This window comes from Coregonus clupeaformis, chromosome 37 (genome assembly GCF_020615455.1).
Source record: "Coregonus clupeaformis isolate EN_2021a chromosome 37, ASM2061545v1, whole genome shotgun sequence".
NCBI lineage: Eukaryota > Metazoa > Chordata > Actinopteri > Salmoniformes > Salmonidae > Coregonus > Coregonus clupeaformis.
The window spans coordinates 23,454,812-23,598,990 of NC_059228.1; the positions used below are offsets into that span (position 1 = coordinate 23,454,812).

A 144,179-nucleotide genomic window follows, 5' to 3' on the forward strand; every position below is an offset into this window, starting at 1 on the left:
CCCCAGTGCGTGACCTGTTGTCCCCTCTCCCAGGAGACCCTCCCCAGCACCTAGGCCGCGGTGTGTCCTCCACGGCCACAGTTGGTGCAGGGATGGCCCCCTCGGGTTCTCTCTCCTCCTCTCTCTAGGCACCCCGAGCTCCATGGGAATCGGCTCGGAGGTGCTGGAGGGTGGAATGGACGACCCCCACTCGGGACGTCCCGCGGGTAGCCAGCAGGGTGTCGAGACGGATGGAGATGTCCACCAACTGGTCGAAGGATAGGTTGGTGTCCCTGCAGGCCAGCTCACGACGAACGTCCTCTCGTAGGCTACACCGGTAATGGTCGATGAGGGCCCTCTAATTCCACCCCGTATCCGCCGCTAGAGTCCGGAACTCCAGGGCGAACTCCTGTGCGCTCCTCTTCCCCTGTCGGAGGTGGAACAGACGCTCCCCCACCGCCTTCCCCTCAGGTGGGTGATCGAAGACAGCCCTGAAGCGGCGGGAGAACTCCGCGTAGGTGATGGTAGCGGCGTCTATTCCCCTCCATTCGGCGTTGGCCCACTCCAACGCCTTGCCGGATAGACAGGAGATGAGGGCGGAGACGCTCTCGTATCCCGAGGGCGCTGGGTGTATGGTAGCCAGGTAGAGTTCCACCTGCAGGAGGAACCCCTGACACCCGGCTGCAGAACCGTCATATGCCCTCGGGAGCGAGAGCCGTATGCCACTGGGTTCCGGTATGAGAGAGGAGGACTGGCCGTTGGTGATGGGATGGTGTGAGAAGGCGTGGGCACCTCTCCAGTAACCAACCGGCGCAGAGTGTTGGACACCTCGTTCATGGCGGCCCCAAGTTGCCGGATCATGGTGTCTTGGTCGCTGATCCGATCCTCCAGCGACTTGGGTGCCGCCACTGCTCCTGCTGACTCCATAGTGGTGTGTTTTTCTGTCAGGGCTGAGGTGTATGATGTGTGGAAGTCAGGCGCAGGACACCGAAGCTTAGTCCAACAAAGTTTACTGTGAAAAACCACCAGGAAAGGATACAGTAAACGGCCTCAACAAAACAGAGGCGAGCAATACGCAAACTATGCGTATAACAAAATAAACAAATAAACAGATACAAAAACACGCAGCACTACGGACAGGCGAAAAACAACACACAATCTAACCAATGCAAAACAGGGAACTTATAGGACACGTAATCAGACACAAACGGACACAGGTGTAAAAGACAGACCAAAGCAATCACACCAAGAAACATTCAACGGTGGCAGCTAGTACTCCGGGGACGGCGAACGCCGAAGCCTGCCCGAACTAGGAGGAGGAGCAGTCTCGGCAGAATCCGTGACAGTTATGTTAAGCTGATAACGGTTTTCTTTCTCTTTCTGTCTTCTGGTGGTCAAAACCGTCTGTCTCTCCCTCTCTCTCTTCTCATTCTCTCCAGTTAATGTCACCTCTCCCAGCTCTTACTGACACCCACCCATGAGCCCCCTCTCTTTCCATCTACTTTAAACAGCATCCTCACCCACTAAGCACCAACCGACACCAGCCGCCCATGGATGTTGAAAAGTAGTTGAAATTTGGTCAGTCCACACTGGCCTTGATATTAATGTCCACATACGGACCAGACTGGACCAAATCTGAACCTATCATAGACGAATGTTTCACATGTTTGGATAGTTCAGTGAGTAGAGGACATTACAATAAAGTAAAAAAAAATTAAGTATAGTACAGTAGAGTACAGTATATTGTACTGTACTGAACTCTACTTTACTTTACTGTTCTGAACTCTTCTGTACTCTACTCAACCCTACTCGGCTGTGCTGTATTGTCCTGCACTGTACTCTACTGTGCTCTGCTATGCTGCGCTGTGATGTCCAAACTTGTGAATGACATTCATATCCAGAATTATGCATTTCTGTGTAGTACAGATCAGGGACCTATGATGTAATTCCTACTGGCACAGGAGAGATCACATTTGTAAAGCGATACATTGTTGCACAGGTCGTAGAGGCAGACAGGTAATTGTTGCAAACCAAATAGTAGCATGGAAAAAGAATGTGTAAACGCTTTTGTCCCGAGTGAGATTGTTTATTTTATTTCCTCCCTGGGCTGTGGGGCTATCGCGTTGGGCCAAACAATACCATTTACCTGTGACTCTATTCATGATACAGCACTGCCTCTTGTGCCTTATTGCTTAAATGTGTGCTTCCATACCATTATGTACTATTATGTGTGTTTTTCCGCGTTATTTGTAATTTATTTTGTACATAATGTTTCTGCCATCGTCTCTTATAACCAAAGAGAGCTTCTGGATATCAGGACAGCGATTACTCACCTCGGATTGGACTAAGATTTTTTCTTCAACGAGGCGGTCGCGAAGGATATCCTACAGACACCAGACAAGGCCCAGATCCCCGTCATTCGCGTGAGGAAGAGACGGAGATATCGCGGACGCAGATCCGGGTGCCTTGTAAGGATCCGACGGCGAGCGAGTAAACTGCCTCTCCCATCAATCCTATTAGCCAACGTTCAATCTTTTGAGAATAAAATTGACGATTTAAGATTACGGTTATCCTACCAACGGGACATTAAAAACTGTAATATCTTATGTTTCACGGAGTCGTGGCTGAACGACAACAATGATAACATTCAGCTAGCAGGCTATACGCTACATCGGCAGGATAGAACGTCTGACTCTGGTAAGACAAGGGGTGGCGGTCTCTGTATATTTGTAAACAACAGCTGGTGCACAAAATCAAATACTAAGGAAGTCTCGAGGTTTTGCTCGCCTGAGGTAGAGTATCTTATGATAAGCTGTAGACCACACTATTTACCAAGAGAGTTTTCATCTATATTTTTCATAGCTGTCTATTTACCACCACAAACCAATGCTGGCATTAAGATTGCACTGAATGAGTTGTACAAGGCCATTAATCAACAGGAAAACGCTCATCCAGATGCAGCGCTCCTAGTAGCCGGGGACTTTAATGCAGGGAAACTTAAATCCGTTCTACCTAATTTCTACCAGCATGTTAAATGTGCAACCAGAGGGAAAAAAACTCTAGACCACCTTTACTCCACGCATACAAAGCTCTCTCTCGCCCTCCACTTGGCAAATCTGACCATAACTCTATCCTCCTGATTCCTGCTTATAAGCAAAAACTGAAGCAGGAAGCACCAGTGATTCGGTTAATAAAAAGTGGTCAGATGACGCAGATGCTAAGCTACAGGACTGTTTTGCTAGCACAGACTGGAACATGTTCCGGGATTCTTCAGACAGCATTGAGAGTACACCACATCAGTCACTGGCTTCATCAATAAGTGCATCGATGATGTCGTCCCCACAGTGACTGTACGTACATACCCCAACCAGAAGCCATGGATTACAGGAAACATCCGCACTGAGCTAAAGGGTAGAGCTGCCGCTTTCAAGGAACGGGACTCTAACCCGGACGCTTATAAAAATCCCGCTATGACCTCCGACGAACCATCAAACAGGCAAAGAGTCAATACAGGTCTAAGATTGAATCATACTACACTGGCTCTGACGCTCGTCGGATGTGGCAGGGCTTGAAAACTATTACAGACTACAAAGGGAAGCACAGCCGGGAGCTGCCCAGTGACACAAGCCTACCAGACGAGCTAAACCACTTCTATGCTCGCTTCGAGGCAAGCAACACTGAAGCATGCATGAGAGCACCAGCTGTTCCGGACGACTATGTGATCACGCTCTCCGTAGCCGATGTGAGTAAGACTTTTAAGCAGGTCAACATTCACAAGGCCGCAGGGCCAGACGGATTACCAGGACGTGTACTCCGAGCATGTGCTGACCAACTGGCAAGTGTCTTCACTGACATTTTCAACATGTTCCTGACTGAGTCTGTAATACCAACATGTTTCAAGCAGACCACCATAGTCCCCGTGCCCAAGAACTCTAAGATAACCTGCCTAAATGACTACCGACCCGTAGCACTGACGTCTGTAGCCATGAAGTGCTTTGAAAGACTGGTCATGGCTCACATCAACAGCATAATCCCAGAAACCCTAGACCCACTCCAATTTGCATACCGCCCCAACAGATCCACAGATGATGCAATCTCTATCGCACTCCACACTGCCCTTTCCCACCTGGACAAGAGGAACACCTACGTGAGAATGCTATTCATTGACTACAGCTCAGCATTCAACACCATAGTGCCCTCTAAGCTCATCACTAAGCTAAGGATCCTGGGGACTAAACACCTCCCTCTGCAACTGGATCCTGGACTTCCTGACGGGCCGCCCCCAGGTGGTAAGGGTAGGTAACAACACATCTGCCACACTGATCCTCAACACGGGGGGCCCCTCAGGGTGCGTGCTCAGTCCCCCTCCTGTACTCTCTGTTCACCCATGACTGCATGGCCAGGCACGACTCCAACACCATCATTAAGTTTGCCGACGACACAACAGTGGTAGGCCTGATCACCGACAACGATGAGACAGCCTATAGGGGAGGAGGTCAGAGATCTGGCCGTGTGGTGCCAGGACAACAACCTCTCCCTCAACGTGACCAAGACAAAGGAGATGATTGTGGACTACAGGAAAAAAAAGAGGACTGAGCACGCCCCCATTCTCATCGACGGGGCTGTAGTGGAACAGGTTGAGAGCTTCAAGTTCCTTGGTGTCCACATCACCAACGAACTATCATGGTCCAAACACACCAAGACAGTCGTGAAGAGGGCACGACAAAGCCTATTCCCCCTCAGGAGACTAAAAAGATTTGGCATGGGTCCTCAGATCCTCAAAAAATTCTACAGCTGCACCATCGAGAGCATCCTGACTGGTTGCATCACCGCCTGGTATGGCAACTGCTTGGCCTCTGACCGCAAGGCACTACAGAGGGTAGTGCGTACGGCCCAGTACATCACTGGGGCCAAGCTTCCTGCCATCCAGGACCTCTATACCAGGCGGTGTCAGAGGAAGGCCCTCAAAATTGTCAAAGACTCCAGCCACCCTAGTCATAGACTGTTCTCTCTGCTACCGCATGGCAAGCGGTACCGGAGTGCCAAGTCTAGGTCCAAAAGACTTCTCAACAGCTTCTACCCCCAAGCCATAAGACTCCTGAACAGCTAATCATGGCTACCCTGACTATTTGCACTGCCCCCCCACCCCATCCTTTTACGCTGCTGCTACTCTGTTAAGTATTTATGCATAGTCACTTTAACTCTACCCACATGTACATATTACCTCAACTACCTCAACTAGCCGGTGCCCCCGCACATTGACTCTGCAACGGTACCCCCCTGTATATATAGCCTCCCTACTGTCACTTTATTTTATTGTATATATAGCCTCCCTACTGTCACTTTATTTTACTTCTGCTCTTTTTTTCCTCAACACTTTTTTTGTTGTTGTTTTATTCTTACTTTTTTTGTTTAAAATAAATGCACTGTTGGTTAAGGGCTGTAAGTAAGCATTTCACTGTAATGTCTGCACCTGTTGTATTCGGCGCATGTGACCAATAAAATTTGATTTGATTTGATTTGATTTAATGTAATGTAAATGCATCATAATGGGTGCATCATAATGCTTTTGGTTTTTTGCAATTACTACTACATGTCATAGAAAGCCTAAATGGCTTTGTAGTGGCTGTTTATATCCGAAACAGACACGACAAACGTTTGCAGGACACGACTAACACAAAGCAAATGTTACAGCATATGTTAGCTAACGTTCACAAACTATTTCCCTTGTTGAACGCACCTGAAATGTGGGATATAAAAGGTGTCCACTCCCATATCAACAACTGCATACATTGCTTTCAGAAAGTATTCACACCCCTTGACCTTTTCCACATTGTGTTATGTTACAGCCTGAAGTTAAAATTGATTAAATTGAGATTTTGTGTCACTGGCCTACACACAATACCCCATAATGTCAAAGTGGAATTATGTTTTTACCCATTTTTACAATTCAATAAATATTCAACCCCTTTGTTATGGCCAGCCTAAATAAGTTCAGGAGTAAAAATGTGCTTAACAAGTCTGTGGGCAAAAATAGTGTTTAACATGATTTTTGAATGACTACCTCATCTCTGTACCCCATACATACAATTATCTGTAAGGTCCCTCAGTCGAGCAGCAGATTTCAAACATAGATTCAACCGCAAAGACCAGGGAGAATTTCCAATGCCTCGCAAAGAAGGGCACCTATTGGTAGATGGGTAAAACAAAACAAAAAGTATACATTGAATATCCCTTTGAGCATGGTGAAGTTATTAATTACACTTTGGATGGTGTATAAATACACCTAGTCACTACAAAGATACAAGCGTCCTTCCTAACTCAGTTGCCGGAGAGGAAGAAAACCCGCTCAGGGATCTCACCATGAGGCCAATGGTGACTTTAAAACAGTTACAGAGTTTAATGGCTGTGATAGGAGAAAACTGAGGATGGATCAACGACATTGTAGTTACTCCACAATACTAACCTAAATGACCAAGTGAAAAGAAGGAAGCCTGTATAGAATAACAAATATTCCAAAACATGCATCCTGTTTACAATAAGGCACTAAAGTCAAACTGCAAAAAATGTGGCAAAGAAATGAACTTTATATCCTGAATACAAAGCATTATGTTTGGGACAAATCCACCACAAGACATCACTGAGTACCACTCTTCATATTTTCAGGCATGGTGGTTGCTGCATCATGTTATGGGTATGCTTGTCATCGGCAAGGGAGGTTTTGTTTTAGGATAAAAAGAAACGTAATAGAGCTAAACACAGGCAAAATCCTAGAGGGCAACCTGGTTCAGTCTGCTTTCCAACAGACTCTGAGAGACAAATTCAGCTTTCAGCAGGACAATAACCTAAAACACAAGGCCAAATATACGCTGGAGGTGCTTACAAAGACGACATTGAATGTTCCTGAGTGGCCTAGTTAGAGTTTTGACGTAATCGGCTTGAAAAATCTATGGCGACTTGAAAATGGCTGTCAAGCAATGATCAATAACCAACATGTGTAAATATTATACAGTCCAGGTGTGCAAAGCTCTTAAGAGATTTACCCAGAAAGACTCACAGCTGTAATGGCTGCCAAAGGTGATTCTAACATGTATTAACTCAGGGGTGTGAATCAGGGGTGTGAATATTTATGTAAATGAGATATGCATTTCATTTTCAATAAATTTGCTAAAATATAGTGAAATAAGCAGTAGACTTAAAATATAGGCAACAAACATGAGCTGGTAGATTTGCATATTTTACTTTTATGTCCTGATTGATGATGATAGTGGAGAAACAATGATTATGTGAATCCATGGTTGTAATGTTGTATGGTTTTGGAGTCACAAACTGTGCTTCTAATGCTATGTATGAATACCCTCTTTTATTTAACTGTGCTTTTAAAAATGTAAAAATGAACTGGCCTAATATACCTTATCTTTGTGCCTAATTTACCTTAACTTTATATTGATGAAGACAGATACTAAAAGCTGTGTTTTCCCCTTAGCGTTGGTGATTCATGATTGATTATGATGCCATAGCCTCATCACCTTTTGCAGCCTACATGAATAGTTAAGTATACGCATAACAAAAGGGCGAAGCAGTTGCCAGAGTCTGACATAACAACATGAAGAGAGACATCAAGGGACGGTTCCAATAGAATCGCCTGAGTACACAATCTAGCTACATAGAATCAACCACGTGATCGCTGTCACGCCCTGGCTCTGGGGACGCTTGTATGTTGAGCCAGGGTGTGAGGGTTCTTTGTGTTGTTCTAGTTTTGTGTTTCTAGGGTGTTCTAGTTATTGTGTTTCTATGTTGGCCAGAGTGGTTCTCAATCAGAGGCAACGAGTGTCAGCTGTTGCTGGTTGTCTCTGATTGGGAACCATATTTAAACAGTCTGTTTTTCCACAGTATTTGTGGGATCTTGTTCCTGTGTAGGTTTGTGTTTTTCACCCTTGGACTTCACATATCGATTTTGTTATTTTGTTAGTGTAATCATAAATAAAAGCATGTTCGCAAATAACGCTGCGCATTGGTCCTCTGTTCCCGACGATCGTGACAGAAGATCCCACCAAAACTGGACCAAGCAGTGTGTCCAGGAGCCATCGCCAGGGGAATCTCTAGCGGATCTCCGTTACAACCTCGATTGGGTCAAGCCAAGTGAAGAGCAGAGAGGTTGGACTTGGGAGCAGTGGAGGAAGAGTCTCGACTGGGCCAAGCCAAGTGAAGAGCAGAGAGGGTGGACTTGGGAGTAGTGGAGGAAGAGTCTCGACCGGGTCAAGCCAAGTGAAGAGCAGAGAGGTTGGACTTTGGAGCAGTGGAGGAAGAGTCTGGCGAGAGATATGGAGGCCTGGTCCACGGGGAGGAGAGACACCCAGAACATTTTTAGGGGGGCTCACGCTGTGGACGACGGGGCAGCAGGAGGCCACGATAGAGCGGTCCAGCGGGTTGGCAGAGGAGGCCGCCAGGTTACGGGGGCCACTGGTATTAAAGGGGAAGGAAAGTGTAGAGGCACGGCGAGAGGTACTGGGGTGTGTTACCGGTCCGTTCCTGATCCCCGCGTAGGGCCAGTGGTGTGTGTCCCCAGTAAGGTCCGGTCTGTTCCTGTCCCTTGCACCGAGCCTGTGGTGCGCGTCGCCAAACCAGTCCGGTCCATTCCTGCTCTCCGCACCAAGCCTATGGTGCGCGTCGCCAGCCCGGTCCGGCCCGCTCCTGCTCCCCGCACCAAGCCAATGGTGCGCGTCGCCAGCCCGGGCCCGGCCTGTTTCTGCTCCCCGCACCAAGCCTATGGTGCGCGTCGCCAGCCCGGCCCGGCCTGTTCCTGCTCCCCGCACCAGGCCAATGGTGCGCGTTGCCAGCCCGGTCCGGCCCGCTCCTGCTCCCCGCACCAAGCCAATGGTGCGCGTCGCCAGCCCAGTCCGGCCTGTTCCTGCTCCCCACACCAAGCCTATGGTGCGCGTCGCCAGCCCGGGCCCGGCCTGTTTCTGCTCCCCGCACCAAGCCTATGGTGCGCGTCGCAGGCCCGGCCCGGCCTGTTCCTGCTCCCCGCACCAGGCCAATGGTGCGCGTTGCCAGCCCGGTCCGGCCGCTCCTGCTCCCGCACCAAGCCAATGGTGCGCGTCGCCAGCCCGGTCCGGCCTGTTCCTGCTCCCCACACCAAGCCTATGGTGCACGTCGCCGGCCCGGCCCGGCCTGTTCCTGCTCCCCGCGCCAAGCCAATGGTGCGCGTCGCCAGCCCGGCCTGTTCCTGCTCCCCGCACCAAGCTTATGGTGCGCGTCGCCAGCCCGGTCCGGCCCGTTCCTGCTCCCCACACCAAGCCAGTGGTGTGCGTCGTCAGTCCGGCATGGCCCGTGCCTATTCCACCGGTGCCTGGTCCGGCACCGGTCAGCTGCTTCACGCCGGAGCTGGAGCAATCCGCTCCACCAGTGTGCAGTCAAACTCCGGTCAGCGGGGCCAGACCGGACCAGGGGTACTTTGGGGGGTTGGAGAGGGAGTGGGGATCAGGTCCGGAGCCGGATCCGCCGCCAAGGCAGAGTGCCCACCCGGTCCATCCCCTGTGGTGTTTGGTTGGCGCGGCCGGAGTCCGCGCCTTTGGGGGGGGGGGTACTGTCACGCCCTGGCTCAGGGGACTCTAGTATGTTGAGCCAGGGTGTGAGTTTTCATTTGTGTTCATTCTAGTATTGTGTTTCTATGTTGGCCAGTGTGGTTCTCAATCAGAGGCAACGCGTATCAGCTGTTGCTTGTTGTCTCTGATTGGGGACCATACTTAAGCAGCCAGTTTTCCCACAGTGTTTGTGGGATCTTGTTCCTGTATAGGTTTGTGTTTTGCACCTTTGGACGTCACGTATCGTTTGTTGTTTTTGTTCGTGTTATCATTCAAATTAATAAATATGTTCACCTTCCACGCTGCGCCTTGGTCCTCTGTACCCGACGATCGTGACAATCGCATTCAGTGCAGAGAGTCCAGTACAGCAGTCCTTTGAAATTAAGTCATTTTAAGACAAACATGGAAATGTGTCACTTTCGCGGTTATGTAGTGAAGACATTCAGCTACTGAATAAACTAAATTATGTTGAAGCTAGCTAATGTATTTAGGTTCCGAGAAAACCTACCAACAAGGGACGAATTTGTCACTTTTCTCATGACAACAAAATCCTGCCTTGGTCTGCTTAATCTTCTTAACATCATGTTAATGACCATCACAGAGAACACTCTTGTTTTTCCATCCTGTCTGCAATTAATGTCCAGTGAAATATATTTTCCAAAAACAAAAATAAAGTATTTTCAGCCATTTTTACTGGTAAAAAGTTACAAAGACATAAAATATTCACTTAGGTCAGGAGGCGTAGAAATGGTGCACATAGAACGGATCTACCGCTTCTCAGACTCACTTTCAATGACTGACAGATCTATAACTGTCACGAACGTTGAGAGACGGGTCGGACCAAGGTGCAGCGTGAAAAGCGTACATGTTTATTACCTCAATAAACATACAACAAAACAAGAAACAACGTAACGTGAAGTTCAAAGGGCTATACACATACAAGCCTAACAGGAACAAGATCCCACAATACACAGTAGGCAATGGGCTACCTAAGTATGATCCCCAATCAGAGACAATGACCGACAGCTGCCTCTGATTTGGAATCATACCCGGCCAGACATAGAAATAGAATAACTAGAACCTAAACATAGAATATATAACATAGATTTCCACACCCTGACTCAACAAACATGAGTTATATAGGTCAGGGCGTGACAGTACACCAAAGGTGCGGACTCCGGCCGCACAAACCTGACATGACAGGGGAGGGTCCGGGTGGGCTTCCCACTTCGGTGGCGGCTCCGGCTCCGGGCGTGACGTCTTCTCCCTTGCTGCCTCCGCGTTGTACCCCTGGACCGGTCTGGACCTCAACGCGGAGATTCCCCTCTCAGTCCTCCCACGATGCACCGATCCCTGTCTGGGAGACCCCGAACTTGGAGAGGGGCTGACGTCTGGACCCGGAGTAGAGCCGCTGAACTAGATCCCGGTGGAGCGGACTGCTCTGGCTCCGCAATGGAGCCGCTGACCAGAGCTGGACTGGGCACCGGTGGAGCGGACTGTTCTGACTCTGGAGTGGAGCAGCTGACCGGTGCTGGACTGGGCACCGGTGGAGTGGACTGTTCTGACTCCAGAGTGGAGCAGCTGACCGGTGCTGGACAAGGCACCGGTGGAACGGGCCGGGCCAGACTGGGGACACGCACCACTGGTCTGGTGCGAGGAGCAGGAACGGGCCGGGCCGGACTGGAGACACGCACCACAGGTCTGGTGCGAGGAGCAGGAATGGGCCGGGCCGGACTGGGAACACGCACCACTGGCCTGGTGCGGGGAGCAGGTACGGGGCGTACCGGGCTGGCGACACGCGCCACTGGTTTGGTGCGAGGAGCAGGTACGGGCCGTACCGGACTGGATGCACGCACCACTGGTTTGGTGCGAGGAGCAGGCACGGGCCGTGCCGGACTGGAGAAATGCACCACTGGTTTGGTGCGGGGAGCAGGCACGGGCCGTACCGGACTGGGAACACGCACCACTGGCTTGGTGCAAGGATCAGGCACGGACCTTACCGGACTGGGAGCACGCACCACTGGCTTGGTGCGAGAAGCAGGCATGAGGCATACCGGACTGGGAACCGGCGCTGGAGGTCTACGACTGTACCAGTCCTTTACTCTCCGCGCCCAATCCTCCTCCAGTGAGGACTCCTCCGGGAGCTTCCACGAGTTAGGGAACAGAAACTCATCGTCGTCGTCATCCTCCGACTCCTCAGTGTAAACTGTTCCCATTCCTGTTCCCATGGTCGTAGGGACTCCAACTGGAACCCCACCGGGGCTCTTCTCTCTCGATCCCCGACCACCCCTTTAGCCCCCCCACATTTTTTTATTGGGGCTGCCTCTCTGGCTTCCTCCTCAGCCGGCGCCGTCGGTGTCGCCGTTGCTCCTCTCCTACCCGGGCTTCCTCTGTCCGTTCCCAAGGACGGCGATCCATTCCAGCCTGGATCTCCTCCCATGTCCAAGATCCCTTACCATCCAGGATCTCCTCCCATGTCCAGGATGTCTTCTCCTGGGCACGCTGCTTGGTCCTCGTTTGATGGGATCTTCTGTCACGAACGTTGAGAGACGGGTCGGACCAAGGTGCAGCGTGAAAAGCGTACATGTTTATTACCTCAATAAACATACAACAAAACAAGAAACAACGTAACGTGAAGTCCAAAGGGCTATACACATACCAGCTTAACAGGAACAAGATCCCACAATACACAGTAGGCAATGGGCTACCTAAGTATGATCCCCAATCAGAGACAATGAGCGACAGCTGCCTCTGATTGGGAATCATACCCGGCCAGACATAGAAATAGAATAACTAGAACCTAAACATAGAATATATAACATAGATTTCCACACCCTGACTCAACAAACAAGAGTTCTATAGGTCAGGGCATGACAATAACTCACATTCTATGTGAATTTGGTTGGGTCGCCCAAAAAGCTACATACTGCGCCGGAGGAGATGGCTGCCGTTTTACGGGCTCCTAACCAATTGTGCTATTGTGTGTGTTTTCTCGCGTTACTTGTAAATTATTTTGTACATAATGTTTCTGCACACCGAAAAGAGCTTCTGGATATCAGTACAGCGATTACTCACCTCGGGGACGTAGGTCGGGGTGCCTTGTAAGGATCCGACAGCCAGTGGGTAATCTTCCACTAATCTTCAATCCTATTAGCCAACATACAATCGTTGGATAACAAAATAGACGAACTAGTATCACCGATATCCTAACAACGGGACAATAAAAATATATTGTTTCACCGAGTCGTGGCTGATCGACAACATGGATAACATACAGCTGGCAAAATATATACTGTGCATCAGCAAGATAGAACAGATGCCTCCGGTAAGACAAGGGGTGGAGGTCTGTGTATATTTCTAAACAACAGCTGGTGCACAAAATCTAATATTAAGGAAGTCTCAATGTTTTGCTCGCCTGAGGTAGAGTATCTCATGATAAGCTGTAGACCACACTATTTACCAAGCAAGTTTTCATCTACATTTTCCGTAGCTGTCTATTTACCACTACAAACTGATGCTGGCACTAAGACCGCACTCAATGAGCTGTATAAGGCCATAAGCAAACAGGAAAACGCTCATCCAGAGGCGGCGCTCCTAGTGGCCGGGGACTTTAATGCATGGAAACTTACATCCGATTTACATAATTTCTACCAGCATGTTAAATGTGCAACCAGAGACTCGTACAAAGCTCTCCCTCGCCCTCCATTTGGCAAATCTGACCATAACTCTATCCTCCTGATTCCTGCTTACAAGCAAAAACTAAAGCAGGAAGCCCCAGTGACTCGGTCAATGAAGAAGTGGTCAGATGACGCAGATGCTAAGCTACAGTACTGTTTGCTAGCACAGACTGGAATATGTTCCGGGATTCTTCCGATGGCATTGAGGAGTACACCACATCAGTCACTGGCTTCATCAATAAGTGCATCGATGACGTCGTCTCCACAGTGACCATGCGTACATACCCCAACCAGAAGCCATGGATTACAGGCAACATCCGCACTGCGCTAAAGGGTAGAGCTGCCACTTTCAAGGAGCGGGACTCTAACCCGGACGCTTATAAGAAATCCTGCTATGCCGGCCGACAAACCATCAAACAGACAAAGCTTCAATACAGGACTAAGATTGAATCGTACTACACCGGCTCTGACGCTCGTCAGATATGGCAGGGCTTGCAAACTATTACAGAATACAAAAGGAAGCACAGCCGCGAGCTGCCCAGTGACACGAGCCTACCAGACGAGCTAAATTACTTCTATGCTCACTTCGAGGCAAGCAAAACTGAAGCATGCATGAGAGCATCAGCTGTTAGGGACGACTGTGTGATCACGCTCTCCGTAGCCGATGTGAGTAAGACCTTTAAACAGGTCAACATTCACAAGGCCGCGGGGCGAGACAGATTACCAGGACATGTACTCCGAGCATGCGCTGACCAACTGGCAAGTGTCTTCACTGACATTTTCAACCTGTCCCTGACTGAGTCTGTAATACCAACATGTTTCAAGCAGACCACCATAGTCCCTGTTTCCAAGAACACTAAGGTAACCTGCCTAAATGACTATCGACCCGTAGCACTCACATATGTAGCCTTGAAAGGCTGGTCATGGCTCACATCAACACCATTATCCCAGAACCCCTAGACCCACTCCAATTTGCATACCGCCCCAACAGATCAACAGATGATGCAAACTCTATTGCACTCCACACTGCCCTTTCCCATCTGGACAAAAGGAACACCTAAGTGAGAATGCTATTCATTGACTACAGCTCAGCGTTCAACACCATAGTGCCCTCAAAGCTCATCACTAAGCTAAGGATCCTGAGACTAAACACCTCCCTTTGTAACTGGATCCTGGACTTCCTGACGGGCCACCCCCAGGTGGTAAGGGTAGGTAACAACACATCCGCCACGCTGATCCTCAACACGGGGGCCCCTCAGGGGTGCGTGCTCAGACCCCTCCTGTACTCCCTGTTCACCCATGACTGCATGGCCAGGCACGACTCCAACACCATCATTAAGTTTGCCGACGACACAACAGTGGTAGGCCTGATCACCGACAACGATGAGACAGCCTATAGGGAGGAGGTCAGAGACCTGGCCATGTGGTGCCAGGATAACAACCTCTCCTTCAACGTGATCAAGACAAAGGAGATGATTGTGGACTACAGGAAAAAGAAGAGGACCGAGCATGCCCCCATTCTCATCGACGGGGCTGTAGTGGAGCAGGTTGAGCGCTTCAAGTTCCTTGGTGTCCACATCACCAACAAACTATCATTGTCCAAACACACCAAGACAGTTGTGAAGAGGGCATAACAAAGCCTATTCCCCCTCAGGAGACTGAAAATATTTGGCATGGGTCCATCAAGAGCATCAAGACTGGTTGCATCACTGCCTGGTATAGCAACTTCTCAGCCTCCGACCGCAAGGCACTACAGAGGGTAGTGCATACGGCCAATACATCACTGGGGCCAAGCTTCCTGCCATCCAGGACCTCTATACCAGGCGGTGCCCTAAAAATTGTCAAAGACTCCAGCCACCCTAGTCATAAACTGTTCTCTCTGCTACCGCACTGCAAGCGGTACCGGAGCTCCAAGTCTAGGTCCAAAAGGCTTCTTAACAGCTTCTACCCCCAAGCCATAAGACTCCTGAACATCTAATCAAATGTCTACCCAGACTAGACTATTTGCGGTGTGTGTGTGTGTGTCCCCCCCCACCTGTATATAGCTCGCTACTGTTATTTTACTGCTGCTCTGTAATTATTTGTTTATATTTCTTTTTTACTCATCTATTTTTACTTAACACTCATTTTTCTTAAAACTGCATTGTTGGTTAAGGGCTTGTAAGTAAGCATTTCACTGTAAGGTCTACACCTGTTGTATTCGGTGGATGTGATAAATACAATTTGATTTGAATTAATTCAAATTAAAATGTGTTTATGAATATCACACAGTTGAAAGGCACTTGCACAGAAGTTTACAAGTGAATCACCATCTTGGCATGGAGCTCAAGGACAGCCGAATGGAACCACTGTGAATTCTCACAGACCACTAAGCCAAAAATAACCCAATGTGAAATCGGTCACATTTCTTAGTTTTTTAACCTCCAGGTGCCAAGTGTGAAAATGTTATTTGTGTGTACCTAAAGAAGAAGTGCAGTCAAAAACGTTATTTTACTGTGTTATATTGTTCCACACTGAGGTTCGAATAATACTGTGAAATATATTATAATGTACTTTTAAGTGTAAGAGCTGTTTGAAATGTCATCTTGTTTGGCTGGGTGTTTTTTTTTGGACCATGTGGTAAATTAGTTAATAGACCAATTACAAAGATAGTTTGCCCTTCTCTCTGCCAATAACAGCTAGTTTTCAGGTTACACATCCCTCCTATTAGGCTCCTACAATTAGGCCCCTCTCTAAGACCACTCCCAGACAGTCCTTGCTAAATTCTTGATTGAGAAAATGTATTTTGCTAAGAAGCTATTTTGTTTCTTTTTGACCATTTTAATTGAAAGCATTCACAGTAAGGTACTTCATTGTTCCTCAGAATTTATTTTATATTAAGATAATAACTGCTACATTGGACTTTTTAATGCAAGATCACTCCTGGTTTCAGGAAGGAAAAGCAGTCATTTTCATAAGAGAATGTGCCAATTGGAAAGGTCAGAACTGTCTATAGAAAACATTCCTCAAGCCTTCCACAGACATATAAAAACTAGCTGCCTGTTGGAATCCTGATGATCAGCTCTGAGGTAAATCAAATAAAGCCATCTGTTTTTTTTAACAGCTCATTTTATACTACATTGAGCAAATCACACTGTCATGCAGATCTTTCGAGTTTAAGAGTTGTTGTTTCTGAGTGACTTCTTCATAGTACTGTAATAGTATAAAATCAAATTTCTAGTGCTATACCACTTCATTTGTCGATAGATTATACAGCAGGAGTTATGCTTCTGCATGCAGGAAACCTACACTTCAGAACCAGAGATATACAGAATACCATTATCTAAGTGTCACAACAACAATGTTCCCACACCCCCAAATAATCTTGTGCCTCTCACATTTATATCTTATTTTTGAGAATTCATTAACTATGTGACATGACTGTTTACTATCAGGGAACGTGTTCCCTGGTCCCTGTCCTGCCTGGCCATCTCAAGGTTGTCCATGGCTGTGTGTTGTTTGTGAGGGGGCTTAGAGGATTTATGGACAGTGCTCAGCTCTAATGAAGGCCTCTAATGAGGAGGCTGCATTGTCCCCCAACCACAGATCACACGCTGCTATTTGCATTTTCATGGGTGCCCAGACACATTGCAGAGGGAATTTCATTGCTGATTTGTTGATCAATGTGTACTAATTCTCACAGCGCGCGCGTGTGTGTGTGTGTGTGTGTGTGTGTGTGTGTGATACAAGAGGGATTAGTGTGTGTGAGCCTGCCTAGAAATAGTTATTTATCTGATATATTTGTCTTAGTAAAATGCATGTGTAATCTAATGTGTAGAGATCTGCGCACAGATGGATCCATGCATTTTACTAATACAAAAATATGACAATACAGTGCATTCGGGAAGTATTCAGACCCTTTCCCATATTCCACATTTTGTTACGTTCGAGCCTTATTCTAAAATGGATTAAATGAAAAAAAATCCTCATCAATCTACACACAATACCCCATAATGACAAATAGAAAACAGGTTTTTAGAAATTTGTGCAAATGTATGTAAAAAAATAATTATTCAGACACTGCTATGAGACTCAAAATTGAGCACAGGTGCTTCCTGTTTCCATTGATCATCCTTGAAGTTTCTACAACTTGATTGGAGTCCACCTGTGGTAAATTCAATTGATTGGACATGATTTGGAAAGGCACACATCTGTCTATATATGGTCCCACAGTTGACACTGCATGTCAGAGCAAAAACCAAGCCATGAGATCAAAGGAATTGTCCGTAGAGCTCCGAGACAGGATTGTGTCGAGGCACAGATATGGGGAAGGGTACCAAAAACGTTCTGCAGCATTGAAGGTCCCTAAGAACACAGTGGCCTCCATCATTCTTAAATGGAAGTTTGGAACCACCAAGACACTTCCTAGAGCTGGCCGCCTAGCCAAACTGAGCAATCGTGGGAGAAGGGCCTTGGTCAGGGAGGTGACCAAGAACCCGATGGTCACTCGGACCGAGGTCCAGAGTTCCTCTGTGGAGATGGGAGAATGTTCCAAAAGGACAACCATCTCTGCAGCACTCCACCAATAAGGCCTTTATGGTAGAGTGACAAGACTGAAGCCACTCCTCAGTAAAAGGCACATGACAGCCCACTTGGAGTTTGCCAAAAGGCACCTAAAGGACTCTCAGACCATGAGAAATAAGATTCTCTGGTCTGATGAAACCTAGATTGAACTCTTTTATCTGAATGCCAAGCAGAAATGAAAAGCATAAAAGGATCTCAGGTCCTTCAAGTCACTCAAATTGAAACTGAAAGTCTGATAACCTGCAATTTGTTGGTTATAGCTCTAAGTAGGTTCGGTTGCGGTAGAATCTGCCATATTTAATCATTTTCTTATCAATAAAAATCTATCAGAGCTGAGCTAAAGAATTACCCTCCGGAGAGAGGGGAAATGAAGGACAGCATAATGCTCCACTTGCTTGCTATTACCTGTCAGCACAGTGATACTGGTGACGTGTCCATGCCCCCCCTGAAATGTTATTGGCCACCCCAATTCTGAGATCTGATAGGTCCTGTGTGTGTGTGTGTGTGTGTGTGTGTGTGTGTGTGTGTGTACAGTATATACTGTATGTGTATATATATATATATATATATATATATATATATATATATACAGTGAGAGAAAAATGTATTTGATCCCCTGCTGATTTCGTACGTTTGCGCACTGTGAAAGAAATGATCAGTCTATAACTTTAATGGTAAATTTATTTATTATGAATTAATTTGCATTTTAATGAGGGAAATAAGTATTTGACCCCCTCTCAATCAGAAAGATTTCTGGCTCCCAGATGTCTTTTATACAAGTAACAAGCTGAGATTAGGAGCACACTCTTAAAGGGAGTGCTCCTAATCTCAGCTTGTTACCTGTATAAAATACACCTGTCCACAGAAGCAATCAATCAGATTCCAAACTCTCCACCATGGCCAAGACCAAAGAGCTCTCCAAGGATGTCAGGGACAAGATTGTAGACCTACACAAAGCTGGAATGGACTACAAGACCATTGCCAAACAGCTTGGTGAGAAGGTGACAACAGTTGGTGCGATTATTCGCAAATGGAAGTAACACAAAATAACTGTCAATCTCCCTCGGCCTGGGGCTCCATGCAAGATCTCACCTCGTGGAGTTGCAATGATCATGAGAACGGTGAGGAATTAGCCCAGAACTACACAGGAGGATCTTGTCAACGATCTCAAGGCAGCTGGGACCACAATCACCAAGAAAACAATTGGTAACACACTATGCCGTGAAGGACTGAAATCCTGCAGCGCCCGCAAGGTCCCCCTGCTCAAGAAAGCACATATACAGGGCCGTCTGAAGTTTGCCAATTAACATCTAAATGATTCAGAGGAGAACTGGGTGAAAGTGTTGTGGTCAGATGAGACCAAAATGGAGCTCTTTGGCATCAACTCAACTCGCCGTGTTTGGAGGAGGAATGTTGCCTATGACCCCAAGAACACCATCCCCACTGTCAAACATGGAGATGGAAACATTATGCTTTGGGGGTGTTTTTCTGCTAAGGGGAAAGGACAACTTCACCACATCAAAGGGACGTTGGACAGGGCCATGTACTGTCAAATCTTGGGTGAGAACCTCCTTCCCTCAGCCAGGGCATTGAAAATGGGTAGTGGATGGGTATTCCAGCATGACAATGACCCAAAACACACGGCCAAGGCAACAAAGGAGTGGCTCAAGAAGAAGTGCATGTTGCCAAACGTCAGCCTCGAAACCTTAATGACTTGGAGAAGATCTGCAAAGAGGAGTGGGACAAAATCCCTCTTTAGATGTGTGCAAACCTGGTGGCCAACTACAACAAACGAATGACCTCTGTGATTGCCAACAAGGGTTTTGCCACCAAGTACTAAGTCATGTTTTGCAGAGGGGTAAAATAATTATTCCCCTCATTAAAATGCAACATTTTTGACTTGCGTTTTGCTGGATTATTTTGTTGTTTTTCTGTCTCTCACTGTTCAAATAAACCTACCATTAAAATTATAGACTGTTTCTTTGTCAGTGGGCAAACGTACAAAATCAGCAGGGGATCAAATACTTTTTTCCCTCACATATATATACATATATGCATGACACAAGTAATTTTTCCAACAATTGTTTACAGACAGATTATTTCACTTATAATTCACTGTATCACAATTCCAGTGGGTCAGAAGTTGACTGTGCCTTTAAACAGCTTGGAAAATTCCAGAAAATGATGTAATGAATTTAGAAGCTTCTGATAGGCTAATTTACATCATTTGAGTCAATTGGAGGTGTACCTGTGGATGTATTTCAAGGCCTACCTTCAACCTCAGTGCCTCTTTGCTTGACATCATTGGAAAATCAAAAGAAATCAGCCAAGACCTCAGAAAAAAATTTGTAGACCTCCACAAGTCTGGTTTATCCTTGGGAGCAATTTCCAAATGCCTGAAGGTACCACGTTCATCTGTACAAACAATAGTACGCAAGTATAAACACCATGGGACCATGCAGCCGTCATACTGCTCAGGAAGGAGACGCATTCTGACTCCTAGAGATTAACGTACTTTGGTGCGAAAAGTGCAAATCAATCCCAGAAAAACAGCAAAGGACCTTGTGAAGATGCTGGAGGAAACAGGTACAAAAGTATCTATATCCACAGTAAAACGAGTCCTATATCGACATAACCTGAAAGGCCACTCAGCAAGGAAGAAGCCACTGCTCCAAAACCGCCATAAAAAAGCCAGACTACGGTTTGCAACTGCAAATGGGGACAAAGATCGTACTTTTTGGAGAAATGTCCTCTGGTCTGATGAAACAAAAATAGAACTGTTTGGCCATAATGACCATCGTTATGTTTGGAGGAAAAAGGTGGTAGCTTGCAAGCCGAAGAAACCATCCCAATCGTGAAGCACGGGGGGTGGCAGCATCATGCTATGGGGGTGCTTTGCTGCAGGAGGGACTGGTGCACTTCACAAAATAGATGGCATCATGAGGAAGGAAAATGATGTGGATATATTGAAGCAACATCTCAAGACATCAGTCAGGAAGTTAAAGCTTGGTCGCAAATGGGTCTTCCAAATGGACAATGACCTCAAGCATACTTCCAAAGTTGTGGCAAAATGGCTTAAGGACAACAAAGTCAAGGTATCGGAGTGGCCATCACAAAGCCCTGACCTCAATCCTATAGAAAATTTTTGGGCAGAACAGAAAAAGTGTGTGCCAGCAAGGAGGCCTACAAACCTGACTCAGCTACACCAGCTCTGCCAGGAGGAATGGGCCAAAATTCACCCAACTTGTGGAAGGCTACCCGAAACGTTTGACCCAAGTTTTTTTTATTTTTTATTTTTTTTATTTTTTTATTTCACCTTTATTTAACCAGGTAAGCCAGTTGAAAACAGGTTCTCATTTACAACTGCGACCTGGCCAAGATAAAGCAAAGTAGTGCAATAAAACAACACAGAGTTACATATGGGGTAAAAAAACATAAAGTCAGAAATACAACAGAAAATATATATACAGTGTGTGCAAATGTAGCAAGTTATGGAGGTAAGGCAATAAATAGGCTATAGTGCAGAATAATTACAATAGTATTAACACTGGAATGCTAGATGTGCAAGAGATTATGTGCAAATAGAGATACTGGGGTGCAAAAGAGCAAAATAAATAACAATATAGGGATGAGGTAGTTGGGTGGGCTAATTTCAGATGGGCTGTGTACAGGTGCAGTGATCGGTAAGGTGCTCTGACAACTGATGCTTAAACAATATAAAGGCAATGCTACCAAATACTAATTGAGTCTATGTAAACTTCTGACCCACTGGGAATGTGATGAAAGAAAGAAAAGCTGAAAAAAATAATTCTGTCTACTATTATTCTGACATATCACATTCTTAAAATAAAATGGATTAACTAGGATTAAATGTCAGGAATTGTGAAAAACTGAGTTTAAATGTATTTGGCTAAGGTGTATGTAAAGTTCCGATTTCAACTGTGTGTATATATATATATATATATATATATATATATATATATATATATATATATATATATATATATATATATGTATATATATGTATATATATATATATATACAGTGGGGGAAAAAAAGTATTTAGTCAGCCACCAATTGTGCAAGTTCTCCTAATTAAAAAGATGAGAGAGGCCTGTAATTTTCATCATAGGTACACGTCAACTATGACAGACAAATTTAGAAAAAAAATCCAGAAAATCACATTGTAGGATTTTTAATGAATTTATTTGCAAATTATGGTAGAAAATACGTATTTGGTCACCTACAAACAAGCAAGAATTCTGGCTCTCACAGACCTGTAACTTCTTCTTTAAGAGGCTCCTCTGTCCTCCACTCGTTACCTGTATTAATGGCACCTGTTTGAACTTGTTATCAGTATAAAATACACCTGTCCACAACCTCAAACAGTCACACTCCAAACTCCACTAAGGCCAAGACCAAAGAGCTGTCAAAGGATGCCAGAAACAAAATTGTAAACCTGCACCAGGCTGTGAAGACTGAATCTGCAATAGGTAAGCAGCTTGGTTTGAAGAAATCAACTGTGGGAGCAATTATTAGGAAATGGAAGACATACAAGACCACTGATAATCTCCCTCGATCTGGGGCTCCACGCAAGATCTCACCCCGTGGGGTCAAAATTATGACAAGAATGGTGAGCAAAAATCCCAGAACCACACGGGGGGACCTAGTGAATGACCTGCAGAGAGCTGGGACCAAAGTAACAAAGCCTACCATCAGTAACACACTACGCCGCCAGGGACTCAAATACTGCAGGGCCAGACGTGTCCCCCTGCTTAAGCCAGTACATGTCCAGGCCCGTCTGAAGTTTGCTAGAGTGCATTTGGATGATCCAGAAGAGGATTGGGAGAATGTCATATGGTCAGATGAAACCAAAATATAACTTTTTGGTAAAAACTCAACTCGTCGTGTTTGGAGGACAAAGAATGCTGAGTTGCATCCAAAGAACACCATACCTACTGTGAAGCATGGGGGTGGAAACATCTTTTTCTGCAAAGGGACCAGGACGACTGATCCGTGTAAAGGAAAGAATGAATGGGGCCATGTATCGTGAGATTTTGAGTGAAAACCTCCTTCCATCAGCAAGGGCATTGAAGATGAAACGTGGCTGGGTCTTTCAGCATGACAATGATCCCAAACACACCGCCCGGGCAACGAAGGAGTGGCTTCGTAAGAAGCATTGGCTAGGCCACACCAGCACCTTGAAGTCTCCAGATCTCAACCCCATAGAACATCTTTGGAGGGAGTTGAAAGTCCGTGTTGCCCAGTGACAGCCCCAAAACATCACTGCTCTAGAGGAGATCTTCATGGAGGAATGGGCCAAAATACCAGCAACAGTGTGTGAAAACCTTGTGAAGACTTACAGAAAACGTTTGACCTGTGTCATTGCCAACAAAGGGTATATAACAAAGTATTGAGAAACTTTTGTTATTGACCAAATACTTATTTTCCACCAAAATTTGCAAATAAATTCATTAAAAACCTACAATGTGATTTTCTGGATTTCTTTTTTATCATTTTGTCTGTCATAGTTGACGTGTACCTATGATGAAAATTGCAGGCCTCTCTCATCTTTTTAAGTGGGAGAACTTGCACAATTGGTGGCTGACTAAATACTTTTTTCCCCACTGTACACACACACACACTACCAGTCAAAAGTTTGGACAAATCTACACATTCAAGAGTTTTTCTTCATTTTTACTGTTTTTTACATAGTATACTGAAGACATCAATACTGTGAAATAACACATATGGAATAATGTAGTAACCAAAAAAGTTAAACAAATCTAAATGTATATTTGGTAAAAGACCAAGTCCATATTATGGCAAGAACAGCTCAAATAAGCAAAGAGAAATGATAGTCCATCATTACTTTAAGACAAGAAGGACACCAATAATAAGAAGAGACCTGCTTCCGCCAAGAAACACGAGCAATGGACATTAGACCGGTGGAAATGTGTCCTTTTTTCTGGAGTCCAAATTGGAGATTTTTGTTTCCAACCACCATGTCTTTGTGAGATGCGGTGTGGGTGAACGGATGATCTCTGCATGTGTAGTTGCCACCGTAAAGCATGGAGGAGGAGGTGTTATGGTGTAGGGGTGCTTTTCTGGTGACACTGTCTGTGATTTATTTAGAATTCAAGGCACACTTAACCAGCATGGCTACCACAGCATTCTGCAGCGATACACCATCCCATCTGGTTTGCACTTAGTGGGACTATCATTTGTTTTTCAACAGGACAACGACCCAACACACCTCCAGGCTGTGTAAGGGCTATTTTACCAAGAAGGAGTGTGATGGAGTGTTGCATCAGATGACCTGGTCTCCACAATAGTACCAGTCAAAAGTTTGGACACATCTACTCTTTCAAGGGTTTTTCTTTATTTTTACTATTTTCTACCAAAACTATGAAATAACACAGATGGAATCATGTAGTAACCAAAAAAGTGTTAAACATAATATATATATATATATATATATATATATATATATATATATATATATATATATATATAAAGGTGCACTGACAGCAAGACTCATCAATCGCCGGAGAAAGCATCCGAGCGAGCGAAACAGTGCCCCTCTGTATTCTTGGAGTTTATTCACAAGGTTAGATAGAAATAGATCCACACATGTTATTCTCTATCATGCAGAATTGTAGCTAAGCTTGTAACTTGGGAAGGTCATTCAATAATTCAGACGTGGTTGATTTCTGTCCCAGGGGACTGAACTGTGTGCAAGTTTTTTGTTCAATTTAGACCACAACTACTGGAATGAGGTGTTAGCAAAGTGCTGGAACAAAAACCTGTACACTCCCGTGTTAACAACCTATGGCTTTCATGACTTCAATTGACTAAATACAGTTACCATTACTCACTCAAACTCGTGCGCTCTCCTCCCTCTAAAAGTCTCCTAGACTTTTATAAAAACTAACATCTCCATCCTCCTATTCCCAGGTGAGTCATGGAACTCTACCCTGTTGTCAGCTATCAGCAGACAGTTGCCTGAGGAAGGATGCAACTATCAAGGCTTTCAATGGTCAAATTTGGGGGATGACCACCAAATGCAATAAAGTTTTGTATAAACTACTTGTGTTCATTTTTTAATAGGTTACAAAACAATAACTTTTACTTAGCCTTTTATTCAGGGAGGTGACCAAGAACCCAATGGTCACTCTGACAGAGCTCCAGAGTTCCTCTGTGGAGATCTGAGAACCTTCCAGAAGGACAACCATCTCTGCAGCACTCCACCAATCAGGCCTTTATGGTAGAGTGACCAGACAGAAGGACTCTCAGACCATGAGAAACAATATTCTCTGGTCTGATGAAACCAAGATTGAACTCTTTGGCCTGAATGCCAAGCGTCACGTCTGGAGGAAACATGGCACCAACCCTACGGTGGAGCATGGTGGTGGCAGCATCATGCTGTGGGGATGTTTTTCAGCGGCAGGGATTGGTAGAGTGGCGCAGTGGTCTAAGGCACTGCATCTCAGAGCTTGAGGCATCACTACAGACCCCCTGGTTAGATTCTAGGCTGTATCACAACCGGCCGTGATTGGGAGTCCCATAAGGCGGCGCACAATTGGCCCAGCGTCGTCCGGGTTTGGCCGGTGTAGGCCGTCATTGTAAATAAGAATTTGTTCTTAACTGACTTGCCTAGTTAAATAAAGGTTAAATAGTAAAAAAAGACTAGTCAGGATCGAGGGAAAGATGAACGGATCAAAGTACAGAGAGATCCTTGATGAAAACTTGTTCCAGAGCGCTCAGGACCTCAGACTGTGGTGAAGGTTCACCTTCCAACAGGACAACGACCCTAAGCACACAGCCAAGTCAACACAGGAGTGGCTTCGGGACAAGTCTCTGAATGTCCTTGAGTGGCCCAGCCAGAGCCCGGATTTGAACCCGATCGAACATCTCTGGAGAGACCTGAAAATAGCTGTGCATGCGATGCTCCCCATCCAACCTGACAGAGCTTGAGAGGATCTTCAGAGACGAATGGGAGAAATCCAAATACAGGTGTGCCAAGCTTGTAGCATCATACCCAAGACTTGAGGCTGTAATTGCTGTCAAAGGTGCTTCAACAAAGTACTGAGTAAAGGGTCTGAATACTTATGTAAATGTAATATTTCAGTGTTTAATTTGTAATAAATGTGCAAACATTTCCAAATACCTGTTTTTGCTTTCTCATTATGGGGTATTGTGTGTAGATTGATGAGGGGGGGGGGACAATTTAATCATTTTTAGAATAAGGCTGTAACGTAACAAAATGTGGAAAGAGTCAAGGGGTCTGAATACTTTCCTGAATGCGCTGTATATCTACTTTATCAATCAGATGGTTAACTAGCAAATATATTCGTTATCCCCTCGCATCTTGTAAAGTTGCCTGATAAAGCTAGCCAGTTGATAGTAGCTCAGATGAATGTCAGAGGCCAGCTAGCTAACGCAATAGCGGCTGTCAATGCAATGGCTGGTCTGGAATTTGTCTGAAATGTATCATTATATTTCACATGATAAACAAACTACTGTGAAGCCTTTTCACAAAAAAATCGATGTACACATATAAAAGAGACGATTAGCTTCAAGATCGTTTTGGTTGAATTGGTCAGGAGTAAAAGGTCCTGCCCACAGAGCAGCTCAAATCGAATTTTTACTTGCGAATCTCTTTCTACAAACTTACAAAACTTTCTACAAGCTTACGAATCTCTTGCTAACGTGGCAACAGTGACAGAACTCCGAGTGTGCGCAGATTAAAAATCTGTAAGTGTATTTTTGATTCAGAGCAGAATATTAATAGTCGTAAATGGCCTTATAATAATTCTGAAAATAAATAGTGCTTACAAATCTTATTGAATCTATTCAAATGTGAAGTTACAAGTTTGCGACGGTTGGTAAATCTTTCACACTGTCACGATCGTTATAATGAGCGGACCAAGGCGCAGCGTGATATGCGTACATCTCTTTTAATAGTGTACTAGCAACACGATACAAAAAACAAAACAACAAAACGAAACGTGAAGTCCTCGGTTATGAACACAAACCAACACGGAACAAGATCCCACAAAACACAAGTGCACAACAGGCTGCCTAAGTATGGTTCCCAATCAGAGACAACAAGCAACAGCTGATTCATGTTGCCTCTGATTGAGAACCACCCCGGCCAACCTAGAAAACACATGAACTAGAAACTGAACATAGAACACAAATCATAGACCCTACACACCCTGGCTCAACATATAAGAGTCCCCAGAGCCAGGGCGTGACAGTACCCCCCCAAAGGTGCGGACTGCGACCGCGCCAACATAAACCCAACAGGGGAGGGGCCGGGTGGGCATTCCGCCTCGGAGGCGGATCCGGCTCCGGGCGTGACCACCACCCTCTAACAACCCCCCCGTGGCGCCCCTGGTCTGGTCCCGCTGGCTGGAGCTGGACTGGACATCGGTGGAGCGGATTGCTTAGGCTCCGGTGTGGAGCAGCTGACCGGTACCTGACCAGGTACTGGTGAAACAGGCACGGGCTGTGCCGGACTGACGACGCGCACCACAGGCTTGATGCGGGGAGCAGGGACGGGCCGGACCGGGCTGGCGACGCGCACCACAGGCTTGGTGCGGGGAGCAGGAATGGGCCGGACCGGGCTGACAAAGCGCACCACTGGCTTGGTGCGGGGAGCAGGAACAGGCCGGGCCGGGCTGACGACGCGCACCATTGGCTTGGTGCGGGGAGCAGGAATGGGCCGGACCGGCTGACGAGCGCACCACTGGCTTGGTGCGGGGAGCAGGAACAGGCCGGGCGGGCTGACGACGCGCACCATTGGCTTGGTGCGGGGAGCAGGAACGGGCCGGAACGGGCTGACGAAGCGCACCACCGGCTTGGTGCGGGGGGCAGGAACAGGCCGGGCCGGGCTGACGACGCGCACCATAGGCTTGGTGCGGGGAGCAGCAACAGGCCGGGCCGGGCTGGCGACGCGCACCATAGGCTTGGTGCGGGGAGCAGGAACAGGCCGGACCGGGCTGTGGGGACGGACTGGAGATCTGGAGCGATGAGCTGACACAACCCGTCCTGGCTGAATGCCTATTTTTACACACTCTGGGTGAGGCATCAGCACAGGACGTACAGGGCTGTGTACTCGTACTGGCACTACAGCACGTGGCACTGGCGCAGGATATCCGGGACCGAGGAGGGGCACTGGAGGCCACAAGCGTTGAGCCGGCACACTCCGTCCTGGCTGCATGCCCACCTTAGCACGACACGTGCGTGGTGCTAGCACAGGACGTACAGGACTGTGCCGGACCACTCGCGGCACAGTACGCAGCTCCGCATACCTCGGAACCTGCCCAGTCTCACGCTGCCTAGCCTGAGTACGGGGAGTTGGCTCTGCTCTACCTCTAGGCTCCGCCAACCTCCCTTCCAGCTCCCAAACCCGGTGGCCTCCTCTCCTAATCCCCAAACTCGCCCAGTAGCTGCCTCCAGCAGCCCCGTCGTCCATGCCGTATGCCCCCCCCCAAAAAATTATTGGGGTTGCCTCTTGCGTGTCCGACGTCGGCCCGGTTGGCGCCGCTGCTCCTCTCTATGGCGCGACTCCACCGTCTCCTCCCACGGATGGCGATCCATTCCGGCCTGGATTTCCTCCCAAGTCCAGGACCCCTGCCCATCCAAGATCTCCTCCCAAGTCCAGGCTGTCTGCTCCTGGACACGCTGCTTGGTCCTGTTTTGGTTGGATCTTCTGTCACGATTGTTATAATGAGCGGACCAAGGCGCAGCGTGATATGCGTACATCTCTTTTAATAGTGTACTAGCAACACGATACAAAAAACAAAACAACAAAAAGAAATGTGAAGTCCTCGGTTATGAACACAAACCAACACGGAACAAGATCCCACAAAACACAAGTGCACAACAGGCTGCCTAAGTATGGTTCCCAATCAGAGACAACAAGCAACAGCTGATTCACGTTGCCTCTGATTGAGAACCACCCCGGCCAACCTAGAAAACACATGAACTAGAAACTGAACATAGAACACAAAACATAGACCCTACACACCCTGGCTCAACATGTAAGAGTCCCCAGAGCCAGGGCGTGACACACACATCATGATACAATTTTTCAAAATAAAATATTTGTAAAGGCCAGCTCTGTGTAGTGTACAGCTTAAAGTGGTCCTTTTGACAGATACTCCAATCTCCACTGTGGAGATTTGCAGCTCCTTCAGGGTTATCTTTGGTGTCTTTGTTGCCTCTCTGATTAATGCCCTCCTTGCCTGGTCCGTGAGTTCTGGTGGGCGGCCCTCTCTTAGCAGGTTTGTTGTGGTGCCATATTCTTTCAATTTTTTATAATGGATTTAATGGTACTCCGTGGGATGTTCAACGTTTCAGATATTTTTTATAACCCAACCCTGTTCTGTACTTCTCCACAACTTTGTCCCTGACCTGTTTGGAGAGCTCCTTGGTCTTCATGGTGCCACTTGCTTGGTGGTGGCCCTTGTTTAGTGGTGTTGTAGACTCTGGGGCCTTTCAGAACAGGTGTATATATACTGAGATCATGTGACACTAAAATTGCACACAGGTGGACTTTATTTAACTAATTATGTGACTTCTGAAGGTAATTGGTTTCACCAGATCTTATTTAGGGGCTTCATAGCAAAGGGGGTGAATACATATGCACGCACCACTTTTCCGTTATTTATTCTTTCGAATTTTTTTAAACAAGTAATTTTTTTCATTTCACTTCACCAATTTCGACTATTTTGTGTATGTCCATTACATGAAATCCAAATAAAAATCTATTTAAATTACAGGTTGTAATGCAACAAAATAGGAAAAACACCAAGAGGGGTGAATACTTTTGCAAGGCACTGTATGTCCCTCTCAAAAGGTATCCTGGACCCTTAGGGGAGTGGATATACTCCATTGCATCTCATTCCCTTTCCAGACCATGTCTTTCTCTACTGTAGTGATATTTCCACAGTGCCAAAGTGCTGTGTCACTGTGATGACAGTGTGAATGTTTCCACAAAAGTCTGAATGCTTCAAATGTGTGCCTAACTGCTTATGTTGGGTAGGGCTGTGACAGTCATGGAATGTTGGATGATGGTAATTGGTCAGCCAAATGACCGAGGTCTCCCTAATAATGTTTGAATATCAAAAAAAAATGTTTTGGGGGGGGACATATTTTCTCCTTTCTTCCACTCCTGACTGCATGTGCTGCCATAGAAATAGAATGGTCCCCATTCAAGTCAATGATGGCATAATGGGTGGACTGGTGACCATTGCGAGTGTACCCATAGGAGCAAAGCAGGATGTAAAAGCAGGAAGTGTACCCATCAATATGTGCTGTAATTTGTTGATTTAACTCAACTGACATTACAAAAAATACATTCCTTTGCATGTGCCAGATCAGTTAACAATTTGAATGAACATTCCACATTACTACGGAAATTATTGCCTCACAATACCAGGCAGCCATTGCAGTGTACCCTTGAGTTTAACAGTCAGATTGCCAGGGTTAGAGGTTCCAAGCCCATTATAATAATTTTCTACAACCCCTTGCTTGTTTAGGGGCAACAAAGTTTCATCATGTTGTTAAGAGTCCGTATTGCAGAAACGGACTGAACCGCAGGAATGCCCGGCCGTCCCATCTTCAGTCAGCAGTTTTTTTTTACGGTTATGACGTTTATTATTATTTCCATGATAGCCTTCATCCATAACTGTCATTTATATAGTAACCAGTCGGGGACAACTTTGCAACCCTTTGACTTTTACCTATAACTGGTTTGCCACTGTAAATAGCTGTGTGAAGGATCACAAGTTTCTAACACTACATTATATTGGGATCATGTGTTAATATTGTGCGTTTAGTGCAGGGGTGTTGATTCTCTGTCCATCAGTGACATTAGTTAGTTAATCACAAGTAAGAGGTGGAATTAGAGTTGTAATATGGTATTATATGGACTCATCTGACATTGTGGCTCTCAGAGACTAGAGCTGAGGACATCAGACAGACAACAGCCATAGTAGTGTCACATTTGACCTCTACTAAGTGCTGTTTTGACATGGAACTAAACAAACTACTCAGGGGAATCCCTATGTAATTCCTAACATCATCAAAATACATTATCAAAATGAATAGCCTACTTAGCATAAGGTTCTAAAATAAATCATGCTTACTTATTGTACTGAACATGCTTTTGGAAAACAGTTTTACTAGGTTAACACTGCCCTCATCTGGCACATGTTATGTACTACAGACAAAATCATTCTGATGCCCTGAATGAATGTTGAATTTTTAAATCCGCCATTAGACATGTACAACATCAATCATTCCAAGTCTGATTTGCACATATTTCACACTGATCCGGATGTATAATACTTCCACTCCCTGTCATTCAACTGAAGGGCACCTCCATTGCTGTCCTATTATTATTATTTTGTCTCTGCCTGAGATTGGTAGGTGGGAAGGTAGAACTGAAACCAGATGACCTGGAATTAACTCCTGGTATCAAAATGACCCTGAGAAGAGCACCTTGATGGGCTGCAGACTACTTCAGAATCGCTTCTATGACATTGGAGTCTCAATGGTGTGTCTCTTCCCTTACTGCATAAAGGCCTACTGCAAATTAGGTCTAGTGCTAATCTAACTCTAATACAATTTAAGCAAAACCTTATTTTGTCTAAAAACAGACCACAACAAAACATTCACTTGACCTGGTATTTCACAATAGCATCTACTATCCATCAAGTGTTTAGTGGGAGGTGTTGTGGCAACTCTAAGGGGACAAACTCAACATGATGGCTTAATTCCTAACCGGACATGAAGAGAGTGATGGTGTAACACCAACCCATTTGTGGTCTGACCTCAAAGTGTCCATTTGATTAAGGCAGCAAACTGTGTGTATGTCTGAGGGGGAGTCCGAATTAGGAGTCGGGTTGAAGTTTCCATCTCTGTATCAGTGTTTAAATAACGACTCTGCTGCTTGATAGTAGGCATTGAATCTGTTATTTTCTGTTGGCATTATGAATGTTATTTGGTGCCATAGATGTGTGCGCTCCACCTTTTCCTACAGACTTATATCCTGGATTTGAAGATGGCTGATTTGTGCATAAAAAACGAACATGCAGGAATCTACAGTTAAGTTATGATGTACAGAATCTCTCTCCATTAAGTAAGATCCTGGGGGACTTCAGGTGAAATTGTTGCTTCCATACGACTAAGAAACTTATGCTCTAAAAAGTGATTATGCATTTATACAATTGGATTGGAGCAATTTCATGCTCTACCCTCTCACTCAGGTTAGAGAGCATATCAACCGCATATGAGCATTACACATAATTACTGAGCTCATCTGATTCTGTGAATATTCATAGCATGACTGCTTTTCAAGCAGCAAGCAATTGCAAAATGATACTAATGATGCAGTGGGTGAAACAGTTTCCCCCAGTCTCAGTAAAATTAATCTGGAATGTATAACATGAGTAAGGATGAGAATATCCAAAATGAGAAAATCATGGTTGGTATGGTTAATCTTACTGTCCTCTTCTAATATTGACCAATGCTGTTAGGCCTAATTGCATTTGAGTTATCATTCCAGTATTCAAGAAAAAATTTCTTACCTGTATTATTACCTTGTTCGCAAGGGGTAATTTCCTTGACGCGCACTCCCAGAAGAGCGTGTGTAGTAGTTTGTGAATAGATGCAATAGAGTCAATGGAACGCAGACATTCCATTGACCAGAATGGCGCACAATCAACAAATCTGATCTAACAAAGTAGATATTCGTCATGATTTATGTATTGTAACAGGCCTACAATGTCCATTTTGGATATATTTGCCTGTTATCACTGCATAACATGTAGAAGTTGTCCCTTTTCAGGTTTAGAAGAAGTGACTGCTAAATGCTAATGTAAAGGATGTCATGCTGCTTGCTTAGCGAGTACCACTTCCTCCCATACCTGGCGTGAACTTGGGACCTCTGCCTTGCTAGCACACCTGACCGCCCTCCTGAAGCGTCTTACCAGTCGGTGCCACGCGAAAAGCTAGCTATTCCCTGGTGCAAGTGGGGACACTTCAGGCACACACATCCCCATGTGCTACATTCACCCCTCAAACTTACTCAACAACGACCCCAGCGTGACTGTAGATCTGAGTCACCAGGCAGCACTGTAAAGGACATCACACTGCTTGCTTAGCGAGTACCACTTCCTCCCGATTAGGCCCATTCCTGGCGTGAACTCGGGACCTCTGCCTTGCTAGCACACCTGACCGCCCTCCTGAAGTGTCTTACCAGTCAGCACCACGTGAAAAGCTAGCTATTTGCTGGCGCAAGTGGGTACACTTCAGGCTGAGGAGTACGTTTTACACATCCCCATGTGCTACACTAACTCCCGTTCATATAAGCTGGTTAGCATAGCTAGCATACAGAAATCGGTGGTGGTAGTCAGTCGTTTTTATGCAGTTGATTAGTAACGATGATATATGTGTTGGGATTGACATCCATACAAACATTATAAAATGTGTACCTCAACATAGTGTGAAATACACATATCAAGAATAGCCTAAATGTAAGCTAATTTTGCTGGGGGGGGCAATGAGAAGACTCTGGATATTTCCCCCATGGCCCTTTCCCCCACTAGTTTCCATGGCAATTTCATTGTTTTGATCGAGTTCGATTGACCTCTATCACGGCAACAGGTGTTACATTTTGAGAAGATCAAAATTCTCATAATTGTGCTTATTGTCATGTTTTCCTTTCATGATACTTGCCTGTTGTCATTTGTCGGGCAAAATGCATTGAGTAATTTGTGTGCCAAGGTGGTAATGCTAGAGAAAAGTGGGATAACAACCCCTAGAGGGAGGAAAATCGTACTGTTTTAAAGCTAATTTCCTGCAATTCTATGTATTTTGACATGGCTTAGGCCTATGACCAGGGTGGGATTTAAAAATAATAAAAACCACAGGTTAGGTGTATTCAGGATTCTTTGAACATTAAATGAACACTCAAGGTTTGACAACTTTGTTACTTTGAGACTTTTGGGGGATGAAATTTAAAGTGTGCTAATATTTCTTAGGTGGTTTGACACATTATCCAGACAGTAATGTAATGAGATGGGGAGAAACAGTGTGAAGGTTGGAAGCAGGGACTGATCCCGGTGAAAATTATGCGACACATACCGGGGAGTGTTACCACTACCTCAAGGCTCTGCACAGGAAATACTGTAGCCCTACTAATATTCATGGTTAATGGCAGTGGGTACCCAAATCACAGATTGCAGTCTCCTTGGCCATAGACTGTTTTCAAGGTAAGGACACACATTTGAGTGAACTCTCTTTAAAAATAGGGCTGGAAGAAAATCCTGCTTGCTCTCCAGGAGGGTTGGCCACCCCTGATCAAATCAAATCAAATCAAATCAAATTGTATTGGTCACATGCGCCGAATACAACAGGTGCAGACATTACAGTGAAATGCTTACTTACAGCCCTTAACCAACAGTGCATTAAAAATAAAACAACAACAAAAAAAGTGTTGAGAAAAAAAAGAGCAGAAGTAAAATAAAATAACAGTAGGGAGGCTATATATACAGGGGGGTACCGTTGCAGAGTCAATGTGCGGGGGCACCGGCTAGTTGAGGTATTTGAGGTAATATGTACATGTGGGTAGAGTTAAAGTGACTATGCATAAATAATTAACAGAGTAGCAGCAGCGTAAAAAGGATGGGGTGGGGGGCAGTGCAAATAGTGCCTACTAGCCTGATCTGTGTTTCCCAAGTGCTAGGTATTTGAAAATGTTCTTGTTATAACAATTCATTTCTCAAAATCACCCAACCTTCAAGACAAATCTAATGAATATCAATATTCAGGTTGTTTATGCCTACTAGTTGAATATCCTTGCTATCATCTTACTCTACATAGACAAAATACGATGCATTTATGAGTTGTGAGTCCCCCTACCATCTCTGCCTAGCATGTGCACAATACTAAAATGTAAAATATTATATTTGATTCCAGGAGCATTTAATATCCAATGCGTATTTGTGTGACTTATTCAAAACTGTCCATGAATGGCTACAAATATACATAGCCTCATATAATTCATTTTCAAAGACAAATGTAGGCATATCAGATTTCAAACATGTGATTAAGGTGGCAAAATAGGGAAGAAGTGGAATAATAAAATAAGTGTGGGGAATAACAGTAGTATTCTTGCTGACAAGCACAATAATTACCATATATTTTAGCCCATTGTTAAGAATGAGAATTGTTCCACTGATCAGACTAAATAATACAATCTCCTGAAGACAAGATTACATTAATCTGCATCTACATCCTAACCAAATAATGTTTATATTTATTGTCCCCCCCCCTCTAGAAATGTATTTGATAGTTACAAATCAGGTCACCCTACCAAACTTCCCTGCTAAAATACTGTAGGTCTCTGTCTGCTGCCTTTTTCGTTGTCTCAGCCTAAATGCCAATCACCAAACGAGGGGACTAATGCATGTGTGATCTAAATCGACTTTAGGACATGCTGTCAAAAGGCTGCAGTCTGCAACATAACAATCAATCAATCAAATTTATTTATAAAGCCCTTTTTACATCAGCAGATGTCACAAAGTGCTATACAGAAACCCAGCCTAAAACCCCAAACAGCAAGCAATGCAGATGTAGAAAGTTATTTTGTCGAGATCACAAGATCATTTTCTCATGATCACAACATAACAAAAGTTGTTTTGTTGAGTTGTTTAACAAGATTACCTAGCTAACTAGCTAGCTAGCTCGCTCATAAGACTAGTCAAGTTAGCTATGTTTGCTTGCAGGCGATTGGCTGTGGTCTTGGGGGTGGCGCACAACCTGGGAGACAGGTATCGTTCAGGGCTTAAATGCCCCACGAGGGCTTAGTTCCCCCACAAACTCTTAGCTGAAGTTAAGGGATATTTAGCTTGCTAACATTCTAATGTATAAACTGATAATGAGCTCCAAACACAAATGAAAGCAAATTTTGTTAGAATGAAATGTACCATCCCTAACTTTTGTTGTGTCGTGATCACGAGAAAATTATCTTCTGATCTCGACATAACTACTTTGTTATGATCATGAGATAAATAAGTTACCTTGTCCGGGAGAGATTTACATGTTATCAAAACGTCACGCCAGGGTAAGCCTACACGAAACACAGCCCTTATTTTAAGTGTTTCTAAAATATCCTATGGGAAAAATGAATGGTGGAAAAACGATTGGAACCATTTCCCTGTTTGACCACTAGGTTTTATGGGTATTATGGCACCTCCACTGTAGGGCTCTACCTGTATATTCAACTAGCCCAGGCTTCCTGATACAGAGGGTAGGCTATTTGAATGAGTTGGTTTCAGTCTTTAGGATGAGAAGGAGGAGAACGTAAATGTGTGTGCTACGTTAGCCTATGTCAAGTTAGGCCAATTGATTTAGCTCCTTTTTTTCTTGCTTTCCTTGGTCTTGAGCACATGAATGCAGTCATAAACCTTTGTTCAATAAATCTGGCACCTATTGGAAATCATCTTCCATCCTGTGTTACTGTTATGAACCCTGTGGCTTTAAAAGTCTAGGGTGGATGGAAAAGAGACCCATAACATAACTCATGCAAATTAGAATAGTGACACGGAAACAGTGAGAACAAAAATACACCGACAACCATAAGCTACCGTCAAACACAAAATGTTTATTATGAACACACGGTAAAGGTTTGGGAAAAGGGGCTGAGCAGGACCCAAGGAATGAAACAATAATGTCAAAAAACCCTAAACTGATCTAGCCTGCCTCAAGAACCGCTAAGCTACTGCTAACCATACAAAAATACAGTGGGTGGTCCGCTCAGGTCTAACTAGTGTTTTTAGACAATGCTCTTTCTACGGGTAATGTATGCCCAAGGGCAACTTGCTAAATGCATGAGTACACAAAAAACAAGACACCACAGTATTCATACTCACAAACTAAAAGAGTCTCTGTCAGCAAACACAACTGACTGGCTTTTAAAACAATGGGATGTGTGATGTGAGTGAAAAAACAGAAACAGGTGGTGCAATGCAGAGGAATGTCCACTGATTGGTCCACCTCAGCAATCAGCAGACAAACGGATGTCGGACAGGTGGACCTGTGATTAGGGCTGAAGGAGAGGAAAAACACAAAAACACATACAGGCTACCTGTATCCATAACAGCTACCGACCTATCACCTCCTTTGGTCCTGAGACACGGGGAGATTGGGAGAATCTCAATTGCATACTCCTCACATCCTCTCTCCTTCTCAAAACCGATTGGATGAGAAAGCCATTCCCTCCCCTCTGACCTTCTCCTCCAATGGGTTTTGAGAAGGAGACGAGGAGAGGGGACGTATGCAATTGAGATTCTCCCACAAATCAAATCAAAATTGTATTGGTCACGTAGGCTTAAACATACTGTATTTTGCCTATGCTATCACAGGTGCAGCAAAATGCTTAGGTTTCTAGCTCCAATAGTGCAGTAATACCTAACAATACAAAACAATACACACAAATCCCAAAAAAATTATAAAAACAAAGAAATTAAGAAATATCAGAACAAGTAAAGTCAGTGTCAGGGATTCAGCCGAGGCTGCCCCTCCTCCTTGCTCGGGCAGGCTTCAGCGTTCGTCGTCCCCGGAGTACTAGCTGCTACCAATCTATGTTTCTGTGTTTGACTTGTTTGGTCTTGATTGTCTACACCTGTTTCCCATTATGTTGTATTGTCTTCCCTATTTAACCCTCTGTCTTTCATTGTGTGTTGTGTGTGATTTCGTCATCGGCAGTCGTTAGTGTGCGGGTTATTTTCCTCCCTGTTTGGAGGTTGTATGAACTCAGTTTACTCTTTAGTAAAGTACGTTTCCAGTAAGCTCTGTGTCCTGCGTTTGACTTCGCCCACCGCATTCACTGACGCTTATGACAGTCAGAGTCCGGAATATATTTAAAATGTGTATATATATATATATATATATATATATATACACACTACCGGTCAAAGGTTTTAGAACACCTATACATTCAAGGGTTTTTCTTTATTTTTTACAATTTTCTACATTGTAGAATAATAGTGAAGACATCAAAACTATGAAATAACACATATGGAATCACGTAGTAACCAACAAAGTGTTAAACAAATCAATATATATTTTATATTTGAGATTCTTCAAATAGCCACCCTTTGCCTTTGATGACAGCTTTGCACACACTTGGCATTCTCTCAACCAGCTACACCTGGAATGCTTTTCCAACAGTCTTGAAGGAGTTCCCACATATGCTGAGCACTTGTTGGCTGCTTTTCCTTCACTCTTCGGTCCGACTCATCCCTAACTATCTCAATTTGGTTGGGGGATTGTGGAGGCCAGGTCATCTGATGCAGCACTCCATCACTCTCCTCCTTGGTAAAATAGCCCTTACACAGCCTGGAGGTGTGTTTGGTCATTGTCCTGTTGAAAAACAAATGATAGTCCCACTAAGCCCAAATCAGATGGGATGGCATATCGCTGCAGAATGCTGTGGTAGCCATGCTGGTTAAGTGTGCCTTGAATTCTAAATAAATCACAGACAGTGTCACCAGAAAAGCACCCCCACACCATAACACCTCCTCTTCAATGCTTTACGGTGTGAAATACACATGCAGAGATCATCCGTTCACCCACACACGTCTCACAAAGACACGGCGGTTGGAACAAAAATCTCATATTTGGACTCCAGACCAAAGGACACATTTCCTGCTGGTCTAATGTCCATTGCTCGTGTTTCTTGGCCCAAGCAAGTCTCTTCTTCTTAGTGGAGTCCTTTAGTGGTTTCTTTGCAGCAATTCGACCATGAAGGCCTGATTCACACAGTCTCCTCTGAAGAGTTGATGTTGAGATGTGTCTGTTACTTGAACTCTGTGAAGCATTTATTTGGGCTGCAATTTCTGAGGCTGGTAACTCTAATGAACTTATATTCTGCAGCAGAGGTAACTCTGGGTCTTCCATTCCTGTGGCGGTCCTCATGTGAGACAGTTTCATCATAGCGCTTGATGGTTTGTGCGATGAACTTGAAGAAACTTTCAAAGTTCTTGAAATGTTCCATATTGACTGACCTTCATGTCTTAAAGTAGACGTTGCTTCCAGAGGCAGTTTGGAAATTGGGAGTGTTGCAACCGAGGACAGACGATTATTACGCCCTACGTGCTTCAGCACTCGGCAGTTCCGTTCTGTGAGCTTGTGTGGCCTAACACTTCGCAGCTGAGTCGTTGTTGCTCCAATACTTTTCCACTTCACAATAACAGCACTTACAGTTGACCGGGGCAGCTCTAGCAGGGCAGAAATATGACGAACTGACTTGTTGGAAAGGTGGCATCCTATGACGGTTCCATGTTGAAAGTCACTGAGCTCTTCAGTAAGACCATTCTACAGCCAATGTTTGTCTATGGAGATTGCATGGCTGTGTGCTCTACTTTATACACCTGTCAGCAACAGGTGTGGCTGAAATAGCAGAGTCCGCTAATTTGAAGGGGTGTCCACATACTTTTGTATATATAGTGTATGTGTCAGAATATGTGACCAATAAAATGTGATTTGTCACACACACACTGTAGGCCTACTGTGGGAGAATCTCAGTTGTATTCTCCTCACGTCCTCTCTCCTCGCCTCCTTCTCAAACCCCATTGTAGGAGAAGATCAGAGGGGAGGCTTCCTCATCCAATCAGTTTTGAGGCGATTGGATGATGGTGTGTATAGACATTATGGACAGTGAATAAATAGAAAAGGTGTGTACAGCAGTAGTTGTGTGTGTTTTTGTCTGTCTGTCTGTGCGTGCGTAGGTGTATATTTGTATTTTTATTTATTATGGATCCCCAAGGCTGCAGCTACTCTTCCTGGGTTCCAGCTAAATTAAGGCAGTTATACATTTTAAAAACATTACAATATATTCATAACAGATTTCACAACATATTAAGTGTGTGCCCTCAGGCCTCTACTCTACTACCACATATACATATACAGTTGAAGTCGGAAGTTTACATACACCTTAGCCAAATACATTTAAGCTCAGTTTTTCCACAATCCCTGACATTTAATCCTAGTACATATTCCCTGTCTTAGGTCAGTTAGGATCACCACTTTATTTTAAGAATGTGAAATGTCAGAATAATACTAGAGAGAATGATTTATTTCAGCTTTTATTTATTTATTCACATTCCCAGTTGGTCAGAAGTTTACATACACTCAATTAGTATTTGGTAGCATTGCCTTTAAATTGTTTAACTTGGGTCAAATGTTTCGGGTAGCCTTCCACAAGCTTCCCACAATAAGTTGGGTGAATTTTGGCCCATTCCTCCTGACAGAGCTGGTGTAACTGAGTCAGGTTTGTAGGCCTCCTTGCTCGCACACGCTTTTTCAGTTCTGCCCACACATTTTCTATACGATTGAGGTCAGGGCTTTGTGATTGCCACTCCAATACCTTGACTTTGTTGTCCTTAAGCCATTTTGCCACAACTTTGGAAGTATGCTTGGGGTCATTGTCCATTTGGAAGACCCATTTGCGACCAAGCTTTAACTTCCTGACTGATGTCTTGAGATGTTGCTTCAATATATCCACATAATTTTCCATCCTCATGATGCCATCTATTTTGTGAAGTGCACCAGTCCTTCCTGCAGCAAAGCACCCCCACAGCATGATGCTGCCACCCCCGTGCTTCACGGTTGGGATGGTGTTCTTCGGCTTGCAAGCAACCCCCATTTTCCTCCAAACATAACGATGGTCATTATGGCCAAACAGTTCTATTTTCGTTTCATCAGACCAGAGGACACTTCTCCAAAAAGTACGATCTTTGTCCCCATGTGCAGTTGCAAACTGTAGTCTGGCTTTTTTATGGCGGTTTTGGAGCAATGGGTTTTTCCTTACTGAGCAGCCTTTCAGGTTGTGTCGATATAGGACTCGTTTTCCTGTGGATATAGATACGTTTGTACCTGTTTTATCCAGCATCTTCACAAGGTCCTTTGCTGTTGTTCTGGGATTGATTTGCACTTTTCACACCAAAGTACGTTAATCTCTAGGAGACAGAACGCTTCTCCTTCCTGAGCGGTATGACGGCTGCATGGTCCCATGGTGTTTATATGTGCGTGCTATTGTTCGTACAGATGAACGTGGTACCTTCAGGCATTTGGAAAATGCTCCCAAGGATGAACCAGACTTGTGGAGGTCTACAATTCTTTTTCTGAGGTCTTGGCTAATTTCTTTTGATTTTCCCATGATGTCAAGCAAAGAGGCACTGAGTTTGAAGGTACAGTGAGGGAAAAAAGTATTTGATCCCCTGCTGATTTTGTAGGTTTGCCCACTGACAAAGAAATGATCAGTCTATAATTTTAATGGTAGGTTTATTTGAACACTCTTAAAGGGAGTGCTCCTAATCTCAGCTTGTTACCTGTATAAAAGACACCTGTCCACAGAAGCAATCAATCAATCAGATTCCAAACTCTCCACCATGGCCAAGACCAAAGAGCTCTCCAAGGATGTCAGGGACAAGATTGCAGACCTACACAAGGCTGGAATGTTCTACAAGACCATCGCCAAGCAGCTTGGTGAGAAGGTGACAACAGTTGGTGCGATTATTCGCAAATGGAAGAAACACAAAATAACTGTCAATCTCCCTCGGCCTGGGGCTCCATGCAAGATCTCACCTCGTGGAGTTGCAATGATCATGAGAACAGTGAGGAATCAGCCCAGAACTACATGGGAGGATCTTGTCAATGGTCTCAAGGCAGCTGGGACCATAGTCACCAAGAAAACAATTGGTAACACATTACACCGCGAAGGACTGAAATCCTGCAGTGCCCGCAAGGTCCCCCTGCTCAAGAAAGCACATATACAGGCCGTCTGAAGTTTGCCAATGAACATCTGAATGATTCAGAGGAGAACTGTGTGAAAGTGTTGTGGTCAGATGAGACCAAAATCGAGCTCTTTGGCATCAACTCAACTCGCCGTGTTTGGAGGAGGAGGAATGCTGCCTATGACCCCAAGATCACCATCTCCACCGTCAAACATGGAGATGGAAACATTATGCTTTGGGGGTGTTTTTCTGCTAAGGGGACAGGAGAACTTCACCGCATCAAAGGGAGGAAGGATGGGGCCATGTACCGTCAAATCTTGGGTGAAAACCTCCTTCCCTCAGCCAGGGCATTGAAAATGGGTCGTGGAAGGGTATTCCAGCATGACAATGACCCAAAACACACGGCCAAGGCAACAAAGGAGTGGCTGAAGAAGAAGCACATTAAGGTCCTGGAGTGGCCTAGCCAGTCTCCAGGCCTTAATCCCATAGAAAATCTGTGGAGGGAGCTGAAGTTTCGAGTTGCCAAACGTCAGCCTCGAAACCTTAATGACTTGGAGAAGATCTGCAAAGAGGAGTGGAACAAAATCCCTCCTGAGATGTGTGCAAACCTGGTGGCCAACTACAAGAAACGTCTGACCTCTGTGATTGCCAACAAGGGTTTTGCCACCAAGTACTAAGTCATGTTTTGCAGAGGGGTCAAATACTTATTTCCCTCTTTAAAATGCAAATCAATTTATAACATTTTTGACTTGCGTTTTTCTGGAATTTTTTGTTGTTATTCTGTCTCTCACTGTTCAAATAAACCTACCATTAAAATTATAGACTGATCATGTCTTTGTCAGTGGGCAAACATACAAAATCAGCAGGGGATCTAATACTTTTTTCCCTCACTGTAGGCCTTGAAATACATTCACAGGTACACCTCCAATTGACTAAAATGGTGTAAATTAGCCTATCAGAAGCTTCTAAAGCCATGACATCATTTTCTGGAATTTTCCAAGCTGTTTAAAGGCACAGTGAACTTAGTGTATGTAAACTTCTGACCCACTGGAATTGTGATACATTGAATTAAAAGTGAAATAATCTGTCTGTAAACAATTGTTGGAAACATTACTTTTGTCATGCACAAAGTAGATGTCCTAACTGACTTGCCAAAACGATAGAAATTTGTGGAGTGGTTGAAAAATGAGTTTTGTATATAACGGTATATACTGTACAACTGTATATACATATATAACACAAAATCCATGTGTATATGTGTGTATAGTGCTTATGTTATCGTGTGTTTGTATGTATGCGTTTCTTCACAATCCCCGCTGTTCCATAAGGTGTATTTTTATCTGTTTTTTTAAATCTAATTTTACTGCTGGCATGAGCTACTTGATGTGGAATAGAGTTCCATGTAGTCATGGCTCTGAGTGCGTGTTGTACATGGAATTGTGTAAATACTTCAGCAACAACTTGTGCTCAACTCTGCATTATTTTATTATGTTTATGTGTGCTCATCAGTGAGGTAATGTTGACTTTCCTATCTTGTGAATAACAGGAGCCTGCATTTAGCCTGTCAGACATCTTTCTGGGGGATTGATTGATTGATTGATTGATTGATTGATTGATTGAATGAGTGAGTGGATTTGTTTGCATACCTTTCTAAAATCCGATCCTCTTAACAAAGGCACATCATTGAAAGGATATACCATATGCAACAAGTTATTGCTCTGTGTAATGTAAGGAAAACTCTATTAGCCTGTATAACAGTAAATAGACTCTGAGGCCACATTTGGCAGTAATTGGTCCATTATGTGACACAGGCCTAGCATTCAAATGAATCAATGTTCTCACAATAACAGCACTTACAGTTGACCGGGGAAGCTCTAGCAGGGCAGAAATTTGACAAACTGACTTGTTGGAAAGGTGGCATCCTATGACGGTTCCATGTTGAAAGTCACTGAGCTCTTCAGTAAGGCCATTCTACTGCCAATGTTTGTCTATGGAGATTGCATGGCGGTGTGCTCGACTTTATACACCTGTCAGCAACGGGTGTGGCTGAAATAGGCCTACTGTGGGAGAATCTCAATTGTATTCTCCTCACGTCCTCTCTCCTCGCCTCCTTCTCAAACCCCATTGTAGGAGAAGATCAGAGGGGAGGCTTCCTCATCCAATCAGTTTTGAGAAGGAGGCGATTGAATGTGGTGTGTATAGACATTATGGACAGTATATGAATAGAAATGGTGTGTACAACAGTAGTTGTGTGTATGTTTGTCTGTCAGTGCGTGTGTATTTATTATGGATCCCCATTAGCTGCTGCCAAGGCAGCAGCTACTCTTCCTGGGGTCCAGCAAAATTAAGGCAGTTATACATTTTTTAAACATTACAATACATTCATAACAGATTTCACAACATATTAAGTGTGTGCCCTCAGGCCTCTACTACCACATATCTATAACACAAAATATATGTGTACATGTGTGTATAGTGCGTATGTTATTGTGTGTTTGTATGTGTCTATGTTTGTGTTGCTTCACAGTCCCCGCTGTTCCATAAGGTGTATTTGTATCTGTTTTTTTAATTCTAGTTTTACTGCTGGCATGAGTTACGTGATGTGGAATAGAGTTCCATGTAGTCATGGCTCTTTGTGCGTGTTGTATATTTTCTCTCGATTTAAGTAGGCCTACTCCTACCAGTAGATGGCTCTGTTGATACTGTAGCATAGGTTTTGTATGAGAACAGGATGACAACATTTATTATCCTTGAATAAAATTGATGTAGGCTAATAATTAAGTGTGTAGCCTTAATTACTAATTAATATACTTAAACTTTAGATAGGCCTAAACATAAAACAAAAACGACACATTTAGTCTACCAAAATAATCATCTCACTTTAATTCGCTTCTCTTTGGGCTATTCCTATGTACCTTGTGCCTGCTTATTATATGCGTATTACACTTATGCTGGTACTCGTGCGATATCACTTCAATGCGTAAAGCAAGGTGGTCACAGCAAAAATACAAAATCATTGAGAAATTATTATCATGTAACGTCCAGTAGCCTTTCATCATCAGGAATGTGGAAGATGCGATGCTCTGCTGCCGTGCTCACTTACAGATTAATGTATGCACCCCGGGGAGGGACTACTTCGCTCGTATTTCTAACGTAGGGACTGTCATAAGACTGCTCTATCGGCCGAATAGCAAGATAAATCCTCTCCTAAGAGGTTTGCGTCATGGAAGATAGGCTACATTTTCATATCCACTTCTCATAAACACCAGCGAATAAAAACATTAACGGAGGTTTTTTCTCAGACAAGAAACCATTTCATTCCTCAAGACGCCGCGAGATCACATTTCCTACATCTACGGTAAGAATGCCTCTGCCTTGATGATGCCACTGTTATTCATATGCCAGCCTGAGCCTAGTTAACATAAAACCAATTGAAATTGTATTATTGAGATATCCCTCTAATGTAGGCTATCCATAGCCCACCCAATCATGTTTTACAATTAAATCCGTGTCAACGAGCTCTGTAAATAGGCCTACCGCATTAAGGCTATATGGCAGATGTCAAAACATGCATTATCAGATTGTCCATGTAGCCTAGGTATATTGTGTGGTATCTTCGAATGCAACATGAATCAATCGATATTTTGCATACCGCTGTTCCTTAAATTGACATGAGACAGAGGTTACCCCATGTAGACAACGCCTACACACAGCCATACAGTAGCAGCCTACACTACAGTAAATGTGGGTTAGTGGAGCAAACCTGCGCCCCTTGCGCCCACCTAGAATGTTTACAAATGCATTCATTGATAACGTTTGATAACTGTGAATCTAAACCTTTTTAAAGGGCACATTTCTGAGCCTTCAGTAGCTCATATTCACCAGCAGTAGTCTATCTCACACCCAGGGCCGGCTCCAGGCATAAGCAGTCTCTTTGGGCCCCGGAACCCAGTTAGAATAGGAGAGTAGACTAGGTGCAAGTTCAGAATTTGGTTGTGCATCAGAAGTTGTACTCTTGTTTTGTCAGCCACTGACAGTCACTCAATTGATTGGTTAGCTAGTCTAGCCAATTAACTAAACTTGTAGTAATCATGACTGAATACCGAACGGGCACACAGGGCTCATGCCCAGGGGCCCTGACCTCCAGGGGGCCCCCATTGATATTGTGAGTCATCTCACTCAGATATCATTAACATGGCATAAGTCATGGCAAAATGTGTAGCACTGCAGAAACCTTGCTTTAAAACTGCAACATTTTCTCTATGCCCCATGGCAAAATATGTAGAATTCCAGGAAATGTACTTGAAAACGTACATTATTCTCTCTGCCGTCAAGAGGGGGTCCACAAAAATATTTGCCCGCTTGGTGGGGGAGCCCCCCAACCAAATCTTGCTTAGGGACCCCAAAAGGCTAGAGCCAGCCCTGCTCACACCTTCAGTGAATGGGGTTGAGGTTAGTCCACATGGTCTAGACGGTGTTGTGCAGGGGTGAGGCGCAGAGAACACATTGATGCATATTTATTAGTAGGCTACCCAATACCGCATGTTGCCTAATGTCTAGCTGTGCATCTAAAAATGTGCTTGGTACTGTAATTGTTAAGGGTGCAGTAGATATGTAATTGTCAAATGATTACTCTCAATACATAAGGACATTGTGTAAATACTTCAGCAATAACTTGTGCTCAACTCTGGATAATTATGTTTGTGTGCTCATCAGGGAGGTAATGTTGACTGTCCTATCTTGTGCATAACAGGAGCCTGCATTTAGCCTGTCAGACAGCTTTTTGGGGGATTGATTGATTGATTGAATGAGTGAGTGGATTTGTTTGCATACCTTTCTAAAATCCGATCCTCTTAACAAAGGCACATAATTAAAAGGATATACCATATGCATCAAGTAATTGCTCTGTGTAATGTAAGGAAAACTCTATTAGCCTGTATAACAGTAAATAGACTCTGAGGCCACATTTGGCAGTAATTGGTCCATTATGTGACATAGGTTTAGCATTCAAATGAATCAATGTTCTCATGCATGAATTATAGATGTTGTTCATTCACAATATCAGTGTAATGTCCTTCAGCGCTATCCCTGATCAAATGACCTAATAAAGCTAGATAATTTTAGACTGATATACAGACACTTTATCCAGAAGTCTATGAATAATATATTGGCTGTGACTTTCTATTCAGGCCTGGAGATATGTGGGATGGGATTAGATACAATGTGTTGCTCAAATGGAGATTATTCATTTCATGATTACTTTTTTTTCCCCCATGTCCTGATTCACAGTCCGGGGGGTTGGTAATCACTTCAATAACAGTGTCTTGCAGGTTTGTCTTTTGCTCAATTACAATCCAGTAAGGCTGCGTTTAGACAGGCAGCCCAATTCTGATTAGTTTGTTTTCGCTAATTGATCTTTTGACCAATCAGATCAGCTCTGAAAAATATCTGATGTGAAAAGATCTAATGTGATTGGTCAAAAGACCAATTTAGTGGAAAAAAAGATCAGAATTGGGCTTCCTGTGTGAATGGATCCTTAAAGATTTTATCTGAGACATTTCAAACAAATGGCATAGTATGTGTATTTTGTGTGGAACTTGGACCTTTGCAAATGCGTACTATTCCCATGGAGTAACAACAATACCCTTTTATGCTTTTGCTTGGACAAAACATTTTACCAACTGGTTTGGTATCTCCTCAGCATTCAATATACTGTGTCTACACTTACAAGAAAGCAGAAGGAAGGGCTGATTGAAATAGCTTAGCAGAGGTGCTTGTTTCTATTGGTTTGAGTTTCCTCAAAATGGTTTAGCATTGACCAAGCCTACAGTGCTTTCAGAAAGTATTCACACCCTTTGACTTTTTCCACATTTTGTTGTGTTACAGCCTGCATTTAAAATTTGATTAAATTGAGATTTGGTGTCATTGGCCTACACACAATACCCCATCATGTCAACGTGTAATTATGTTTTTAGACGTTTTTACAAATTAAAAGCTGAAATGTTTTGTTTCAATAAGTATTCAACCCTTTTGTTATGGTAAGCCTAAATAAATTCAGGAGTAAACATTTGCTGAATAAGTCACATAATAAGTTGCATGGACTCACTCTGTGTGCAATAATAGTGTTTAACATGATTTTTGAATGACGACCTCATATCTGTACCCCACACATACAATTATCTGTAAGGTCCCTCAGTCGAGAAGTGAATTTCAACCACTAATACCAGGGAGGTTTTCCAATGCCTCGTAAAAAAGGGCACCTATTGGTAGATGGGTAAAAATAAAAAAGCAGACGTTAAATATCCATTTGAGCATGCTGAAGTTATTAATTACACTTTGGATGTTGTATCAATAAACCCAATCACTACAAAGATAGGCATCCTAGCTCAGTTGCCGGAGAGGAAGGAAACCTGCTCAGGGATTTCACCATGAGGCCAATGGTGACTTTAAAACAGTTACATAGTTTAATGACTGTGATAGGAGAAAACAACTGAGGATGGATCAACAATATTGTAATTACTCCACAATATTAACCTAAATGACCGAGTGAAAAGAAGGAAGCCTGTACAGAATAAAAATATTCCAAAACAAGGCGCTAAAGTAAAACTGAAAAATTACATTTATATACTGAATACAAAGTGTTATGTTTGGGGTAAATCCAACACAACACATCACTGAGTACCACTTCATATTTCCAAGCATGGTGGTTGCTGCATCATGTTATGGGTATGCATGTCATTGGCAAGGACTAGGGAGTTTTTTAGGATAAAAATAAACGGAATAGAGCTAAGCACAGGCAAGATCCTAGGGGAAAACCTGGTTCAGTCTGCTTTCCAACAGACACTGGGAGACAAATTCACTTTTCAGCAGGACAATAACCTAAAACACAAGGCCAAATATACCCTGGGGTTGCTTACCAAGATGACAATAAATGTTCCTGAGTTACAGTTTTGACTAAAATCGGCTTGAAAATCTATGGCAATACTTGAAAATGGTTGTCTAGCAATGATCAAAACAACCAACGTGACAGAGTTTGAAGAATTTAAAAAATAATAATGTGCAAATATTGTGCAATCCAGCTGTAATCGCTGCCAAAGGTGATTCTAACACGTATTGACTCAGGGCTGTGAATACTTATGTAAATTATATATTTCTGTATTTCATTTTCAATACATTTGCTAAAATTTCTAAAAACATGTTTTCACTTTGTCATTATGGGGTATTATGTGTAGATGGGTGAGAAAAAAAAGAAATCATCCATTTGGAATTCAGGCTGTAACACAACAAAATGTGGAATAAGTCAAGGAGTATGAATACACTCTGAAGGCACTGTATGTACTTCCTCTTTTTGACTCAACTAACCAGTGACCACATTAAGTAAGGCTGAACCATCAGCTAAATCCATGCATGAGTATGTATCAAATGTTTTAAAAAGGGGCTTCATCTCTTCATCTCCTTTTCCTTATCAGCACCAATTTGACAACACAGAATAGGTTAAATATATGTGTAGTTGAATGAATCACTTGTTGTTATTATCTTGAGAGTAAAGGTATCACTACTCTTTATATTTACTGTGTTCATACACTAAATCACATACAGAACATGCCCATGGTTGCCCAGGTTTGTGATATGAATTTCAAGATCCACTTCCATGTTCTGACATTGTTTGCTGAAAAGATTCAGATTGCCATCTGCCTGAGGAATAATTCAATGGTTGCCATAGAAGTGCAATTATATTACAGCTATAAAATCTCATCCTGCTGCCTTTACAGTCCCATCAGGCATGAGGCTGGACATTAGAGCATTAGGGTTGGATGGATGAAAAATGGATGGTAGGGGAGGATGAGAGGGAGAGATTAGATGAGAGGGAGTGGATATCGATGAATTGGCCATCTCTGAGGAGAATGAGTCCAGAGAGAGGTCAAACAAGCCATTTTCCCTGCTAATCTGAAATGGGAATTGGCTGTGAACTGTTTACCATTCCATTATATGTTGTCTGTGTTATCAGATTTACAGACAATAACACTAGGAAGGACACTGGGAAGCCATGTTGACATCACTGTGTTTGCAAATTGCAGGAAATGAACACAGAAGCTAGGCTTCATCATCATCATCATTATTATTAATATTCATTATTCATATTCTGGAGTATGGAGAAGGGTTTTGTGTTTCAAATCTTTGCGAAGATTGAGTTGCATAGTATTGGCAGGAAGTGTTAAGGTGGCTCGCTTATATCAAAATGGATTCATTCTCAAAGAAAATTGACCTTTTTTATTTTTAACTGCCCTGTATACCCAAAGGTGCTGATACAATCCACACTGTTTATTTTTCAACCCCTGGTAGCAAGTGCCAACTTGGCTCATTTGGCAAATATTGCAGACCCAGGCACTTGCAAACCACCCTGGTGTGTGTTCTACTAAAGCTAAGATTGGAGAGTGCATCTGAGCTTATTGCTACTTTAAATCTGTTTGTGAGCGGCTGGTAATTACAATTGGGAGGATAAAGTTAAGAGGCTCTAGAATGTTGTTACGCATTTTATTTAGTCTGCCTTGCGTCATTGAAATATGATGCTCCTGTCGCTAGGAGGCCTGTTGGCGTGAGAGAAAGAAAGACGAAGAGGGAGAAGAGGAAGAGAAACCTTGTGTGCATGTGCATAGGCTACATCTGTTTATGGGGGAGTGAAAACATGACACATTGAAGTATTAACCTCAGTGTGCATTTTACAATGCCTTAGTCACACTGGAGCAAACCAAGTTGATGAGGTACGCCTGGCCTTGCACTGTCCCTGTAGTATAAGCCGTGGGAGGAGGTTGGCTTGCCAAAAAAACACACAACAAAGTTTCCTTGTAATCATAATGATAAACTGTGTGGGAATGGATTTGCCCATGTTCCTTATATGGATTGTGGGACTGGGATGTGTTGGTGATACCAACCCTCTATCCTTTGGTATAATAAATGGGCCTTGCCATAAGATTGCTGTAATAGACAGTTAGTAGCAGCATCACAGTGAGGGGCAAGGTCATCAACAGGATGACCACCAACAAGTTGTGATTTCCTGTTGTGTGTTGTACATCAGATATCGTTCAACAACTGATGTGTCCTGATCTGACTCAGTGGTGAGGATGTTCATTAATAGGGGATGCCATTGCTTTCAGTGAGTAAATGATGGGGGTGAGAAGGTAATGTCTATTCACTTTAATGAGCCTGTCTGCATGCTAACACGAAGAGCTGTTTAGCAGTCATGAATCGCAGCTGTCAGAAGCTAACTTGGAATATTAGAGACTGAAACTGTAAAGTGTGTTTTATGATTATGACACTAGTTACTATGCATTTCGTAGCATTTTGGAATATCTGTCATGTTTATTTTTCAGCATGTTCCACAATCAACAAGCCCATGCTGAAAAAGTGAAGAGTTATGTTCAAGTTGGACCCCACATTGTAGGAGGATTTGTTGAGTTGTAATGGTAATTGTCATGTTTTCCAGTTCCTGGTCCCACCTTGGCTGTGGCCTAGAAGTGTCATGTTTGGTCCCCTCAAACTCAAGGGTGGGGATCTCTGGAGTCAATGGTTTAGGTTTGCTCTTCCATCCACACTCTAACTCAATCACAGTCATTCATGACATGATATGCAATATCTGTGATGATAAATATGTATAGCGTTAGCATTTCAAAAGCATTACATCCACTTTGCAAAAACTCCACAAATTTTTCCACACGTCCGTGTTCAGTAACTCTGGAAACAGCAGACCACAACTACAGATGTTAGTAGCTTATGTCATGACAAGGAAGGTTAGACACCTGTCATTTACTGTAAAATACAGGTTCAGATTCTCCTCATAAATGTGCTGGGACTACTGTGTAACTTGTTTGTTTGCATGTCACAAATTCTGCTTGGTAACTGCTACGACATTTTTACTGTCAATCTTCACTGTAATTTCACAGGATGCAATTCTATACAAGCATCAATCATTATCTCAATGCTTATCTTGGCCTTTTCGGTTTGGACCATGAGTAAAATTGCAACAAAACAAAAAATGTTTCACCTTTATTTAACCAGGTAAGCCAGTTGAGAACAAGTTCTCATTTACTGCAACCTGGCCAAGATAAAGCAAAGCAGTGCGATAAAAACAACAACACAGAGTTACATATGGCTCCTGAGTGGCGCAGTGGTCTAAGGCACTGCATCGCAGTGCTAACTGTGCCACTAGAGATCCTGGTTCGAATCCAGGCTCTGTCGCAGCCGGCCGCGACCGGGAGACTCATGGGCGGCGCACAATTGGCCCAGCGTCGTCCAGGGTAGGGGAGGGAATGGCCGGCAGGGATGTAGCTCAGTTGATAGAGCATGGCGTTTGCAACGCCAGGGTTGTGGGTTCGTTTCCCACGGGGGGCCAGTATAAAAAAATATGTATTCACTAACTGTAAGTCGCTCTGGATAAGAGCATCTGCTAAATGACGTAAATGTAAACAAAACATTAAGTAAAAAATACAACAGAAAATATATATACAGTGTGTGCGAATGTAGTAAATTATGGAGGTAAGGCAATAAATAGGCCATAGTGCAAAATAATTACAATTTAGTATTAACACTGGAATGATAGATGTGCAAATAGAGATACTGGGGTGCAAATTAGCCAAATAAATAACAATATGGGGATGAGGTAGTTGGATGGGCTAATTACAGATGGGCTGTGTACAGGTGCAGTGATCGGTAAGCTGCTCTGACAACTGACGCCTAAAGTTAGTGAGGGAGATAAGTCTCCAGCTTCAGAGATTTTTGCAGTGCGTTCCAGTCATTGGCAGCAGAGAACTGGAAGGAATGGCGGCCAAAGGAGGTGTTGGCTTTGGGGATGACCAGTGAGATATACCTGCTGGAGCGCAGACCACGGGTGGGTGTTGCTATGGTGACCAGTGAGCTAAGATAAGACGGGGATTTGCCTAGCAGTGATTTATAGATGACCTGGAGCCAGTGGGTTTGGTGACGAATATGTAGTGAGGGCCAGCCAACAAGAGCGTACAGGTCACAATGGTGGGTAGTATATGGGGCTTTGGTGACAAAATGGATGGCACTGTGATAGACTACATCCAATTTGCTGAGTAGAGTGTTGGAGGCTATTTAGTAAATGACATCGCCGAAGTCAAGGATCGGTAGGATAGTCAGTTTTACGAGAGCATGTTTGGCAGCATGAGTGAAGGAGGCTTTGTTGCGAAATAGGAAGCCGATTCTAGATCTAACTTTTGATTGGAGATGCTTAATGTGAGTCGAAGGAGAGTTTACAGTCTAACCAGACACCTAGGTATTTGTAGTTGCCCACATACTCTAGGTCAGAACCGCCGAGAGTAGTGATTCTAGTCGGTTGGCGGGTGCAAGCAGCGTTGGGTTGAAGAGCATGCATTTAGTTTTACTAGTGTTTAAGAGCAGTTGGAGGCTACGGAAGGATTGTTGTATGGCGTTGAAGCTCGTTTGGAGGTGTGTTAACACAGTGTCCAATGAAGGGCCAGATGTATTCAAAATGGTGTCGTCCGCATAGAGGTGGATCCGAACGTCAACAGCAGCAAGAGCAACATCATTGATATACACAGAGAATAGAGTCGGCCCGAGAATTGAACCCTGTGGCACCCCCATAGAGACTGCCAGAGGTCCAGACAACAGGCCCTCCGATTTGACACATTGAACTCTATCTGAGAAGTAGTTGGTGAACCAGGCGAGGCAGTCATTTGAGAAACCAAGGCTATTTAGTCTGCCAATAAGAATGCGGTGGTTGACAGAGTCGAAAGCCTCGGCCAGTTCAATGAAGACGGCTGCGCAGTACTGTCTTTTATCAATCACAGTTAAAATATAATTTAGGACCTTGAGCGAGGCTGAGGTGCACCCATGACCAGCTCGGAAACCGGATTGCATAGCGGAGAAGTTACGGTGGGATTCTAAATGGTCGGTGATCTGTTTAACTTGGCTTTCAAAAACTTTCAAAAGGCAGGGCAGGATGGATATAGGTCTGTAACAGTTTGGATCTAGAGTGTCACCCCCTTTGAAGAGGGGGATGACCGCGGCAGCTTTCCAATCTCTGGGGATCTCAGACGTTACAAAAGAGAGGTTGAACAGGCTAGTAATAGGGGTTGCGACAATTTCGGCGGCAAATTTTAGAAAGAAAGGGTCCAGGTTGTCTAGCCCAGCTGATTTGTAGGGGTCCAGATTTTTCAGCTCTTTCAGAACATCAGCTGTCTGAATTTGTGTAAAGGAGAAGCGGGGGGGGGGCATGGGCAAGTTGCAGCGGAGGGTGCAGAGCTGGTGGCCAGGGTAGTGGTAGGCAGGTGGAAAGCATGGCCAGCCGTCGCAAAATGCTTGTTGAAATTCTCGATTATTGTAGATTTATCGGTGGTGACAGTGTTTCCTAGCCTCAGTGCAGTGGGCCGTTAGGAGGAGGTGCTCTTATTCTCCATGGACTTTACAGTGTCCCAAAACTTTTTGGAGTTAGTGCTACAGGATGCTAATTTCTGTTTGAAAAAGCTAGCCTTTGCTTTCCTAACTGATTGTGTATATTGGTTCCTGACTTCCCTGAAAAGTTGCATATCGCGGGGGCTGTTCGATGCTAATGCAGTACGCCAGAGGATATTTTTGTGCTGGTCAAGGGCAGTCAAGTCTGAGGAGAACCAGGGGCTATATCTGTTCTTAGTTCTAAATTTTTTGAATGGGGCATGCTTATTTAAGATTGAGAGGAAAGCACTTTTAAAGAACAACCAGGCATCCTCTACTGACGGAATGAGGTCAATATCCATCCAGGATACCCGGTCCAGGTCAGTTAGATAGGCCTGCTCGCTAAAGTGTTTTAGGGAGCGTTTGACAGTGATGAGGGGTGGTCGTTTGACCGCGGACCCATTACGGACGCAGGCAATAAGACAGTGATCGCTGAGATCCTGGTTGAAGACAGCAGAGGTGTATTTAGAGGGTAAATTTGTCAGGATGAGATCTATGAGGGTGCCCATGTTTACAGATTTTGGGTTGTACCTGGTAGGTTCGTTGATAATTTGTGTGAGATTGAGGGCATCTAGTTTAGATTGTAGGTTGGCCGGGGTGTTAAGCATATCCCAGTTTAGGTCACCAAGCAGTATGAACTCTGAGGATAGATGGGGTGCAATCAGTTCACATATGGTGCCCAGGGCACAGCTCGGGGCTGAGGGGGTATGTAGCAAGAAGCAACAGTGAGAGACTTATTTCTGGAAAGGTGGATTTTTAGAAGTTCAAACTCTTTGGGCATAGACCTGGATAGTATGATAGAGTTCTGCAGGCTCTCTCTACAGTAGATTGCAACCCCACCCCCTTTGGCAGTTCTATCGAGACGGAAAATGTTGTAGTTGGGGATGGACATTTCTGAATTTTTGGTGGCCTTCCTAAGCCAGGATTCAGACACTGCTAGAACATCAGGGTTGGCGGAGTGTGCTAACGCAGTGAATAACTTAGGGAGGAGGCTTCGGATGTTAACGTGCAAGAAACCAAGGCTTTTACGGTTACAGAAGTCAACAAATGATAACGCCTGGGGAGTAGGAGTGATACTGGGGGCTACAGGGCCGGGGTTAACCTCTACATCACCAGAGGAACAGAGGAGGAGTAGAATAAGGATACAGCTAAAGGCTTTAAGAACTGGTCTTCTAGTGCATTGGGTACAGAGAAAAAAAGGGGCAGATTTCCGGGCGTTGTAGAATAGATTCAGGGCATTATGTACAGACAAGGATATGGAAGGATATGAATACAGTGGAGGTAAACCTAAGCGTTGGGTAACGATTAAAGAGATAGCATCACTGGAGGCACCGATTGAGTCGGTCTCCGCGTGTATGGGGGGTGGGACAAAGGAGCTATCTAAGGCAGGTTTAGCTGGGCTGGGGGCTCTACAGTGAAATAGTACAATAAGAAATAACCGAAACAGCAATAAGCAAGGCATATTGACATGGGAGAGAGGCATAAAGCAATCACAGGTGTTATTCGAGAGAGCGAAGACAACAGCTGGTAATGGCGACAAAGTTTGGACTGAGGCTAAACATAAACAGGATGCGGTACCGTATAAAGGAACAGTCCAGCAGGCATCAGCTGTATAGCTGAGTTATCATAAGGTCCGGTGAACAGCAATAGGAGAGTTCGGAGGTAGTTCGGGGGCTGCTACAGCACTGGCGAGCAAGAGGCCTGGCTTGCGTGTGCTAGCGGGCCAGAGCTAGCAGATGGATCTTCGTGGTCGACGTCGTAACGGGAAGCCTGTTGAAACCACATCAGACGATTTCGTCAACAAACCAGTCGTGTTGGATCGGCGGGGCTCCGTGTCAACACTAGGAGGTCCCGTCCGGTTGACAGAGAGGTAGATAGCCGGGAGATGGGCCTGGCTTGAGGCTAGCTCGAGGCTAACTGGTGCTTGCTAAGGGGCAATGGTAATTAGCCAACGACAACAGCCATTTGGTTGCAGCTAGCTGGTTGCGATGATCCGGCGCTAGTGTCCAGTGATTCCGGCAGAAAATCCGATATGCTCTGGGTCGATAGCACGCTGTGCAGACTGGCCGACAAATTGTCCAGGCTAGAGCTAGAGCTGGCTGGTGGGCAGTGCAGGCCACGGACAATGGTGAAGACGCTAACGGTGACTAATAGCAAGTAGCCATTCGGTTGCAGCTAGACTAGTTTCAGCTTAAGGTTCTTGATAAATGTTAAATAAATAATAGAATCCTTTCCACGTTGGGTGAGGCGGGTTGCAGGAAAGTATATTTAGTTAAAGAATGAAAAGTAAACATTTAGAAATATATACAAAATAGACAAAAAACTAAAAAAAAATGGCTATTTACACTAGGACACAGAAAAAAACACGACCACACTTCTACGCCATCTTGGAATATGACGGTAACCTCTAAGTATACTTTATACCACGCTCTTGCTCAAGCTAGAGGTTCACCCATGTGAGTATGTAAGATATGAATACTTCATGAGAGTATATCAAGAGAGTGACTTGCATAAACACTTACCATAAGATCAGCTGTTCTCTGTGAAACTATAGCCTGATTTCCTATCCTGCTTTCCATTAATGTAGGAAAAATTGCACATGGAATAGCACTTTTAATTCTTACTGCAACTAGCAAGACACTTCCCTTAACAAAAAACAGAATCTTAAGAAGCCTGTAGTGCCTTTTTAATCCAACACCGGCATGTAAAATGTCACATTATTCTGAAATATTTCCCAACAGATATTTTGGCTGCTATGTGTAGGCTATGCATGGCTTGTGCACTACTTAATGCTGCGTGTTTTTGAGTAAGTTTGAATGAATAATCGAGTCACAGAGGAGTGCTGCATGATGACTGGCACATGTCCTCTCTCTTTGTCAATGGGCAAATTGATTCATTATTCTGGGCTATAGCACGTGCCTACTGTACGCTGTAAACCTTTTACCTGTAAATTTACAGCAGTATTACGAACCCCGTGGCTTTAAAAGTCTAGGGTGGATGGAAAAGAGACCCGTAACATAATTCATGCAAATTAGAATCATGACATGGAAACAGTGAGAACCAAAAAATACACCGACAACCATAAGCTACCGTCAAACACAAGATGTTTATTTTGAACACACGGTAAATGTTTGGGAAAAAGGGCTGAGCAGGACCCAAGAAATGAAACAATAATGTAAAAAAAAACTAAACTGATCTTGCCTGCCTCAAGAACCGCTAAGCTACTGCTAATCATACAAATATTACAGTGGGTGGTCCGCTCAGGTCTAACTAGGGTTTTTAGACAATTTTCTTCCTACGGGTAATGTATGCCCAAGGGCAACTTGCTTAAATCCCCTTTTCCCAGAAACACACAACAAAGTTACCAAACAGAGTAACCAGCAAATTAGTGAGTACACAAAACACCACAGTATCCATACTCACATACGGAAATAGTCTCTCTCAACAAACACAACTGACTGGCTTTTAAAACAATGGGAGGTGTAAGTGAAAAACCAGAAACAGGTGGTGCAATACAGAGGAATGTCCACTGATTGGTCCACCTCAGCAATCAGCAGACAAACGGATGTCGGACAGGTGGGACACCCCAACGACCACCAATCAGGAACATAAAGGACACCTGTGATTAGGGCAGAAGGAGAGGAAAAACTCAAAAACACACAGGATACCTGTATCCGTAACACTCCCACCCTTAAAAGAGCAAACCACAAGGGTTTGCGACACACGTACCATCACAACACCCAACATTCAAAGATCAAACGCATCCTGACGGGATAACAAAAAAAACCTAGTTCTTTAAACACGAGACATAGCATCTGCAAACACATTATCCGACCCCTTTTTGTGGCGGATCTCCAAATTATAATTTTTCACTACAAGTGCCCAACGCATAAGGCGTTGATTCTGGTTGTACATCCGGTGGAGAAAAACTAAGGGGTTATGGTCAGTATACACTATCACTGGTAATGCACTGGAACCAACATACACTTCAAAGTACTGTAGAGCTAACAACAAAGCTAGAGCTTCTTGTTCAATGGTGGAATAGTTTGTCTGACATTTGTAAAATTTCTGCGAAAAATAACAGACAGGATGGTCCACTCCACTCTGGTCCGGCTGCAGTAGAACAGCACCAGCACCTCTGGCACTTGCATCTACCTCCAGTTTAAACGGTCGTTCAAAATCTTGCGCAGCAAGAACAGGAGTACTACATAAGAGTGCTTTAGCAGTGTTGAAAGCAGTACGACAATCTTCAGACCATACAAAATATAAATGTTTACATAAACTACGGTAGTAGCCAACCATCCCTAAAAAGCAGCGTAGCTCTTCTGGTGGTAGGTGCAGGAAATGCATTTATAGCTGCGACCTTTGCATCTACAGGGCGCACCTGACCATGGCCGACCTGTTTACCGAGATAAGTAACAGTGGCCTTCCCAAACTCGCACTTTGCTAAGTTCAGGGTTAGAGAAGCGGCTGCTAGACGTTCACACACTACACTTCGAGTGTTAACATGATCTGACCACTCAGTTGAATAAATTACCAGATCATCAAGGTAAGCACTACAATTAGGAACTCCAGCCAATACTGTGTTAACCAGGCGTTGGAAAGTGGCTGGTGCATTCCGCATCCCAAATGCCATGACAGCATATTGTAGGAAGTGGTCTGGAGTCACAAAGGCAGAGATGTCGGAGGCACGTGAGGTTAACGGCACCTGCCAGTAACCTTTTAGAAGATCTAGTTTGGTTACATAAGTAGCAGCACCAACAGTGTCAATACAGTCATCCAGTCTGGGTAATGGGAACGAGTCGGGCACTGTGACAGCATTGACCTTCCGATAGTCCGTACATAATCTGGATGTCCCATCAGGTTTAGGAACCAGAATACACGGAGAACTCAAAGGACTTGAACTTGGCATAGCCAGGTTATTCTCCAGCAAATAACCGACTTCATCCCTCATTATCTTTCTTTTAGAGACGTTGACACGATAAGCATGTTGCTTGATAGGTGCAGCGTTTCCAACATTAATGTCATGTTCTAACACATTTGTGCATTTATTTATTTATTTTACCTTTATTTAACTAGGCAAGTCAGTTAAGAACAAATTCTTATTTACAATGACGGCCTACACCGGCCAAACCCGGACGACGCTGGGCCAATTGTGCGCTGCCATTGTGATACAGCCATGTAGGAACATCATTAAAAAGACATGGAAAGCTGTGCAATAGCCTCACAATATCATCTGACTGTCCGTCCGTTAAATGAATCAGGCTTGACGGGAGAGACAGCAGCATCTCTGAATTGGGCAATCTAGCACACTGCTGCTGAGTATTGCGCAACTCCAAACCATCTCCGTCCACATCATTAACATGACCTCCCACTACAGCCGTAGCAGCAATAGAGACAGTCGACTCTGCCAGTTTCTCTGAACTGTCTATCTGAGTGACGGGTCTGGTGTGGTATGTCTTCAACATGTTAACGTGGCACACATGAGATTGGCGTTTTCTATCAGGAGTCTGTATCACGTAGTCAGTTTCACTTAGTTTCTTTTCAATTACAGAAGGACCAGAGAAACGTGCTGACAATGACGCTCCTGGCACAAGCAACAATACAAGAACTTGGTCACCTGGCTGCAGTGAACGAGAAACAGCCTGGTTGTCATAGTGCCGTTTCATCCGTCTCTGTGAGGAAGACAGCGCTTCCTTTGCTAGAGCACAGGCACCATGTAGGCGCTCACGAAATCGACTAACGTAGTCCAACACATTTCCTTTCACACACAACTCTTGTGATAAAAACTGATCCTTTAGGACTTTCATAGGTCCTCTCATGGTGTGTCCAAACACCAGTTCAGCTGGGCTGAACCCTAGGGATTCCTGCACTGTCTCACGGACAGCAAACAAAACTAGAGGAACTCCCTCATCCCTATCCTTCTCAGATTCCAAGCAATATTTACGGAGCATAGACTTCAGTGTCTGATGCCAACGTTCAAGCGCACCCTGAGACTCTGGGTGATATGCGCTTGACACACGGTGTGTAACTGACAAGGATTTTAACACTTGTTTGAAAAGCTTAGAAAGGAAATTCGTACCCTGATCAGTTTGTACCACCTTAGGTAACCCAAAAGTTGAGAAGAATTTGATCAACGCTTTACTCACCACCGGAGCAGTAATCCTTCGCAGAGGAATGGCCTCTGGGTACCTGGTGGCCACACACATAATCGTCAACAGAAACTGGTTACCAGATTTTGTCTTAGGTAATGGTCCAACACAATCAACCATCACATGTTCGAATGGTTCACCTATGGCAGGTATGGGACAAAGAGGCGCGGGAGGAATAACCTGGTTCGGTTTCCCAGTTACTTGACAGGTGTGGCAAGTCCGACAGAACTGAGCCACATCTTGTTTTAAACCAGGCCAAAAGAAATGTCGCAAAACTCGATCATTAGTCTTAGTGACTCCCAGATGTCCGGACCACTGGTGATCATGAGCGACGGATAAAACATTTTGTTGAAAGGCTGTAGGAATCACTATTTGGTAAACAGCATTTAAATCTCTGCCAGCGTCAACATGGGATGTCCATTTACGCATGAGGAGATTACCATCAATGAAGTATGCCATGTTTTTCTTCTTTAGCTCCTCCTCTGAGACAACACTAGAAAAACATTTAGCCAGGCTAATGTCAACCTTCTGGTTAGCGATCAGCTGCTCACGAGTGACTGGTAACTGTATTGCCTCAGCAACAAGTTCCACATACTTCTTTCTTTCCCTGGGCTGTTGGTTAGACTGCACCAGCTTACCAGAGGTAGCACCCGAGCCATCCTCTGGGTCACACTCTCTAAATAGAATCGTGTTCGACAAATCTATCACGTTACCCACTTGTCGTGCTTGAGCACGTGTGACAGCACAAGCAGGGAACACATCTGGATAACCCTGTGCCAGCTCCTCGGAGAGAGACTGGTCACTTTTATCCATTACCTCCAATACGGGTATCACCTTTCCTCCGGCAATATTGTTGCCCATTATAAATGTCACACCTTTTACTGGCAACATAGGACGTACTCCAACTCTGAACAATCCACTGACTAACTCAGAGTGTACGTTCACAAAGTGCAATGGCACTGGGACAAATCCCATTTCAATTCCTTGTACTAACACACTGGAACCACAATATGTATTATTGGACAAGGGCAACACATCAGATAGTATGAACGACTGCGCCGCACCAGTATATCTGAGGATTCTAACCGGACGCTGAGACGCTTCGTCATCTGATATGGAAACAAACCCCTCAAAAATGAACGGTTCATAACTGTGATCTGGGACTAGGACTTTCAAACCACATTCACTATGAGGCATCTGTTTTGATTCCGGCCTTACAACCGTACGAATCAGCCCAACACTCGTTGGCGGCCTGGCGTGCTGAGGCATCCCCTGTTTTCGTTTTAACAGAAAGCAATCATTAACCATATGTCCCACCTTATGACAATAGAAACAGTGACACACATCTTTTGGGCGTGCTGGATGTACTGCTGGTCGACTAGGGCTAAGAGTTAGCAACTCCGGGGCCCTGCTCTCCGTACGAGCCGAAAACACGCTCTTATGCGTCAACACAAACTCGTCTGCCAATACAGACGCTTCTGACAGTGAGGATACTTTCTGTTTGTTCAGATAAACTACAATGCATTCGGGTAAGCAATTTTTAAACTCTTCTAACAAGATTAACTCCCGTAGAGAGTTAAAATCAGTTACCTTACTAGCAGTGTGCCATTTGTCAAACAGATTTCCTTTGTCTCTAGCAAACTCCACATAAGTCTGAGTAGAATACTTTTTATGAGACCTAAATCTCTGTCGATATGCCTCAGGAACCAACTCATAGGCACGAAGAACAGTAGCTTTGACCACGTCATAATTCAAGCTGTCTTCAAGAGGTAGCGCTGACAGAACCTCTTTACCTGTTAATTTACACTGAAGAAATAGGCACCATACCTCTTTGGGCCATTTCAATGCTACTGCTATACGCTCAAAAACACTGAAATAGGAATCAACCTCTGACTCCCTAAACACAGGCACCAAGGTGATCTGTCTACTAATATCAAAAGTAGCAGACGACACAGCTGGTGAGGACGGCTCACTAGCAGGCATAGTATGAGCAGAGACTAACCTCGCTGTTTCTGCCTCCAGTTCCATTTTACGCATCTCCAGTTCCATCTTATGCGTCTCCTGTTCTGCCTCTAGCTTACGCATCTCCAGTTCTTGATCAAGCCTACGCGTCTCCAGTTCCTGATCAAGCCTACGCATCTCCAGTTCCATCTTACGCGTTTCCAGCTTGTCTTGCCTGATTTGTGCCCGCTCTTCCGCCTCCATTTGGAGCCGTGTCAAGCGGACCTCCATCCTGGCATCACTGTCGGACAGTGGGGAGAGTGGGTCAAAACGGGGCAATGTGGCTGGAGTCTCGTCCTCAGACACCGACGGGCTTACAGGAGCAGCAGCCACATCCCCTACAGGAGCAGCAGACTAAGGCGGCGGTAACTCAAGCACTCGCTTGTTCAATAATATCTCTAACACTGCTTTCCTAACTTCTGCTTTCACTAAAACCCTTGATATGGGTACAGAAAAGTGGTCAGCCAAAGCCTGTAGATCCACTCTACGGCAATTCTCAAAAACCTCCCACGTAGGGTTTTCCAAAAATGCATCCAACTCAAAAGTAGCCATCTTAAACTAGCAACACGAGCCGATGAATACTAAACACAAAACCAGTTAGTCACAGCTGCCAAGCTCAACACTGAACCAGACACTAAACTAATTTGCATGAGTAGCATGGGTATCAATGAGATAGATCCCAGAAAAAAAACTAATCTGATCTTGCCTGCCTCAAGAACCGCTAAGCTACTGCTAATCATACAAAAATTACAGTGGGCAACTTGCTTAAATCCCCCTTTTCCCAGAAACACACAACAAAGTTACCAAACAGAGTAACCAGCAAATTAGTGAGTACACAAAACACAGGACACCACAGTATCCATACTCACATACGGAAATAGTCTCTCTCAACAAATACAACTGACTGGCTTTTAAAACAATGGGAGGTGTAAGTGAAAAACCAGAAACAGGTGGTGCAATACAGAGGAATGTCCACTGATTGGTCCACCTCAGCAATCACCAGACAAACGGATGTCGGACAGGTGGGACACCCCAACGACCACCAATCAGGAACATAAAGGACACCTGTGATTAGGGCAGAAGGAGAGGAAAAACTCAAAAACACACACAGGATACCTGTATCCGAGTTGCCAGCTAAATACTGTAATTTACAGTGAAAAATCTGTGCTGTATTATACAATACAGTATTATACTGTATATTAATGAGCATACTGTAGTCAATACAGCAACACAGTCATTTGCTGGCAACTCAGCTGCCAGTATAATGCTATGAACCCTTGTTGATGTCACCTGTTAAATCCACTTCAATCAGTGTAGATGAAGCTGAAGAGACAGGTTAAAGAAGGATTTTTAAGCCTTGAGACAATTGAGACACGGATGCATATGTGTGCCATTCAGAGGGTGAATGGGTAAGACAACATATTTAAGTGCCTTTGAATGGGGTATGGTAGTAGGTGCCAGGCACACCGGTTTGAGTTTGCCAAGAACTGCAACACTGCTGGGTTTTTCACGCACAACAGTTTCCCGTGTGTATCAAAAATGGTCCACCGCCCAAAGGACATCCAGCCTACTTGACACAACTGTGGGAAGCATTGAAGTCAACATGGGCCAGCATCAATGTTCCCTCTAATCTTTTGGGGCACTGAGCAAATTTGAGGTCTTGTGGGTGGAAACTTGAACATTGTGAGAATTTTGTGCAACTTCCGGCGCCCGTTTACAGTGAACACTGAGGCTGTACTCTTACAGTTTTAGACAGTAGCCAATAGGCTATTGTGTCTATTTGAGCATAATGTAGGCCTACCACCAAAACCAATTGAGCAAATCCTATAGCATTTTCACATGGAAATAGCTTGTGATTTCTATGATGTAGCCTACAGTAACCTATATGTGACGTTCAATGCATGCCTACATTGCATGAGACTTTTAAAAAGTTTTTACGTTATGAAGGGCTTGACATTAATTAATGATTTAACTTGGTCTGTAACACCATGGGCCAAATAGGTGACTGTAAATTGCATTGTATTGTATTGTATGATGCAAGAAACCATTTTACAAAATGTAATTAATTATTATTACCATACAGAAAATTAGACAATGTAGGCTATACCTCGGACTATTGGCTTATTTGCATATTCAAGCCTGTCTCTAAATAAAACACTGCCCCTTTAAGACAAACTTTTTTTTTTTTTCGAATAGCTTTTCAAAGACAGCTTGAAATGTAGCCTACACGTTTAGTGCTCTTGAAGGAAACAGTAACTCCCCATTGCTGACCTATACTTATCTATAACTGATCTATAAATTGGCTAATAACTCGCTAACTAGCAAAGAATATCAACAAATGTGCGCGTGCAGCTCTGATCTGAAACGCGTATTCACTCGCGGATGATTGAAAGACCGCTCGTGGGCTACCCCAGCCAATATAATTCTACTCTGTTGCGCCCTGGCTCTGCATACAACAAAAACACAGACTTAATCTTGCAAAGTTTGGTTTGTTGCATTGAAAAGGGGCAGATATAATGTTGATTAGATCACAGAAAAATCCCTATATAGTGCAAACTAATGGGGTGAATTCAGTAAACTTCAATATCTTACGTCTCTGCGCAGCATGGCATTTCTTCTGCGCTGCAGTCCTGGAGCGAATCGAACTCACCGACAGTGTCCTTGAGTTTTGGTACACAAGAAGGACATTCAATTCTAATGGAACAATGCTTTTCAGTGCGTTCTGTGTGATGCATATGTTGGATTTATCGAATGTATTCATCAAATTGTTTGCATAGACTTGACAGAAAGCAGCTAAATGTGAATGTTGAATTTTTGTTGCACACATATCCAGTAAAAAAAAAGTGGGATTTAATAATAAAAACAGTTTGACTGCAGAATGTCTTTACATTTTTTATTCATTTATTTGCAGAGTAGTATACATATTATTTATTAGATGGCATCTAAAAATTAATTGTGAGAGCTTATAATATAATTTCCCTCCAAAATGCATAGTTTTTGAGCGAAATGCAAATATAAATAGTCAAGATAGCAGAGAGTAGGCTCTTTCAACAATGAGACCAACGTTGAGGAAGGTGGTCTTGATCGCGCTGTTGGGCCGGGACCAACCTTGCCGAAAGCACAGGTCTGTGTGAGTCCAGAGATGGTTGAAGTCCCGAAAGCAGGCAGGGGAGTTCCACCGTCTCATTCAAGAGCTTTGACTGTTTGGAAAGGGATTCCGAAGTTACTTTCGTCTGGACCGAAGCCAGTTCGATCACCTGCTCCAGATGGTTGGAGCCAGGATCGCCCGGATGGATACCAACTACGGGGAGTCCATCAGCCCAGTTGAACACCTGGCGATTTGTCTCTGGTAAGCTAAAGTCAAGTGAATTTGTAAAGCCTTTGATACCGTAATTGATTGGTATTATAAATATTTTATGTGCAACCTAGCTAGCTAAAGGCTCTCTAGTTAATAGCCCCTATGTGACATCAGATGTACCTTTACAGAATGTTCATTAAGACTATAACTTTTCTGAAAGTTGGTTTAAAATCATTTTTTTATGATGCAATGTTACCAAATGAAAAGAAAGTTGGGATGCCTTCTGCCCTGATGAAGGTAGGCTAGTCTTCTCCAGGACCCCTTGTTGTTCAAGACAGTTACAGTCATTCATTACGTTCTTATTGAAATCATGTACACTCTTAGAAAAAAGGGTTCCAAAGTGTCCTCCTGCTTTCCCCATAGGATAACCCTTCTTGGTTCCAGGTAGAACCCTTTTTGGTTCCAGGTAGAACCCTTTTTGTTTCAAGGTAGAACACTTTGGGGAAAAGGTTATACATGAGACCCAATAGGGTTCTACTTGGAACCAAAAGGGTACTACCTGGAACCAAAAAGGGTTCTTCAAAGGGTTCCCCTATGGGGACAGCCGTAGAACCCTTTTAGGTTCTAGATAGCATCTTTTTTTCTAAGAGTAGATTTGGCCTGGGCTACAGTTTATGGATACAGTCATAGACTGAATTGGACTGTTTCAAGGCATTGTTAGTGATGGTTGATGAGTATTACAATATAATTAGTAGAGCATAATAAATAGTAATGAGGTAGCTATATGTGTAGATAGAACATGTGGGTGGAATTCAAGTTACACACAATATTAATATATTTTGAATTATATTTCAGATTCTTGGCGACAGGGGACTCCTACAGGACCATCGGATTCAGCTTCCAAGTTGGACGGTCCACTTGTGGCAGGCATTGTCCCATCTGTGGCACAAGCCATTTGGGACAGTCTGGTTGGCGAATAGATGCTTGTCCCCAAGGAGGAAGACTGGAGGGCCATCGCTGCTGAGTTCCTGGAGAGGTGGAATTTCCCCAACTGTCTTGGCTCCATTGACGGGAAACATGTAGTAATCCAGGCTCCACCATGCTCGGGTTCGAAATTCTACAACTACAAGGGAACATATTCAGTTGTACTCTTGGCTGTTGTAGATGCCATCTACTGTTTCCGTGTCGTCGATGTTGTTGCTTACGGCAAGGGAAGTGATGGCGGGACCCTCCGGGACTCTGCCTTCGGCCAGGCACTTCAGGATGGCACCCTGGAGATTCCACCACCTGCATCACTCCCTGGGGCTGAAGACCTGGGACCCATTCCCCACGTCTTCATCGGCGACGAGGCCTTCCCTTTGAGACCCAATCTCATGAGGCCCTACGCTGGACGCCAGCTGCCATTGCCAAAGCCTGTAAGGATCTTCAACAAACGATTGTCCAGGGCAAAGTTAGTTGTTGAATGCGCCTTTGGGATACTTTCAGCCCGGTGGAGAATGTATTGGAGAGTGCTTGGTCTCAGCCCCTCAAATGTCGATGCCTGCGTGAAGGCCACGTGTTCTCCACAACTACCTGCGGAGGGCATTCCAGGAGCTGCTCCGGATAGAGATGGGCACGCCAAGAGGTCACCTACCTGATGTCACCAGGGCAGGTGCCAACAACACCCCCAGACAGGAACTCCAGGTGAGGGAGAAGCTGACCACCTACTTCTCATCGCCAGCAGGTGAAGTTCCATGGCAGCATGCCATAGAGTGAAACGGCTCTTTTAAGAGACCCCTAACACAAAGGTTATTTTAAGAACCATCCAACGTTGTCCATAAAATACAATTTCTTTCGAGATTATTTTATGTCTCATTGTCTCTCTTCATTTGCAAGTTATATTTAAGTGAAATTTGGAAGTAAATACCACACCTTAACCTCTTCCCATTAACATCACTATTATACACATCAGGTGAGCAGGAGCTCTAATTAAGGTTATACGACATACAGTTAGTATGATAACAATGGGAAAAGGTAACCTAGGGTCCATACAAATAGTACAGTTTACCACCATCTTCACTGGTTTGACAAAATGCAGGTGGAAAAAAAACAAATTAGGAAGAGAGGAGGAGAGGTGTGTGTGTGTGTGTGTGTGTGTGTCTGAAAAGACTAAGTGAATGTGTAGCCACAATACAGCTAAACACAAATGTCACCTTTAGTCTTGTAAAAGAACAAGAGCACCTGAATTCTTCAGTGTGTCAGTTTCAATTCAGTCAATTTTCATGCAATCTATGTACAACTAATAATGAATGCTATCCTAAGTATTGAGTAACTATTTACTTTATGAATTCCATTAATTTTATACTTAAAAAAGCCTACTAACTAGGACATTCCCTCGCTCTGACCTTCTCCTCCAATGGGCTTTGAGAAGGAGGCGAGGAGAGAGGATGTGAAGAGTCAAGGAAATACAGTTTAGATTCTCCCATGGAGAGAGAGAGAGAGAGAGTAATACAGACAGTCAGCCCACCCCCTCACCAGTCTGCCTGCCTTCTCCCCTCTATCTGCCTCTGCTCCATCCCTATGGTTAGCCACCACCATTCATCTCAACAGCCTCCTCAGGCAGAGGGAGTTAAAATGGCGGGGCACTGGAAATGTGAGGTGCCTCGAGGAGAAGAGCAGAGTGTCTCTGAAAAAATTAAAATAATATGTAGCCGTAACACAGCTAAGCAAACAAATGGCCCCTGGACGTCATGGACCAGTCGATGGAACATGACTTTTCAAAAAGTTTCAACACCCTGGTTTTCAAGTGGTTTTAAATGAAAAATATATATTCACCTTTAGTCTTGTAAGAGACCAACAAGAGCATCTGTGAATTCTCCGGTGTGTGAGTTTCAATTCTGTCAATTCAGAAATCTATGTAACACTAATAATGAATGCTATCCTAAGACTTTAGAAACAAATTACTTTATGAATTGACTGAATTTAAACGGCTCTGACGTGTGTGAAAGGAAAGGTACAATGAGGGAGGTCAAAACAACAACCAGACAACTCCTCTCCACTTCCTGTCCCTCCTGTGAGCTGGTCGGCTAAATTGACTCCATCTCTGGAAGGGAAGAGAAAAACAACACATACAAGCATTACATAATATAACACCATAGAAGGTGAGATTTATGTTAACTAAATACTACTTGTATCGTGTAGTTAGTGGCATAAATATTGGAACAGTGTGTTAAAGTTGGTAATTCTTGCTGTTTACTCATGAAATTTGTATTTCAGATCAAAAGATGAATATGACAGGCAAATATTTAGACAGCAAGCTGTTGTTTTAGGATATTTTCTAACCCAGAAACAACAGCTATACATTTGCCTCAATATAATCCTTTGATCTGAAAGACCAATTAGCCTACATGAGTATACTGTAAAAATGACCTACTTTACTTCACTGTCGCAATACTTATGACACTACCTGTGTTGTGGATTTTAAAAAAACGTACCATTGAACTCGGCTTCCTGTGAGCATCAGGTTGGGCTGCATCCCTCTCGACGGCTTGGAGGAGTCTCTGCTGAAATTAGTTGAGTGGTTCTGGGGGCTGGTACCTCCGATGACACCTGGTGTGACGTTGTTCCTCTTCATTTCTCTCCCTGTTTCTCTCGTCATTTGTCTCCACGGCTACATCCTGTTCAACAACGTTGTAGAGGGTCTCGCTGCACCGGTGCCGGCGGTGGTCGCACTAGTAGATGACTCTCGCTGCACCGATGGAGTTGGTGGTCGCACTTTTAGATTAAATAGAGGGTCTTGATGGACCGGTGACACCCATACTTGTGGATGACGTAAAGGGTCTAGCTGTAAAATTGCCACTCGTTGCCCTAGGCACAATAAATGGATCCAGAAAAGAAAGAATGTGGCAGAAGCACCAAGGCCGCTGGCCTGAAGCTGCTGACCCAGACCTCTTCTTCTCTTTCTCTGCCCTACTTTCTCTCTGATACCTGTCCCTGAGTCCTCTCCACTTCCTCCTACAGTCTTCTTCTACTTAGACATGAACATGATAAGCCAAACCATTACCTAGCATAACTATAGTTATTAGATAGCTATCATGGACATGTCACCTACTGTACACACAGACACACACACATGGTTATATGATCAAATTATCAGGGGTAGTATCTACCATAATTTCTATTACTATTAATCTGACATACACACTCACACACTTTCAAACATTATTATTTGGCCAAATTATCAGGGGTAGTAACTAGCATAATTTATATTACTATTTCTCTTTCACACAAACACACACACACACACACACACACACACACACCTAATTTACTAGGTTAGCAAGCTAGCTAGCTAGGTTAACTAGCTAGGTTAGCTAGCTAGCTAACTAGCCACATCTAGCACAAGCTCACTACTAAACTGACCTGGCAATCCTACTATCGTGGACAATTGTTATGTGTTTACGTAGCTGTCAGCAGTTGTCTCAAAAAGACACGGTTTTGAGGATACTACGAAAATGATTCTCTCCTCCATGTGTCCAACCTATTGTGACCGTCTGCAACACGTGTGTAAATACCTGCATTCAGTATAGTTGCGTAGCTGCGCAAAATGTTATGCGGCATTGATGCAATGACGCAGTCGGTGTGTTCGAAGCGTAAGTGTGCGGCCGCACACGGGTGCAGTTTAGAGGGAACATTGGCCAGCATACCTGTGGAACACTTTCTACACCTTGTAGAGTCCATGCCCCGACGAATTGAGGCTGTTCTGAGGGCAAAAAGGTGTGCAACTCAATATTAGGAAGGTGTGCCTAATGTTTTGTACACTCAGTGTGTATACAATGCATTCGGAAAGTATTCAGACCCTTTGACTTTTTCCACATTTTGTTACATTACAGCCTTATTCTGAAATAGATTAAATGAAATGTTTTCCTCATCAATCTACACACAATACCCCATAATGACAAAGCGAAAACAGGTTTTTAGAAATGTTGGCAAATATATTAAAAATAAAAAACAGAAATACCTTATTTACATAAGTATTCAGACCCTTTGCTATGAGACTCGAAATTGAGCTCAGATGCATCCTGTTTCCATTGATCATCCTAAATTATATTGATGGATATGATTTGGAAAGGCACACACCTATATAAGGTCCCACAGTTGACAGTGCATCTCAGAGCAAAAACCAAGCCTTTCGAAGGAATTGTCCGTAGAGCTCCGAGACAGGATTGTGTCGAGTCACAGATCTGTGGATGGGTACCAAAACATTTCTGCAGCTTTGAAGGTCCCTAAGAACACAGTGGCCTCCATCATTCTTAAATGGAAGAAGTTTGGAACCTCCAAGACTCTTCCTAGAGCTGGCTGCCAGGCCAAACTGAGCAATCAGGGGAGAAGGGTCTTGCTCAGGGAGGTGACCAAGAACCCAATGGTCACTCTTACAGAGCTCCAGAGTTCCTCTGTGGAGATGGGAGACCCTTCCAGAAGGACAACCATCTCTGCAGCACTCCACCAATCAGGCCTTTATGATAGAGTGGCCAGAGGGAAGCCACTCCTCAATAAAAGGCACATGACAGCCCACTTGGAGTTTGCCAAAAGGCACCTAAAGGACTCTCAGACCATGAGAAACAAGATTCTCTGGTCCAGTCAGGATGCTCTCGATGGTGCAGCTGTATAACTTTTTGAGGATCTGAGGATGCATGCCAAATCTTTTCAGTCTCATGAGGGGGAATAGGCGTTGTTGTGCCCTCTTCACGACTGTCTTGGTGTGTTTGGACCATGATAGTTTGTTGGTGATGTGGACACCAAGGAAATTCAAGCTCTCAACCTGCTCCACTACATCCCCGTTGATGAGAATGGGGGCGTGCTCGGCCCTCCTTTTCCTGTGGTCCACGATCATCTCCTTTGTCTTGATCGCGTTGAGGGAGAGGTTGTTGTCTCTGACCTCCTCCCTATAGGATGTCTCATCATTGTTGGTGATCAGGGCTACCACTGTTGTGTCATCGGCAAACTTAATGATGGTGTTGGAGTCGTGCTTGGCCACGCAGTCATTGTGAACAGGGAGTACAGGAGGCGACTAAGCACGCACCCCTGAGGGGTCCCCGTGTTGAGGATCAGCGTGGCAGATGTGTTGTTGCCTACCCTTACCACCTGGGGGCGGCCCATCAGGAAGTCCAGGATCCAGTTGCAGAGGGAGGTGTTTAGTCACAGGGTCCTTAGCTTAGTGATGAGCTTTGAGGGCACTATGGTGTTGAATGCTGAGCTGTAGTCAATGAACAGCATTATGAATACCAGTGGTTAAGAACATGGAAGCCCTCTCATGTGGAGGCATTTCAAAAAAGTTAATGAAGATGGAAGGTATCAGTATATGTGCAATTACTGTTCAAATAAGTATAGCAAAAATGCTACAAAGTTGCAGTTTAATTTGAACAACTGCAAAAATGGCCCAGAAAGCTTTAAAGAGAAGTCACTACAACCCTCTACTTAACCTTCAACTCTCAGCACAGACTACCAAGATGACACAGCATCAACATCTGAGTCAGCAGCAACTACCCATGGTATGGATTGGCACACCAAGCAGAAAGCAGATGAGTGCCTGGCTCAAGCCATCTATGCCACAGGCTCTCCTCTCATGCTTACAACCAATGTTCACTGGAGAAGTTTCTTGAACATTCTAAGTGCATACTTCCCTCCAACCAGGCATGCTTTGTCAACCAACGTGTTGCAGGCAGAACATGTCAGAGTGCAAGAAAAGGTAAATGTCACTACTGACAAGACAGAATGTGTTGCTGTGATCTCTGATAGATGGTCCAATGTATGTGGGGAAGGTATTATCGATTACATTGTCTGCACTCCCCCAGCCAATGTTTTACAAAAGCACTGACACAAAAATCAACAGACACACAAGCAAATTCATTGCAGATGAGCTGATAAAATAGTTTTGTCGTAGTTACAGACAATGTGGCAAAAATGAAAGCAGCTTGGAGACAAGTCAAAGAAGCCTTCCTTCACATCACTCCAATTGGCTGTGCAGCACATGGTCTCAATCTTCTCCTGGGAGACATCATGGGCCTGTAAACCATGCAGACCCTGTACAATAAAGCCAAGAAGGTAGTGAAATATGTCAAAGGGAAACGGGTGGCCTCAGCAATGTTCAGAGAAAAACTGTGTGAAAAGCAGAAAAACACCTCTCTCAAACTGCCCTGCAAAACCAGATGGGGCTCATCTGTAATACTGTATACAAGCCTTCTAGAAGGCAAAGTGTCCCTGCAAGAGATGACCATCTCAAGAGTCCATACAAAATTATTCTACCATCAAGAAGACAATCCTTGATGATGTGTTTTGGGAGCACGTTGGTATCTACCTGACCTTACTCACCCCAACTGCATCTGCCATTAACCAGGTGAAGAGAGATGGGGCAGTCTTGTCAGATGTTTAATGGCTCTTCACAGATCTGCGTGAGCAGATTGGTGCTTCACTGACAACGTCTTTGCTGGACGAAGCAGAAGAGGATGCAGTTTTGGAAATGATTGACAAAAGGCAAGACTTCTGCACCAAGCCCATCCATGCAGCTTTTTGCTGGATCCAAAATGTGCCAGAATGCCTCAACCTGTCTGCGGAGCAGATAATGTCAGCATACGACATGACTTCAGCCATGGCACACCACCTTTAGCTGGATGAGGGAAAGGTTCTGGTGAGTTTTGCCAATTTCAGGATGTAGGATGGCCTGTGGATAGATGATAGGATTTGGACTTCCGCTGAACACATCTCTGCGTCAACCTGGTAGAAGAGACTCTGCAGCTTTGAAGCCTTGTCCTCCATTGCCTCAGTCATACTGCAGATGCTACCTACATCCGCTGCATCAGAGCGCAATTGGTCACTCTTTGGAATTACGCACACAAAGGTAATTTTCGTTTTTATAATGAATTGATGATGTGCTGGTTTTATTGTCTCTGTGTATTTGTGTATTTATTGGTGTTATATGTATTGTATGCATCTTTTCTTAAGGTGTGCAGTAGTCTGACCAACGAAAGGGTCCAGCAATTGGTGGCATTTCGTTCCAATGTGAAACTGTTTGCGCTATTAACAGATGTCACAACACAAATTGAATGTGACTCAGAAGAAAATAAGGATGCCGGAGACCAATCGCCCGAATACTAATGTCTGGAAAGGACAATGCAATAAAAAAAAGTAAATCCCTGAATATATTTTATTTAATTTAAGATTATTTTCAACAACAACAAAAAAAACACCATTTCCATATATCAGAAATACCTGTATACTGTATTTCTAAAAGCAATTATTATTTTGCTATGTGATTATATATTTGTTGTAAATGTTTTGGGGCTGCACTGGTGGCAGTAGATACAAAAAATTAACATTGTTTTATGATTAATGTTTTTTTAATTAATTATGTTCTATATGATCGATCCACTCGTGGACAAGATGGACACAGATGTAAAGAATGTGAACAAAATATGAATAAATAAATTTTTAAATGATTAAAGTATAAATTACCAAAGTTACAATAGATTGCCATAAAGTCCATGTTAATTACCAAAGTTACTGAATGTTCCGGTAGCTTTGGTAAACTACCGGTAGCTTTGCAACCCTAGTCCCACCCTTGTTCCTAGAGGCCCCATTCTCCCATCACGGCTCTGTATGAGTGGGCTTCTCCAACTGGGCTCACTGGCTCACCTCTGCTCTGACTCAGTGGCCGGTCGCTAAACAATCTGGCTTTGTGTCTCCACCTATGGGTAGAGGAACCCTGGGTTGAGAGAGAGGGAGTGAGTGGGGACTCAGAGCCTTGCTTTCTCCTTCATACACGGCTAGAGCCATAGAGTAACGTCACAGTCAGGGCTTTGTTTTGGGCGCTCAGATTCCAAAATGTGTAGCAATACTTAGCTCATTGGAATGAAACACTGCCAATTTAAAATGTGTATAGAATTGGATGTGTTTTGTCTGTGCCATGACAATCACAGTATTGTAAAGGTGTTAGTCTTGGCTGTCGTGTAATTTTTTTTACACGACAGCCAAGTATTCAATGTTTCTATTGTTGAGAGTTAGCATAACGGATTGTATATTCCTCACACTTTTCCTCTGAATTTCTGTCCGTGGGTGGGATTAGATTGCATGCTTAACAATTAATAGCATTGCCACGCTGTGTGGGCTAGAATAAAGTGGTTTGTCACAGTGCAGACAAAGAAACAGAATAGCACACACAGAAACACACACACACACACACACACACACACACACGTGTGAACACTCTACACCACTTCTCTCTCTCTCTTTTTGTCTCGCTCTACCACCCTCCCTTCTCTCTCACCCACAAAGTCTAGCATAGTACAATCTCTCTCTCTCTCTCGCTACAGTACAGTTCACTCAAGCAGACAGACTCCCACTCCTGCTGTACACAGGAAGTCGCTTTATTAGTTTGTTCATCCCTTAGACTTTTCCTCTGTCAGGCCCAAACAATGAACAGGAGAAAAATCCCTATGACTAACAAGCAAACAGAGTGGAGTCCAGTGGAGTCCAAGTCATGACTTTATTCATTTAATTACACTTTTTAAAGCTATTTTGAATGTACTATTTCTGGGGGTGTCACCATCGTGAGGAAGCAATAGAGCTTTCCATAGCCCCTTTAAAAGCAGCAACCATGGTATTAACTGGGATCTGACCTTTCTTCTTGTCTTGTCTTTCTTCAGGTGGTATGCGTTTATGTAGGTCACTGAACTCGAGCCTACTTTACTCTGTGACATGACCTGAAACCCTGAAGTCCCCTGAAACCCAGCTACCGGACCTTAGCTACAGGAATAGTGTGTCCTGATCACATCTACTACTCCCCCACCAGACTCTGTACCTCTGAGACGATGTGAATGTGGACTGGGGTTGTGGGTATAGAAGCCCAAGGGCCAGTCAGGAAGAGAATCAGACCTTCTGGCTGCTATGGACTATTGGATTAACTCCTACTGAATCCGGTCAGCTCTGCTTTTAAACTGTGAGTAACCCCTGAGTCGATTTCATTTCAACTCAGGCAAATTAGGGCATCAATCTAAATTCATTATTTTAATGTAAAGGGCCCCTTGTTTTCAATTAGGATTTCAATTCAATTCCTGAATTGACTATGTTGACCCTGACCATGCTACCGACACGGTGATTAGTGGTGTATAGGAGATTACAAAAACAAGATTATGGCACAGCTTCAATATGAATGCATATTATGCTGTGATGACTTGTATGTATGGATAAGTTTAGCGCACGTTGGCTGAAAACAAAGCCCATAAGAGGCTCAATACAGTATCATGCTTTTGAACAGACATATATTCAACCTTCCTTCATACCACAACAACAGAAACATAGCCATTCTTATGACAACAGATTTCATAGAGTTATGAAGCATAGAGTGGTGATCCAGATATTTGTCTGTAGCATGGCCTGCTACTTGCCAGTGAAGCCACCCTTCACTCTAGTACTGTTGCTGTTTGTCTAATTCGGAAGTTTCCCATTATAGCTGCTAATACATAGCCTCTCATCTCATCTCTCCTCTCATCCTCCTCTTTTTACTCGCTCCACTGACATGTATTTGTTCTCCAGTTCTAGTGTCTGCTCTAGCCAGACAGCCATGCTGCTGTGGTTGCTCTCCACTGTCTTTGTTCTCTCTCTCCTTGTAAAAAACAAACATTTTGTGTGTCATCCATCTTTAATCCCTGAAGCAAAGATGCTGCTTTTAGGTTTTTATTGATTCATGGAGAAACCTGAACTTCAATGGATGTGGGTTGGGTTGTCACGTAAAGAGGAATGTTTTCTCTTTGTTTTCTAAGACAAAGGGTACACTAGTCTAGCCTGTCTGATGGAATCTCTTTGAAAATGGAGATAAGGACTGATTTCAGGGCAGTAAATGGATTACTATATTTTGAATGCCTTTTTTATGCTTGGATCAAATGTTGCAATCCCTGTATACTTGTATCACATGTATCCATTCGTAAGGAACATACACAAAACATATTTCTATGCTTCTGTGTACAGTATCCATTGTCCTCTGACATTGGAACCCATAAGATATGTTTTAATAATTGATAAATCATTAATTTTTAAATCTAAGGTTCACCCATCACTATGTGCTCTTCAGCTGGGTTCATTTGGGTTCATGTCAGGCCGTATACCGTAATGTTTCTATAGCCACTTCATGTCAGGGTGGATATTGTGGTCACGGTCATGTGCAATTTGGAATTCAATGCATCCTCTTCAGTTATGCATGCAATCCCGTGTGTGTGTGCAGACGTGCTTTAGCTTTTCAGGGCTTCCTGGAGTAAAGTAATGATGAAAAATAGGATTTTCCACTCAGGGTTATGGCTGGGATTAATACTTACCCACCTATAACTGTCAGTATTTCTGAAGGTCAAACTAGATCAGAGTAGATTCATCACATTTAAATGGTTACTTTCACATCATTTGAAGCACATACTGTACATATGGCCATAGTACAAATTTAGATAAACAATTGTTGCACAGCTTAGTGGTGAATCAAGTGAATGAAGCCGGTCATTGGCCGTCCAGAACGAATTAGATGAAATGTGACTAAAATATGAATACATGTTCTGGGTGATTCCATGCCAGGAATGCCCGGAAATATTTTTGCGTATCTCAGATTCTTCTGGAAATTATCACTTAGAAAGTTGAGAGGAAGGATGTTTGATATGCTTTTACATTTGTATTACATGATGAAAGTGGAAATCGTAGGCCCTTTTTAAACCTATACGCATGCCTCCTGTAAGACCCTATGATCTATGATACAGACAACATCGTTGTGTCGCTATAATACTTATAGTGTTCTCTGAAATATGGAGTATGTCTGGTTTCTGAAATACAATTTTTCACATTAATTTATTCTACGTAAACAAATAATAATATTAATATCTCAAAAGTACCTTTTTAGATTTTGTTCATTTATAGACATTGTTTTAAACAGTATAATCTACAAGTACATCACATTTCCAGCGTGGGTGCACTGCTAATTTTGCAGTTATAATACATTTTATGAGCACCACCAACACAGTGAATGGAAAAATTGAGAAAAAAAGGTTACTTAATCCCTCTGCTGGTGATTTGCTGAATGTGATAGATTAATGAACTATAATGTACATTTCTATGTAGAAAATGTAGAAAAATAAGCTAAATGTAAAAAATATATATTTTAAGGAATAAGGCACAGGTAAATGGCGATGTTCGCTTCAGGCCAGTCAATCCATTTACCTTACTGTATTCATTATACAGCACTGACTTGCATGCCTTATTGCTTTTATAACACTGTTACCAACATATTAAAATAACAATGATCTACATATTTTCAGGAGAACCGTTATTTGGATAAGTTAATGCATACATGACTGTGCCCATAAAATGTAGATAGTGGGTATGGGCTAGAAGTAGAGGCCTAGGCGTTGTTGTTCACTAGTTTACTCCAAGTGGGGAAAGGATGGCGGGGTTGGAAAGTAATAAAGGGGATTATACAGTGAGGGAAAAAAGTATTTGATCCCCTGCTGATTTTGTACGTTTGCCCACTGACAAAGAAATGATCAGTCTATAATTTTAATGGTAGGTTTATTTGAACAGTGAGAGACAGAATAACAACAAAATCCAGAAAAACGCATGTCAAAAATGTTATAAATTGATTTGCATTTTAATGAGGGAAATAAGTATTTGACCCCCTCTCAATCATAAAGATTTCTGGCTCCCAGGTGTCTTTTATACAGGTAACGAGCTGAGATTAGGAGCACACTCCTAATCTCAGTTTGTTACCTGTATAAAATCACCTGTCTAAAAGCAATCAATCAATCAGATTCCAAACTCTCCACCATGGCCAAGACCAAAGAGCTCTCCAAGGATGTCAGGGACAAGATTGTAGACCTACACAAGGCTGGAATGGGCTACAAGACCATCGCCAAGCAGCTTGGTGAGAAGGTGACAACAGTTGGTACGATTATTCGCAAATAGAAGAAACACAAAAGACCTGTCAATCTCCCTCGGCCTGGGGCTCCATGCAAGATCTCACCTCGTGGAGTTGCAATGATCATGAGAACGGTGAGGAATCAGCCCAGAACTACACGGGAGGATCTTGTCAATGATCTCAAGGCAGCTGGGACCATAGTCACCAAGAAAACAATTGGTAACACACTACGCCGTGAAGGACTGAAATCCTGCAGCGCCCGCAAGGTTCCCCTGCTCAAGAAAGCACATATACAGGGCCGTCTGAAGTTTGCCAATGAACATCTGAATGATTCAGAGGAGAAATGGGTGAAAGTGTTGTCGTCAGATGAGACCAAAATCGAGCTCTTTGACATCAACTCAACTCGCCGTGTTTGGAGGAGGAGGAATGCTGCCTATGACCCCAAGAACACCATCCCCACCGTCAAACATGGAGGTGGAAACATTATGCTTTGGGGGTGTTTTTCTGCTAAGGGGACAGGACAACTTCACCGCATCAAAGGGACGATGGACGGGGCCATGTACCATCAAATCTTGGATGAGAACCTCCTTCCCTCAGCCAGGGCATTGAAAATGGGTCATGGATGGGTATTCCAGCATGACAATGACCCAAAACACACGGCCAAGGCAACAAAGGAGTGGCTCAAGAAGAAGCACATTAAGGTCCTGGAGTGGCCTAGCCAGTCTCCAGACCTTAATCCCATAGAAAATATGTGGAGGGAGCTGAAGGTTTGAGTTGTCAAAAGTCAGCCTCGAAACCTTAATGACTTGGAGAAGATCTGCAAAGAGGAGTGGGACAAAATCCCTCCTGAGATGTGTGCAAACCTGGTGGCCAACTACAAGAAACGTCTGACCTCTGTGATTGCCAACAAGGGTTTTGCCACCAAGTACTAAGTCCTGTTTTGCTGAGGGGTCAAATACTTATTTCCCTCATTAAAATGCAAATCAATTTATAACATTTTTGACATGCGTTTTCTGGATTTTTTTTGTTGTTATTTTTTCTCTCACTGTTCAAATAAACATACCATTAAAATTATAGACTGTTCATGTCTTTGTCAGTGGGCAAACGTACAAAATCAGCAGGGGATCAAATACTTTTTTCCCTCACTGTATATATATATGTGTATGTATGTATGTATGTATGTATGTATGTATGTATGTATGTATGTATGTATGTATGTATGTATGTATGTATGTATGTATGTATGTATGTATGTATGTGTATGTACAGTGAGGGAAAAAATACTTAGTACTTGGTGGCAAAACCCTTGTTGGCAATCACAGAGGTCAGACGTTTCTTGTAGTTGGCCACCAGGTCTGCACACATCTCAGGAGGGATTTTGTTCCACTCCTCTTTGCAGATCTTCTCCAAGTCATTAAGGTTTCGAGGCTGACGTTTATGCAACTCGAACCTTCAGCTCCCTCCACAGATTTGCTATGTGATTAAGGTCTGGAGACAGGCTAGGCCACTCCAAGACCTTAATGTGCTTCTTCTTGAGCCACTCCTTTGTTGCCTTGGCCATGTGTTTTGGGTCATTGTCATGCTGGAATACCCATCCACGACCCATTTTCAATGCCCTGGCTGAGGGAAGGAGCTTCTCACCCAAGATTTGACAGTACATGGCCCCGTCTATCGTCCCTTTGATGCGGTGAAGTTGTCCTGTCCCCTTAGCAGAAAAACACCCCCAAAGCATAATGTTTCCACCTCCACGTTTGACGGTGGGGATGGTGTTCTTGGGGTCATAGGCAGCATTCCTCCTCCTCAAAACACGGCGAGTTGAGTTGATGCCAAAGAGCTCGATTTTGGTCTCAACTGACCACAATACTTTCACCCAGTTCTCCTCTGAATCATTTAGATGTTCATTGGCAAACTTCAGACGGCCCTGTATATGTGCTTTCTTGAGCAGGGGAACCTTGCGGGCGCTGCAGGATTTCAGTCCTTCACGGCGTAGTGTGTTACCAATTGTTTTCTTGGTGACTATGGTCCCAGCTGCCTTGAGATCATTGACAAGATCCTCCCGTGTAGTTCTGGGCTGATTCCTCACCGTTCTCATGATCATTGCAACTCCACGAGGTGAGATCTTGCATGGAGCCCCAGGCCGAGGGAGATTGACAGGTCTTTTGTGTTTCTTCTATTTGCGAAAAATCGCACCAACTGTTGTCATCTTCTCACCAAGCTGCTTGGTGATGGTCTTGTAGCCCATTCCAGCCTTGTGTAGGTCTACAATCTTGTCCCTGACATCCTTGGAGAGGTCTTTGGTCTTGGCCATGGTGGAAAGTTTGGAATCTGATTGATTGATTGCTTCTGTGGACAGGTGTCTTTTATACAGGTAACAAGCTGAGATTAGGAGCACTCCCTTTAAGAGTGTGCTCCTAATCTCAGCTCGTTACCTGTATAAAAGACACCTGGGAGCCAGAAATCTTTCTGATTGAGAGGGGGTCAAATACTTATTTCCCTCATTAAAATGCAAATCAATTTATAAAATGTTTGACATGCGTTTTTCGGGATTTTTTTGTTTTTATTCTGTCTCTCACTGTTCAAATAAACCTACCATTAAAATTATAGACTGATCATTTCTTTGTCAGTGGGCAAACGTACAAAATCAGCAGGGGATCAAATACTTTTTTCCCTCACTGTATGTGTGTATGTGTATGTGTTATTATATATATATATATAAACATGGGGGATTGGAAGTGATGCAGACAATTACATTGATGGAAGTTACAATCTATCTGCAATATTAAGCTGATCTACCCCCAAAAAATAAATAAATAAATAAAAATAAAAAGTTAATACATATAATTTCATTCTTCCACCCGAAGTTGCCAGGACAAAAATCTGGTTGTTAGTTATTTTGGTAATGTTGCTATGCAAATCAAATCAAATGTCAACAAAAATACAAAAACAGAAAGGTAATAAATCAAGAATGGCAGGACGGATCCAATGAACAACCCAAGTCACACTGTAGCAGTATCAAAATGCAATCTATACATATGTACACCGGGGGAATTTACACAACCTAAACTAAGAATGATATGTACAGCAGTAGATATATTAGAGTGAGCTATGTCAAGAATTCAGTATGCAAATAAATATGTGGTGCAAAAACAGTGTACATAAAATACAATGCACTGTAGTAGAAATATTAGAATAAGCTATTTTCCTCAGATTTCCTCAGAATAAGTGTTTTCCTCAGATATCCTTTATTAAAGTCCCCAGCTACAATAAATGCGGCCTGAGGATATGTGGTTTCCAGTTTGCACATAGTCCAGTTCCTTGAGAGCCGTTACGTGTCTGCTTGGGAGGGAATGCAGGCTGACTATGCAGGCTGATTAACGTTCTTGTCACTTACAAGCTAGCCAATTTCAGCTAACACAGTCATATCAAACATTGCACCTGGAATGACAGTAAACTAGCTGCATTTACTTGCACATATCCATAATAATGACATTGATGCATGATTTCGCCTGGCTCAGAAAAAGTTAATAATGTCTCGTCTAGACAACGTTCACTCTCTATGGTACAAGGGAGATTGCAATAGTGAAACGTTTTTTCCAAGGTCAGACAGGCAGACAGCAAGGCTTATATTAACCCCCACTGTAGCCTAGAAGCAAAGGGAATTAAAGATGCACTTTGCAGAAATCGCTCCGCCATTTCCTGGTTGCTAAAATTGGAAAAATGTGCCTTTCAGTTTATGTGACAAAACAAGCAGGTATAGTGTAGATAATCATTGTACCATGTAAACCGCTGTGAAATATATATATCCATAACCCAAAATATTGTATTTTCAGCTGTTTGAAGCTGATGTACAAAACCGAAAGTAAAAGACACAAAAAACGGAACTTAAGAACGGGAGGTATAGAAATAGCGCACATCTATCTATAACTCACATTTCTATGTGAATTTGGTCGTCATCCAAAAAGTTACATATTGCAGTTTTAATGTGCAAGTTGAGATACATTCAAGAGATGATTCCAAAAGCAACATGAGCTAGATTATATTCTTATGGAGGTGCAGTGATAATTCAGATGTGTCACGATCGTCATAATGATTGGACCAAGGCGCAGCGTGATATGCGTACATCTTTTTAATAGTGTGCTGGCAACACGATACAAAATACAAAACAACCAAACGAAACGTGAAGTCCTCGGTTAACAACACAAACCAACACGGAACAAGATCCCACAAAACACAAGTGCACAACAGGCTGCCTAAGTATGGTTCCCAATCAGAGACAACAAGCAACAGCTGATTCACGTTGCCTCTGATTGAGAACCACCCCGGCCAACATAGAAAACACATGAACTAGAAACTGAACATAGAACACAAAACATAGACCCTACACACCCTGGCTCAACATATAAGAGTCCCCAGAGCCAGGGCGTGACAAGATGGAAATGTTGGCAGGCATAGGTGTGCCTGTGTCGCAAATACAGCAGGGCTTGGAACGCTGCTCGTCCAATTTTTTTAGAAATTAATATGAAAAATATTCCATACTCCATATTTTAGAGCACACTATAAGGAGTAAAACCAAGATGTTGTCTGTGTGGTTCACAGATCATAGGGTCTTACAAGAGGCCATTTACCTCTGACTGTATTCATTATATAGCACTAACTCTTGTGCCTTATTCCTTAATATATACAGTACCAGTCAAAAGTTTGGACACACCTACTCAGTCAAGGGTTTTTCTTTATTTTTACTATTTTCTACATTGTAGAATAATACTGAAGACATCAAAACTATGAAATAACACATATGGATTATATTTTATATTTGAGATTCTTCAAATAGCCACCCTTTGCCTTGATGACAGCTTTACACACTCTTGGCGTTCTCTCAACCAGCTTCACCTGGAATGCTTTTCCAACAGTCTTGAAGGAGATCCCACAAATGCTCAGCACTTGTTGGCTGCTTTTCCTTCACTCTGCCGTCCGACTCATCCCAAACCATCTCAATTGGGTTGAGGTCATGGGATTTTTTCATACATGTGGAAAAGTATGAAAAATGTATGCACTCACTAACTGTAAGTCGCTCTGGATAAGAGCATCTGCTAAATGACTAAAATGTAAAAAAAGTATGCAGCATTCAATCACTCTCCGTCTTGGTAAAATAGCCCTTACAGCCTGGAGGTGTGTTGGATCATTGTCCTGTTGAAAAACAAATGATAGTCCCACTAAGACCAAACCAGATGGGATGGCGTATCGCTGCAGTATGCTGTGGTAGCCATGCTGGTTAAGTGTGCCTTGAATTCTAAATAAATCACAGACAGCGTCACCAGCAAAGCAACCCCACACCATAACACCTCCTCCTCCATGCTTTACGGTGGGAACTACACATGCGGAGATCATCCGTTCACCCACACCATGTCTCGCAAAGACACAGCGGTTGGAACCAAAAATCAAAAATTTGGACTCCAGACCAAAGGACAAATTTCCACCGGTCTAATGTCCATAGCGCATGTTTCTTGGCCCAAGCAGGTCTCTTCTTATTATTGGTGTCCTTTAGTAGTGGTTTCTTTGCAGCAATTCGACCATGAAGGACTGATTCACACAGTCCCCTCTGACAGTTGATGTTGAGATGTGTCTGTGACTTGAACTCTGAAGCATTTATTTGGGCTGCAATTTCTGAGGCTGGTAACTTTAATGAACTTATCCTCTGCAGCAGAGGTAACTCTGGGTCTTCCATTCCTGTGGTGATCCTCATGAGAGCCAGTTTCATCATAGCGCTTGATGGTTTTTGGACTGCACTTGAAGAAACTTTCAAAGTTCTTGGGATTTTCCATATTGACTGACCTTCATGTCTTAAAGTAATGATGGACTGTCATTTCTCTTTGCTTATTTGAGCTGTTCTTGCCATAATATGGACTTGGTCTTTTACCAAATAGGGCTATCGTCTGTGTCACAACACAACTGATTGGCTCAAATGCATTAAGAAGGAAAGAAATTCCACAAATTAACTTTTAAAAAGGCACACTTTTTTAATTGAAATGCATTCCAGATGACTACCTCATGAAGCTGGTTGAGAGAATGCCAAAAGTGTGCAAAGCTGTCATTACATTTTAGCTGTCATCAAGGCAAAGGGTGTTTATTTGAAGAATCTCAAATATAAAATATATTTTGATTTGTTTAACACTTTTTTGGTTACTACATGATTCCATATGTGTTATTTCATAGTTTTGATGTGTTCACTATTATTCTACAATGTAAGAAATTGTAAAAATAAAGACAAACCCTTGAATGAGTAGGTTTGTCCAAACTTTTGACTGGTAGTGTATATTTTTTTCTACATTTTCTACATAGAAATTGACATTATAGGTCATTAGCCAATCACATTCAGCGAAGGTACCCTTTGAATCCATTTTCCCATTCACTGTCTTGGTGGTGCTCATAACATTTATCATAACTGCAAAATTTGCATTGCACCCACTCTGGAAATGTTATGTACTTGTAGAGTATATTGTTTAAAACAATGTCTATAAAATGTTTAATGTTGAATAAATGAATGTTAACATTTTTATTTCAGAATCCAGACATACTCCACATTTTTCAGCCCACTATATGGAGTATAATGACACAATGATGTTGACTGTATCAAGTACGGTTCACAGATCATAGGGTCTTACAGAGGCATGTGTATAGGTCTAAAAATGGCCGCTTTCATCATGATGTTCTCGGAATTGGTTTGTGATACAAATGTAAAAAGTATATCAAACAAATCCTTCCTCCCAATGAAGTTTCTATGTGATAATTGCCATAACAATCTGAGATAACCCCCCAAAAATTGGGCCTTCCTGGTGTGGAATCACCCTTCTTGTTCATTGGCTCTAATGCACATGAAGGAAAAACCTCTCAAATCTGAAAGGTCCTGTACAGTATGTATCCAGTTGGAATGGATTTTATAACTGCACATCTCTGCTTGAATTAATAATAAAAATACATTTAAAGGCTACAAGTCTTCTGTAGGCAAAGATACATTTGTATGAGCATGCTATTTTTAATGGCAAGCAATTTTCTCAGGGTCTGTCATGCTCACTTATGTTTGTGTGTGAGAGTTGAGGTGAGACCGAGCTGTTCCTTTTTGGGTTACAGCTGTCATCAGTTTCTCCACATCCTGCATCTTTCTTATGAATACCATTCATTTATTTAGTTACTTTATGATATTGAGTTTTGCAACTTTCGCTTTTTGGTTTTGTTGTAGATATACTGTATATCTATTAATATTTAATTAATTATATTATGTATTAATAACAATACCTTCATGGAGAAATCCTTGTTAGATACATGCATTTTGCATTATGGTAATAACATATCTTGCAATGCTTGAGAATTGCTACTGCAGCACGCTAAATACCATTGAGGCAGTCTCATTGAATTCACTTTGGGAGGTTTTATAATCAGCAAGAATAATTACATTGTAGTTCTGGGTCCAACTCTTAACATGCTTTTGATAGCACTGAGAAGGATAGCCTCCAACACTCTACTGAGCAAATTGGATGTAGTATATCACAGTGCCATCCGTTTTGTCACCAAAGCCCCATATACTACCTACCATTGTGACCTGTATGCTCTCGTTGGCTGGCCCTCACTACATATTCGTCGCCAAACCCACTGGCTCCAGGTCATCTATAAATCACTGCTAGGCAAATCCCCGCCTTATCTTAGCTCATTGGTCACCATAGCAACAACCACCCGTAGTCTGCGCTCCAGCAGGTATATCTCACTGGTCATCCCCAAAGCCAACACCTCCTTTGGCTGCCATTCCTTCCAGTTCTCTGCTGCTAATGACTGGAACGAACTGCAAAAATCTCTGAAGCTGGAGACTCTTATCTCCCTCACTAACTTTAAGCATTAGTTGTCAGAGCAGCTTACCGATCACTGCACCTGCACACAGCCCATCTGAAATTAGCCCACCCAACTACCTCATCCCCATATTGTTATTTATTTTGCTAATTTGCACCCCAGTATCTCTATTTGCACATCTTCTGCTGCACATCTATCACTCCAGTGTTAATACTAAATTGTAATTATTTTGCACTATGGCCTATTTATTGCCTTACCTCCATAACTTACTACATTTGCACACACTGTATATACATCTTCTATTGTGTTATTGACTGTATGTTTTGTTTTATCCCATGTGTAACTCTGTGTTGTTATTGTTTTTATCGCACTGCTTTGCTTTATCTTGGCCAGGTCGCAGTTGTAAATGAGAACTTGTTCTCAACTGGCTTACCTGGTTAAATAAAGGTTAAATAAAAATAAAATAAAAAGGACTGCTGAGTTGAATGATTTAAATGAAGTAGCTCAGACACATGCTTTGCCCTCCTTTCCCAGTCATCCAGACATAGCCCAAACCTGTTTCATAACAGAATTCAATCAAACATGCACTCTTGCAAATGTTGTGTTTAGCCCAGTATGGTGGAATGCCAACACTGTGACTGAATGTGTTTTTGCCCAGTGGAGTTCTGCAGGGAGCAGGTGTTGACACTGTCAGCTTGTTAACACTGAGGAGAGATTGGGCACCTTCAACACAGTGTGGCACATATGCAGTACATGCCCCTTGGCTTTGAGCTTTGAACATATGTGTGTGGGATGTGTGTGTGAGAGCGAGAGAGGCATATGTGTTTCCAAAAAGTCATGAATTAGGTCTTTCAGGATGACCCACTTCTAGTGAAGCTACTAGATTTGCAGTATGAATGATTATGTCAATGCCAAACAGCTTTTTCTAAGGCTAAAGAGACATGTAACGGAGAATAAAGTGATGCTCTCAAGTCTGCGCATGGATAAAACACTGGGCAATAACTGTTCTCGTATTTAATACATTGCATTTAAATAGATTTGCCCAGTTCGTTTTGGACTTATTGCGCTCCCATTTAGGAGTGAGGGAATTGTAGACAGACTGCCAGCAGGACATAGGCTCCAGAGAGGTACAGTGCCTCGCAAAAGTATTCATCCCCCTTGGCATTTTTCCTATTTTGTTGCATTACAACCTGTAATTTAAATGGATTTTTATTTGGATTTCATGTAATGGACATACACAGAATAGTCCAAATTGGTGAAGTGAAAGGAAAAAAATAACCAGTTTCAAAAAATTCTAAAAAATAAATTACGGAAAAGTGGTGCGTGCATATGTATTCACCCCCTTTGCTATGAAGCCCCTAAATAAGATCTGGTGCAACAAATTACCTTCAGAACTCACATAATTAGTTAAATAAAGTCCACCTGTGTGTAATCTAAGCGCACATGATCTGTCACATGATCTCAGTATATATACACCTGTTCTGAAAGGCCGCAGAGTCCGCAACACCACTAAGCAAGGGGCACCACCAAGCAAGCGGCACATTTACATTTTACATTTACGTCATTTAGCAGACGCTCTTATCAAGAGCGACTTACAAATTGGTGCATTCACCTTATAGCCAGTGGGATAACCACTTTACAATATGTTTTTTTTATTTTTTCATGAAGACCAAGGAGCTCTCCAAACAGGTCAGGGACAAAGTTGTGGAGAAGTACAGATCAGGGTTGGGTTATAAAAACTGAAACTTTGAACACCCCACGGAGCACCATTTAAATCCATTATTAAAAAATGGAAAGAATATGGCACCACAACAAACCTGCCAAGAGAGGACCGCCCACCAAAACTCACGGACCAGGCAAGGAGGGCATTAATCAGAGAGGCAACAAAGAGACCAAAGATAACCCTGAAGGAGCTGCAAAGCTCCACAGCGGAGATTGGAGTATCTGTCCATAGGACCACTTTAAGCCGTACACTCAACAGAGCTGGGCTTTACAGAAGAGTGGCCGAAAAAAGCCATTGCTTAAAGAAAAAAATCAGCAAACACGTTTGGTGTTCGCCAAAAGGCATGTGGGAGACTCCCCAAATATATGGAAGAAGGTACTCTGGTTAGATGAGACTAAAATTGAGCTTTTTGGCCATCAAGGAAAACCCTATGTCTGGCGCAAACCCAACACCTCTCATCACCCCGAGAACACCATCCCCACAGTGAAGCATGGTGGTGGCAGCATCAATGTGTGGGGATGTTTTTCATCAGCAGGGACTGGAAAACTGGTCAGAATTGAAGGAATGATAGATGGCGCTAAATACAGGGAAATTATTGAGGGAAACCTGCTGATACACCAGCGGAACCCATCCAACTTGAAGGAGCTGGAGCAGTTTTGCCTTGAAGAATGGGCAAAAATCCCAGTGGCTAGATGTGCCAAGCTTATAGAGACATACCCCAAGAGACTTGCGGCTGTAATTGCTGCAAAAGGTGGCTCTACAAAGTATTGACTTTGGGGGGGTGAATAGTTATGCAAGCTCAGGTTTTCTGTTTTTTTGTCTTACTACTTGTTTGTTCCACCCAAAAAAATTCCAGGTTGTAAAGCTTTCGCAAGCCACTGTAGAAATGCATTGTTTGTGATAGAGATGCATTGCAGGTAATAGTGATGAAATAGAGAAATCAATGTATTAAGAAAGAGTGAAGATTCTTGGCTCAATATGGCTCAAAACAGATGGCCTTGTCCTCTCGGCTTCTATCTATTGACATGTGTGATCCTTTTTTTTCCTCAGCCCCACGTGTTTCATATATCAAACTCTCCATTTTCAGTTAAAGTGCCTATGGATCCTTGTAATGGATTCAGGCTACACAGTGCTACTCAATGGGACCAGGAGTTTCCTCATTCCTCTTCCTTCAGAGGGATCGTTCTGGAAACATTAAATAAATGTTTCTCTCTGTTTTCACTGTTTCTCACTCACCCTATCCAAGCATTTCTCATTGCTATGTCTCTCTCTGTGAGACTGCAATGTGAGATGCACATCCCTTGAGATTATGTTTAGCTTTGCTCCAGTCTGTCTAGGACTACAGGGGATCTGATTTCTGCCGTCTCTGAGATAGTGCTTCCTGTTACATTGATATGTGTATTTTAGGGATGTGAGGTCAGAGGAGATGCACCATACTGCTAAGTGGACAGGACAAGACACAGATAGGATACAAGGAGTTACACAATCATACAGTCAGAGGGCCTGACATCGTTCCATTATTTTGACAGACAACAATGTGTCAATACCAGGCCAGGATTTGCTTGTATCGTGGGTTCCCTCTAGTGGAATCTATGAAGCATCACAGCTTATGTATTTTATTTTAGTATTATGTATTCACTCATGTTCTGTTTATCTCCACAGTCACAATGGTGTTGTTTCTGATTGCAACTACAATAACCTTGACTAACTCCTCTCATGAGAACCAGACTTCAGGTAACTGACTTCCGTACGAATAGTGAATTAAACAGAACAATCAGCATAAATTAACTTGATCATAGCTTTAAACAATTGGTAGACCAATAGCTCAATTATCTATTAAAATGGTTACATGTGGCTATGTAAATATTGACAACACTTGTTGTATATGTAGCATACAAAATAATATGTGTATCTTTGTTTCCCAGAAAACCCCACCTCCCAGGGTGCCCATGTTCTTCCCTCTACGCTGATCTCTCTTCTTCTCATCATCATCGTTCTCCTGACAGTATACTTCCTAAGGTAACAAAAAACACTGGATGGCTTCACCCCACCCCCACCGTTTTCTTATATCATCAGCCCAGCCTACCCCCACTCTGTGTGTGTGTGTGTGTGTGTGTGTGTGTGTGTGTGTGTGTGTGTGTGTGTGTGTGTGTGTGTGTGTGTGTTCCAACAGCTGCTTTACTAGTAAAACAGAAAACAAATGGCTAGCTGGGTCATATCAGACCATGCTCTCACCCATTCACTCACTCATTCTGTTAACTCCTCTCTCAGTGGTGAGGATACTATCTGCTTCTCATGAGAAAGAACAGCTTTCAGTTCAGATGGTGGGCTTCTATTTCTACTGACTTGTTGAGCTGTAATATTATTTTTCTGAGGTTATGGTTGGATAACGTGTTTTGTTTCGTTTCCTTCCGTCTCTCACCCTCTGGTTAGGTTTAGAAACCACAGGAAGGCTCTTGTCTCTCAGAAGAATACAAATGGATTCTTGGAAGATCAAGGTATGTCTCAACTTCATTATGTTGCACTTTTCCACGTACATCTTATGTATACAATATTTCATTTGAACCATTGAGTATGTGTTGTGGGATGTGATGCAAGCCTTAAGTTGTGTGTGCACAATAGTCCTTCTTGAATTTCCTTACTGATTGAATCTGTGCTCTTGATAAGTCATCACAATCAAAACAGAAAGTCAAGTCTATTTTGTTGAGATATATTACTGTTGGCGTATGCTGGTATTGAGAGCTGTCAAGATATGAACCAACAAGTCTAAATACACTGCTCAAAAAAATAAAGGGAACACTTAAACAACACAATATAACTCAAAGTCAATCACACTTCTGTGAAATCAAACTGTCCACTTAGGAAGCAACACTGATTGACAATACATTTCACATGCTGTTGTGCAAATGGAATAGACAACAGGTGGAAATTATAGGCAATTAGCAAGACACCCCCAATAAAGGAGTGGTTCTGCAGGTGGTGACCACAGACCACTTCTCAGTTCCTATGTTTCCTGGCTGATGTTTTGGTCACTTTTGAATGCTGGCGGTGCTTTCACTCTAGTGGTAGCATGAGACGGAGTCTACAACCCACACAAGTGGCTCAGGTAGTGCAGCTCATCCAGGATGGCACATCAATGCGAGCTGTGGCAAGAAGGTTTGCTGTGTCTGTCAGCGTAGTGTCCAGAGCATGGAGGCGCTACCAGGAGACAGGCCAGTACATCAGGAGATGTGGAGGAGGCCGTAGGAGGGCAACAACCCAGCAGCAGGACCGCTACCTCCGCCTTTGTGCAAGGAGGAGCAGGAGGAGCACTGCCAGAGCCCTGCAAAATGACCTCCAGCAGGCCACAAATGTGCATGTGTCTGCTCAAACGGTCAGAAACAGACTACATGAGGGTGGTACGAGGGCCCGACGTCCACAGGTGGGGGTTGTGCTTATACCCCAACACCGTGCAGGACGTTTGGCATTTGCCAGAGAACACCAAGATTGGCAAATTCGCCACTGGCGCCCTGTGCTCTTCACAGATGAAAGCAGGTTCACACTGAGCACATGTGACAGATGTGACAGAGTCTGGAGACGCCGTGGAGAACGTTCTGCTGCCTGCAACATCCTCCAGCATGACCGGTTTGGCGGTGGGTCAGTCATGGTGTGGGGTGGCATTTCTTTGGGGGGCCGCACAGCCCTCCATGTGCTCGCCAGAGGTAGCCTGACTGCCATTAGGTACCGAGATGAGATCCTCAGACCCCTTGTGAGACCATATGCTGGTGCGGTTGGCCCTGGGTTCCTCCTAATGCAAGACAATGCTAGACCTCATGTGGCTGGAGTGTGTCAGCAGTTCCTGCAAGAGGAAGGCATTGATGCTATGGACTGGCCCGCCCGTTCCCCAGACCTGAATCCAATTGAGCACATCTGGGACATCATGTCTCGCTCCATCCACCAACGCCACGTTGCACCACAGACTGTCCAGGAGTTGGCGGATGCTTTAGTCCAGGTCTGGGAGGAGATCCCTCAGGAGACCATCCGCCACCTCATCAGGAGCATGCCCAGGCGTTGTAGGGAGGTCATACAGGCACGTGGAGGCCACACACACTACTGAGCCTCATTTTGACTTGTTTTAAGGACATTACATCAAAGTTGGATCAGCCTGTAGTGTGGTTTTCCACTTTAATTTTGAGGGTGACTCCAAATCCAGACCTCCATGGGTTGATACATTTGATTTCCATTGATAATTTTTGTGTGATTTTGTTGTCAGCACATTCAACTATGTAAAGAAAAAAGTATTTAATAAGATTATTTCATTCATTCAGATCTAGGATGTGTTATTTTAGTGTTCCCTTCATTTTTTGGAGCAGTGTAATAATAAGGTTCACATTGCCACAGTTAAAGCAGAATTCCTTGTAACTTTCTAACCTTGTAATTCATGTAACTTTCACATGTAAAGTAAAATGTTGAGTAAGTGAAGTTTGAGTGAAGAGTTGAAGACCCCAGAGTTGTTTATATACATCTCTTGTATGAGGTCACCCTCCTTATTGTCACCTCATCATTTTGTATATTTTAGTCATTTAGCAGATGCTCTTATCCAGAGCGACTTACAGTAGTCACCTGCGTGTGACGAGGTGATCTGGTTCTGTCTCTAAAAAGAAAGAGGCAGAACTTTATTTAATTATTTCACAATTCTTGGATTGAATGTAAAAACATTGACGTTCCAATGTTTTTGTTTCACACAGGAGAACAGACAGTGGTCCTCCTCCCACGATCCCCCTCTCCATCCAAGAGGTACTTCCCCATCCCCCTGGACTCGCTGGAGGACGAGTTCCGAATACGCTCGGCAGACGACTGCAAGCTTTTCAGAGAGGAGTTCAATGTAGGCTCCTTTTCATACAACACATAGTGCTCACAGTAGTAGTGTGATACCTTCATTTGTAAACGCTAATAATGTAATGTAGAGTTTATACTTCTTTATGCTGTTACATTTTATGCTGCATGTATGAAGGCTTCATGAATGGCTTCATAGTTTGACCCCCTGTGCTTGTGTAGTCACTGCCCTGTGGGTACCACCACGGCTCTTTTGAGGAGGCTAGCAGGGAGATCAACAGGGACAAGAACAGATATCCAAACATCCTACCATGTGAGTGATGGAATTGTTATAGGAATACATTTTGCAACCATTAAACCCACTTTTCAACTTCCGATTCATTATCTAAAAAACATATGTGAAAGCGGCGCGTTTCTATGGTATCTGTGGTTAAAAAGATAAGAAGAAAGCTTCAAAAAAAATATTATCTGTGACATCACGTGGTAGGATTAAAAGTAAGAAAAACAGTGCAATGAATTTCTAGCCAGCAGGTAGAACCTTTTAACTTCATATTTTGTTCTACAAAACGTTGAAATGCGCCATTTTCACATATGTAGACACTGGTATTGTGCTGGAGATAATGAAAAGGAGGTTGAAATGGGGTGGACTTTCCCTTTAAGAGTAGCTTGAACTTCATTTAGATAAAGCAGTTTGATAACATAATGAAATAATTGTAAATAGGTATACTTATTTTCCTAGTACAATTTTGTCTCTTTTTTACATTTTCAACAGATGACCATTCCAGAGTGTTGTTAACTCAAATAGATGGGCATTCTTGTACGGACTACATAAATGCCTCATACATAGATGTGAGTTGTTGATATTTACTATGTATTTTGTTGCGTCTCATTATGGATTATTTCAATGCATCTAGTATAACTTCCTTTCTCACTACGGTCTAATAAACTTGCCAAAACACATTTTCTTTTTCACCAGGGTTATAAAGAGAAGAACAAATTCATTGCAGCTCAAGGTGAATATAACTTTGTACAACCATTTTGTGCAAAATACTGTACTACTAGAGGATTACTGATTTGAAATAAACTCCTTTATGTAAGCATATCGTTTTTCTAGCACCATAGGCCTACTGTATGTCCACTTACATCTGCGTAGTAAGTGTCACTCTCTCTTTTCCATAGGCCCAATGCATGACACTGTGGCAGACTTCTGGCGGATGGTTTGGGAACAGAAGACTGCTACTATAGTGATGCTCACTAACCTGAAAGAGAGAAAAGAGGTGAGTTTCTCTTCTCTCACTTTGGCTGCTCCATTATCTACTTATACAACCAGTAAAGAATGTCTTCAGATTTGCTAATGGGATCTCATGTGGAATGATTTGACCGTTCAACATCCTTAGATGTTCTTAAGAGCCTTTGCTAGGGTCTTTCTTGTCTTCTCACACCTCAAGGTCATGAATATAATTGATTTGACCCTTTCCTAACTTTCCCAATCCATACAATGTGTCACCCCACATTACTTGGCATCACATTTTATTGAACCTCAAGGGGCTGATCAATAAAGAACAAAACAGAGGGTTTAGCTGCACTAAACAGAGATGGGGGATCAATAACTAAATCATTGTTGATAAAGTTGTCCAAGGCTTGATTATAATTAGTCTGAGACTCTCATTAACGGTCTAGAAGATTGGAGTGATGAACTTATTGACTGACAGACAATCACCAATGTCACATCTATCACCTATAAATAGAGGTTCTAGTCAGTAATATGAATTCCCATAAAAGTCTCTGCCATTCACATTGGTGAACTATAGTTTGTATTTTTTTTGCTCCGCTGAATGTCCATTTTGCCTCTTTTCAGGACAAGTGTTACCAGTACTGGCCAGACCAGGGCTGTTGGATGTATGGGAACGTGAGGGTGGCAGTGGAGGACTTTACTGTACTGGTGGACTACACCATCCGCAAGTTCTGTGTACAATATGTAAGTATCATTGTATGTGCCTACATGACAACCCTGCACAGGATCCCTCACTTTCAAATACATGATGTGAGAAACCATGTGACATTTACAGTATATTTTCTAAATGATTGATGTTTTTCCTGTTGTTGTAAACAGCAGGGGAGTGATGGCCCAAGGGCCCCCCGCTTGGTCACCCAGCTCCACTTCACCAGCTGGCCAGACTTTGGAGTGCCCTTCTCCCCTATCGGCATGCTTAAGTTCCTCAAGAAGGTGAAGACAGTCAACCCGTCCTATGCAGGATCCATCGTGGTGCACTGCAGGTACTGAACCAGGAGAGGAGACTGGGGATTCTAACTGGAAATTCATGTCTACAAGCTGTGATCAATGAAGGCTATAGTAGTTAATTTAGTACCTTATGACATGTATAACTTAACACAATCATAGTGTCAAATAGTTTACCTATCGTGGTCTCTAGAAAAATATGCCAACCCTCTTCCTTTTATTTTGTATTGGTATGGCTGGACTTTCAATGCGTGTGTCATGTAATATGAAACCACCACACCACTGAAGTCAGAGACTTGCAGAAACAACTGTTGAAGCAGGTGTTGGCATTGGGGCTTTGCTTTCTGAATGGGCCTCATTGATTGGTCTCCAACACCCTAAGCTGGCATCCCTGACTGCTGTCTGTGTCACTGGCCCTTAAAACACTATGGATCTTGTTGGCTTGTGGACATGTAGCAATTTAGAATATTGCTTGTAGATGTAGCAATTTAGAATATCGCTTGTGGACATGTTGCAATTTAGCATGTTTTATGCTATATCACAATCAACATTCCTGTGGCAAACTCGGTGCATTTGATTTGAATTGAATCATCTAACTTTCCTCAGAGGTCTATGACAATGTAAGGCTCACTCTTCTCTCCTGTCCCTTGTCTTTCCCCAGTGCTGGGGTAGGGAGGACTGGGACGTTCATCGTCATAGACGGCATGATTGACATGATGCATGTAGAGCAGAGGCTGGATGTCTTTGGGTTTGTGACCAGAATACGGGAGCAGCGCTCTCAACTCGTCCAGACCGATGTAAGTGTTCCCTGACAGTTCAATATGTTACTGCAGCACAAAAAAGCAAAGATGCCGCATTTACCCCATCTCTCTCTCTGTCTCTCTTTTAGATGCAGTACTCGTTCATCTACCAGGCTCTGTTGGAGTATTATATGTATGGGGACACAGAGCTGGATGTGTCCTCTCTGGAAGGCCACCTGCAGAAACTCCACAACACCAGAACACCCCTGGACAGGCTGGGCCTAGAGGAAGAGTTCAGAGTAAGTCCCAGTCACACAATTTTCTCTCCTTTCCTAAGTTGTCTCACAGTTATAGTTACATTCAAAAATCCTCTCCTCAGAAACTGACCAATGTACGCATAATGAAGGAGAACATGAGGACTGGAAACCTTCCTGCAAACATGAAGAAGAACCGTGTGCTTCAGATCATTCCATGTAAGGAATACTCTGACACTCTTAACTGTTCAATAATACATCACAAACCTACCACCATCAAACTCTTAGTGTTGTATTGATGCTTGATATGAATACGTCTTAGACCTAGGAACTTTGCCAAGTTACATCTCTGATGGAGTTTTACTTTTGGTATGAATTTACTGTAGTTAAATGACACTAATGACACAAGTAATTGATCTATTGTTGGAAATAAAGTAAGTTGTTAAGTGATTTGCTTGAACACAGATGACTTCAACCGGGTTATATTATCAATGAAAAGGGGCCAAGAGTTCACGGACTACATCAATGCATCATTTATTGATGTAAGTATTTACTGAGCACATTTAATACTTTTAAGTTCTAACTTTCTCCCTTTATGTAAGTATATGTTGCGCTAAACAGTATGTTCTTTTCTAGGGCTACAGACAGAAGGACTACTTCATCGCTACCCAGGGTCCCCTGTCCCACACAGTGGAGGACTTCTGGAGGATGGTGTGGGAGTACAGGTGTCACTCTATCGTCATGCTCACTGAACTCAAGGAGAGGGAACAGGTACGTACCCCACTGTGGCAAGAGCTAACTGCAACCTAATCATTAAAAGCTGCACTTTACTTTAGCAACGGTCATAAAAATTGTTAAAAGATTTAAAATACAATTCTGATAAATGCAACAGTTGGATACTGGATGAAGATACTCCAAACTTTTTGAATTTTTAAAATCCATCAGATGTTGACAGAAATATAGCACATAAAACATTGTACTGACACAGACAAATAATGAATGTTCAGGCATTTTGGTAGGAATTCAGGTATTAAATGTATTGTAAAATGTCAAATGTTTTCTTCTTCTAATGCACTCATATACACACATTTTCTTAGTATATCAGTTTTTTTTTGTTTGCCTCATTTGCATATACATTGAGTATACCAAACATTAGAAACACCTTCCTAATATTGAGTTGCACCCCCGATTTTGCCCTCAGAACAGCCTCAATTCATCGGGTATTGGACTCTACAAGGTGTCGAAAGCGTTCCCCAGGGATGCTGGTCCATGTTGACTCCAATACTTCCCACAGTTGTGTCAAGTTGGCTGGATGTCTTTTGGGTGGACTGTTGAGCGTGAAAAACCCAGCAGCTTTGCAGTTCTTGACACAAACCGGTGTATCTGGCACCTACTACCATACCCCGTTCAAAGGCACTTAAATATTTTGTATTGCCTGTTCACACTCTGAATGGCACACATACACAATCCGTGTCTCAATTCTTAGAAATCCTTCTTTAACCTGTCTCCTCCCCTTCATCTACACTGATTTGAAGTGGATTTAACAAGTGACATCAATAAGGGATAATAGCTTTCACCTGGTCAGTCTATGTCATGGAAAGAGCAGGTATTCCTAATGTTTTGTACACTCAATGCATATTCCCACACTGTAAAATTATGAAAATGATGATAATTCCCTTTTAGTGTAAGAGCTGTTTGAAAAGAACACCAGAAATGTCAGTCTGTTTTGGTGGGATGACATCATGGTGGTACATTAGTTAATAGACCAATAAGAAAGAGGGTTCCAAACCTCTCTGCCAATAACAGCTAGTTTTCAGTTTTCCCTTCCCCACTCAGACCACTCCCAGACAGTCAGTCCTAGCAAAATTCTTGCTTGAGAAATTGCTCTTTGTTAAGAAGCTATTTGTGTTTCCTTTTTACCATTTTAATTGAAAACAATCACATTAAGGTGCTTAATTGTTAACCAGAAATAATTTGATATTGCGGAAAAAAATGCCTGCGTTGCCTTCAATTTGAATTAATCCCAGCCCTGGTATAGCAAGCTGGACAGAATGACTGTATAAATGTAAGTCCATTACCTTTTCTTTTAAACCATTATCTACACAGTTTCGATGTGTTATTAGTCATTTCAATGTATATTGAGGTCGTTTTTCCCACCCGTGGGCCGTATGTTTGATACACTTGCCTTACATCAATCTGTCACTTTCCCTAGGACAAGTGTTTCCAGTACTGGCCAGCAGAGGGCACTGTGACATTTGGAGACTACACTTTGGAGCTGAAGGGGGATGCCCTATGTGACACTTTCACTCTAAAGGACATGGTGCTCACATATGGACCAGTGAGTTTCCTAAACAAGCATTTACATGACCTACCTGATATATATTTTATATATATTCTTTGTGATGTAAGTCATTTTTGTCCTTGTGGATGACTGGATTTGGTCCTGTAATCAATGGCATTCTGTTATCTCAATTTGTGTCTTATCTTGAAGTGAACTATGTCAAGATTATGTTATGTTTATTTTTCATTATCAGGTATGCTAATGTATGTAATGATGAAACACATATGTTTCCCATCACCAGGAAAAGCAGTCACGGCACGTCAGGCACTTTCATTTCCACGGCTGGCCTGAGATCGGAATACCGGCAGAGGGAAAGGGAATGATCGACATCATTGCTTCAGTGCAGAGACAGCAACAACAGTCTGGAAACCACCCTATCATAGTACACTGCAGGTAAGGAACAGGTACTGTATACACAAACCCAATCTGGGAGCCAAAAAACACTCCCATTACTCGTTCAACTGACCTTTTTTTCTGACATAAAATATTAGGATCATACCAAACACAAAATTATATTTCAAAGAATATAGATTACTTTTGATATTTTTGGCACTCTGAAATATCGGTTTCAATACACTATACATTTAGCCTTTGTAGACTATGTTCTACAGCCCAACTCTTTGTAAAGACTTTGCTGTGAATGCTCTGATCAGAACGTACGTAGCTCTAGGTGAAGTACTTCTAATGCAGCACGGCCCGCTGGGATTGATCCAATCCACTGATTCACAGTCAATTAAAACCTCTCAAAGTGAAATCTCCTACGACTCCTGCTTTGATTAATCTGATAGAATGAACTAACGACAGGAAATGGTGTCTTCACTCTCTTATATTCCTTTATCAGGGCCTGTCTAAATAGGGCCTTTTTAAAGCTTTTTCTCCTCTGCTGGGAATGGGGGCTTGCCCATTACAACCCCCCACTCTCCTCTCTCTCTCTCACCGGCATTGTAAGCACTGACTCAATCACTGACTCAATCCAAAGAGAGTGAGAGCGCTACCAGACGCGTTAGCGTTATTAGTACTATTAGTCAAAGGTCACCTTTTCTTCAGCTAATTGTTTTCAATACAAATGGGAAAGCCTGGGGTAAGCTGTAGGATTCGCAGTATAGCCCTATGGCTAGAGAAATGGGAGTCTAGGAAGCTGTAGATCCATGACCTCTACTGTTAGAGATCTCTCCTATCAACCACTAACAAGACAACTTACCTGTGTTGTTGAGCACTAAGGAAATCCAGCACTTTAAAAGACATCGGCATGACGGCGAACTGGTAGACCCCTGACAGTGTACGTCATGTAGTATACTCCCTTGACTCACGTTCAGTTCTAAGCACATATTCAAGGCCCTCTAATGGTAGTTACTGGGCTTTAGAGCAAACTTATCTGTGGCTGTAGATGCTGATGGTTCTGTCCTGGGTTTATTTCTCAGTGCTGGTGCGGGTCGGACCGGGACATTCATCGCCCTGAGTAACATTCTGGAGCGGGTGAAAGCAGAGGGCCTACTGGATGTGTTTCAGACAGTCAAGAGCTTACGCATGAAGAGACCACACATGGTTCAGACTGTGGTAGGTATTACATATTGTAGTATTAACACATTGTTTATCATGGTAGGATACCATTTCATCATAGAGATTTAATGGATGATGGTAGCCTACATTATTGAAAAGAGATAGAGGTGAAATACATTCAGATTATCTTCAAAAGATTGACGATGATGCTTTGTTAAAATATTGTTTTGCCAACTGTATTTTAAGTGATTTATGGTCATGTTGTGTGTTATGTTTGTCATTTCAGGAACAATATGACTTCTGCTACAGAGTGGTTCAAGATTTTGTTGACATTTTCTCAGACTATGCCAATTTCAAATGACAATATCTGCTATATACCCATGTATATTTCCAAGTAACATATGCAATTTTGTCAGAACCTTCTTTTGTAAGCTCTTTTTACACATTGCACTTACCCACAGTACTTAAACATGTTGTACCATATTTTATTATACAGGTAATTGCCAAAATAATGAAATGAGGGATACAAAGTATATTGAAAGCAGGTGCTTCCACACAGGTGTTGTTCCTGGGTTAATTAAGCAATTAACATCCCATCATGTTTAGGGTCATGTATAAAAATGCTGGGCAGGCCATTATTTTCATCCATTATTTTGGCTACCATGGCTATGCCCCGATATGATGACAATGCCCCCATCCACAGGGCATGAGTGGTCACTGAATGGTTTGATGAGCATAAAAACAATGTAAACCATATGCCATGGCCGTCTCAGTCACCAGATCCCAACCCAATTGAACTTATGGGAGATTCTGGAGCGGCACCTGAGACAGTGTTTTCCACAACCATCAACAAAACACCAAATGATGGTGTCGTTCCAGACACTTGTAGAATCTATGCCAAGGTCCATTAAAGCTGTTTCTGGCTCGTGGTGGCCCGATGCCCTATTAAAGACACTTAATGTTGGTGTTTCCTCTATTTTGGCAGTTACCTGTATATGTTTGTTAAAAAGAGCCCAACTGAAAATTGATTATTATCTCTATTTAGTCACGGACGTTTCAACTGGCTTTGTCTCCTCAGCATTTGTATGTCAAATGTTTTGAATTGAAAACCTAAGACCAAAACCGGTGTGAAGGGTTTAATTGAATAGGTCCTCGGACTCAAGACAATACTGAAAAGTATGTTATTATGTTAACATTATGTATATACTGTATGTATTAATGAAGTTATGCATATAATCTTTTTATATTTATATAATGTAGAATTTAATGTACATTTTGAGTTTTATTGATAGTCTATGTTGAAATAATGACCATGAGATTGCCTTTCGTTGCCTGTAGTCTGAACTGTAGCCATGGCACATACTGTAGAACTCCACAGATTTTACAAAAAAAAACCTGCTGTTGTAAAAATACACAACCTGTCATGAGTTTGTCATTGTATAACTGACCTTACAAGTGAAAGTGACCTAACAAATTAACATTCAGTATTTGCTGTGTATGTTGTCTGTTTCCTCATATTAACAGAATATTGAGTATCCAATGGAAAATAATCAATTTGGACAACTTTGAATTGCCGTCTTTTTCAAACAGCAATTTCCATCTAACCTCACTAACAAATGGCTGTTCATATGTATACGGTTGTAATAACTTTTTTACAACTTTTTTAAAACTGTATAGGACCTACCATTTCAGAATTTGCATGTTTGAATGAAGCAGTGCCATACAAAGATCAAGTTAAAATTGTCACCAAGTGACTTCAACTTCAAACATACATAGCTAAGGCAGCAGATTGTTTTATGTTTTTCAAGACTAACCTCAAGACTAAGGGAGAAGATTTCAATAAAATATGTTGATTTTCATTATGTCCGTATAGTGTATAAAACATAAACATGATCGGGATTAAGGCAAAGGATTATAATACCAATATACCCCACCCAAAAAATGTATATTGAATATATAGAGTTCTCAACTAGAAAAGTGTAATTTAGAGACGGGCAGCAATTTCCGCTTGGTAAGGACTTTATAGCCACAGTGCTCTCATATCACTAAATAACTGGGTTATTGATAATAGCAATTGATTCATGAAAGTTATTGATTCTTGAATTTCAATGTACTGTAGTTTACTGTGAAATCTATATTTTAGCAATGATCATAAATGCAAATTAATAGAATTTAAATTCAAATTACCTGGTTACCCAGTTATTAAGTGTTAAGATACTCTACAGGGCTATCCTTTTCATGCCAAAGGTACATTTATGGATTCATAGCCTGTTAGGTGTAATGATTATGTGTAAGGATTATGTAAGGATTATACAAGTGTAAGGATTATGTAATCATATAAGGGTCTTCATACAGAACATTTAAAATCAGTCTTATGTACAGAGTATGAAATTGAGGCCTAATGTAGTGCTCAAGCATCTTGTTCCTGTATATCTCTTGTCATAAGTCTGTATGAAGTTGACATTTTATTTGTAAATGCTGGTCGCAATAAATGCATTGAAAATAAACTAATTTGCCATTCATTTCTGAATATTTGTAAAAGATACAAAACATGGGTATCAAAGTCACTTTTTTGTTGACCTGCAGAAATTATTTCATTTACAACATATTTTAGAATATGTACACTTACTTCACCTCTTAACACATTACAAATATGTTTGTTTCCATCGAATGCAGTTTGAAGCTTATGCACTAAGCAGGTCCCGTTGGTGACATTTAGTGTCCATTAGGCACTTAGTGTGTCACACCTGTGGAGAAGGGATTATAATCATGATGACTCAGACTGTTCCATGTCTTAACGACCCCTATAAAAGGGACCCATGATTATTCCCACCACACTGTAGGAAGGAATATACAGAACGGAGACAGTATGTGATTCATATTTAAAATAGTTAACTAATGTGCATTTGTGGGTAGTTCATATACACTGTACTATGTGCATATTCAATAGGTAATCATCTTTGTTGTAAAAATACAAAATGTAGCTTGTATTTGACTAGCTTTCTTTCCAGCTCCAATGGATCTTAGCAGCAGAACGGTCGTGCAGGTGGTGGTGCTGGTATTGGTAGCTCAGGTCACTCTCTCTCAGCATTGGTCGTATGGGTGGCTACCTGGAGGGAAGAGAAGTGTTGGGGAGCTGGAGGCCACCATCAGGGCAAGTACTATTTACCTCTACCTGTAACTACTGTAAGTAACTATGTCTACATGTACATACTGTACATGTAATTGTCCTTTAAGTAAATCTACTGTGTCTTGAAAACCTGTGAACATTTAAATGTAACATTTACTAATTAAGCTCTGTAAGGGTGTTGCATAAGGGGTATATGGGTAATAGCATTACAAATTCCTCTTACATATTGCCATCAAGATGATGGACACAGGAGGTGAAGTGGCTCTTCCCGAGGAGACAAGCGCCCATGTCTCAGAAAGACTGAGACCATATGATGTAGTAAGTATTCATATTAATTTATTAGGTTAGATATTGTATTAATTGTATTCCTAATGGTCAATTATTTATGTTTCGTCTGAAGATACTGAATTGATGTCTCCTTGTAAAATATGTTGTAAACGATATACCAAAGTATCTGAAATACATTTTAAGATGAGAGTATTGTCTGACAAATGGAAAGCTTCCCTGAATTGTGATACTTATAAATGTATGGAGACAATGTTGCTCATGTCTGACACATCAGTACAATATAGATACAGGCCTATGCAACATAAAGTAGACTTCTGAAGTTAACACTTTGATTTCCCTAGATATCGAAGAAATGGATGCCCCATAAATAAAGAACTGAGACCATTATTCACAAAAGAAGCAAGAAGACAACATCAAGCAGACATTCAGCATCACTATCAACATCAATGATGGAGCATTCAACTACAGTTCTGTCCATTTACAACTAACATCACATTTAGATTTATGTTATTTACTTGAAGTATGAAACTTTAACCTCCTGTCAAATTGTAATAAAGAGTGATTGAAAGATAAGTCTCTTTGTATGTCTGTTGAACGTCCTTACAATACAGGAGCTTTAGTGTCCTATCCAATTTTATTGAGGTGGAGTTGGCAGACCATAAATGGATTATTACCATACCATTTGTTTTCTATGACCGACAAGCATGATCAACTTGTGATACAACAATCTTAGCATGACAACAGCTGGTGATTAAGTCAATTTATAAAATATCTATGGTGTCCTTAGATTTGAAACAGTGGTTTATGTCCCTTTTGTAATTAGATTATAGTTATTGCTTGTCAGTCATGCATAATTTCAATGAGAAAATCCACAATACCAGGATATTTGTTTCACCTCAAATTTATGTGAGAGTATGTCACTTGTTGAATAATTGAATTTTGCATAGTTAAAAATAACTCTGAAGTGTCATGAGGGTTGACATTTTTCTCCTAGTTTTGCCAGGATCATAGGCATCACAAAAAGAAAATGTGTTAACTTTCATGTCGTTCAATAAATTGCTGTTAATTATAAAAATTGGAATTGCATATCAGGCTAGGAAAGGAATTAGCAGGGGCATATGTTTTAAAGAGAACTAATTTTCTGGCAAAGCCCCACAGACAGGGTACCGTACTAATCGCGTAGTGCATTAGGGGCCCATGATTCATGAACTGTACTGACACGAGGGACACCCTGCACAGTTAGCACGTGGTTGTGATGCACACCAATGAACCCAACCCACTGGTACTTTTGGGAAAAGGTGAACAGTAAAAGCACATAGAATTAGATAGAAATTAAACCACTTTCCACTTTCAGAACAATGGTTCTTAATTTGTGATACCTCACATCGTTAGATTAATATTCATGGTTCAATTTGCATAGTGCAATACTTTTCATTAACGGGGAAAGACTTAAGGATTTTATTTTACTTTACACATTTTTGTTGCTGGAGAACTATTGCAACTAAACATATCTATGATTTTGACAGTTGTATGGAAGTTATGCCTCTTTTGCTTGTGTGATTCTAGGGTTATGTTTCTCTAGCTGATATATTTTTGTATTTAATCAATGCAGTGTTTCATACTTTTTCATTCAAGTAACACAGAATTGGTTCAAGAGGCAGATTAATGGTATGTATGGGGTTAAAATATGTTTAGGTCTACCCACACATTCATTGTATGTTGTTCCAGTTGTAACATCATCATTTTAAATCCCCCTTGCAATCTTTTGTTTGAAAATATAACTTTATTTTCCAGTTTAATTGCACATCTTTTAATGCATTTGTATTTTCAGCTGGTATCTATGTTTCCAATTTTGATTTAACCTCACTTTCGCCTTCCCAGACCCCCTGGTGGATATTCTCTTTGTTTACCTCAAATTAAACTTTATATTGTTTACAACCTCTTAGTCCCTGAACATTTTATAGAATTTTGAATGTATTAATTAATTTATTTGTGGTAATGATTGGAGTGTTGGGATTCATTTCAATGTTGCCCTCATCTGCATGAAAATTATATAATTAACTTTTGATTAACCAGCTCGGCAGAGTTTGCTCCCCTATGCACACTGGTGAATAGTACCCACCGCATTCTAATGACTGTTTTCCAATTGAGTGGTGACCTTTACATCAAAGACTTGCAACTGGAGTTAAACAACATTGGCAAATAATCATGGTGGAGACAATGGTAGAGGCCGGCAGGCTAGGATGTCATCTTTAAATATAACAACAGAGATGAAAGCAACCTTATTGGGCTTTAGTGGTGTTGGCGGAAAGCCAAGTGCTTGTTGGTTAGACATTGTTCTAGCTTTAGAGGTCACATCCATTGGCACATTGAGAGGGAAAGGACAGGAAGGTAGAATGGTCCATTGTTACTTGTCTTCAATCGGAGGGAATACTATTATGAAGGGCAATACATTTTGATTCTTTGTGCCATTTATTCATCTTCAAAACAATACTTATTTTGATAATAGCTTCAGGAAAAAAGAGTCTCAAAACCCATCCATCCAAGGATAAAGCATTTCATTGAAATGTATCTGTCAATCAAGTACATCCAACAAACATCCATAATTTCCATATCAGTTTAGATGATTATCTACAGTATGACATATTGTCTCAATATACTTGCACTGAAGATAAATAAATAATTATATTTTCATACATTCATCATTTAGACCAGTTAAGATTGAGTGTATGATAAAGTTGTACGCCTTATTATTATGTCTCTTATTATTAACAGCTTGGTGAATTCCCCATGAGGTAACTGTGAGACGGAATATCAATTGAAGTTTCATGTGGGTGGAGGATACTATGTTCCCGCAGGCTATAGAGAGAAGCAAAGTCAGTCTTCAGAAAGAGTTTAAATGCCAGGGAGGTCTTCGATACTTCAGAGGGTACTTAAAGGGATTTTAGCATCTCATAGTCAGGATATCCATCAAGGAACTTGGGATGACAAGGTTATTTGGTGGTCTGAGGACTTTGTGAAATCATTAGCCTATTTGATGAGACAGTCTATATTATTTGGCATTTCAACTATGACAAAGGTGCTGAGAAAATGACAATCATGATTGTTATTGTTATACTTTGGACTGTGAACAACAAAGCACCATTGCAATGTAATGTAGTTATTATGCCAAAACAAAAATTGCTCAATGGTTGATGATGGTTTCATAATATGCCACATATTCATGTTAATGTTTTGTCATATCCACATGTCCCCACATGGTGACACTCTTGAGCTGTCCGATTATGAATCTGGTCCATACCTCATCCAGCACCTCAATCATACAAGTTGAACATTCCTCAATCAAACAAAGAATTCAATAAAACGGCTGTCACTTCAACCGATTGCAACATGCATGTTGCATATGTTGGTGAAAACATGAAGAATAAACACTATATTTACATAAGTATGTGGACACACTTCAAATTAGTGGATTCGGCTATTTCAGCCACGCCTGTTGCTGACAGGTGTATAAAATCGAGCACAAAGCCAAACATTGGCAGTAGAATGGCCTTACAGAAGAGCTTAGTGACTTTCAACGTGGCACCATCATAGGATACCACCTTTCCAACAAGTCAGTTCGTAAAATGTCTGCCCTGCTAGAGCGGTCCTCAGTTGCAACACTCACTACCGAGTTCCAAACTGCCTCTGGAAGCAACATCAGCACAAGAACTGTTCGTCGGGAACTTCATGAAATGGGTTTCCATGGCCAAGTAGTCCCACACAAGCCTAAGATCACCATGCGCAATGCCAAGCGTCAGCTGGAGTGGTGTAAAGCTCGCCGCCATTAGACTCTGGAGCAGTGGAAATGTGTTCTCTGGAGTGATGAATCACGCTACACCATCTGGCAGTCTGATGGACGATTCTGGGTTTGATGGATGCCAGGAGAACGCTACCTGCCCCAATGCATAGTGCCAACTGTAAAGTTTGTTGGAGGAGGAATAATGGTCTGGGGCTGTTTTTCATGGTTTCACGATTCTGTGCTTCCAACTTTGAGGCAACAGTTTGGGGAAGGCCCTTTCCTGTTTCAGCATGACAATGCCCCCGTGCACAAAGCGAGGTCGGTGTAGATGAACTTGACTGGCCTGCACATAGCCCTGACCTCAACCCCATCGAACACCTTTTGGATGAATAGGAACGCCGGCTACGAGTCAGGCCTAATCGCCCAACATCAGTGCCCGACCTCACTAATGTTCTTGTGGCTGAATGGAAGCAAGTCCCCGCAGTAATGTTCCAACATCTAGTGGAAAGCCTTCCCAGATGAGTGGAGGCTGTTATAGCAGCAAAGTGGGGGACCATCTCCATATTAATGCCCATGATTTTGGAATGAGATGTTCAACGAGCAGTTGTCCACATACTTTTGGCAATGTAGTGTATTTTAATTGCTGAAGTAGGGTTGCATTCCGCTTACAATCCGTTTGAGCGGCACATGCTGCTGTTTTCACAAAATGATTTGCAAGGCTGAACAAAAGTACATAAAATACATACTGTAAATACACATTGTAATTTCTTAGTTACTGTAACAACAGGTTTGCTACAAGAGGAATTTGCTACTGTATACGGCAGTTATTACACTAGACTAGGCTCTTTTATCCTCCTATGCTGGCAGGGAACCTTCCTGTTGATAACCAAGTTCTGTCCTTTGATCACAGAACAGCGTTAAAGCACTGGGAGAAGGAGTAGGTATAAAATATGAATGAATACAGCTGTGTTCTGATGGATATGTCTCAAAGTACCCCAGTAAGGCACTGCTAAAGGCAAGGAAATCTGTGTTTTGGAAATATTATCTTACCAGTGTGTTTCTTACAATCATCCTAATGTGTGATAGTTTTTCACTGTATGTTAGCACAGTTTTGTTTGCACATACAGTGCATTCGAAAAGTATTCAGACCCCGTGACTTTTTCACATTTTGTTACGTTATATTCTTACTAGGCTCCTTTATCCTCCTATGCTGGCAGGGAACCTTTCTGTTGATAACCGAGTTCTGTCCGTTGATCACAGAACAGCATTAAAGCACTGGGAGAAGGAGTAGGTATAAAATATGAATGAATACAGCTGTGTTCTGAAGGATATGTCTCAAAGTACCCCAGTAAGGCACTGCTAAAGGCAAGGAAATCTGTGTTTTGGAAATATTATCTTACCAGTGTGTTTCTTACAATCATCCTAATGTGTGGTAGTTTTTCACTGTATGTTAGCACTGTTTTGTTTGCACATACAGTGCATTCGAAAAGTATTCAGACCCCTTGACTTTTTCACATTTTGTTACGTTATAGCCTTATTCTAAAATGTATTACATAATTTTTTTCCCTCATCAATCTACACACAATACCCCATAACGACAAAGTGAAAACAGTTTTTTTGAAATGTTTGCAAATGTATTACAAATAAAAAACAGAAATACCTTATTTACATAAGTATTCAGACCCTTTGCTATGAGACTTGAAATTGAGCTCAGGTGCATCCTGTTTCCATTGATTATGCTTGAGATGTTTCTACAACTTGATTGGAGTCCACCTGTGGTAAATTCAATTGATTGGACATGATTTGGAAAGGAACACACCTGTCTATATAAGGTCCCGCAGTTGACAGTGCATGTCAGAGAAAAAACCAAACCATGAGGTCGAAGAAAATGTCTGTAGAGCTCCGAGACAGGATTGTGTCGAGGCACAGATCTGGGGAAGGGTACCAGAACATTTCTGCAGCATTGAAGGTCCCCAAGAACACAGTGGACTCCATCATTCTTAAATGGAAGAAGTTTGGAACCAACAAGACTCTTCCTAGAGCTGGCCGGAGAGAAGAACCCGATGGTCACTCTTACAGAGCTCCAGAGTTCCTCTGTGGAGATGGGAGATCCTTCAGGAAGGACAACCATCTCTGCAGCACTCCACCAATCAGGCCTTTATGGTAGAGTGGCCAGACGGAAGCCACTCAGTAAAAGGCACATGACAGCCCGCTTGGAGTTTGCCAAAAGGCACCTAAAGGACTCTCAGACCATGAGAAACAAGATTCTCTGGTCTGATGAAACCAAGATTGAACTCTTTGGCCTGAATGCCAAATGTCACATCTGGAGGAAACCTAGCACCATCCCTACGGTGAAGCATGGTGGTGGCAGCATCATGCTGTGGGGATGTTTTTCAGCGGTAGGGACTGGGAGACGAGTCAGGATCGAGGGAAAGATGAACGGAGCAAAGTACAGAGAGATCCTTGATGAAAACCTGCTCCAGAGTGCTCAGGACCTCAGACTGGGGCAAAGGTTCACCTTCCAAAAGGACAACGTCCCTAAGCACACAGCCAAGACAACGCAGGAGTGGCTTCGGGACAAGTCTCTGAATGTACTTGAGTGGCCCAGCCAGAGCCTGGACTTGAACCCGATCGAACATCTCTGGAGAGACCTGAAAATAGGTGTGCAGCTACGCTCCCCATCCAACCTGACAGAGCTTGAAAGGATCTGCAGAGAAGACTTGGAGAAACTCCCCAAATACAGGTGTGCCAAGCTTATAGCGTCATACCCAAGAAGACTCGAGGCTGTAATCGCTGCCAAAGGTGATTCAACAAAGTACTGAGTAAAGGGTCTGAATTCTTATGTAAATGTGATATTTCAATTTTTTTAACTGTTTTTGCTTTGTCATTATGGGGTATTGTGTGTAGATTGATGAGGGGAAAAAACAATTTCATACATTTTAGGTATTACTTACAAAATTAGGAAAATGTCAAGAGGTCTGAATACTTTTCGAATGCACTGTAGATCAGGCATGAAACATGCAGAATGTGGAAGGAATTGATCCAAAACAATTGTGATATATACTGTAAATAACAATACAATTCATTTTGAAATCTCTTTTGGACAAATGGAATATGAGTTTTAAGAACAAGCTGTAGTGCCAGAGTTCCTATAGATGGTATGAGATGAGGTGAGGTGTTTAGGCTTTGTCACCACTGTGTGCAGCTTTTCATTTCCTAATGCCCATTAAAAGCTGTGACTCATTGGAGGGTATAAGTTAATAATGTACTGTAGAACTTATGATGTCATCTGAATTAAGGGGGATATCATCATCACATTAACTGTTTTTTTGAATGAAACATCAGTATATTCTGGTGACCTCATACTTTTGAGAGATATCCTTCTCCTGTTGCCCCCTCTTTCATCTTTTCATCTTGAAATGCCAGCCTTTGGACCAGAGATGAGATAATGTCCCTGTACTGTTACAGGGAAGCTCTGTGCCTGGCTTGATTACCCTTACTTCCTGTGTGGCTGCCCCCATGCCAGGGCCAAACCACGCTTAGATCTTGACAGAGGTGGGTCATAACAGTAACAGTATTTACGTGATAATTTGGGCACACCAATCCCCATGACCCACCACATCTAACACTGGGCCCATGCCATAAACCTTCCTCCCTAGACTCTTCCACCTACGCTGGCCTCTATGCCATGTCCCCTAAGTATGTTTTAGCCCGTCACTTCACAGCAATTAGCAGTATATGGCAAGCTGTGAGGGAAGACAGCATCCCTGTCCACGTTTCAACCCCAGATCACGAGTCTCCAACCCGACTTCAAGGCAAGCCATGCAATTAGCCACATAATGATAATGTGTTATAGGGGAACAAAGATAGGGGGAAACCGTGCTGGGGTGAGGGCGAGGGGGAGGCTAATAGGGAGGGGGATATAGAGACAAAATGAATGGGATTATCAAACATACAGTATGCAGTGATGAATTACATTCTGGCCTCTAATTATCCATTCCTTTTATGTGTGGACCAACAGTGTGTTTTTGTATATTAGCCATCTGTGGCCATTGGTCTTCAGATAGAACACTGGGGTTCTAGCTTTTATTTCTTGTAAGAAATGAGTTCTAGAGGTAGCTCATGCAGCTAGGCTGCTGAGAAGAAAAGGGGAGATCCACTGACACGTTTCTTAGTTGACTTTGCACAGCTAATGAAATACATTTGAATATATTTTGTATTAGTACATAAAGATGAGAGATGTGAGCTATTTTATATGAATATTTGACCATTAGAGATGTTGTATGTTGATTCTATGTCCCAACATGTTTCAAATTACCCATACTGTTACCACTAGATCAGAGGTTACAACATCAGCTTGCCAATAGAAAGAAAAACAGACTGCCTTGCTCAGAACACTAAACACAGCTCTATTCGCTGTGCTCTGAGAACAGACTTTGGACTTTATGGATGATATTATTTCTCTGGGTGTTGTGCAAAACGAGCCCGTTCCCCAGAGTGGCGGCAACTTCACCTTGGTGGGTTAATGCTGTGATATTCTGTGTATTCTTCACTCACTTCATTTTACTCAGAGCAAAGCCCCTGGAGATGGCTTATCTTGGAGCTGGAACAGGTGCAGTCTAATTTACTCCTATTGCTTGGGGAGCCCAGGGGCCCCTGTAAAGAAAAAAGTAGCGATGTAGCTAGTGCACTCCACTGTATGCTACAAACAGCCAGGGAAAGAGCATTTAATGGAAAAGAACAAACTGCTGCTTTGAGAAAAGCTTTATCCTTAGAATGCAGAAGTTTCTTTCAAATGTTTTCTTTCTAATCGTTTTAGTGAGCTACATTCATACAACACAGTCTGATTGTGCCCCAGTCCACTCAGTTCTAAGTGAATATCAACTCCCAGCATAAAGTAGAGAAAGTTCAGATGAAACCATGCTAGTCTCAATACATTTTTTTTACATTTTATCCTACATGAACACATCTTGCATCATCAAGACAAATTAGTGTGGTTTTGTTTCCCAGAAACCAAACTATTCCCAATATTCTGATCTGCTAAATTTCTTGATGTGACATTAGGAAGGTGAGCTAGTATTGGAGCTTTTTGTCCTACTGGCTTGTATCACAATGTTGATCCTATTAGGCAAAATATACAGTCTGGGCTATGGCCTATACACTTCTCTGTGGGGGGGAAAAGTTTCTATCACCTCTCATGATTATTCTCCAGTACTTTCAGAATGAGCTAAGCTTTCAAGTTAGAATTTAGTTTCCAATTCCTTCTCTTTAGGAACCATGGATTCGAAGAGTAGAGCTGGTTTGTTATTGGTTCAGTATATTATAGGTCTGAATTCAGTCAGTATTTGTGTTTTGTGTTGTTCTTCTCTGGGGAATTATGCAATCAAAGCAGACGCTTCAAGCAGTCTGGAAAGTGCCCCTTGTGAATAAGAGAAAAGCTTGTACACAGCATTATTTTTTTGGGGTGGGGGTAAAAAAAATGCTACAAAGCAAACATATATGTTATTGTTCCATGTACAATATAAGCCTACCTGTATACTGCTCGTTTTTCAAAGAGATACGGTATGCCAACTCTCTACATTATATGGAACAGTCCATAACTGTTTGAGTATAAAAGGAATACACATTCATAAAATAAAAATAAAAAAACAATTTGCTTCTTAATTATTTGCATTAGAGCGCTTGTTTTCATAAGGTTCTCACAGATGGCAAATGTAACTTCTTCAAGGAGAGCTTGGTAACCTAGGATGTCAGTGTGAAAAAGTAGAGGTTAATTAATTCAGGATAGAGAGAATGTGTATGGTGTGTGCGTGTACACGTGTTTGTATGTGTGTGTGTGAGAGAGATGAAAGATTATATGCACTTTGAATGAGTGTATGTACTCTAAGCTCTTGTTTTTAATTAACTTACCATGACATAATTTGCTGGGAGTTTATATATGCCTGAAAGGTTTTCACTTTCGCTGTTGTCAACTCAAGAGCATTTGAACCAATCAATACCTGTCTGTCCTGTGGCACACTCATAGTTGGCCATTAGGAGAGAGCTGCTTATAGTAAGCTCAGCCAATACCATTAGCCCTAGCCTGAGGGCAGTTCCATGCCTTAGTCAGGGTAGGCACCTGCCTCGTCACCCCCACAGAACCCCCTTATCCACCCCTCACCCCTCCACCACCATTAAACAGCTCCCACTGGACATCATTTGGACACATCGGCCAAAGAGCACTTCTTTATTCCCTCTCTTTTCTTTCCCTGGCTCCACCAAAAATCAATACATCTCCCCTTTTTCTTAGTTTCACAGTTCTGCCTCAATATGATTCACCTCTCTGCTGAATACAGGATCAGCTTATTTTATCTACTACTTCCTGTGAGTAACAGGTCCACAGTTCTCAGTTAAAGAAAATAAATAGAGAAATTAATACAAAACAGATCCTATAATTATTATTTTATAAAGCTACTAGCTAGTTCATGTTCTTCTTACTGGCACCTTGTGGACCGGTCTCTCAGAGCATTTGATGCTACCATTGGAAATCAAATCAAAATAGCCCTTAACCAACAATGCAGTTTTAAGAAAAATAAACGTTAAGTAAAAAATAGATAAATAAAAAATAAAAAATAAAAAATAATTAAAGAGCAGCAGTAAAATAACAGTAGCGAGGCTATATACAGGGGGTACTGGTACAGAGTCAGTGTGCAGGGACACAGGTTAGTCAAGGTAATTGAGGTAATATGTACAGTACCAGTTAAAAGTTTGGACACATCTACTCATTCCAGGGTTTTTCTTTATTTGTATTATTTTCTACATTGTAGATTAATAGTGAATACATCAAAACTATGAAATAACACATATGGAATCATGTAGTAACCAAAAAAGTGTTAAACAAATAAAAATATATGTTTGTGCAAAGATGCCTTGATGACAGCTTTGCACACTCTTGCACACTCAGCTGATTCTCTCAGGCATGCTTCAGTGTTGCTTGCCTCGAAGCGAGCATAGAAGTAATTTAGCTCGTCTGGTAGGCTCTTGTCACTGGGCAGCTCGCGGCTGTGCTTCCTTTTGTAGTCTGTAATAGCGTCGAAACCGGTGTAGTGCAATTCAATCTTAGTCCTGTATTGATGCTTTGCCTGTTTGATGGTTCATCAGAGGGCATAGCAGGATTTCTTATAAGCGTCCGGGTTAGAGTCCCGCTCCTTGAAAGCGGCAGCTCTACCCTTTAGCTCAGAATGGATGTTGCCTGTAATCCATGGCTTCTGGTTGGGGTATGTACATACGGTCACTGTGGGGACGACGTCATCAATGCACTTATTGATGAAGCCAGTGACTGATGTGGTGTACTCCTCAATGCCATCGGAAGAATCCCGGAACATATTCAAGTCTGTGCTAGCAAAACAGTCCTTTAGCTTAGCATCTGCGTCATCTGACCGCTTCTTTATTGACAAGTCACTTTTTTTTTATCTCCAATGACAATTTTACAAACACTTTGTTCATGGCATGTGAAATCCATCAACCCAAATATATTCCCTGGGATTATTAGACTATACTGTACTAGGCACTCTCACAAGGGCCAGGATTCAATCCATATAACGCTGTCGGCAATGCTGCTTAAAAGCAATGTTCCGGTGTTCACAGACATGGTAAACAATGCATATTTTGGCTCAATCGGAAATTACCTTTAAATGGCGCATTGTCCACAATGTGTGACCACATTAAATCCCAGCCTAGTTTTCTCTTTTCCTAGCGATGTGTCATACCAACCCCATAAACAAGACAGGAGACCAGAACACTCACTTATTATTTACATGTTTTATTGCAGGGCACCAACTTCAGACAATACACTTTTGCAGACCATAATGCAAAAGAGTAGTATATATTCTCATTAAGGTAGCTACAGTCATTCACTTACTCAGGCCAACCTTCCCCATTTACAGCCATAGGGAGAGGAGGACAGCCCTAAGTCTTGGACACTCCTGTTTACAATAATAACTCTGAAGAGTGATATAGCTGGCTGGTGGTTTTGCAGCGGTGGCGATCTCTTAGGTCGCCTCTATCGATCGGGGTCCTAATGAGCAGCAGTAGGGTTGTGTCTAATGGTGTTGTGTCTGGCGCCCGTAGTTAACGCCCCACACTGAGATTATCATTCCCAGGGGGCTGTGGGAAAGGTTGGGCTGAGCCAAACCCTTAGGGTGGTGGCGACACACTTCAGAGGTCAAGGTAAAGGATAAAGATGAACAGTCAGGGCTTCCCTCGCTGTCTTGAGGGGGGAAAAAAAGATCTAGTACTATATCAATCCTAAAGTCCATATTCCCAGGGTATAACTATTCTATTTGGTTTTACAGTAATAACAACAAAGCTTGGATTTTAGATGAATTACCTCTATCACACAATTACGATGGTCACATTTTCTCCCTCTAAGCAGTTGAAACAAGTCTAATATTTTATTAAACCACAATTTTCTTAGCATTGTGGTATTGTTTGTTGCATGCCAAAAACGACTTATCCAATGTTGCATTCCAGTTGTTGAAACTGTTACTGCACTAAAGTCACGATGACTCCACTAAACTTTCTAACTGGTATTAAGAGAGCGTGGAAAGAGACCTGTCTTGACAGACTGGTAATGGCTTATATGACTTCAGAGATTGTCCTGGCACAAACACACTCATCCCCTTCAGATAGCAGGGGAGTCATTGTCCTTTTCGATACATGGACATTCTGTCTTTGTTGTGAGACAGCCAAAAAGTTCTGTACAATCAGTAATAAGTACACATTATACAATAGGTGGGTCTAATCCTGAATGTTGATTTGTTAAAACTGCATTCCAGCCGGTGTCTATTCCACAAGTTACCACCGGCTAAATCTATGACGCTAAAATGTCCCCCAAAAAACGATTTTCCGTGTCTTTTTACAATCAAACCTGCACTTCATAAGTAAAATACGTTTTTCTGTCTCTGGGCCCTGTCTAAGAATTTTAATCATAATCAAAATAACCTTTATTTTTTAAATTACTCTTCTTAAGAAGTGTACTTTACTCCACGGTAACAACAATCTTTCCCCAGTGCAAGTTTGATTGAATTCAGCCCCATAGAGTATTAGTACGCCTCCATTGTAATGAAGTCAGCCAACCCAGTGCCCTGGTGGAGCCAGTCATGCCCCATTCGGAGTCACACTGCCATGTCCTAGCAAATGCTGAGCATGTAAAACAGATCTGTCAATTATTCAACATGAACAGGAGGATGTGTGGAGTGACATGTGGGATGGACTGTGCCTCGGGCAGATGGGGGTACCGGTTTGATATGAGCGTGTGCAAGGTGTGCTGGATAATCTTGTTGCCCCCTCTGTTTCTCCAACAACTCTCTTGCTCACTCTTTTATAATTTCTCCCCTCTCTCTCTCTCTCTCTCTTACTTTTATTTTCTCTCACTCCGGGCCCCTCTCCCTCATACCTAATGTTCTTGCTGGGCTTATATAGAAATTTGACAGACTTGGGGTAATTTTGTTATAGAATTGGTTTTACTCATTGATAGAGTGAATACTGAAAGTTCTCATCTCTAGAGTCTCCACTGGCAGTTTTAAAATAGCAGGCTTAATTACATTAAGTTCATAGCAGAGAAAAAGTTAATGGTTGACATTTAGCTCCACCAAGTGTGCTCCTTCAATAACAATAGACACCCAAATAAGACCTCATTAATATGCATAACGGTGCCCATGAACTTAATTGTCATGTTGCTTTTATCAACCTGTCAAAGGATTGACAATTAAAACAGCCTCCTTTAAAACTTTAATGAGAAGCAAGCAGGAGAGAGGGAGGACGGAGGAACAAAAAAAGACGAGCACCATCCGTCATGAAAGACGATACAAGACAACCACTCATTATTATTTCCTATCAGGAGTAAAACTATGCAAATCATATTATGCATTTTTAAATAGTGAGTCAATGAGTAATATTTAATTTATTACCTATACTCTTAGAATGAATATTTAATGCTGCTTTTAAGCTGATGAATTCATTAGATCATTTTGTGTCAAGCTTTATCAGCAATTTCTTGTTTTGCCTCAATGTCCTTAACGTCTGCTCCACTTGGTCAAATCCAGTTGTCGATAATAAAGTTAAACTGGCAAACTTCTGAACTCTATAGCACAGAGAAGGAATATCTCCCGTTAACCCATACTGAAAGATAGAAGAATGGTCAAATCTTAGACCCTGCGAAGAAGACAGAGGCACCATTTTGATTTAACTTCTTCCCACATTGACACCAGCATGTTTATTTTCCAGTGGGGAGTTGAAAGTGCTGACTCACTCCCAGTGTGCTGGTTGTTGTGCTCCCTTACAGATGTGACCGTTAATAGGCTTGCATCCATAATCATTAGTATGTCTCAGTGCACAGGTAACGGATGGGGCCCAGTGCGTCTGCCATTTTGTCTCGGTTCACTGTGCTCCCCTGCAGATGTGAGCAAGACACACACCTGCTCAGGGGCTCTCAAACGGACCGGCGCCATCCGTCACAGCTCACGCAATGCTTGCTCTGTCAGAACAAGGCCCTGGTTCCAGTCCAACAGCCCTCAGACTGTAGGTCAATGGACGTCTCTGGTGGTAACCCTACCACACCATGAATCATATCCTACCCCTACACAAACACACACTCTCTCACACACACACACACACACACAGTCTTGTATAACTAACCTTGTGGGGACACACAATTCAGTCCCATTCAAAATCCTACTTTCCCTAACCCCTTACCCTAAACCTAACCGTAACCTTAACCTTAACCCTAACCATAACCCTAACCTTAACCTTAACCTTAACCCTAACCCTAAACCTAACCCTAGCTCCTAACCCTAACCCTAAAACTAACCCTAGCTCCTAAACCTAATTCTAACCCTAACACTAATTCTAACCTTAACCCTAAACCCCCTAGAAATAGCATTTGACCTTGTGGGGATTTTGTTTGTTTATTATTCTTGTGGGGACTACTGGTCCCCACAAAAGTATATCTTTCCCCAACCAAGCCTTCAGGTGAAGCAGGGATGACAGAATATAAACAAATGAATTCACAGAGACAAGGATGTTCTCCTCCTTGCTTGAGTAACTCAAACTTTTCTTCAGGTCTTTCATGGACATGAATGACTTGCATTCACGTTTGTTTACACACACATATGAATGCAGCATATCTCAAGCCCAGTGGCTCAGAACCGTAACCAAACCAAACTGGTGACAGCACAGGAATGGCCTGCTCCTCGCTTCCAGATATCTTGGTGAACCACGGACCACTGAACAAATAGGAGATTTGGAAATAGGCAGTGTTTGTCCAAACGTTTGTCTCCAGCTCTCACAGCCAACTATAAGAATATCCAGATAGACATAATGTACTTTGCCGCCCATAGGTTACTGCCGCTCCAGTAGCAACCTATCAGGTTGGAAAGTGTTGTTGAACAGCAACAGGGGGAGAAATACCCTGAGGCGTAGCCAAGGGAATAGCTGTCTGTGAAGTCACAGAAACACTATCAAAGGATGCTACTGTACATGCTTAGACCAACTAACAGCAATCAGTCAATGATGTGCCATGCTTTATTAGAAATACATTCATATCAAAATCCTGATAAAGGCATCAATATCCTTTGAAAGGTGTTTTGTATCATTGATTCAACAATAAGATAGATCTAAGAGAGAGTTTATAGAGCCTGTGAATTTAGTCACTGGTAATCGTCATTGTTAGCTTCAATACACTGTAGCTCTCCATTTGACTCAACAGTAGGTCTATGTGGATCCCAGGAGGTTGGTGGCACCTTAATTAGGGAGGACGGGCTCGTGATAATGGCTGGAGCGGAATTGGTGGAATGGCATCAAATACATCAAACACATGGTTTCCAGGTTTGATGCCATTCCATTTGCTCCATTCCAGCCATTATTATGAGCTGTACTCCCCTCAGCAGCCTGTGTGGATAAGTTATATTCTACCTTCATAATTTGTTCCTTGCGGATTCTTGACAAGAAACACTTCCTCTCAGTGTGTTGAGAGAGCCCTCTCCAACCTCCCCTCCGATACCCCCGCCTTCTCCCCTCCCCTTCATCCAGACACCCTAGACCCACTCCAATTTGCATACCGCCCCAACATATCCATAGATGACGCAATCTCAATTGCTCTCCACACTGCCCTCACCCATCTACATAAGAGGAATACCTATGTGAGAATGCTGTTCATTGACTACAGCTCAGCGTTCAACACCATTATCCTCTCCAAGTATACTGTAGGACTCTGGGTCTGAACGCCTCCCTCTGCAACTGGATCCTAGACTTCCTGACGAGCCGACCCCAGGTGGTGAGGGTAGGCAACATCACCTCCACCACGCTGACCCTTAACACGAGGGCCCCACAGGGGTGCTTAGTCCCCTCCTGTACTCCCTGTTCACCCACAACTGTGTGGCCACGCATGACTCCAACACCATCATTAACACCAAGTTCAGTGACAACACGACAGTGGTAGGCCTGATCACTGGCGACGATGAGTCAGCCTACAGGGAGGAGGTCAGTGACCTGACAGTGTGGTGCCGAAGCAACTACCACTCCCTCAACGTCAGCAAGACCAAGGAGCTGATCATGGACTACAGGAAACGGGGGGGGGGGGTGAGCACGCCCCCATCCACATCAACTGGGCGGCAGTGGAGCAGGTTGACAGCTTCCTCGGTGTCCAAATCACTAAAGACTTAAAATGGTCCAAACACACACGCACAGTCGTGAAAAAGGTGCGACAGTGCCTCTTCCCCCTCAAGAGATTCAAAAAGTTTGGCATGGGCCCTCAAATCCTGAAAAGGTTCTACAGCTGCACCATTGAGAGCATGTTGACTTGCTGCATCACCACTTGGTATGGCAATAGCACCGCCCTCGATTACATGGCACTTCACAGGGTTGTGCGGACAGCCCAGCACATCACTGGGCCGAGCTCCCTGCCATCCAGGACCCATATCAGGCGGTGTGAAAAGAAGGCCTGGAAAATCATCAAAGACTCCAACCACCCAAGCCATAGACTATTTTCTCTGCTGCCGCACAGCAAGAGGTACCGGTGCATCAAGTCTGACACCAACAGGCTCTTGATCAGCGTCTATGCCCAAACAATATGACTGAAAAATAACGAACAAAATAGCTACACAGACTATCTGAGTTTACCTTGTATCTTTATTGACCTTTTATTTCAGTATTTGCACTGTCTCTATGTACACACACAGGGCCCTACACACTCACACACACTGTCACTCCAACACACGCTCAAACACACTCACTCCATCATTTGCTCACTCACACATAATAGGCACATACATTTATACTGACTCAACACACCCACTCACATACAAGCTGCTGCTACTCTGTTTATCTTATATCCTGTTGCCTAGTCACCTTACCCCTATACATGTCTACCTCCATCACTCCAGTATCCCTGCACATTGTAAATATGGTATTGGAACTGACCCTGTATATAGTATGCTTACATACTTACTTTATTGTGTATTTCATATTTCTTATTCTTATTTCTCGTGTGCTTTCTTCTAGTAATACATTGTTATTGTTGGGTTTTGAATTTGGCAAAAAAGGCATTTCACTGTACTTGTGCATGTGACATTAAAACTTGAAACATCTCATCAACATCCAGGTCTCATTCAACACGCTCTAGAGACACCTGACGACATGTGAGGTTCTCACCCAGGAAGAGAGACCGAACCAGTGGGATCATCTTAAGAGGTAGCCTTGGGGTGATGACTGGGGCTGGGGCAGCCGGGGGAGAGAGGCTGTACAACTGTACCACCACGCTGACTGTGTTTGTCTGTGTGTCTCTGTGTCTGTGTGTCTGTCCAGTGATAATGAACAGGTCCCAGACGGGTGCCTTCAGGATCCCCCAGGCTACTCACAGCCACCCTCTTCTCTGCTACGCTCTCTGTCTAGGGATTTGACTGAAGTAAGTAACGTAAAGAAGTGTGTTGGAGACAGACGCAGAATTCTAAACAGGTAGCTACAGATGTAGGATCTTAATTTGAGCCAGTTTGCTACAGCAGGAAAACAACAGGAAATGTGAATTATTATGTGGATTATAATTCATACATTTTTTGGTGGGGGTTGATACATTTTTGGGTAAGGCAAATCAAGTCTGACATTTTAAAGTGGAAATTACTAACTTTAGCCTTTTAAAAACCTTGAATATACTACAAGTTTGCAAGTCAGCAACAAAAGAGTGATAAACTTAACATCCTACATCTGTATATCGATGCTTTTCTTTTCTTTTGGATAAATTCTTGATTCAATCATTTAAGAGAAACAAAGAAAACTACTTTGTGGTTGAACGATATCACTATACATGAATCCCTATCTCCAATTGTAATGTTTAGATTTCAAACAACAGTTGGACAACAATAACCCTTCACAGAATGATAACGTCTCCAGCCTCATAGAGCCCTCTGGCTTTACAGTAACATGCTCTATTTATTATAGAGTGTGAAACTTCCTGCTAACTCCATAAAATCATAACTAATGAGTCCATTTAGCGCCCCGCACCTGACTCTGGCCAGCGATCTGCAGGGGACATCACAGGCAATTTGCCACCAACTTAAGGGCTCTGCTCCCAAACGTTATCAATGAGCTTGTCAGGTAAAGGCCTAACCTCCTTTCTTTCCCTCCGCCTGTTCCCTTGGCCCCCGAAGAGGAACCAGCGGCATGATGTCACACACCTGTTTGGCTGGAGGCAGGGGCCTGGAGACTCTAGGAGCTGTGGGGGGTCAAGTTGGCACCCCTGCTACGCCCTGTGGATGTGTCAAAATGGCAGATGATGGTCGGGGTGTGTGCAGCTGCTGGGGAACAGGAGTGCCAAGAGCGCACGTTTCCTGCGGTGAGTTTTAATTTGCTCTACCCACACCTTCTGAATAGCCCTTCCACACACACACACACACACACACACACACACACACACACACACACACACACAACCATTATGCTCGCATACACCTTGCATACACCACACCTTGCATACACCACCCAAGGGCGCAGTAGTTCCATAAGAACACATACAGCAGAGGGGGTGGGGTGGGAGCGTTAGGAGAAAGTTGTGGGAGGGGCTTGGAGAATAACTTACCATTTTAAGATTAATCACACTCAAAACAAACTTACTGGCCCAAATCCATGTTCTTGTTTGTAAAATACTTTTTGTGACATTCAGTTGGTGCAAAAAAAGAAAAAAACATCCCAAAACTTGCTCATGGAATATGTGGCGGGCGTTGCTGTTATGCCAGCGGTGCATCTTTCCTGACTCCACTTATGCAGTTGTCACTGGTAACTTAAATCCCCATTGATCAGACAGTGTGAGTGAATTTGTGTTGGTGTTTTTTTTCTAACTCCCACTTTGTGAACAAACCCATTTTCACACAGGACACACACAGAAACCTGACAGTTACACCCAAACAAGCCGTGCTGTTTACTCGAGAACAAACACATAGATGCCAACCAGCAAATCTATTCTCAATACACACATCACCCTAGACGTAAAGAGATTCAATTTTCGCCTTACTGGGAGTGTTTGCAAGTTATTTTATATTTTTGACGGCTACCTTTGATGCTGGCATGTGATATACAGGGCTAAAAAACTATAGTTTCCTGTGAGCTGACAGATAAAACAGAGCAAGACGCCATTACCCTGCAAAGCTGAATGATGAGGAGACCTGAACACGCAGAAGACAGAAGCCCAGTTGAATTACTGTGGTCTCTCATCCAAGTTGGGAGCTTTTTGACAGCTTTCCAGGCAGCACAACACATTTCCATACTGACTCTGCTCTGAAGTGCCAAAGAAAAGCTTTGATGAAAACATAACTGGGAAACTGGGAAATCTTTTTTGCTTCTTGCGTGGAACAACAAAGACCGAACGACAATGGAAAACCAAGCAGTGTCAAGCTGCAGCTTTCTGTTCTCTAATTACAGTGTCGATATGCACGTATACTTGAATGTTTTCCTAGTCTTGTACTCACACACATAGTATACTGTTTAGCAATGTCTGACATTTGTATGTATTAAAGTGTTGTTACACATCAATTACATTAATAGAGACACACCTAACAACCCATCTCTAGCCCTGTTTATACATGGTGCTAACATGGGTCCTTTGTCCTGATCTGGTCTAAATTCTGATTGTGCCCACATTTCCAGAAATGTGTCTACACATGGTATTAAAATGTGTCTGTTATCCGTCCACTGTGTCTGCATTGTGACCAGATTTCCTGGTCCCTTCCTTTATGTAAATCATTTCACAGCTATTCTTTCAAAATAATATTTATTTATTGTAAGATATATATTGATGTAATCAGTCAATGGTGCCAGCTGTCAATGATTTTAGAGGGCATAATAATGATGATTTAAGTGGTTTCTCTGTCAATCTGTCTACACTTGTAAGATATCCAGACACAACGCGGTGGGCAGGATGATCTGATCACAATCAGATCATAATGTGTCTTTTCATTGTCTACACCTGTCTAAAAATGAGGGCACAATCAGAATGTGTACAAGATCAGGACAAAGGACGCAAGTTAGAACCAGGTATAAACGGGGCTTATCAATAATTGATTTCACTCCAATAGGAGACAGATATTAAACACTTAGTACATCACCATCATACAATGTAGTTAGCACCCATATTCGTCTAACAGAATAGGTTTGGATATTAGATTTTTGGCAAGGACGTGGTGTACTGTCTTGTTGGCAGGGTGCTGTGCCGCAGTATGTTGCTGACTCTGGGTCTTAACGACAGGCTAAACGAAGCGGGCGTTACGGCCCCCTGGATAGGTCATTACCCGTCTGTGGCCAAGAGCTAAACTGGAGCAGGGCTCTTTAAAGAGGGGAGCAGGTGTGTTTCACCATAGGGGCTGGACCCGGCCCAAGACCAAACAGCCTTAACAGTCTTTATCTCCTTCATAATGAGGCCATGGTCTCCAGTCTCCACAAACCCACCCTAACTCAGCCCACATGGGCTAAGGAAGGAGGTGTGGGCACCCCAACCCTCTCTCTGGTTAAATGGTGACAGCATCAAATGATCTGCCTCCCATGCAACTAAATTACAATAGAATACCATGAATACTATTATGCATGCTTACATAGAATGGCATGCACCAGTCAGTTAGAGTTGTTCACCATATAAGTCATTATTCAAGGAAGGTTTCAGAAAAATGTCTATGGAGCATAACATCTCAACATGTTATCAGAAGGTAAAATCCAATAAACCAAGATTTAATGTTAAATAGCATTTGGGCAGTGGAGAGATTTATCCGGTTTACCTGTGTGTGTGTGTGTGTGTGTGTGTGTGTGTGTGTGTGTGTGTGTGTGTGTGTGTGTGTGTGTGTGTGTGTGTGTGTGTGTGTGTGTGTGTGTGTGTGTGTGTGTGTGTGTGTGTGAGTGTGTGTGTGTGAGAGAGAGTGTGTTATTGTCCCTCTCTTCTTTCACCTGTCTGAGTGTGCTCTCTGGTATGGTCTCAGCTCCCCACAGTCTTCTCAGCCCTGTCAACCAAGTTGAACTTGATCAACATCAAACGGCATAGCATTCAAAAGTATTAGTGTTCCCTGTTGATGGGTGCTCTTGCTATCACAAATCAGTCCCTGAGCTACTTCATCATTTATGTCTAATTCATCAGTGCTTTCTACTTGTACGCATGCAGGAACACACATACTGTACACACAGCTACATGCACACACATCCACCAATGCACCACAAACAAGCACCCCTGCAATCTTAGACTTTGTTTCCATTTAGTATGATTTTATTTTAAAAAATTGTCAATGTGTTTAATTTACTAAAATATAACATGATTTCTGAATGCCTGAGATCCGTTACCGTACAAAGATAAATATATTGAGGTCAATTGGGCCTATACACAATAGATCTAGATTCATTCATAGATCCAGGAGCTCTTGTGTTTTCCAAGTTTCCTGTGGTGTGAGTCCTTGGGTGTGAGTTCTGGGGTAGCCCCATGGTGCCTTGACCCCTGACCTAGTGTGGGCGATCCCACCAGATGTGGAGTGTGTGCTGGGACAGAGGAGAGGGGCCTCTCAGTCTCACGCAGGGAGGCCCTGTCTCCCCATTCTGCCACAGAGAGCATGGCCAGAGGGCCTCTGTCAGCACCGTTATCAATCATACCTTCTCTTTCTCTCGCTTTCGCTCCCTCTCTCTCTATCCATCTCTCTCTCTTTCTCTGTCTCACACACGCTCCCTTTTTTCTTTAACTGTCATTATTGTACTAATATATTTTAAAGAGTGTCATAGTATGTGCTGATGAAGCATACAATTATCAAACTCATTAGAAGACTTATAGAAAATCCTAATAAAAGTGCATCACCTGTAGAGGACTCTCAATAACTGTGTGTGGAGGTCATGTGGGTTGAGGAATAGGTGCAAGTTGTCACAGCCTACCAGTCTGGTGTGGTGTGTTCTCTGACACATGGCTCTTTGAAGGCCCCGGGCCCCTCCTCACAACAAACCCTCACATCTGCAATGAGCAAATGGGTTACAGCCAGAGGAACAGACAACAACAAAATAAACAACATACCTGGGGTGGATCCCCTCCAATTCCGGCCTGCCAGTCTGGCTTTGGTGCATTTTTAAAACATCACTAGGTAATTGAAGCCGAACGCTCCGACTGACACATTTGCATGGGGGTGTAGGCCACAGAGCAGCTGGTACGCACCAGTACGACTCCGGCTCAACCAGTCCCTCTGACTTCATGTGTAGCACTTAATTGGTTCCCAAGGCAAGAATGAAATATTTAGCTCGCACGTCCTTTAAAATGCGATTGATTTTGATCTGACAGCTGTGCCTGTCCCACGCGAGGGGGAGAGTGAGAGAAGGCAAGGAGCTGTCTGGGCTCATTGCCTGCCTATAGCACAACGTTGTCGCCTGCTCAAACACACACAAACAACACAACGGTCGTAGCGTGTATAGGATCATTCATAGACGCCATATGTTTTCAACTCAAACCTTTGTCTAATAGACTCTAAGGTGTAGACAGACCCGTGCCCTTAGCTTAATACATAGTAAAGTATGCAATCAAGCTACGCTAATCCATGCATAAATTAATGCTTTCTCCAGATATTTGTTACCTTCTGTGACTGCCGTGAAAGTGCGCACCGAGCCATACCATGCAGACAAGAAAGTAAGATGTTACGTGAACTGCACATCACTTTAGCAGCACTTATCCAATGTGCACTTATCATGAATCCACTATGCTCACAGAACATACTATTTACAGTGAACCAGACATCCAGTCAAATTGGATTAATCCAATTAATTGTATGTGAGATGTGAGCTACACAAAGCAATGGCATTTCATGACATAATAGAAGTGCATTAAATAGGATCCCATGCACGGAATCCAAACCTGAGACCTTCCCTCCTGTCAAATGTACTAAGCTGCAAATGACTTATAAACTGATATATCCTTAGTTTAACCGCAGCGATTTCCTACCTGTCAAGCTCCAAACATCACAGGCTAATTCTTTATTAAGTGAAAGGGCATTAGGGAGTGGATGATCCAATTTAAGTACATTGGGCAGAATAGAAGACTAATTAAAACCCATATTTTTACATTATTAATTTTGGAGCTTCACTTTTAATGAATGTGAAATGACAGGCCTTCCATTAATACGCATACACTCTTTGGGCTGTCCAACAAGGGAATAGAGGCTAGGGTAAAAATATTTTCAAAAGAACAGCTATAAGAAACTGCTTTATGTTTTTGGAGTAATTGTTTATTTTCCACCGTGAATTGAATTACTCCCTAAATGAAATTGAGAGGATCACCAGAATGAGGCATGCTTATATTAGAATGGTATAAAGACCATTGTTAAGGGTAGGCTACTGAGGTGATTATGAGGCAAAGTAATCAGGACACGTGTAGCCGCGAGTGCGACCTTGTCATCGGCACTCATTCTTCCTGTGTACCTGGAGAGGCACCTGCATAGTGTTTAATGATGTGCCCCATTTCCACTCACCTCCGTACAAACACTCTCTGCTATTTTAGCAGCGTCATCCTTAATGGTCCATCCTGCCCTCTAATGTGACCATTAGGAACATGACCCCATTTTAATGTTCTGCTTCATTATCTGGCTGGCGAGCATTGGAAAACCTGAATTGGATTTCAGCACATTTTCTTCTAATTCCTGTAGAGCTTACTTTACTGTATGGTAAAGTAAGTTAAAGAGGGTGAAAGTAAGTAGGAATATGCTCACTGTAGTCGTTCAAAGCCTTCAGTGTTAGTACTTATTGTATAATGTCTAGACTAGAAACTGGAGGTAAAATTGTGAGCCGGAGTTGTTTTGAATGGGCGGCTGAAACATTATTTCTGAATTCTATTGAACAGGAGGTGGGTGGATCTTGTAAACGCCCAATGTAGGAATAGTTCTTTTTGTTCAGCTATGGTCCCTAAGGTTCCCGCATCCTCGTTTCCACAAATAGGAACGAGTCAGAGCGTAGTACTGCACAACGTACGTTTCTAACGTGAGTGAAAAAATAAAATAACGTAACATTTCACAGTATTTCTTTTTTAACATAAGCTGACCTATGCATGGAAACAGATATTTTTTTCTCGAGTTTCAGGAAACTCTTGGAAGGCAAAAGCAACATCCTGAGTTGGTGAGGAGACAGGAGAGGTGCTGACACGTCGACAGGCAGGGGATCCTGGGAAAAGCCACAGACAGGAAGAGCCTGACTGACTTTGACCCCTGGGGTCAAGGCTGGGGGTTCTGCAAATGAAAGATGTTTCCAAGCCACACTCTAACTATCGTATAGTTTTACAGGAGAGAGGCTGGGAATATGGGACATATTTTATTGCTTGTTTCTTTTGTTTTGCTCTGTGCATCATAAAACATGTTTTGCCACAGAGCTGTACTTAATATAGCTGTGTATTGAATGTCCACTGGTGTATATTTGAGCAAATGGTATTAAGGTCATCTACACTTCTATCCATTCACCAATGGGAATAAATACTATAATACTTGATTATGCAAACTTTGAAAAGAGACAGAGACAATGTCAAAAGAAACGATAAACTGTACCTTGCAGTAAGTACTTAGATAGACAAAAGCACATTGTGTTATTTTCTTGCTAAAGTTCACCTGTTTTGAATGGGGGCGGAGCGGAGGAATGTTTCTCTACTTTTTCAGGGCTGTTGGATAATTCTCTATAGGCCTTTTACATTGAAACCAAATTGGGTGGGAGCTTGTCCTTTCCCCAGTCAGGCAGAAGGACCCATAAATCAAGGCATCTATCGTCTGCCACCCCTCCGTCTCTCCGCTTCTCAGCAGAGCCCACCACGATCCAACCCAGAGTTTTTGGGGTAGAAACGTATCCATTAAAACCAGTGAGTGGCCGCCAGGCTGCTACAGCCCCAGCGATCGGTGGGTATGATGTTCTCTCCCTCTCAGCTGGTGTGTGTGTGTGTGTGTGCGCCTCCCTCCACATGGGACGGGGCACCTCATTTTAGCTGGTTTTAGCCCGGGGCCACTACAGTGATTTTACCCTGGCCTGACGTCATTAAAGATGCATGATGATGGATACCATGAAGTCAACCACTCTGAGGGGGTTGGAGGTGGGGGAAAACATATTTTTTCCCTTCTTGTTGTTTTTAAGATCACACTAATAATATATTAAGACTGTTTAGATGTAGAAATGGGAATGGAATACATTTGAGTAATCTTTTAGTGAATAGCATAAGAGATAAAAGTAAGTTAGTTTGTAATGGTGAGACATCATTTGGCCAGTTGGTGGTGCTGCAGTTACAGTCATTGCATGGGTTCTTTTCTAAATCAATGGAAGCTTGGCTGTAGCGAACTGCCTGACAAGATATAGAGTAACCATGCAAATTTAGATTTGAATATGAAGGATTAAGAACAATTATTTCAAAACAATGTATTCCATGTAAAATCAGAATATGTTTTGACATCACCAACACAGGGCTTGTATGTCTAATATCTAATATTCTCAGTCCCTTGTTCTCCTCCTCCAACTTTTTCGGTTGTGGGGTTATTCATGAAACTGCATCCAATGTTTTCTACCATTATTTTTGAAATGATGATGGAAAGTGGATCAATGCATGTCTCCCATGTAAAATGAATGGCAACAAACCACAAAATATAATTGTTGCTATCTACAGTATTCTGGGTCTTGTGGTCTAGTTTGGGGACTGTGTGTGTGCGCGTGCCTCCGTCCGTGCATCTGGCATGTGTGCAGGGGTGTGTGTGGGGGCCTGTGAGGAATCAGTGTGTCTCTGAAGGGAAAGACGGGGGGAACAATTTGACAGCTGTGCTCCTCGGGTTCAAAGGTCATGTCAGATCCTCGATGAGCCCAAGGTAAAATGTTTCACAGTTGCAGAACCAGTCCGTGAGTATCAGTTGCCTCAATAGCTAACAGGGTGGCAGTAATAGGACCTCAGTCATGTGTCAGCACCTAAAAGGCAAGTCTAATACCATGAGGCACACCATACCCCTCCAAAACAAGAAGAAAAGTGAAAAAATGAAATGGTAAACTACCAATATAATGTGTCATATGCATTGCAAACTCTCTCTCTCTGCCCCCATCTCTCCCTCTCTCACCTTCTCTCTCTCTCACTCTCTCTCGCCCTCTTTCTCTCTTTTGTCTCTCTCTCTATCTGCCCTCTCTCCAATTTCTAGTGTCAGCCTGCCTTAATGTCTGTCCTGTGTCCCTTATGGGGAGTGGGACACAGACTGACTGGAAGACCCTGCAATAAGCCTTTATCAGCCAAGCCCACACAGTACCAGGGGGCCCCGGTCTCCTCCAGCAGCCCCTGATGTGGAAGGGAGATGGACAGAGCTCCGTGGTCCTCTGGTAGGGCAGTCTATTGTGCCGTTCAAATTAAGCAGGCATCAAAAGGGAGAGCGGAAGCTGTTGTGCCTGTATTGTCTTGTGTTATTTTAACCAGCTTAACTCAAGCCTCTTCATGGTCGAGTGTGCTGCATGGTGTTGGATGCCGATGATGATAAGTGGTGGATTGTGTGTTAAGACTGCTAAGCTGTCGGGTTGGCTGAACTGGGTTGCTGGCTCAAGTAACTGTTGTTGTGCCTGATTTTGGCTTTAGTTGAACCATTTCAATAGGTTACCATGGATTTTCCACTGGAAATCGTTGACGTGGCTGTCCATGTATACTGTCCCTTCATGTGACCTTAGGGACTTCTGTTTATTTCATGATGTAGACAAGTTTTATTTAATATCTGGTGAACAAAACAAAACAGATTTTCCCAGTAATGTCAAAATAAGCACATGACATGGATGTCTAAAATGTCCTATTTATTTTAAGACTAGTTAAACAATGGGTCAGAATGCTATGATGGATATCTACAATGCCTGTTTCATTTTAAGTGTTCCATTAAATACAGTCTGCTCTGTTGGCAACGTATTAAAAATGAAAGCTGTCCCCACTTTAATAGTGATGCCAATAACATCTTAATACATGCTGCAATAAACATACACGCAAAGATGAAATATGTTTCTTATTGTCTTGGTACAGAAAAGGTGTTATCTCAGCTCAGGAAATAATCACCCTGTTAAACGAAACAGCTCTGTCACTGCAGAGCACTTGCGATAGCTCTCTCCGTTTCCCTCTGAAAGCTGTCTATTTAATTTTACTCCTCAGTCCTCAGCACTGTAGCTATTAACTGCCTTCATATGTCAAGTCAGTGACACCTCCTCCATTCTCCTCTCCTTGTTTAAGTGTAGCTCCGCATTGTTTGCTTCCGTACTTGAGGTGTTAATAGCTTAATAACCTAATCTGGCAAATAATGGCACCTCGTCACAAAGGCTGGGGCCAAATGTTTACAAGGGAAGCGGCAATGTATGATGACAGTAATCGGAATAAAAATGAATTTACTGGCGTCGTCTCATTTGCAGTAAATGTTCACTTCTTCCGCAGACAACTGGTGCTCTGTGGACAGTCGGTCAGACACCCTCCTTCCCTCACACAGACTTCTCATTACACTGACTTCCAAGTAGAAGAGAGAGGAGAGAGAGATGGAGAGCGAGCAAGAGGACGAAATGGAGAGAAAGAAAGAGAGAAAGAAAGACATCGACAGGAGACAGACAAGTGTTGATAGTGCTTGCAACTTTCAAAACCATTTCCTCCTCTATCTATTGTTCATGGAAAGAGAGCAGTAAGTTAGCAAGTGAAGTTGAGGTACACACCGATTTCAAAAAGTCTCACATCCTTTTTGACAGATGTGGTGTCAGCTTTGCCGTTTAATTAAAAGGAAATGGAGGTGATGATTGCGACACAGACGTGATCTGATATTATAATGCGTTTACTATCATCAAGATGACTGTCATTAAGGATGTGTCAGGGACGTATTCATTGTGGGATTCGAGATCCTGAGCTGTCAAGTATGTGTTGCTGCGGTTGTCAGAAAGGAGAATGTTGTGAGGATGATTTGACTATGCCAGTCACAATTAATAATTTGTTCAGAAAATATAGTTTTGTTGTTTCTTTGACCAAAGCACAGAGCAGTTAAGCCTTACACCAATGATACTAACAAATAATGACTAGTTCATCTGAAGACTAGAATACAATTCCAAAGAAGACAAAACAAAGCGTATTTTCCATAGTTTTGTTAGAAATATCTTTGTGACTATTACTAAGCCATTGAAGTTAAGGAGTGACGTGTCTAAAACATTATGAATGAACAGTAATACAATATGAATATTTCAATACTGAAAATAACAAGTACATAACATTTTCAGCTCAAATATAAGACATTCCCACTCTCTTTTTTGCTATACCTTTCTGAAAATGAATAATTTGTAGTCATTTTAATTGCTTATGTGACAGCTAATCATCAAGGCATTAATTTATTAATTTATTATTCATTTGAACAGCCTCTGTGATAACATATCTAGCCTTACTCTCTAGGGTCACAAGATACTGACTAAACCATAGTAGCCTCCTTCACTATTATGGAGATAGAGAGTGCACATCAGTGGCAGCCATAACATCCAATGGAAGCATCATCAACACTGAAAAAAAACGGACACAAACGGGTACTGAAAATATAAATTACTTTTATTCCTATCCACATTAGTAAGACAGTTCTGGCTATTCATATTAGAATAACTGTATTTTTCTCATGAGGGAACGTCTTGTGCATGGCACCTTTCAATATCAATATCAAAATCAAAGGACATTGTTGTTTACATTAAATCAAACCTTTCAAATAACACCAACACCAAAAGACAGAGCTGAACATGTGGAGAAGCCATGGAGAAGACAGTGCAGTGAGCAACATCTGCCCTCAGCTCCTCTGAGAAGCGGAACATTAGCTGGAATGGTCTAGCTGCTGGTGGCTCATCTGGAGAGGGTGGTGAGCTGGGATTGGTGCGCTGGCTTTAGGGAAATCAGCCACTGTTCTCTCTCTGCCTCCCAAGCTTGGCCATTAACTCACTGCCAGCAGCTCAGCTCTGGGATGAGGAACAACAGATGCCAGCCACTGAAAGGCCTCCAGCGCTCCAGCTAACCAATCCCAACTGAGTCGGGACGAGCCTCTGTAGATTTTTGGACATCCAGCGAACAAATGTGGACATGAAAGGGGGAAGAGGAGGGCTGTTCTGGAGGTAAAGATTTGTTAACCCTCTTGAACTTGACAAGAGACGAGGCTGGAGCTCAGATTAGCCCCTCAAAGCCCAGCTTTCACAAAAGGTTAGTGTGTGTGTGCGCATGCCTGTGTGTGTGACTGTGTCCAAGTAAGTTGGAATTGTCTAAACAATTCAAGGATATGTAATTACAGGTAACCAATGTAATTACCCTGTAGTTACACCTTTTGACAATCATCCAATATCCTAACATGTAAAAAGCAACACTGCCTATGCCCGAGGTAGAGAATTTATGGGGAGACTAAATGCCTAAGACGGACATAGATTCACATCATAATTTTTTCTCTGCTGCCCCACCCTGCCCAACATTGGACTGCCACAACTCCCACTTAGCAAATGAGAAGTGTTAGACTTTTAGTCCCTGTTAAAACCTGACACTGTAAAATCCCCTCATGTGAATGGTGATGTATTTGGCTGATACGTCCAATTGGGGACACATATGAGATGATGACTACTCCAAGCAACACGAAAAAGTGAGGACGAGTGAACGGAGAAACAGAAAGGGGGGATGTGGGGGGCAAAGTGAAATGCACAAAGGCTGGGTAAACACAGCTAGGTCTGCATCTGGAACCAACTAAAAAGATGCTTAATAATGCAGAGCCGAGCAGGCGGACCCTCTACAGCTGTTCTGTGTGCAGGACCATGAAAGACTCTCCTCTCCTCCATCTGACAGCTGGCTCCATCTCATCTATCTTCTCTCTCCATCTCTCTCTCTTTCTCTCTCTCCATCTCTCTCTTTCTTTCTCTCTCTCTCTCTCTCTCTCTCTCTTTCCACTCTCTTTTAGTGGTCCAGAGTGGCAAGGAGATAGCAGATTAGGGATTAGCCAATCCCTGCTATCCTCATCTGCCCCATCTGCCTGCTAGGCCGCGCATACAAGCAGGAGGAGGAGAGGAGGAGAGGAGGAGAGGAGGAGAAGAGGAGAGGAGGAGAGGAGGAGAGGAGGAGTAAGGGAGGAAAGGGGGATGGAGTTGGGTCGAGTAGTGTTAGTCTGTCTAATGTATGTGACTGCATGCAGAGAAAGTGATGATGTCTGACCAACTGGTTCTTTTATCGGGCCTTGGTCATCCACTCAACTCAAGAACATGTTAGTCTGTAAGGCCTATACTCTGCAGGTTTAGTGTTTGGCAGTTTGCTGTTTGATGATTCTTTGCTCCATTGGTTTTAAAGGGGATACTTTGGGATTTAAGCATTTACAGGAGGCACTTTTATTCAATCTGTAACGTTGAAGCGTTGCAGATTCCGCGATAGATATCGAAAGGTAATTTCCGATTGAGCCGACATATGCAGCGTTTACCGTGAATGCATTCTCCGCTATAGCGAGAACATTGCCTTTACATTTCAATCACACTGTAAAGCTGAACTTCCGCAACGTGGATTGAATGGTAGCATATCGTTAGCTTAGCGCAATTGCTGGAAGTGTCCAGGAACTACTAGCCAGCTCCTCTCAAAAGCAGGGAAATATACCTTCTAACCTTCTACTTCAAAGCTGGGTGGTTGGTCATTTATAGTCTTACAAACCCATACATAGTAATCAATATTTTATACATTCATTAATTTTACTGATAATCGTAACAAACACGATTCTATTCACTTCCTCATTCTGTCCCGTGGTCAGCTAGAGATTTATCTGTACCATTATGGTGTCTGTGAGCGAACGGGCAGCAAACATTGAGACATACAGTGGGGAGAACAAGTATTTGATACACTGTCGATTTTGCTGGTTTTCCTACTTACAAAGCATGTAGAGGTCTGTAACTTTTATCATAGGTACACTTCAACTGTGAGAGACGGAATCTAAAACAAAAATCCAGAAAATCACATTGTATGATTTTTAAGTAATTCATATGCATTTTATTGCATGACATAAGTATTTGATACATCAGAAAAGCAGAACTTAATATTTGGTACAGACACCTTTGTTTGCAATTACAGAGATCATACGTTTCCTGTAGGTCTTGACCAGGTTTGCACACACTGCAGCAGGAATCACATTGTATGATTTTTAAGTAATTAATTTGCATTTTATTGCATGACATAAGTATTTGATCACCTACCAACCAGTAAGAATTCCAGCTCTCACAGACATGTTCGTTTTTCTTTAAGAAGCACTCCTGTTCTCCACTCATTACCTGTATTAACTGCAACTGTTTGAACTCGTTACCTGTATAAAAGACACCTGTCCACACACTCAATCAAACAGACTCCAACCTCTCGACAATGGCCAAGACCAGAGAGCTGTGTAAGGACATCAGGGATATAATTGTAGACCTGCACAAGGCTGGGATGGGCTACAGGACAATATGCAAGCAGCTTGGTGAGAAGGCACAACTGTTGGCGCAATTATTAGAAAATGGAAGAAGTTCAAGATGACGGTCAATCACCCTCGGTCTGGGGCTCCATGCAAGATCTCACCTCGTGGGGCATCAATGAACATGAGGAAGGTGAGGGATCAGCCCATAACTACATGGCAGGACCTGGTCAATGACCTGAAGAGAGCTGGGACCACAGTCTCAAAGAAAACCATTAGTAACACACTACGCCGTCATGGATTAAAATCCTGCAGCGCACGCAAGGTCCCCCTGCTCAAGCCAGCGCATGTCCAGGCCCGTCTGAAGTTTGCCAATGACCATCTGGATGATCCAGAGGAGGAATGGGAGAAGGTATTGTGGTCTGACGAGACAAAAATAGAGCTTTTTGGTCTAAACTCCACTCGCCATGTTTGGAGGAAGAAGAAGGATGAGTACAACCCCAAGATCACCATCCCAACCGTGAAGCATGGAGGTGGAAACATCATTCTTTGGGGATGCTTTTCTGCAAAGGGGACAGGACGACTGCACCGTATTGAGGGGAGGATGGATGGGGCCATGTATCGCGAGATCTTGGCCAACAACCTCCTTCCCTCAGTAAGAGCATTGAAGATGGGTCGTGGCTGGGTCTTCCAGCATGACAACGACCCGAAACACACAGCCAGGGCAACTAAGGAGTGGCTCCGTAAGAAGCATCTCAAGGTCCTGGAGTGGCCTAGCCAGTCTCCAGACCTGAACCCAATAGAAAATCTTTGGAGGGAGCTGAAAGTCCGTATTGCCCAGCGACAGCCCCGAAACCTGAAGGATCTGGAGAAGGTCTGTATGGAGGAGTGGGCCAAAATCCCTGCTGCAGTGTGTGCAAACCTGGTCAAGACCTACAGGAAACGTATGATCTCTGTAATTGCAAACAAAGGTTTCTGTACCAAATATTAAGTTCTGCTTTTCTGATGTATCAAATACTTATGTCATGCAATAAAATGCAAATTAATTACTTAAAATCATACAATGTGATTTTCTGGATTTTTGTTTTAGATTCCGTCTCTCACAGTTGAAGTGTACCTATGATAAAAATTACAGACCTCTACATGCTTTGTAAGTAGGAAAACATGCAAAATCGGCAGTGTATCAAATACTTGTTCTCCCCACTGTATATAACATTGCAATCTATACTGAGTGTACAAAACATTAGGAACACCAGATTTGATTTGATTCTTTCCATGACATAGACTAACCAGGTGATTGTTAAATCAACATCAATCGGTGTAGATGAATGGGAGGAGACAGGGTAAGAAGGATTTTTAAGCCTTGAGACAATGGAGACATAGATTGTGTATGTGTGCCATTCAGGTCCTAAACGATATTATAACCGCGATTGATAATAGACAGTACTGTGCAGCCGTCTTCATCGACCTGGCCAAGGCTTTCGACTCTGTCAACCACCGCATTCTTATTGGCAGACTAAATAGCCTTGGTTTCTCAAATGACTGCCTCGCCTGGTTCACCAACTACTTCTCAGATAGAGTTCAGTGTGTCAAATCGGAGGGCCTGTTGTCTGGACCTATGGCAGTCTCTATGGGGGTGCCACAGGGTTCAATTCTTGGGCCGACACTTTTCTCCGTGTATATCAATGATGTCGCTCTTGCTGCTGGTGACTCTCAGATCCACCTCTACGCAGACGACACCATTTTGTATACATCTGGCCCTTCATTGGACACTGTGTTAACAAACCTCCAAACGAGCTTCAATGCCATACAACACTCCTTCAGTAGCCTCCAACTGCTCTTAAACACTAGTAAAACTAAATGCATGCTTTTCAATCGAACGCTGCTGGCACCCGCCCACCCGACTAGAATCACCACTCTTGACGGGTCTGACCTAGAGTATGTGGACAACTACAAATACCTAGGTGTCTGGTTAGACTGTAAACTCTCCTTCCAGACTCACATAAAGAATCTCCAATCCAAAGTTAAATCTAGAATCGGCTTCCTATTTCGCAACAAAGCCTCCTTCACTCATGCTGCCAAACATGCCCTCGTAAAACTGACTATCCTACCGATCCTTGACTTCGGCGATGTCATTTACAAAATAGCCTCCAACACTCTACTCAGCAAATTGGATGTAGTCTATCACAGTGCCATCCGTTTTGTCTCGAAAGCCCCATACGCTACCCACCACTGTGACCTGTACGCTCTTGTTGGCTGGTCCTCACTACATGTTCGTCGTCAAACCCACTGGCTCCAGGCCATCTATAAATCACTGCTAGGCAAATCCCCGCCTTATCTTAGCTCATTGGTCACCATAGCAGCACCCACCCGTAGTCTGCGCTCCAGCAGGTATATCTCACTGGTCATTCCCAAAGCCAACACCTCCTTTGGCCGCCATTCCTTCCAGTTCTCTGCTGCCAATGACTGGAACGAATTGCAAAAATATCTGAAGCTGGAGACTCTTATCTCCCTCACTAACTTTAAGCATCAGTTGTCAGAGCACCTTACCGATCACTGCACCTGTACACAGCCCATCTGAAATTAGCCCACCCAACTACCTCATCCCTATATTGTTATTTATTTTGCTCTTTTGCACCCCAGTATCTCTATTTGCACATAATCTCTTGCACAGTGTTAATACTATTGTAATTATTTTGCACTATAGCCTATTTATTGCCTTACCTCCATAACTTGCTACATTTGCACACACTGTATATATATTTTCTGTTGTATTTTTGACTTTATGTTTTTTACCCCATATGTAACTCTGTGTTGTTTTTATCGCACTGCTTTGCTTTATCTTGGCCAGGTCGCAGTTGTAAATGAGAACTTGTTCTCAACTGGCTTACCTGGTTAAATAAAGGTGAAATAAAATAAAAATAAAAGAGGGTGAATGGGCAAGACAAAAAATGTAAGTGCCTTTGAACGGGGTATGGTAGTATGTGACAGGCGCACCGGTTAGTGTCAAGAACTGCAATGCTGCTGGATTTTTCACCCTCAACAGTTCCCTGTGTGTATCAAGAATGGTCCACCACCCAAAGGACATCCATCCAACTTGACACAACTTTGGGAAGCATTGGAGTCAACATGGGCAAGCATCCCTTTGGAATGCTCTCGACACCTTGTAGGGTCCATGCCATGACAAATTGAGGCTGTTCTGAGGGCAAACTCAATATTAGGAAGGTGTTCCTGTCTCAATGGTGCTGCACCTGAGCTCACAGGCGCCGTAATGGGAAAGATACAACATTGCGATCTCTATACATCTCAAGCCGACCACGGGACAGAATGAGGAAGTGGATATAATCTTGTTTTTATGATTATCAGTAATCATGGAGTTGTTAGAAGGTCTATTTCCCTGCTTCAACTTCCTTCAAACTGCACACAGAGACATACAAATGGTATCCATGAGTTCATCTGATTCTGGCTAAGTAGGAAAAAAGGCTTAATTGCCTAAATCCCGAAATGCTCCTTTAACTTCCACATACGTAGTAATTTTTTTTTTCCATACAGTTAATGGCAAACAAAGGTTATTGTTTACAGTTTCAATTACAGTTAATCACTTCATATACTCTGTGTACTCAGCTTTAATTGAAATATTCAACCTGAACAAAGCTGGCAACCTATTATAGTTTATAAAAAGATACTCCCTTGTATTTTGTCTGTGTATCAAAGAGAATCACTTGTCTTTTTATAAACTGCCAACTTGCATTTGGCAGAGTTTAAAACACACACTCACTGAAAATAATTGCTGTTATCTGTTAAAGCTAATAAAAGCCTCTAAAACATAGCCATTTGAAATAAAATAATATGCAGTCCACCATGTGTGACATTCTGCCAAGTGCTTTAGAAATAATCACATTTATCTTACATTAGATGTGTTGGTTGTAAGCTCTTGATCAAGCAAGCTATTTTTTTTTTTTTTTTTTTATTTCACCTTTATTTAACCAGGTAAACCAGTTGAGAACAAGTTCTCATTTACAACTGCGACCTGGCCAAGATAAAGCATAGCAGTGCGATAAAAACAACAACACAGAGTTACATATGGGGTAAAACAAAACAAAAATCAAAAAAATACAACAGAAATACAATTAATATACAGTGTGCAAATTTAGCAAGTTATGGAGGTAAGGCAATAAAATAGGCTATAGTGCAAAATAATTACAATTTAGTATTAACACTGGAATGATGTGCAAGAGATGATGTGCAAATAGAGATACTGGGGTACAGATGAGCAAAATAAATAACAATATAGGGATGAGGTAGTTGGGCGGGCTAATTTCAGATGGGCTGTGTACAGGTGCAGTGATCGGTAAGGTGCTCTGACAACTGATGCCTAAAGTTAGTGAGGGAGATAAGCGTCTCCAGCTTCAGAGATTTTTGCAGTTTGTTCCAGTCATTGGCAGCAGAGAACTGGAAGGAATTGCGGCCAAAGGAGGTGTTGGCTTTGGGGATGACCAGTGAGATATACCCGCTGGAGCGCAGACTACGGGTGGGTGTTGCTATGGTGACCAATGAGCTAAGATAAGGCGGGATTTGCCTAGCAGTGATTTATAGATGGCCTGGAGCCAGTGGGTTTGGCGACGAATATGTAGTGAGGACCAGCCAACAAGAGCGTACAGGTCACAGTGGTGGGTATTATATGGGGCTTTGGAGACAAAACGGATGGCACTGTGATAGACAACATCCAATTTGCTGAGTAGAGTGTTGGAGGCTATTTTGTAAATGACATCGCCGAAGTCAAGGATCGGTAGGATAGTCAGTTTTACAAGGGCATGTTTGGCAGCATGAGTGAAGGAGGCTTTGTTGCGAAATAGGAAACCGATTCTAGATTTAACTTTGGATTGGAGATTCTTAATGTGAGTCTGGAAGGAGAGTTTACAGTCTAACCAGACACCTAGATATTTGTAGTTGTCCACGTATTCTAGGTCAGACCCGTCTAGAGTAGTGATTCTAGTCGGGTGGGCGGGTGCAAGCAGCGTTCGGTTGAAGAGCATGCATTTTGTTTTACTAGTGTTTAAGAGCAGTTGGAGGCTACTGAAGGAGTGTTGTATGGAATTGAAGCTCGTTTGGAGGTTTGTTAACACAGTGTCCAATGAAGGGCCAGATGTATACAAAATGGTGTCGTCTGGCGTAGAGGTGGATCTGAGAGTCACCAGCAGCAAGAGCGACGTCATTGATATACACAGAGAAAAGAGTTGGCCCAAGAATTGAACCCTGTGGCACCCCCATAGAGACTGCCATAGGTCCAGACAACAGGCCCTCCGATTTGACACATTGAACTCTATCTGAGAAGTAGTTGGTGAACCAGGCGAGGCAGTCATTAGAGAAACCAAGGCTATTTAGTCTGCCAATAAGAATGCGGTGGTTGACAGAGTCGAAAGCCTTGGCCAGGTCAATGAAAACGGCTGCACAGTACTGTCTATTATCGATCGCGGTTATAATATCATTTAGGACCTTGAGCGTGGCTGAAGTGCACCCATGACCAGCTCGGAAACCGGATTGCATAGCAGAGAAGGTACGGTGGGATTCAAATGGTTGGTGATCTGTTTGTTGACTTGGCTTTCAAAAACTTTTGAAAGGCAGGGCAGGATGGATATGGGTCTGTAACAGTTTGGATCTAGAGTGTCACCCCCTTTGAAGAGGGGGGATGACCGCGGCAGCTTTCCAATCTCTGGGGATCTCAGACGTTCACGAAAGAGAGGTTGAACAGGCTAGTAATAGGGGTTGCGACAATTTCGGCGGCTAGTTTTAGAAAGAAAGGGTCCAGATTGTCTAGTCCAGATGATTTGTAGGGGTCCAGATTTTGCAGCTCTTTTAGAACATCAGCTGTCTGGATTTGTGTGAAGGAGAAGCGGGGGGCATGGGCAAGTTGCAGCGGAGGGTGCAGAGCTGGTGGCCGGGGTAGTGGTAGCCAGGTGGAAAGCATGGCCAGCCGTAGTAAAATGCTTGTTGAAATTCTCGATTATTGTAGATTTATCGGTGGTGATAGTGTTTCCTAGCCTCAGTGCAGTGGGCAGCTGGGAGGAAGTGCTCTTATTTTCCATGGACTTTACAGTGTCCCAAAACTTTTTGGAGTTAGTGCTACAGGATGCAAATTTCTGTTTGAAAAAGTTAGCCTTTGCTTTCCTAACTGCTTGTGTATATTGGTTCCTAACTTCCTGAAAAGTTGCATATCACGGGGGCTATTTGATGCTAATGCAGTACGCCACAGGATGTTTTGTGCTGGTCAAGGGGGCAGTCAAGTCTGAGGAGAACCAGGGGCTGTATCTGTTCTTAGTTCTGTATTTTAAAATGCCACTAAACACACATTAGTGTTGGAACTTAAGTCAATGACGTGTTACTTTGGCTAACACTTGTAAGATTTCCAATACAGGGGTGTGGAATAAGTTGACTTCCTCAGAATTCCTTTCCTGATGACACAAGCCCAGTACCGTACCAAGCCCACAGCTATAGTTATAGTACCTAGCTAGATCCCTGTGTGCACACCTTCAATCACTCAGTGGATAGTTTCCCTCTCTAAGCTCCCTGAGTCAGCCAAGAATCTGAAGAACATTAAAACACTTCCTCATGGAAGCCAGGCTCCCACAGGGCAGTAGCGAGCAGGAGCAATCCCACTCTCTCCTCGGCCGTGTGCCGCCGAGGATACTGCACTGTACCAGGAGGAAAAGGCTCAGCTCGGACCGACAGCGGTGGTTAATATTTTAATAGCCTACGGCAGACACACTTCTCAATCCCAGTGTATCTTGTTGGTGGATGTAAAACCCTACTCTTCTCACAGTTAAGATCCAGATTTGAGTTTTTAATTATTCTTTTTTGAATTCCCCAACCAGCTCCCTCTGTTCTTTTCCATTTGTGCTGTACAGTTTTTCTGAGACTCGAGCCCTGGGAGTGTCTGACAGTGTCCTACTTAACTTTTCACTTTCTTTCCTGTGATTTTTCTTTTTCCAGTGTGAGGGACGATTACTGATCAATCCCCGGCTTCTCTCCAAACGCCCACATTTACATTGATCAATGATCTCCTCTCTCCCTTTGTGCAGAAAGAAGAAACTTTTCAGAGCAGGTAAAACTGATCAAATCCCCTTATGACATTACTGCTCTGTACCGTGAGATGTTTCACAGGGAAAACATGTTTGCCTGCCAGTAAGAACTCTTTGGAGTTCAATGAAAGCCACTTGGTTTTTTAGAGCTGAAGTGGTCTCTCAACGCAACTTTGCCACAAAAACAACTTTGCCACTTTCAGTAATCAGCTTTTTAAACTCCTAAAACCTCTGAAAAGTGCCTTCTGTATTTCTCTGGTGACTAATTCCTGTATTCATCCAGTGAGTAACAGTAACTTGACTGTAAACAGAGCGAGAAGGAGAAATGGAGAGAATGAAATGCACGCATGCACACACACACACACACACACACACACACACACACACACACACACACACACACACACACACACACACACACACACACACACACACACACACACACACACACACACACACACACACCTGGACATCACTGCCTGCAGGAAAGGAGCTGGGGTTAGAGCATCAGCTGCAATCAGGAATGAGAATGGGTGAGAGTCAGACAGACACTGCCCTGGGTTATTATGATGGAGTTAGACCACACACTCAGGGGATCACTGCAAATATTCCTGTTACATAGTTATGGGGGTTATATTAACAGTATTGCACAGATCAAGCAACGTTATGGACTAAACATTAAAATCCTGTTGCTGCAAGATTATTTTTCAGTGACAATACAGGTCAAATTAAGATCCTACATCTGTTTTTCAATTTCCACATACTAGCAAATACATTGGATGGCAGATAGTCAACGCTAAAAATGCTACATACAGTTGAAGTCGGAAGTTTACATACACTTAGGTTGGAGTCATTAAAACTTGTTTTTCAACAACTCCACAAAATTCTTGTTAACAAACTATAGTTTTGGCAAGTCGGTTAGGACATTTACTTTGTGCATGACACAAGTAATTTTTCCAACAATCGTTTACAGACAGATTATTTCACTTATAATTCACTGTATCACAATTCCAGTGGGTCAGAAGTTTACATACACTAAGTTGACTGTGCCTTTAAACAGCTTGGAAAATTCCAGAAAATGATGTCATGGCTTTAGAAGCTTCTGATAGGCTAATTGACATAATTTGAGTCAATTGGAGGTGTACTTGTGGATGTATTTCAAGGCCTACCTTCAAACTCAGTGCCTCTTTGGTTGACATCATGGGAAAATCAAAAGAAATCAGCCAAGACCTCAGAAAAATATTTGTAGACCTCCACAAGTCTGGTTCATCCTTGGGAGCAATTTCCAAATGCCTGAAGGTACCACGTTCATCTGTACAAACAATAGTACGCAAGTATAAACACCATGGGACCACGCAGCCGTCATACCGCTCGCAAATGGGTCTTCCAAATGGACAATAACCCCAAGCATACTTCCAAAGTTGTGGCAAAATGGCTGAAGGACAACAAAGTAAAGGTATTGGAGTGGCCATCACAAAGCCCTGACCTCAATCCTATAGAAAATGTGTGGGCAGAACTGAAAAAGCGTGTGCGAGCAAGGAGGCCTAGAAACCTGACTCAGTTACACCAGCTCTGCCAGGAGGAATAGGCCAAAATTCACCCAATCTATTGTGGGAAGCTTGTGGAAGGCTACCCGAAACGTTTGACCCAAGTTAAATAATTTAAAGGCAATGCTACCAAATACTAATTGAGTGTATGTAAACTTCTGACCCACTGGGAATGTGATGAAATAAATAAAAGCTGAAATAAATCATTCTCTATGCTATTATTCTGACATTTCAATTTCTTAAAATAAAATGGTGATCCTAACTGACCTAAGACAGGGAATTTTTACTTGGATTAAATGTCAGGAATTGTGAGAAACTGAGTTTAAATGTATTTGGCTAAGGTGTATTTAAACTTCCGACTTCAACCGTAACTAAGTAACTATGGTAATGCAAGCTTTCCTTTTGTTTTGAGAATGGGACAATCAGGACCCTTCCCACCATGACAAATTGACAAAGTAACACACAGAACCTCAAGCAATTAGAGGGTCTAAATTGTGGTGAACAAGCTGTGGCCTCTGCTACACTCCTG

The 144,179-nt window shown here is 42.8% G+C and overlaps 1 protein-coding gene across 3 annotated transcripts; it reads left to right on the top strand.

The window, feature by feature from the left end:
* Positions 1-44,654: 44,654 nt before the first annotated feature.
* On the top strand, positions 44,655-100,506 carry LOC121553452 (receptor-type tyrosine-protein phosphatase epsilon). 3 transcript variants are annotated; one of them, XM_041866565.2, is made up of 21 exons: positions 44,655-44,980; positions 75,225-75,517; positions 89,691-89,762; positions 89,954-90,047; positions 90,462-90,526; positions 92,756-92,892; positions 93,066-93,156; positions 93,616-93,692; positions 93,820-93,856; positions 94,023-94,120; positions 94,702-94,821; positions 94,957-95,120; positions 95,744-95,879; positions 95,972-96,121; positions 96,202-96,295; positions 96,542-96,618; positions 96,713-96,847; positions 98,289-98,414; positions 98,659-98,810; positions 99,839-99,974; positions 100,204-100,506. In XM_041866565.2, the coding sequence occupies exons 3-21, from the start codon at positions 89,696-89,698 to the stop codon at positions 100,276-100,278; spliced, it is 2,031 nt and encodes a 676-aa protein (XP_041722499.1). In that variant the 5' UTR covers positions 44,655-44,980; positions 75,225-75,517; positions 89,691-89,695; the 3' UTR covers positions 100,279-100,506. The 3 variants fall into 3 exon arrangements, with proteins under 3 accessions (XP_041722499.1, XP_041722500.1, XP_041722501.1); XM_041866566.2 differs by lacking the exon at positions 75,225-75,517; XM_041866567.1 differs by lacking the exons at positions 44,655-44,980; positions 75,225-75,517; positions 89,691-89,762; positions 89,954-90,047 and adding an exon at positions 90,261-90,352.
* The last annotated feature ends 43,673 nt before the right edge of the window (positions 100,507-144,179 follow it).

Excerpts from the sequence above, each read along its gene's own strand:
- LOC121553452 (XM_041866565.2), top strand. The coding sequence starts at position 89,696 with ATGGTGTTGTTTCTGATTGCAACTACAATAACCTTGACTAACTCCTCT. Across the intron at positions 90,527-92,755 it reads TGGATTCTTGGAAGATCAAG|GAGAACAGACAGTGGTCCTC; the intron begins GTATGTCTCAAC and ends TGTTTCACACAG. Across the intron at positions 93,857-94,022 it reads CAAATTCATTGCAGCTCAAG|GCCCAATGCATGACACTGTG; the intron begins GTGAATATAACT and ends TCTTTTCCATAG.